Below are 144179 nucleotides of genomic sequence, written 5' to 3'. Positions count from 1 at the left end.
AAATACCCCAAGTTCCCTTTGGAGATCTTCCCTCTTCCCCACATGACCCTTCTCTTGACAGGAACCATGCCTCCCTACAATGTCCATCAAAGCTAACTTGGCCAGTGTCAGCCACAGTTCCCTATAATCTCCCAGGAGGTACAGTGGTGCCAGAAGTGACAGAAGTCTTTATCCACATCTCTGAAATATAAACAATATTCCCGAATAATGACAGGAGCTGCATTAGCAACCAATACCCTTTAACCATTTTGGTCCAGATAACGTTAAGGGAAAAAATGTCTATCATTAATACCTGGCTTGGGGTCTTCAACACATCTTTATCCTTATCTGCTGTAGCAAAGTACCTCAGTGAACAGCAAATTTCAGACTTCTTCTCTTTTTTGTCTTTCACGGAGACAGGAATTTTTTTTTTGCTGTAAGCTTCATGTCTTTACAAAAAGCAAGATCAAACATCCTGCTAGGCTTAGGATGGAAAGTCTGGTGATCAGTTCAAACTGCAAGTAAACAGTGTCAGATTTTCCTAGAAAATGACTATGGCTGCCAAATCACTTTTTAAAAAAAGGAAAGCAAAATGAATTAAATGTCTGCCTTTTAATTTGTTCCTCAATTAATCCATGAAATATATGCACATATTGCAGGATATTAGAATAAATGCTTTTTAGGATTTTGAAGAATAGATGGAAAGTGGTCCACTAGCTTCCTGGAAATTTACTTTGGATGGAAAATAGGTTTCCTAGAAAACATAGAATTGCCATTGGCACTCATTCCTCAGTACATGTCATCAGTTATGATAGACAACCAAATGTTCTGGCATGTGTTGGGAGGAGAGGGGAGTACAGTGTATCATCTATAACTTCCTACTATTGCAAAATATGACTATACTAAAGCACAGTAAATTCCAGGCTATGCCAATAAAATGGTGGATGGATTGATGGATGCATGGATGGGCAGATAGATTTAGGTCTCGATCTAGGCCTAGATCTAGATTGATAAAGATCATTCTATAGCAGGGGAAGGCAATTAATTTTGCCATGGGGCCGCATGAGAAATTGGGATGGTTTTAGAGGGCCAGATTAATATAATTAACTCAGTTCTACCCAATACTACATATTATTGAGTAGAACTGAGTTAATTATATTATAATTATATTATATTATATTATATATTATATTATATTATATTATATTATATTATATTATATTATATTATATTATATTATATTATATTATATTATATTATATTATATTATATTATATTATATTATATTATATTATATTATATTATATTATATTATATTATATTATATTATATTATATTATATTATATTATATTATATTATATTATATTATATTATATTATATTATATTATATTATATTATATTATATTATATTTATTATATTTATTATATTTATTATATATATATATATAATTATATATTATAATTATATTATAATTATAAATTAATTGCCCACCCCTTCCTTCCTTCCTTCCTTCCTTCCTTCCTTCCTTCCTTCCTTCCTTCCTTGTTCCCTCCATTTCTCCTTCCTTCCTTCCTTCCTTCTCCAGATGGAGAGAAGCTTCTGTCTTTCTGATTTTCTCTGCCTTTTATTTCTGCTTTTGGGCAGTTCTTTACTTCTCTTTCAAAATATTCCTTTCAGGTGCCTCTCTTCAACTGACCTACATTGTCATTTTAGAAAACATAGTGGAGGCTTTGCCTGAAAGTAGCTTTGGATTCCTTTACTTCTTCCTCCTCCTCCCCTTTTTCCCCCTGAGAGATGGGGTGGGGGGTTTGCTTTAAATTTCTTGGAAAGGCCAATGAAACCAATGATTAAAAAATGAGCAAAAGGGCATGGTAAGAGAATTTATCCTTCTTTCCTTCCTCCCTCCATTTCTCCTTCCTTTCTTCCTACCTCCGTGGGTCGGTCACAGACAGCAGGCGGGCCGCATCCGCCCCCCCGGGCCGCACTTTGCCCAGATCTGTTCTATAGGCAGGAATGTGGAGTGGAGATGGTATTCCAATGCTCAGACAAAATATATGGACTATATTGTTAAAAACACAGCTTACATGCAGGTATCTAATTAACACACATAACACTTTATCTCACTCTAACACAAAAATGTTTTTCATTCCAGTTCATTAAAAAATGCAAGTCACAATACAAGTTTTCATATCAAATTAGGTTTTTTCAAAGCATTTTCATGTCTTCTAAAAAAGAATTGATTTGATTTCCAGTTCTGAGTCCAAACTTACATTTTCTAGAAAAAGCGAATCATGACTCTGCTTAGCTTCTTGAGATGTAGTTTTCTTTTTGGCAATAGTAACATACTCTTACACCTTATTTTTCTTCTTTGTCATTTTCTCCCACTCATAATCTATGCCAGAAACTTTTTCTAGCATTCGTAATCTGGTAGAAATAAACTAGGGAAACAATAAATTTCAAATCCAATTCAATTTAAGCTAAAATGTAGCAAGAAACAACTATATATGCATCACATTCAATCTCAAAAATTTAAGTCAGATTGATTATGACTCTATTCAATTCAGTTTGCATAGAAAATGTATTGGGACTTTTGAAAGATGTTCAAACAAAGGTTTGGATGACTGGCAAGAGAAAGGGTGTATCATTGTACAGACATGCAACTTAAGGATAGGACATAGATACTGGCAATGAAGCATTCTAGCATAGATTTTGATATCACAGGAGATCAACTGTCCCATGTTTTATATACCTAAAAAGAATATAACCTATTAGCTCCTCTGGTCGCCAGAATTACAGGGATAAGGCAGAAAAGATTTATCTAGTCCTCATTAACATAATGCATATGTGCTGACTTAACTGGCCTTTAAAGAGTATCCATATTGTTTACCCACTGCCTTATTTTATCATCAGGAATGTAAAGCTTTCCAAAAACTTCAGCTATTAACGAGGACTTCAGGAAAATAAAGTAGTTATTTTCCAAAAGCAATATACAGTAGCTTGCATCACTGCTTATTTTGTTGGCTTGCATCATAACTCATATTTTGTCATCAGGGTGTATGTAGCCACTCTGAAGGGTGAATCAGGATGGCCTTGCAACCAAAATCTTTTACTATAAGTATGGATAGCTCTAGATCTAAATAGCAAGTAGCCAAGCAGTAGCAATTTTGTAATTCTCCTAAAAGCACTGTACCTTCCTAGAGCACAGAGTATACTTCTGAAATATATTGCCACTTTTATCAGCCACACTGGTTTGGGAAGATAGGAATCAGAGCTCAATATATTAGGACATAAAATTTGGAAAGATTGTTTTAAAAATAAATACAAGACAATATTCAAGTATGAGAATATAACTTTGACAATTAACTAGATCCTTAGTGTTGGAAATAGTCTTCCTACTTATAGTTTATTAGATTTGTATGCCGCCCCTCTCCGAAGACTCGGGGCAGCTCACAACATAACAGTAATACAATACATTACAAATCCAATAGTAGAGAAATTAAATCAATTTAAAAAACATTAATAACTTAGTAAAATCCCTAACTATACAATCATACACATTCAACCTAATCCATCATACAGTAAGGCTTAATCAGTAATACAGTAATACAGTATAATCATACAGTAATACTTAATCAGAGTTACTGGAAAAATATACAAGTATGCAAAAAGAGTTGCAACTTCCAAACTCTATGTGGAACCATGAGGTTGGAGAAGCAATATCTCGCTTATGCTCTCATATTATAACACTCCTTTGATTTATTTATTTTATGTATTTAAAATATGCATATCGCCCAAATTTGGATCTGCTCTATGGGGAATATTTTATATGTGAAGAGAATCATTCAGCCAGTAAAGCTAGAATACCAAAAAAACAACAACTACTGATCTCCCTTACAAATGAAACAAAAAGGTTTCAGTAGCTTTCATTTGAGTTGGCTATCACAAACCCAACTCCAGTCCCAAAATAAAAATATGGTAATAATAAATCCTGCAGTTTCCCTAGACTCCACTCCAAATGACATGAAATGGAGTCAATCATAATAGAGTATTTATCACAGGCTCACACTTCAGAAGCCTCTGGCACAGCTCGAGATGTTGGAAGCCAGCCAAGGCTCAGCCAAGGATAACAAAACAGCTTTCATTCAAGTATTCCGAGCCAATTAAAAAAGACAAATTAGCAGTGTCCTTATCTCTACCTCCTTCTCCCCTTTCCACTCCAGAGGAGTTCTTGGGAAGGAATGTTGCTCATTCTGAATTGCTGGGCCTCTCTGAACTTCTTCAAGGTCTGTGATGGATAGAAATCTGTTCTTGTGTGCATCAAATGTCAGATGGTTACATCCAGTCAAAATAATGGTAAAGGGGGGACTTGCAAAGAGAAGGCAAAACTGAGATACTATAAGAAGAAGGCACCCCACATATTATATTTCACACCCTTTGACAGAGAGCTGCCAATGAAGCTGTTCTATGAAGCTAATTCATAAAGTTAATTTTAATTAAGGAGGCAAAACCCACCTCTGTCGTCAGGCATGGGGGAATTGAAATTTTCCCCTCCCTCCCAGGCTTATAGAATTTATACATGGTATGCTTGTATGTATGATTGGTTCTTTAAATTGGGATTTTTTAGATCATTTTTAATATTAGGTTTACATTGTCTTTTTTATTGTTGTTAGCCGCCCCGAGTCTTCGGAGAGGGGTGGCATACAAATCAAATCAAATCAAATCAAATCAAATCAAATCAAATCAAATCAAATCAAATCAAATCAAATCAAATCAAATCAAATCAAATCAAATCAAATCAATCAATCAATCAATCAATAAATAAATAAATAAATAAATAAATAAGTAAATAAAATAAATAAAATAAATAAAAAATAAATAAATAAATAAATAAAAAATAAAAAATTAAATAATAAATGAATGAATGAATGAATGAATGAATGAATGAATGAATGAATAAATAAATAAATAAATAAATAAATAAATAAATAAATAAATAAATAAATAAATAAATAAATAAGAAGTCTGCTAGACTAATCCAGAATCCTGGTTTCAAGGATGGGCAACTGATGCCTCTTAGAAAAATGGCTGAAGATGATAACTTCACTTTTATATGTGTTTCTGTTGCTATTCAGTAGCTCATTATACAAACAAAATAGCTTGAGGTCTTCTCCAAATCATTAAAAAAAGCAAAATAATGTATTCTGATTTATGAATAGGAAGACCATATTTGTTTCTTAGTGTGACAATGATAACTAAGCAATCTGGGAATAGTTGATGTATTTACAATCTTTGGTATGCAGTAGTTAATAGGTGGCTTAGAATCACATTCATCTTTGCTAGAAAATGTTGTTTGTAAAATAATTAAATCAGCATCAAAGAATCTCAAAAGGTAGCTGCCTTTGCTTGAAAGAGTCCCAGTGAAGGGCAGCCTATTATCTTTCTACATAATTGGTTTCATCAGTTATCTACAGTAAATAACTGTTGGAAGTTAGAAAAAAGGAGAGAAAAAAAGAGAAATGAGAAAATGATTGAAGCAGAGAATGACAGGAAAGAAAGAGAAAGAGACAGAGAAGTGACTCTTGGTGATGACGTATGACGTCATCGGGTGGGAAAAACCGTGGTATAGCAAAAAAACCGTGGAGTATTTTTTAATTAATATTTTTTGAAAAACCGTGGTATAGCGTTTCACGAAGTTTGAAGCCGCAAAAATCGAGGGATCACTGTAGTCAGATGCAGTATCTCAAGTACCATGTCCAAGAGTGGATATTATGGATTCAGAGAATTTGAAATAGTTTACTCAGACATTTGAAGCTTATAAGACTGAAAGTAGTGATATCTTGTGCAAAGAAAAGGGGAATTTTAAATGCCTGATATGCTCTCGTTAAACACTTTAGAAAATGTCTAGAGATACTTTACTAGAAGAGCCGTCCACTCCTCCACTGACAACAGAATACCCTACGCAACTAGACTTACAGTCCTAGATTTAAAAAGCTTAGAACTACGTTGTCTTAAATATGACCTAAGCATAGCCCATAAAATCATCTGCTACAATGTCCTTCCTGTCAAGGACTACTTCAGCTTCAACCACAACAGCACACAAGCACACAATAGATACAAACTTAAAGTAAACCACTCCAAACTCGACTGCAGGAAATACGACTTTAGTAACCAAGTAGTTAATGCATGGGACTCACTACCTGACTCTGTAGTATCATCACCTAACTCCCAAAACTTTACCCTTAGATTATCCACTGTTGACCTCACCTGATTCCTAAGAGGTCAGTAAGGGGCATGCATAAGTGCACCAGCATGCCTTCCGTCCCCTGTCCTAATGTTTCTCTCTTACTAGTATCATGTATATAAACATTGTTATATCAACCAATATGTATTTGACAAAATAAATAAATAAAATAAATAGACTTCTGACTCTGGGGTTAGTCATTTAGCCCAATCTGTATCACAGAAAGCTGTTCATCAAAACTTTGATTTATTATCTTATATGTGACAAAAAGTTGGACTAAGAATAAGAGATTGAGGTTTATACACCTCCCCTCAGTTTGATGACTTTACTGTGTCTTAATCCAATCAATTTCACAGAATTGTGTATGGGAGAAATGGGGCCTTCTTGGTGTTTTAAGTTCCTGAAGGGAGAACAAGCTGTAATGTTATTGTTTAGCTTAGTAAATAAATAATAATCAAAGGCTTCAATCTAATTCTCTAAAAGGTTAGCTTTTAGTTTTTTTCAGTCCTGGTATAATACTTGAAATAAATGTGTCCCACTAAATAATAATAATAATAATAATACTAGTAGTAGTAGTAGTAGTAGTAATAATAATAATAATAATAATAATAATAATAATAATAATAATTTATTAGATTTGTATGCTGGCCCTCTACGAAGACTCGGGGCGGCTCACAACAACGACAAAAATAATTTTATAATGGCACAAATCTAATATCAAAAAAGCTTGCAGTGCTAATCCTAATATTTTGACCATTTTTTTGTTCCCTGAGGTTTGATGGCTCTGTCACAAGGGATTTCTGCTTGAGGAAACCAGAAGCCCTTCATTTAAACAGCTGGTTGGAAGTTTTATGTTCTTGAAAAACAAAAGACAAGTTAAGACTGAATTCCAGCCCTTGCAAAATCTTTCCCTAAACTGATGAGGTGAAGTGTCCTTGGAGAAGAGTGATCGCTCTGAAATGAGGTGGGTGTAGATCAATGTGGGATCAAAATATTCCTCCTGATAAGCCATTAGTCTCAAGCAAGTGTCAAAAGAGGTTCAATGCTTATTTGGATGGCTGTTATCTTTCTCAAAATGATTCGAAAGTATGAAAGAACTTTCCTATTATTAACTTCTTGCCTGTTCCTTTCAATTAGAATGAAAATCACTGTGCTTCTGGAAAAGTCTCAGCATGGTCACAAATAACTTGTGTATTGTTTTATTGTTTTGTCAAGTACATATTGGTGGCATACAAAGATATAACAATGTTTATATACATGATACTAGTAATTAGGACAGGGAACAGAAGGCATGGTGGTACACTTATGCACGCCCCTTACTGACCTCTAAGAAATCGGGGAGAGGTCAATAGTGGATAGTCTAAGGGTAAAGTTTTGGGATTTTACATGATGATGCTACAGAGTCAGGTAGTGAATTCCATGCATCAACTACTCGGCAATAGTGTATGATTTCTACTTCACCAATTTATCCCTTTCCTTCCCAGGTATTTTTATTCCTAGTAGTGTATCATGACCAGAAGTAAGTTCTCATAAAGATAAAAGTAATTGGAGTGAAGAAATTTGAGGGAGAAATGCTTGAGAAATCCATTACACTGTAGTTTCTTCCCCACCCCTAAAAAAAAACCTTTAACCTTAGACTGTCTACTGTCGACCTCACCCCATTCCTAAAAGGTCTGTAAGGGGTGTACATAAGTGTATGTCTACCATCCCTGTCCTAATGCCCCCATGTTTTCGTAAAATATCATGTACTCATAAACATGCTTGTACACCTTATATATTTACAATGTTTATACTTTGCTTGTGATCATATACACTCTTGACTAAATAAGTAAGTAAGCAAATAAATAAATAAATAAATAAATAATAAAAAATAAAATAAAATAAAATAAAATAAAATAAAATAAAATAAAATAAAATAAAATAAAATAAAATAAAATAAAATAAAATAAAATAAAATAAAATAAAATAAAATAAAATAAAATAAAATAAAATAAAATAAAATAAAATAAAATAAAATAAAATAAAATAAAATAAAATAAAATAAAATAAAATAAAATAAAATAAAATAAAATAAAATAAAATAAAATAAAATAAAATAAAATAAAATAAAATAAAATAAAATAAAATAAAATAAAATAAAATAAAATAAAATAAAATAAAATAAAATAAAATAAAATAAAATAAAATAAAATAAAATAAAATAAAATAAAATAAAATATAAAATAAATAAAGAGTCCACTCCTTCTCCTATTCATTCCCCCTGAGACTTAAGCTTATATTGCCCACACCAGGCATTACAAAAACTTTCCCAACTTGGATTCCTCTGGCTGACCAGTCTAGCTGTGTTTGGTTGATGGAACAGCAGCTTAATCTAATTGGTGAGCATCGAGTTGATGAAAACTGCTTTTTAAGCATTTAACCCAAGTCACCTTATGGGGAAGGAGGAATGATTGGAACTGGCCCCACTTCTCTCCACCCTCTTTTATCCTTTCTAATTATATCTCTCTTATATTGAGCACAACAAATGGGGTGATCTATCCTAAAGGGTTTTGTTTTTTTCCAGCTGAAATATGGTCATTCCTTAGGTCAAACTCTCACATGTCTTGAGATAGCTTTGCAGCTGACTGTCTCAAAAGGAGGATCTGTGTAAGAAAAGCTGGACTTTCGGAGACAAAAACACACACCCAGACAAAGGGAAATGAGAGCAAAAGGAAAAGGGAAATGTCCAATTTGTTAAATGTTGTTTGGCTTTTGTCTCATTGATGGAGGAAGAAGATGAGGATCAGTTGAAGAAGAGGGAGAAACAAGACTCCTTCCTGGTCCAACTCGGAAAGAGCCCAAGAAAGAACAAATAACAATAGAAATGATGACCAAAGACAAAAACAAATCCATCCCATGGACAGACAGAGGATAAATTAATAGCGGGGGAGGGGGAATCATGTAGTTCTATTCTGGAATTCCATTTATTTTGTATATGTGTAGGTTCTTTTCCAAAAACTGCACAGCTCCTTATTTCATCTCCTAAAGGTAAAGTTTATACCTCCCAGATCCCTGTCTTTTTTGCTATGTGACTTGTGGGAATGAATTAAAGTTCTGAAGAAAAGAAGAAATGAAACTCTCAGAAGAAGAGAGGATGAAGTAAAAGCCAAGTTAGGGGTTTAATGCCTGAGCCTCTAGTTGGGCAATGAAGCAAAACAATGTCAGAGCTGATTCATACTTTTGGGCTGGAGACCTGCCCAAAAAAGGGAAGGCAATAGCTAAATATTTTTGTGTTGTAGAGAAAACTGCACCAACATGTAAAAAGTTTGTGTAAAGCTTATATGTTCATATCAAGATTGATTTGAAGGCAAACTTTACCTAATTCCTGCCACCTTCCATTCCTTCATCCAGATATTTTCTTCATGTTCCATTTATTTCACAAAATGCGACTGGAAACTCCAAGTCTGTAACATAACTTGAAGCACAGATAGGTTCCTGAAAGGATGAGATTGCTATTGTTTGACAAGGTGTGTTATGGGGTGCACTCTGTTGTGAGTCTGGAATGAGACACGAAGCAGGAACAGGAATGGCTTCCTAAAACATGATAAACCCTAAACTTTGATTAATATACCAATTGCTATGTTCATATAACCTGGGATGCCTAACGGTATGGTTTAACATATTGTTTTACTTATAGGACAAGTTCCTACCGAATTTCATTTTTCTTACTTGTTTAATAAAGATATTGAAGGGTTGTTTTTTTGTACCTATACTGAAGTTGAAGATATGGCCACCAATCGATGTGTTTCCCTTCTTGATCTAATTTTTGCCTAGTCTTTAAATTTCCTTTTTTATCTAATAAGTTTAAGTTAAGTTTAAGTTTATTGGATTAATATGTCACCCCTCTCTGAGGACTCGGGGCGGTTTACAACATATAAAACAGACAATATATATAGAAATCCAAATAATTAAATTTCAGTCATAACTAATAAAATAAAAAACCAATTAAAATATACACATAACCATTCAATCAACAAACACACTATACATTCATCGGCCAGGGGGGGGGGAATCTAATAACCCCAGGCTTGGCGGCATAGGTGAGTCTTTAGACTCTTATGAAAGGTGAGGAGGGGGGCAGTACAAATCTCCAGGGGGAACTGATTCCAGAGGGCCGGGTCTCCTACCGAGAAGGCTCTTCCCCTAGGTCCTGCCAAACGACATTGTCTAGCTGATGGGACCTGGAGAAGGCAGACTCTGTGGGACCTAATTGGTTGCTGAGATTCATGCGGCAGAAGGCGGTCCTGTAAGTAATCTGGTCCCATGCCATGCCTTATAGGTCATAACCAGGAGTGGGCTACTGCTCGGATGTGGGGGAACACAGTGGGGTAGCGAAAATGGGGCTCCACCCCAGAGCACCCAATTTTCACTAAAAGATATTGAAAGAAAGTACAGGGCATCCTGCATAAACCACACCCACAGTGTGGTATTAAAAATCTTGGTAGCCCTTCACTGATCATAACCAACACTTTGAATTGAGTCCAGAAACCAATTGGCAGCCAGTGCAGACCACAAAGTGTTGGAGAGATGTGGGCATGTCTGGGTAGTCCTGTGACTGCTCGCTTAGCTGCATGCTGCACAATTAGTAGTTTACGAACACTCTTGAAAAGTAACCCCATGTAGACAGCAATAACTCTTCATATGTCCTCACTTTGAATCTTTCTAATATGTTGGGATAAATCATGGCCTCCATTGTAGATAGCCATCGAGATATCTCCAAATAATGTTTAGTTCAAATTTTCCTCCATGTGTGTAGCAGTGTCCTCTTATAGCATGTTTTTGAAAATGTGTGTGTCTGGTGTTCTTCATTTCCCATAAATGGGCATGCCAACCTTCCTGAATGTTATGTCCCTCCAATGTTAATATTCTTTCATTTCTGAGAACTGTCTCTTCTTTTACCCAAAGTAAAATTGTGGGTTGTTAATATATTTCTAAGTCAGGGAGCCCCAAATCCCTTCTAGATCAGTTATCTTGTAATATCTTACCTTTGATTTTTGGTTTTTTCCCAGCACATGAGAATTTAGATATTAATTTATTTATTTCTCTGAAAATTTTCCATCTAATTTTATAGGTGCTGTCTGGGTAGAATATTGGACTTTATAACAGCAATTCTCCAATTAAGCTGCATTCTCCCCCATTTTTCTAGATCATTTTTATGGAACAGCTTAGTATAGTTGTCCTCCTTCAATGAAGAGTGTCTGGCCATGAGCCAGAGTCCTATGTATTTGCGGAGAGGGGCAGCATACAAATATAATAAATAATTTATTATTATTATTATTATTATTATTATTATTAATAATAATAATAGTAATAATAATAATAGTAATAATAATAATAATAATAATAATAATAATAATAATAATAATAATTTGGTCTTTTTAGTTACTGGTAAACCTGTTTTCTCCACTAATTCCCTTATCTGAGTTTGGGTATAGCTTTTTGTTAATATTTTTGTTTTATCTTTATTAATTTTGAGTTTTGCAAGTTTTCCAAATAGTTCTATTTCATATAGTAATCGTGTTGCCAATTCTGTTGGGTCTTCTAAAAAAACCACCAAGTCATCTGTGAATGCTTGGGTTTTGTAGTATTTTGATTGAGACAATAAAGGTGATAGCGGGCAGCTTCGTCTTACCCCTTTCCCGATATTAAATTCTTCTGTCTTGTCCCTATTTATCAATACGCTCGCCTTTTGTTTTATATATATAGTACTGATCATATTTTTGAATTTAGGTCCAAATTCCATAATTTTTATTTGATATTTGAAAAAAATCCCAATTTAAATTATCGAAGGCTTTTTGTGCGTTCAAAAATATTATGGCCATTTGTTTGTCACTGTGGCTCTCATAGTATCCTAATATGTCCAAAACTATCCTGGTATTAAATCTAATTTGTCTTGCTGGCAAAAAGCCATTTTGATATGAATGGATGATTTTATTTAGTATTCTTTTCATTCTCTCTGCTGTTATTGTCATAAGGAAAGTTTCTAATATGAGTTCCAATGCCTGCTTTGTTGAGAAGCTGTCAGGTTTTGATACTTGTTCTCAGATACTGTCCTATACCTTATATTCATAAGAAGAGTTGTGCGTTCTCTGTGAAACTAGGAGCCCTATGCATTTATTGTAATGAATTTGAGTGACATAGCACAACCTGTGAGTAGCAAGGCTCTTTGACACTGGAATCTTGATGTACTGTATGAATAACACAACATCTCACAGCACTAACAAAATGTCCAGATCATTCAATAATATAATAAAGAAGAATATAACAATATTGAAATATAGAATAAATCTAATAACCTCGTAGAAGTGAATCTAGTAAAAGTAAATAGCTCTGGACTGAACTATAAAATTCCTTGTGCTGTCTAACATTGGTAGTTTATTTGCAAATGTTTTATTATTCAAGATGGTAACATCATTAATGCAAATGAGTGGGCAGTTTGTTGCATTTTATTTCCATACTGTTTTGCACTGACGATGTTACCTAGTTGGATAATGAAAGCAAACAATTAAGTTCAGATAAACACCAAAACCTCTATTTAGTATCAATGGGCACAGTAGCCAGAATTTTTGTGTTTGTACTGTGTCTACAGTTACTTAAACAAACTAGACTACACTGGTCTGGTCTGGTCTGGTCTGGTCTGGTCTGGTCTGGTCTGGTCCGGTCTGGGCTGGGCCGGGCTGGGCCGGGCCGGGCTGGGCCGGACCGGACCAGAGAAGATTAGCTACACTGGAAGCTGGGAGCTTGCAAAGCAGAGTACCATCCTCTTCTAATTTTTCAAAATGCCTCTGGACCTAGACAGGCAGATTCAACAGACCGTCGAAGAAAGTTAAAATATGGGTGATGCTTTCTTTGGAAATGTGATCAGAAAAATAGTCAAAATATGCTACTTTGACATGAATTGTTTTTCAACATTTTTAAAATAAGAAACTAAGAGAATAGCTTTGAAATAAATGAATGCCTTCCATCCATCTCTCAGATGGAAACCTGCAAGCTTCCAAAATGACTGTAGTTCTCATAAATCTCCAAAAATTGTATTAATAATTTTAAAGAGGAAAGAATAAGAAAATTACTGAAAAAATATTGTGGTATCTAATCTAAAGTTCATTTAACTTTATTGTGGTATCTAATCTAAAGTTCATTTAACTTTATATGCCAATGAAATGAAACCAAATTTTATTTTTCTCCTCTTTTGGATTTTGTCCTATGACATCATATTAAAAAAGTAATTGTTGCCTTTGTCCAAAAGTTGCATATCCCTGAGATAAATGATGCTTTCAATATATGTTTCAGATACAGGGCTGTTGAAGAAGAAAAACACTTGGATTTCTTACTGGAGTCTGAAGTACAATTATAATAATTATCAGTTCTAGTTTTGGTTTTTCTTCTTTAGGCTTAGATTCAGCCTTAGTCATTAATCAGGTATGACTTCTGACTATAGAGAGGAAAGCCCAGGTCAGATTCTGATATGGAAAGCTGGCAGACTGTCTTGTCTAAGGACAAAAAAATTCTGCTCATCCAGCTGAATTTGGCAGAATGCTACATCATCCAGTGGCCCAATGGACACACAGTCTGGGACTTATTGATCCATAATACTGGTCTGGAAATGTCTTTCAGTTGGGTCTTCTTCCTGTGAATCAATCAGTCAACCAACCAAGCCATCCGTGTCTCCATCTGAAATGTAGCCAGTAGAGGTTCCCTTCCCACACAGGTTTTGACCCTTCCATTGCTTGTTGCTTCTGGAATTCCCTATCACTCAGTGACTCAACTGACAGCAAGAGAGACAATGGTTTTTTACCTCATCCCAGGCTGTCAGGAGCCTCTCTTATCCAGGCAATGTTTTTCTATTAGTCTAACACTCCATTGTGCTTCCCTGTTATCAGCTACAGTGATGATGTAATACTTTGAGCTTGGAAGTAGCTCTTCCACCAGGACAGTTCCATTTTACTTGGGAGGAAAAAGAAGAAGGAGGATTATTTATCACCAGCCTCAATAGTTTGCATCTTTTGGACAACTATTTGCAGCCCTAAGGTCAAAACTGCATTTAAGTTTCTCTTTGAAAGAATCCATGTGCTTGAACTTTATTGATCTTGGGTATTTTTTTAACCCCTCTTTTGGCAAAAAAAATATACTTTCACATAAGTTAATAGACTAAAGATGCAGGGTTTTCTATCAAGGTGTCTTATTCAGTCATAGGCAAAAGAACATTATGAATTCCACATCCAAGCAAAACTCTCTTTTATTCCAGTCTCATGATGAAGCAAAATAAAACTCTGCCACTATTAAAAGAGGAGTATGATTTAAAACCAGAGGGCCTTAACTATTAGGAAAGACTCGTCCCTGCAGATTGTGACCTATAGAAGTGAGGTAAAGGGAGATATTTAAATCTTCTGCTGAGGGGTTCAGGAGGGAAGTGTTTTTAATAGGAAAGTGAACACAAGAACAAGGGGACACAATCTGAAGTTAGTTGGGGGAAAGATCAAAAGCAACATGAGAAAATATTATTTTACTGAACGAGTAGTAGATCCTTGGAACAAACTTCCAGCAGGTGTGGTTGGTAAATCCACAGTAACTGAATTTAAACATGCCTGGGATAAACATAGATCCATCCTAAGATAAAATACAAAAAATAGTATAAGGGCAGACTAGATCGATCATGAGGTCTTTTTCTGCCGTCAATCTTCTATGTTTCTATGTTTCTAGGGGAACCAAGTTACCATGGACTAGTCCTAGGGTTAAAGCTGCATTTTTCAAATCTTGAGTTCAGCAGAGGTTGATGAGAATCTTCTCCAAGGGAAGAAGATTATGAATGAACAACACTTTTCCTTAAAATATAAGAATACACTTGGGACCAGCTATAATCTGTTGCATAAAACTGTTCTAGTTTTATCCTTTTTATGAGGGGTGGGGGGGAGATTTCCATCAGTCAAATGATCACATGGACATTGAATATTTTCAGTTCTCAGCCTGTTTTGGCTCTTTCACTCCTAAATTTTAGAACTTTTTTCATAATCATAATTCTGCAAACCTAGTTCCTATAAACTTACTGTATATCTTATAAGCTTATACATGTGATGTCAAACCTATGGTACCCATGCCACAGGTGGCACATGGAGCCATATCTGAGGGTATGCGAGGGGTTGCCCTAAGTCAGCTCCAGAGTGCATGTGAATGCTGGCCAGCTTATTTTAGGCCTTATCTTCCCTGAGGTCTCCCAAGTACGAAAAACAGCCCAACAGGAAAACTGGAAGTTCAAAAAAATGGACTTCTGGTTTGTCCATTGGGCTGTTTTTTGCACTCCAGCTTCTACTGTCTTTGAGCTCTATTTGGTAAGAGTGAGGGCCGGTGATCTCTGTGACTGTGGCAGAAACCCAGAGAGGACTCCCCAGCATAGTTGGAGGTGTATACTTGATCCCTATGCTAAAGTGTTGGAGCTGACTATGGGAGTCTACTGGGGCCTTGGCAGAATAGTTAGGGTGTAACCAATCTAGGTGGGATCATAGTCAGTGACCCATTAGAAGTTCAGAACGACTTCTACCAGTGGTGGCACTAGGAGTGATATGCTGCACTAATAAAAATTTATCGATTTGGGCCCATGTGTGAAAGGGCTTCTTTTACTGATCTCACCCTTCTCTTCATTTTACCATAAGACTTCCAGGGACTACACTAACTCCAGACTGGAGCTGTGTACATTTAAACATATTTGCACTGGTCTGAGCCTCCATAGCAGCAGCATCTACAAGGAGCTGCTGGTAGGCCTGTGCAAATTCGAGTTTTGCAAAAAAATTAAAAATAAATCTTTGGCCCATAGAGTGCAATAGATGTTGGACCACAGGAACTGGATAGGCACTCTGCTGAAGTGCCTTATTAAGCATGGATTTATAGTCAGTGCAGAAGTGAATTGACCCATCTAGCTTTACAGGGGTCACTATAGGGGTTTCTCAGCATGCATGGTCAATAGGCTCTAGGATCCCTCATCCAATTAGCTTGTCCAATTCCTTATCTATTTTCGGTCAGAGGGCAAGAGGAGGCCTCCAGGGTTTAAGACAAATTGGTGCTACATTTGGGTCCTAATTGGACAAAATTTGCCATTAAAAACATCCTCAAACTCCCTCAGAAGGTATTCTGTGGCACTGTTGGTGATGGTGCTGATTCTGGTCTCCACCATGCCAAGGGCCTCAAACCACTCCAAGCCAAGCAGGCTTGAAAAGGAGCCGCTGATTACTGCCAGCATGACAAGGCCATTGAAATTCTTGAACTGCACCCGCAAGGTGCCGCAGCTGATGACTGGAATCTGGTTGCCTTGGTAGTCAGTCAGCCTCAGCTCTTAGTGCAGCAGTTGTTTCTTCTGGGTTCCCAGGATTGCTTGTTGCAGCGTGGCCTAGGATGCAATGGTGAAAGATAAGAACATAAGAAGAGCCATGCTTCATTTCCCATACCCCAGATTAGGCGGTCAACTAACCTGTCTTCTGGGTGTTTATATTTGCAGTTCATGAGGAGCGTTCTCAGGCGCGTGGTGAATTGGTTTATTGATTTGCCTTCAGCCTGTTTTGAGCACTCAAATTTGTGGCGGTATACTCTCGTAGGTTTGAAGTGGTTTGCCAGCTTTTCGATGATTGTGGTCCATGGGGCCATCCGCACCGGTACTGGATCCGTGAGACTTTTCGTTAGTTCGTCAATGAGTTTGCCACAACGGTTGAGGAAGATTGCTCTCTTGACTTTGTCACTAGCATCTTCGTAGCCAGACGCCTCCAAGAAATTCTCAAATTTCTCCATATAGGTGTCCCAGGATTCTTGCTCTGGATCGAAGAATTCCGGCACTTGAGCTACTAATTTGGGTTCCATGACTTCGTCTTGGGTTCTTTACTTCCTCGTTGCCACTGTTAGGTCATGAGAGAACATGCAGTGGTCTGATTAGATTTGTTTATTAGGAATCCACAGCTTGCAACAAAGAAAGCATTTTATAGCAACATGTAACAACATGCGGTTCGGGTTTCCCTTTTTTAAAAGGGCTCAGGTTTTGGGAGGCGCGGCTTTGGCAGCCGTTTGTACTTTCCCGCTCACTGCTTAACCAATTACTATCTACGAATAGGTAATTTGAATAATGATTGACATCCCCATAACCATGGATACAGAACATGAAGGGTGGTCTTTGAAATTAACCTCCATTGGAGGCTAATGTTCCAAAATCTGCAGATCACTCAGTTGAAAGGCAGCTCATCTATATCGCAGAACTCACAATGGGCAGCAGCCTTGTGCAGCGTGACAACATATTCATTAATGGACTCCCACTCCTCCGGTTCCACAGATTGAAGGTGTGCTGCCATACCTGGAAGTTTTGGGGGCATAATGGGCCTTGAGCATTGTCTATAGGGCAGACCAATGGATTGTCTGGACCGGCATTGGTTCGGTGAGTGCCTGGGCCGTCTCGAACACATCTGTGCTGCAGTAGCTCAGCAAGAGTGCTCGTTTGTGGTTGTATGATAGCCCAAGGAGGTCATTTGCCTCCATGAAGCATTTGAAGCAAGTCACGTAGGTGCCCTAGTGCTCCTGTGCTGGGTTGAAATGACTCAGCAGGGCATGCATCATCGTGTTGGCTGAGTTGGCGCTTTAGAAAGACCGTTTGTCAAAAACCTATCACCCCAGGCTGGATTGTGAGGTTATCAGCTTTTTTCTGGCCTATCTGCCTTCCAATCTCACCTTTGTCACCAGTGTTGAGTAGGGTGAATAAAGAGGCACACAGAAGTTGCTTCGAAACAACAGCTCTTTATTTGGCAACTATTTAAAATCCAGCAAGACTCTGTCTGATAGCCAGCCCTTTTATGGGGAGCTGCCAGACAGTCTAGCCAATCAGCAGTCAGTATTTTCCCTCCAGAATGGAGGACCTGACTGAAGCCTATGCGCTTCAGTCTGAGAATGTAACAAGAATTGTTCATCATTTGCAGCATTACAGCTTTAATGCACATTAACTAGTATGTCCTGAAAGAGTAGTAGATGCTTGGAATAAACTTCCAGCAGACGTGGTTGGTAAATCCACAGTAACTGAATTTAAACATGCCTGGGATAAACATATCTCAAGCTCAACCCGGATAAGACGGAGTGGCTGTGGGTTTTGCCTCCCAAGGACAATCCCATCTGTCCGTCCATTACCCTGGGGGGGGAATCATTGACCCCCTCAGAGAGGGTCCACAACTTGGGCGTCCTCCTCGATCCACAGCTGACATTAGAGAACCACCTTTCGGCTGTGGCGAGGGGGGCGTTTGCCCAGGTTCGCCTGGTGCACCAGTTGCGGCCCTATCTGGACCGGGACTCATTACTCACAGTCACTCATGCCCTCATCACCTCGAGGTTCGACTACTGTAATGCTCTCTACATGGGGCTACCTTTGAAAAGTGTTCGGAAACTTCAGATCGTGCAGAATGCAGCTGCGAGAGCAGTCATGGGCTTACCCAGGTATGCCCATGTTTCACCATCACTCCGCAGTCTGCATTGGCTGCCGATCAGTTTCCGGTCACAATTCAAAGTGTTGGTTATGACCTTTAAAGCCCTTCATGGCACTGGACCAGAATATCTCCGAGACCGCCTTCTGCCGCACGAATCCCAGCGACCGATTCGGTCCCACAGAGTGGGCCTCCTCCGGGTCCCGTCAACTAAACAATGCCGGTTGGCGGGCCCCAGGGGGAGAGCCTTCTCTGTGGCGGCACCGGCCCTCTGGAACCAACTCCCCCCGGAGATCAGAACTGCCCCTACTCTTCCTGCCTTCCGTAAACTCCTCAAAACCCACCTTTGCCGTCAGGCATGGGGAAACTAAATATCTCCCCCTGGGCACGTTGAAGTTATATATGGTATGCTTGTATGTGTGTATGTTAGTATTGGGGATTCTCTTAAACTTGTAATATTTTAATTAATTGGATTGTATTGGATTGTTTTTCACTTGTTGTGAGCCGCCCCGAGTCTTCGGAGAGGGGCGGCATACAAATCCAAATAATAAATAAATAAATAAATAAATATATCCATTGTAAGATAAAATACAGGAAATAATATAAGGGCAGACTAGATGGACCATGAGTCTTTTTCTGCCATCAATCTTCTATGTTTCTATGTCCTTAATGAGAACATTAAATAATAGATATTGGAAGGCTTACATTTCAACAACAATTTCCAGGTGGAGTTAGAGGCCTTTCAGTCATATAATAAAAAGAAGTATTATTGATTAGTGTGTGAAAGAAGTTGCTGAGCAACGGTTCAGAAAACCTGAAGGTTTTATATTAATAGCTACTCCATTGGGAGGCTCTGTTTGTCCTCTTGGCCCAATGCAAGAGGACTTTGGCCTTCCCTTATCACGGAGGGAAAACCAAAAGACCTAGGAATGCAAATGGTCAGGCTCACAGTGCTGTCAATTAATCAAACAGTGCTACCACCCCTTAACCCTTTTGTGGGGCAAGTGAGGTAAACAGGGTTTATTTAGTGTTCACATAGAAAGGTTGCATCTTTGCTGCTGAAACAAAGGAAGCTGTTGTTTTAATTGAGCCAGATCAGGGCTGGATTTCTACTTGCAATGTTGACCAGCAATAGTTTCCAGAAATTCAAACAGACGTTTTCTTAACCAAGCTGGAATTTTCAGGGACTGAATCTAGAAGAAAACTTGCATTGCACAATTGTCAGACAGGTGTTACTCTGATGCCACAGAGCAGAGGTCTCCAACTTTAGCAACTTTAAGACACAGAAAATCTTCAATATTATGGGAATAACTCTCTAAGGATGTGGTATTGGTATTTAAAAGACATATCAGAAGCGTGACTAAAGATAATAGCTTGATTATACTTTAAAAAGATTATATTTTTCTGTGAACACACAAAAAATACAGATCATGCATTCAAAAACAGAAGTCTTTAAAAACTGTATCTGAGGCTTTGCGGAAATTCAAGTAATCATGAACCTCTGATAGCTTAAGAACAATAACAGTATACAAGGGGCATGCTTGAAGGGAGAGTCAAAAAATGAAGGTGATAACTACAACTCCTCAATCAAAGCCCTGCCACTTTTGTCTAAGGGTTGTTTGCATTATGCAAGTGAAAAAGGGGTGAGTCTTCAATCACAAGATTGCAGCCACAGTTTTGAATTTTTTTGACAGATAAATCCAAGCATCACCAAAAATACATTTCATAAATGACTGGTATAGCAGCTTTCAAATGGATTGTATTTTAAAATCATTGACAACTCAAACGTTTGATAAAAAATATTACTATCCTCATGTTTGAATCACCTTAAAGAGAGATATAGAAACAGAAGATTGACAGCAGAAAAAGACTTCATGGTCCACCTAGTCTGCCCTTATACTACTTCGTGTATTTTATCTTAGGATGGATATATGTTTATCCCAGGCATGTTTAAATTCAGTTATTGTGGATTTACCAACCACGTCTGCTGGAAGTTTGCTGGGCACAATTCATGGCTTAAGGTCAGGTTATCTTTGAGACCGCCTTATGCCCAACAACTTCCAGTGACCGGTGAGATCCCACAGAGTTGGTCTCTTCCAGGTCCCATCAGCTAAACAGTGTCAGATGGCAGAACTGTGGAGGAGGGTCTTCTCTGGGGCTGCCCCGGATCTCTGGAACCAGAGGTCAGGACTATACCCACCCTATTGGCCTTCCGAAGATCAGTTAAAACCTGGCTTTTCTAGCAGGCCTGGAACCCTTGATCTCGTGGTTGTAATCAGTGAGATCCAGCCATGGAATGATATGTATCGGTTTTAATTAATTTAATGCTTAAGATGTTTTTAATATTTTATTCTGTTGTTAAACCACTCGGAGTCCTTTGGGAGTTGGGCGACATATAACTTTAATTAATTAAATAAATAATACAACCTTTGCAGGTATTTTGCTTAACTATGATCTTCAGTAGAATCCCGAGGATTCTTTTAGCAGAAGCTATTTATGTATAATTAAATATAATTAATTAAAAATAATAATAATTTATTGGATTTGTATGCCGCCCCTCTCCGTAGACTCGGGGTGGCTAACAACAATGATAAAAACAGCATGTGACAATCCAATAATAAAACAACTAAAAACCCTTATTATAAAACCAAACTTACACACAGACATACCATGCATAACTTGTAATGGCCTAGGGGGAAGGAATATCTCAACTCCCCCATGCCTGGCGGTATAAATGAGTCTTGAGTAGTTTACGAAAGACAGGGAGGGTGGGGGCAATTCTAATCTCCGGGGGGAGTTGGTTCCAGAGGGCCGGGGCCGCCACAGAGAAGGCTCTTCTCCTGGGGCCCGCCAAATGACATTGTTTAGTCGACGGGACCCGGAGAAGGCCAACTCTGTGGGACCTTATCGGTCGCTGGGATCCGTGCGGTAGCAGGCGGTTCTGGAGGTAGTCTGGTCCAAAGCCATGTAGGGCTTTAAAGGTCATGACCAACACTTTGAATTGTGACCGGAAACTGATCGGCAACCAATACTGAGGACATTTCTCACAAAGCAATATATGAGATCAATTAAAGCAAAATAGCATTTGTTTACTTTAAATTGTTTCATTTAGTGGCTTTTCCCCCATACAGTACAGTGATCCCTCGATTAGCACGGTCTCGATTAGCGCGAAACGCTGCAACGCGGTTTTTCAAAAAATATTAATTAAAAAAATAAGTCCGCGCTAGTTCTCTCTCTCTTTCTCTCCCTGTTGCCGGCGTGGTATATGAGAGAGCAAGAGAGGCAGAGGTCGGGCGCATTACCGGGAGGTGGAGGCGGCGTGGGGACGCTGGGTGCCGGGGACACCGAGGAGGGGGTGGACGTGGCCTCTCAGCTGCAGAGCCGAACAAGGGCAGAGGCAACGGCGGAGTCCGGCGCTGGGGCCATGCGGGGCCGCTCATCCAGGGGGGCGTGGACTGGCAAGTCGCCCTCCTTTCTCTTTCTTTCTCTCTCTTATACCACACCGGCAACAGGGAGAGAAAGAGAGAGAGCGGAGGGCACCTTGCCGGTCCACGCCCCCCTAGATGAGCGGCTCCGCATGGCCCCAGCGCTGCCCAGGCAAAGGGGAAACCCCAAGATCGCTTGCCGCTTGCCGTATTGCAGCGAAGGAGGCGAAGCAAGGCTCCAAGCTGCAATACGGCAAGCGGCAAGCGATCTTGGGGTTTCCCCTTTGCCTGGGCGGCGGGAAGACCAAGGGAAGGTTCCTTCAGCTGCCCAACACCTGATCCGCTCCGCAGCGCGGCAGCAGCGAGGAGCCGAAGATGGGGTTTCCCCTTTGCCTTTACCCCATCTTCGGCTCCTCGCTGCTTCCGCGCTGCGGAGCAGATCAGCTGTTGGGCGGCTGAAGGAACCTTCCCTTGGTCTTCCCCGCCGCCCACACGCAAACTCCACCATCTGCGCATGTGCGGCCATGAAAAAAATGGCGCGCATGCGTAGATGGTGTTTTTTACTTCCGCACCACTATAACGTGGAAATCGATTAGCGCGGGAGGTCTTGGAACGTAACCCCCGCGCTAATCGAGAGATCACTGTATAGAGCTAATATACCTTATATGCAGAAATCCAATCAATCACTAGATGGCAATATAGAGCAGGTTGCATTTTGGGCCGACCTCTAGAGCTTCTATAGATATTTGCAGCCCAAATCTAATAATCTAAGAGCCTTAATCTTGTGGAGAAAGATTAACAGCCTCAGCATTTTCAATGGACCATAAATAATAGGTGCCCTGGGTTGAGTTAAAAGCTGGAACTGATTCTTTTTCAGCTGCCTGTTTGGAACAGGCCTCTTGACAGGGCCCCTCCCTAATTTCCTTGTAACATGCGACTAACAAAGGTCAATAGAGCAGAAATCCTTCTAAAGGGCCAATCTGTATTTGAATTATTTAAACAATGTCGAACAAGCAAGTTAAATGGAGCTTATCAAACATCACACCTCTCAAAGCACAATCAGAGATGGCAGGATATTAACGGGCAAACTCTCCAAGACTGCCTGGGATAAGAAAAGCAACTGGCTGGCTTTCCCCCTTCCACCTCCCACTCTTTAAGAAGAGAAAAGAAGGACACACACAACCCCAGGTTCATGGGTGGAAAAACACAGGTGTCTGTGGCTTTGCTGCCAAGAGGCAACGCCTCTGTTGCTAAGGACAAGCCCTGTGGATGGAAGCCATATTGCATCTTTCCCCTCGTTAATCACCATTCTTTGTCAGCATGTTGACAAAGCAGCATTTTGAGGGCTTCAGTGAGGGAGGAGGATTTCTTACCCAAATCTTGAAGTTCCACCCAAATGCAAAGCTGTTCTAATTCTACTCAGGCTTTTCCATCCAGTTCAAGGAGAGAGATACTGAAAAAAGACCTCAAGGATAAAAACAGGCTATTGGAAATTATTTGAATTCTAGTGGGGTTTTTTGGGGTGAAGTGTTCTGGAGAGAGAGTGTTTTCCATGAAAAGGAAAAAAAACTGGGGGGGAAAAGGTGATATTTTCCTCTTCAGCTCAAAACACAGTTCATCTGTTAATCTTAACAATAAAGGGAATAAAGATTACAGAATTTTTTTAAAAACTAAGCCTTTAATCAGGGGATAAAATAATGTGCTGAAGCTGACCAGACTAAGAATGCTGGATGAATATCTGCTAAGGTATATAAGGTGCGTCTAATATTCCAGTGCATCTTATACTCCAAAAAATATGGTAAACCATATGGAAAATACTCAGAAAAATGAGAATGCCAGGATATTTCATTGTCCTAATGAGAAACCTATATACAGGTCAGGGTACCACAGTACTCAGTGTAATAATGTTCAGATAAAATGATCCTGACTATCATAACTCTCATAAAAACAAAAAATGCTTCCTAACATTTTTCTAAGTCAATAATTCTCATGTATCCTTTTCCAGAGGTTTTGATTCTAATTGCTACAATTTATACTATCTGAAGAATATCACTTTGGTGAGAGCTCACCTAATCCAATCTTCCTTTCAAAGGATCTGGAAAATGATACTTACAAATTATCCAATGGCCCAATTTGTCTGTTGTTTGCCATAGACTAATCAATCATATGTCTGGTTTTGTTATATATCATGGGTTGTAATTTGGCAAACCATCTTTTCTGCAAATATTCCAAAAGAAAGTTAAATCTATTTTTAGTCTTTGTTTCTTTAAATCAAACACTTTTGATTTAACAAGTATGTTTGGTAGAAGTGGAAAATCCAGGATAAATATTTACATGAATTTTTTTGAGTACTGACAATTTGCTAGTTTTTAATTGCTGTGACTGGCCTTATTGTTAAACTATACGCTGAGATTTTAAAATTACTTTCCAATTCTTTAGTAGTTAATGCATATTCTTGACTTTTTCCCACAGATTTGGACTATCTTTTATCTTTAAATGTTGATGCTGCACAATCTCTGTGTAAGCAAAGATTATTTGAAAGTACATACAAGTCAAAGATTCCTCTCCTTACCATTACTTTAGCTCAGCACCTACAAACCACTTTATTCTTCAAATGGCACATAAGTATATTTCAAAATCTGATACTTGCCTTCTTCTTTTTTTTGTCCCCCCCTATTATTTAACTCACATAGAAATGCAGCTGATCAAACATGTGGTTATATTTTCCATATAGTATTGTTTCCAAGAACATCACAAGGTAGGAATCAAGTATGGGTTGAAGGAGACTTTATCAATAAATGTAAGATCAAATTTTCAAACTAAAATTGTACAATAATTTTCTGGTTGAAGACTGTGGTAAGCAGCAAATTAGGAAGACTTGAAGCAGTGGATAGAACCAGGGATGCGCTCTGAATCCTTTTGCTGGTTTGCTCAGAGTCTCACTGAGCAATAAAAAAAAAATAGCTTCTGCACATGCGCAGAAGCAAAATCCAAGATGGCAGCATCCACAGAGAAACCAACACAACCAGCTCACAACCAGCTCAGTTCTAAAGAACCGATTAGAACCAGAAGGAACCCACCTCTGATAGAACCGCAAGAAAAAATTGACTAGAGCCAACTCTTAAAAATATTTTACATAAAGTAAATATGTAAAAATGAATCATTTGCAACAATATGAAAACTCATCATGCATTTATCAAGTTTCCTCTTTGGTAATATTACAGAATTCAATTCTGTGGCAACTTTTAAGAGAGACATAGGATACTGAAACCACATTGAATTTGTTTGTTACAAATTACCATATGTTTTACTTAGATCACTTAATTAGAAACATAGAAGACTGATTTTAATGTGGTTTCAGTATCCTATGTCTCTCTTCAAAGTTGCCACAAAATTGAATTCTGTAATTAGGTGACAGAATGACAAAATGCTATTTTTCAAGAAAGATGATTACTTAAATCTATCCACAGTTTTTCCTCTGAAATTGGGGAAAAGTTTTGTCATGATTTTCTTTCAACCTTCATTTGAGGGCTAGACAATTTGTTGTTTGTTTGTTTGTTTTTAAAAAAGGATTTTCTTTAGAAAAAGAATAGTAAAGAAAAAATGAAGCTGAACTTAAATTGCAGAATAATTCTTTTCATGATTTAAAATAATAAAAACAAGTATTTCTCAAAGTATGACCTTAGCACTTAGACTTATATACCACTTCACAGTGCTTTACAGCCTTCTCTAAGTGGTTTACAGAGTCAGCATATCACGCCCAACAGTCTGGGTCCTCATTTTACCCACCTCAAAAGGATGGAAAGCTGAGTCAACCTTGAGCCTAGGGAGATTTGAACTGATTAACTATAGCCAGCAGTCAGCAGAAGCAGCTTGCAGAACTGTACTCTAACCATTGTACTACCAAGGCTGCTGCTGCACGAATCCCAGCGACTGATTAGGTCCCACAGAGTTCGCCTTCTCTGGGTCCCATCGACTAAGCAATGCCATCTGGCAGGACCCAGGGGAAGAGCCTTCTCGGTGGCAGCCCTGGCCCTCTGGAATCAGCTCCCTCCGGAGATCAGGACTGCCCCCACTCTCCTTGCCTTTCATAAGCTCCTGAAAACCCACCTATATCGCCTGGCATGGGAAATTTTATATACCCCTCAGCTATTATTATTTATTAGATTTGTAGGCCGCCCTTCTCCGTAGACTCGAGGTGGAGTTTATGGTTTAAGTATGGTTTGTTTGGGTTGTATGATTGCTTTTTCATTATAAGGGTTTTTTAAAACTGCTTTTTAAACATTGGATTTGTACACTGTATATTGTTTGTTGTGAGCTGCTCCGAGTCTTTGGAGAGGGATGGCATACAAATCTAATATATTATTATTATTATTATTATTATTATTATTATTATTATTATTATTATTATGGCTCTTCATTCCATATCAATATTCCTCCAGTGGCAATTATATATCTGCCATGTTATGTATGTGTGTATGTGTGTATGTATGTATGTAAGTATGTATGTATGTATGTATGTATGTATGTATGTATGTATGTATGTATTTAATTCCCAACTTCATTATTTTTACAAATAAGTCAAGACAGTAAACATATCCAATATTCCTTCCTCTTCCTCCGCGTCCTCGGAGAGAAGTGGCATACAAATATAATAAATTATTATTATTATTATTATAAATTATTATTTTCTGAGAAGGAGAAAGAGAAAGAGAAGGCGTCTACAAAGGTTCCTTGCTGATACTAACATTATTAAAAGTATCTTAGTAACTTTTGAAACGTTAAAAGACACATGCTTTCATGGGGCTGCAGTTCACTTCATCAGATGCATACTGATCTTGCTAATATTAAGTTTTGAAAGACTAAACAGATTGTTTATTATTATTAACATTTATTTATTAAACATGAAATTCAGTCAACTGAACATTTAAAAATGTATCACAATTCACAAATATCATTAACTGGCTCTGATAGTTGATATGAGTTTATATGCTAGATTTTGTATCATAATATGAAAAGTTGAACACTTCCCAAGGGTCTAGGATTGTGTGATATATTTTTGTATGATGCACGCAGTTTCAATTAGGGTGGCCTTTTTCAACTGACAGATCATGATTTTGTCAATGTTTATTGTTTTCAAATGCCGGCTGAGATCTTTTGGCACAGCATCCAGTGTGCCGATTACCACTGGGACCACCTGTATTGGTTTATGCCAGAGTCGTCATAGTTCGATTTTAAAATCCTGCTATCAGCTATGTTTTTCTTGTTGATTTTCATCAATTCGGCTGGTATGGTGACACCAATGATCCACACTTTTTTCTTTTCCACAATCATAAGGTCTGGTGTGTTGTGTTCCAAAACCATGTCAGTTTGAAATTGAAAGTCCCAAAGTGTTGTTGTTGTTGTTGTTTTGTTGTTGTTGATATTGTTATTATTTCTGATTTGAACTGCAGTACTATAGAAGGCCATAGAGATTTTGCAATTTCTGTAGACATGTGGCAGCTCAGATCTTATAATTATACATAATATTGGGCTTATTTTAATCCATAATGTGGCAACCCAGCAATTTGACATATCAAAAGTCAGATTCATATTTTTAGATGCACAGTATTCTTTCTTACATTTTATAGAAGAACTGTGAAAACTGAGTCCATCCATTCACTATTGCTGCTTCCTTGCACTATAAACTAATTGTTCAATCTTCATTAATCAGTTTAATACATCTATTTTGTTTTATTCTCCCCCACCTATTGTTTCTGCTCTGCTTATTCTTTCTGAGCTAATCATCATCTTTGTCAAATAAATCACTTTTAAAAGGTATGTGAATTTCTGTATTTAATAGTAATAATTCTAAAAGTAAAAACGTTTGCAGATATTTTTTAAAATAAATAGGATTTTAAGTGTAAAGAAGCCTATGTAAAACTACTTTTTCCAATGACCTTCAAGCTATTTTCCTCCAGAAAAGCCAGAGGCTTTACCTTGGGCAATTCTATAATTTTTCTTGCTTTTAATCAACTGTTGGAAAACATCCAGTATATCACTTTGAAGGATGATTACTCTCTCTAGCCACCTAGTTTAATGCAGGAAGAAGAAAAACAACTGCTGAAGAGAGAGAGGGGGAAAAAGAACTTTCATAGTCAGGTTTAAATAGATGTTCATATCTCTGATGCTCTATACCAGGGATACTCATGTCATCAGGGCAGTGTCGTGTGAGTTCACTAAACTGGGTGTGGGCATGGCCAATGTGTGACACATCCAGCCCGAAGACTGGGAGTTTGACAGCCTTGCTCTATACGATTTTGTTGCAGCAATAAGAAAAGATTGAAATGTCAGCATTCCAACTAACATCTAATTTTAAATCAGAGTCCAAGGCAAAGACTTCCTCAAAGTTCAAATTTATTCTTAGAGCTATCTTGGCACATCTCTGGGGAAACCTGGATTTGATTTCCTCAGGATTTCTACTTCCAGTTTACAATTCATTCTCCTGTCCCACATCCACAAGTTCATCACATGGACCACAAATCTTCTGCCACTAGGTCCATCTTCTTCCGGCCAGGTACTGACAAAAGATGACCTTGAAACTCTAAAAGGAATTTATTTTGTCTACCTCTAACTCCTCATGCAACTGCCCCTCCCCTCTTCCCACAGCAAGAAATATTCCATAAGAACATAGCATAATGTGACAGGCCAAAACCTCCAAGATTCTGGCTTCAGCCTGACAGGGCAAACCCTATTTAATAGAAATTAGATAAAGGTGTCTCTGCTTTTAAGGCAGTTTTTTACAGCCCAATGCCTCCAAACATGTTGAACTGCTGTCTAGAGATGAAGGAAACCATAGACCAAAACTTTTGCAAGTCAGTTGTTTGAGGAAGATGGAAGACAATGACAAACCAGTTCCATTTTGTTTCCAACAACTTGATACTTATGAGATCAACAGCAATTCAGTTCAGTTCCCCTTTATTTTAGCCCACCGACATCCCATCCATTGTCACTTACTCACAAGGGTGCCCTAATACCACTGGTTTTTCTTTTGTGACAAAACATTGTTGAAAAATTTAACAGAACTATAGCTGAAGCATTTTCTGGCTATATTTTCTGGCTATATTTTTGGATGCTTAAGAATAGAATACTGTATACTGTATAATTTTATCAGAATAGGCTTCATTGAATTAAATGACATTCCCTTCCTGTCCTCCTCCAAAATTCACATAGTCAGATTATTTCATGATTTGTGAAGAAAGCAAAAAAGTGAAGAAAAGCATGGTGTATATCATTGGGAACCAGAATCAATATACAGAATAGATAGGGGGAAGCTGTTCTAGGAAAAACCAGTAAAGAACTGCCATTTAATTCTAAAAAATAAGTGAGATATAAACGTTTTTGTATTTAAAAAAGAAATTTAGGTTAGCACACTTACTGTAGTTATGGTAGTTTTTGGAAAAGTTTTATAAAAGCCTTACTCTGGGTGTTTCATACAGGCAGTTCTTGTCTTAGAAAGCCTAGTCTGCAGACTGGGAGCTTGGAGAAAATCCTACCTATTTGGCTGCACTTATAGAAGCATGACCGATTGAGATTTTTTAAAAAAACAATGGCATTGGAAAATAGCTGATGTGCACTAGAGCAGTGTTTTTCAACCAGTGTGCCGTGGCACACTAGTGTGCCGTTTGGCATGGTCAGGGGTGTGCCGCGAAGCTCAGAGAGAGAAAGAAAGCAAAAGAGAAAGAAAGCAAGAGAGAGAAAGAGCGAGAGAGAGAGAACAAGAGAGAGAGAGAAAGCAAGAGAGAGAGAAAGAGAACAAGAGAAAGAAAGCAAGAGAGAGAGAGAGAAAGAGAGAGAAAGAGAGAGGGAGGGAAGGAGAGAGAGAGAAAGACATAGAGGGAGGGAGGGAGGGAGAGGGAGAGAAAGAGAGCAAAAAAGAGAGGAAGGACGGAAGAGAAAGAGGGATGGAGAGAGAAAGAAGGAAGGGAGAGAAAGAGCAAGGGAGAGAGAGATAGACCGAAAGGGAGGAAGAGAGAGAGAGAATTTTTTTGTCCAAACTTTTTTTAGCCCCCACACTCCCCCCCAATCAATGTGCCCCAGGGTTTCGTAAATATAAAAAATGTGCCGCGGCTCAAAAAAGGTTGAAAATCACTGCACTAGAGAATTTATAATGCCTGATTCTTTGCTGTGATATTGGAGTGTGGGAAGTTTGAGAAATTGAGAGCTTGCAGTCCAAAAGTCACTATTACACATTTATAATTTTAGGGGCAGGGTTTTTCAGTAATTTTGGAATGTTCTCATTTTTTCTTTTTAAAAAATAAGTTGAGTTGAGTTCCAAGTTCTTTCCATAGTTTTGGTTATCTGGAAATGTATCAATGAAATTTCTGGGCTTACTTGAATTGTGTTCATAAAATGTCTCTACAACCCAGAATGAGGAAGAAGGAAGGACCAGCAATGACACTAGATAAATTTATTTATTTATTTTTATTTTCATGTCATTATTTTTATAAATAAGGCAGTGAACATATCCAACATGTCTTCCCCACAACAACAACCATGTGAGGTGGCTTGGATTGAGAGAGAGTGACTGGACCAAGTTTGAAATTACTTTTAAAATGAAGGGATTGAACTATCATTAAAATAAAACATTTGCTACTTCATTATTTAGGTAATGAAAGGTAATTTAATTTCAATCCAGTTATTAATGAAGATCTCAGAACAATTATTTTTCCTGGGGCAATAATATCTAATAATAACCCAATTAAATATCAGGTGGGTTGTAAATTTTAGCCAAGCAAACTCTCCTGTTGTTTTTTTATTTGTTGTTCATTTGCATATCATTGGATAATTTGGAAGACATGGTCGCTCATTTAATGCCTTTCTCTGAGGCATGTTGTTTCACAAAAAGTTTGAAAGTCTCAAATTGTTTTCAAATTTATTGAGAAAATGAGCCAAATGTTCTCTTAAAAAAAATTGGGTAAACTTAGATATCATGCTTAAAATCATAATATGGTTTGTTTGTAGCATGGCGCAATGTAAGAATCGGCCACTAAGTTTTATCAATCATGGTTTTGGTGTAGCACAATGCAAACATTATTTGCATGACCACATTTTACACAATAAGCCATAATTGGCTAGTTTAACAGAACATGTTAGACAAAAACCAAACAAATTACATTATGTGTGAACCCCACCAGCTGCTGTGGATTACACCATACCTTCCTGCCTGTTTTCTGAATTGATTTGTTTTCTTCTGAGCAAGAACTCTGGTAAGAAAGAATGAGGTTGGTCTGTGGGGGTAAAAATGGCAGGATGCAATCCATATTCATCACCAGAAATCCTTGGGAGACTCTTTCACTTACACCTAGCCCAGGTGGGGGCAGGGGAAGGTCATGGATTTTAGGTTCCAGTTGTTGAATACTTTTGTCCAGAGCAAAAGGTCATGAGATAAAAATTGGTCGATTCTTGCTTTTTGTGTTGCTAAGAGATGGCGATATCTGTTCCTTTTGCCCTGTATTTGCTCACCTGCTAAATGCTAGCACTCACCCAAAAATCCTGCAAAATTAACTATTTGTTAACTACCGTCAACTATCCTGTACTCTTCAATATGAAAGTTTATATTATGAATCTTTAGGTTGTAGCTTATTTTCTCATTAACATCATTTAGTATTCAATCTCATAGGATTGGAAGGATTTCTTCCAAAATAGCAACAAGGCTAACAATTCTCTGTCAGTAATACAAGTACTAGTATGGAAAGAATAGTGGATCTGTAAAACATTCAAGGATAGGTAAGTTCAGAGACTACCTCATCATTCCATTAAATGGGGAAAAAGAGAGCACTGATATTATAGTGTTTTTGCTTTTATTCCAGAAGAGGAAAACTAATGATGCTGCACAGAGATTAGTTGCAGAACAATAACAGAATAGAATAGAATTCTTTATTGGCCAAGTGTGATTGGACACACAAGGAATTTGTGCTCTCAGTGTACATAAAAGAAAAAATATGTTTGTCAAGAATCATGTGGTACAACACTTAATTATTGTCATAGGGGTCAAATAAGCAATAATTTGTTCAAAACAAAATAATTGTAACTATTTTGATGGCAAACAATCTTGAACAATTGTTTTATGTATGCAGAATACAGTGTTTCCTCCAAATCCATACAAACCTCATTAATCAATTGTTTTGAATTTATTAGCTGCCCAGTTCCAATGGACTCTTTCATTGGTTGATCTTCAAATAATTAATCATGGAAGTTCATTTGATGACACTGGACCAGTTAGTCTCTCTTGATGCAATGTAAAGATACTGTGGTAGTAGGAAAACAGAAGTTGCAAGTGATATGTATGCTGCCTTCAGTTTTGAACACATGATGGGATATAAATCTAACAAATAAATAAAGATTATATGCTGGAGATAAGGCCTATATGCCAATAAAGTAGACAACAAACCGAAATTCTCCAGTTCAGAGACAATATATTCCTGAATAGCAATTTTAGGGCCAGTAGTCAAAGAGGACTGTTGCTTCACTGTCTTCTAATGTATTTTGGTAGGCTGTTGTTGAGAAGTAAGGTGGATCTGAAGAGTGTCCATCATTGCCCCCTTTTATGTCTCTTGTATAGAAATAAAATTCATATCATTAGAGCTAATCAGGTGCACGTTTCTGCATGTACATACATGTGTTCTGCCGGCGTGTTTCAACCGCCCATAATTACAGGGCAATTAGTCCAGGAAGACACACACCACACGATAAAAGGAAAACTTAAAACAGAAATAGCTCCCTTTTTAAATGTCAAAGGGATTTTCTGGTACACACAAGGCACAGGTTAAATGCAATCCAATTGCTCACCCAATAACTGGGAAATTGAGTCCAATTCTAAAGTCCAGAGAGTCCACACACAATCTTGAACAGCACAAAAACCACGATCTTGACGAAACAATGAATCAGATAAATTGCCATGAGGCTAAAACACCAGGCTGCGCTTTTATCTACAGCACTAATTACAGCAGCCCCACCCAACCACAGGTGGCCTCATTTTCTCTTGTAATAATCCTTCAGTTGTTGTCTCCTATGCATCACTCTACGCATGCGTGGAAGTGTCATTAATTCTTGTTCAGAATCCAGGGATGATACAGATGATTGATCTCCTCCTGGGCTGTCTGCCAAACTCCCCTCCTCCTTGTCACTCACGTTTCCTTGGTCAGAGGAGACTTCATCAACAGATTCCACTGGGAGCAAAACAGGCCTGCGGCATATGGATGTCTCCCCCACATCCACCTTCACATTCCTTGGGGCAGGAGCTGGGCCAGAGCTAGCCACAACATACATGTATACACACATGGATGCACATATTTATTTATTTATGTTTGCCCACCTTAAGAAACCAACACTGAATGGCTCACAAACCAAACTTCATAAAAACAATATATGGGTGTATCTACCTGGCTGCCAATTCTCTCTGTTCGCTATGTTGAGTTACAAGCTGCTCAGAACAGTTTCACATATTTTTAAATACTGCTTTGAGCCGCCCATTCTACAGCTACAACGATTTCCAGATTTATAAAGCACTTTGCAAGGTGGACTTTCTAAATGTACAGGTTCATCTCCCTCTGGGACAACATTAGGAACTCAGAATGTACTCCTGGTCACTGCTGGAATGGAAGTGCCTTTTAATCCTGCTTGTTTCCCTCCTTCAAGCCTAGTCTAAACAGACATCTTAAGAAAGAGACTGCTTAATTGCCAAGACAACTTGTGATAACACTATTCTCCCCCCTCTTCCCAACTTAAACCCCCCAAAATGGTCCCGGGAGGCTGATTCCAGTACTGGAGCAGCCCCTAATGAACACTCAGGGAATTAGAAGTCACTGATAAGGCCCTGCCTTTTATAGTTTTAATTTCATAGCAATAGTCACAGCTTCCTGATAAGGAAAGCATACATTGGATTGCACTGCACTCCCTGTTTCATAGCTTACAGGCCTTAGGTGAGTTGGCATCCATCAAAATGCTTTTTGCAATTTACATGAATACGCTGATGCCTGGTGATAAGGAAAAGTGTAAGTCAACATAGTTGTGGCTGTAATTGGGTGTTACCTGTTTAGATATTCTGGGCTGTTATCTCAGGATCATTTCGCTGGCTCTGTTGAACTTCAGCTTCACCCTTGCTAGGGTTGAAAAGCTTTGCAACCTGTGTACCATTCCAGATCCCTGTAAAGGGCACTTGGCAGTCTTCATACAGCATTCCGTGCCTCAGGCATTTCCTAGAGTTCTCAGAGTGGCATTCCCAGGGGCCAACTGGGGATGGCTCTTATAGATTTATGGAATCCCAAAGTTAAAGGAGGCCTTTTAAGGCCATCCACTTGATTCAGGGTTTCAGTGCAAAAGCGTTTCAGAATTCAAGCCTCACATCGGGAGAAAGCTTATCAACAGCTCTTATTCTCAGGAGATGTATCCTAAAGTTGGATTTCTTGGACCATAAATCTGTTTGATTTAGTCTTGCCCTGTAGGAGAGTACAGAGAGAGAGAAAGAAAAGTTGCCTATTACTTAAGAGCCATTCAGGTACAAGTATTCCTTGACTTATGACCACAATTGAGCCCAAAATTATCTCCGGGACTGCCTTCTGCTGCACAAATCCCAGCGACCAGTTAGGTCCCACAGAGTTGGCCTTCTCCAGGTCCCGTCGACTAAGCAATGTCGTTTGACGGGACCCAGGAGAAGAGCCTTCTCTGTGGTGGCCCCGACCCTCTGGAACCAGCTCCCCCCAGATATCAGAGGCCTGCGGCATATGGATGTCACTCCTTGCCTTTCGCAAGCTCCTTAAAACCCACCTCTGTCGTCAGGCATGGGGGAATTGAAATTTCCCTTCCCCCTAGGCTTATAGAGTGGTTCTTTAAATTGGGGTTTTTTAGATTATTTTTAATATTAGATTTGTTTATATTGTCTTTTTATATTGTTGTTAGCTGCCCCGAGTCTTCAGAGAGGGGCGGCATACAAATCTAATAAATTCAAATACAAATACAAAATTAACAAGACAGTTGTTAAACGAGTTTTGCCCATTTTACACCCTTTGTTACCACTATTGTTAAGTGAATCGTTGCAGTTGTTAAATGCAATCAGGTTCCCCGTTGACTTTGCTTGTCTGAAGTTGGCAAATGCTGATCACATCACCCTGGGGCACTGCAATAGTCATAAATATGAGTCAGTTGTCAAGGGTCTGAATTTTGATTATACCACCATGAGGATGCTCCAATGTGAAAAATGGTCATAAGTCACTTTTTCAGTGGATATTGTAACTTTGAATGGTCACTAAAGAACAGTCATAGTCAAGGATTACCTAAATTTGTTCTTTTTCTTGTTCTGGGTAAGGTATGATGAGTAAGGTATGATTATTATTGATGATTTTTATTCATTTAACATGGAACTCAGTCAACTAAATGTTTTAAAATGTATCACAAGTATTACTGACTGGGGCTAATGGTTAATATGGATTGCTGCCAGCATCCTAGGGGCTGATGGTTAATATGGATCCTCTTAAAATGCATGATGTTCCAAGCAGTGCACTTTTTTGCAGTTCTGCTGGTGTTACTGCAGGAAGCTGCAATTTTTAAATGTATTTTATAAAATTATTGGACATTGAATTACTCCTGAACCCGAACACCAAACCCGAACTTCTGGGTTCAGCGTTCGGGAGGCCGCCGAGAAGCCCCCTGGCTGTTTCAAAAAATGACAGCCGGGCAGCGGGGCTTCCAAGTGGCCTCCCAAATGCCGGACCCGGAAGTTCGGCAAAAGTTCGGGTTCGGGAGGCCGCTAAGAAGCCCCGCCGCCCAGCTGTCACCTTTTGAAACAGCTGGGGGGCTTCCCGGCATCCTCCTGAACTCGAACGCCAAACCCGAACTTCCGGGTTCGGTGTTCGGAAGGCCGCCGAGAAGCCCCGCCGCCCGGCTGTCACCTTTTGAAACAGCCAGGGAGCTTCTCAGCGGTCTCCTGAATGCCGAACCTGGAAGTTCGGGTTTGGCGTTCGGGTTCAGGAGGAGAAATGCCCGGCTGTTTCAACTGAAACAATTCAATTGAAACGGTGGTTTTTTGCGCTTGTTTTTCATTGCACTCATTAATTCATTTTTCATTGTTTCCTATGGGAAACAATGTTTCGCCTTACAAGCTTTTCGCATTACAAACCTCCCCCGGGAAACAATTAGATTCGTAAGATGAGGTATTACTGTACTGTTCAGCCCTTGACAACCATGATATCTGGCATGCTGTGTAACAAATGATAATCTGTCTGTATTCAAAAGTCCCACAAGATCTTCACCATCTGATTTTAAGTCTCTTTTTCCACTTTGTGCTCCCATGATTTATTATTTTATTTTGTTGTATTATTATTATTATTATTATTATTATTATTATTATTGTTGTTGTTTGTTGTTGCTGTTGTTGTTGTTATTATTATTATTAATTATTGAATATACATATCGCAGGATAATGTTGCAGGCTCCAGGCTCGGTCAGTCACTGAGACTAGAGGTTAGGCTGGACTTGTACAGGAGCCCTTCCTCAGGGAACTTCTCTCATGCATTCTGATGGGAGAGAATGACTCCAAAATCTTGGAAAACAATATCTGATTTGGGTGACTGAGCCAGATTGAATTTTGCATTATAATATTTATTTGAATGTATGAGCTGTACAACTCCAATGACTCTGGGTAAGGTATGATGTTTACATCTGGCTCTGTAAATCTATTCCACATTCACAATTTGTCAACAGTTTTACTATTTGTTTCAGCTATAAAAATAATGTCTGAACGCAAAAGATTATGCTAGAGATGACCCCTAGATCAGTGCCTATTGATTTCTAGTTACTTGAATCATAATCAAGAATGGGAGGGAAACACTAGATAGCCTAACCCAGGGGTAGGCAAAGTTGGCTCTTCTATGACATGTGGACTTCAACTCCCAGAATTCCTCAACTAGCATGATTGGTTCAGGAATTCTGGGAGTTGAAGTCCACAAGTCATAGAAGAGCCAACTTTGCCTACCCCTGGCCTAACCCAATGATCTGAATCCTGTATACTAGTAGACTTCAGATTTTGGGATAACTATTCCTTTTCCACAGAGATGTCAAACTCACATTATCACAGTGGTGTCATGTGACCTATCAGGACTTTTTTCACCTTTGCTAAATTGGGCGTGTCCAAAGTATGACACATCCGGCCTGCGGACCCAGAGTGGACAGCCCTACTTTACCACTAAAAAGGTTGCTAAGATTGAAGTGCAAAGCACTTGTAGATATTTATTACCTGCATATTCCATAGTACATTTGTAGTCTTTTTATATAGGTATGTCCTGCCTTTCTTTTTGACAAATAACTCAAGGAAGTGAATGTATCCAACACATCCCATCCTCCTATTTTCCCCACAACAACAATCTTGAGAGGTGACTTGGACTTAGAGAAAGTGATCCATCCAAGGTCACCCAGGTGGCTTTCATAATTAGGGAGGAACTAGAGCTCACAGTCTCCCACTTTCTAGCCTGGTGCCTAAACCACTTGACCAAACTAGCACCTTTATCACCACCAAAAATAGTAATAATACCCTCCATTATTATGTTCAAGTTATGTTGAAATGGCTAAAGAAAGAGGTTTTTTTTAAAAGGGGTGAGTTGGTAACACCTTGGATAAGAGATCTCTGCCCTGCCAAGAGGTAACGTTCTCTGATATTGCCAAGGAACTTTCATATCAAGATTGGCAGGCAGAAAAGGCATAATATGCAGACGCTCGCTTCAATCTAGGCTGGGTGATCTGTTCCTGCAGAGGAGGTGGAATTCTGATTGTCAGGGATAAGATTCTCTCCCCCACTCCATTATGCTCCCAGTCTCTACAAGGGGAAATAGCACTGTGTGAGAGATAGGGCGAAAATGTGTGTGGCTTAACTCACGTAACATTTTTTCCCCACTTCTGTGCCAGTGAAGGATTCTATGAAACCAATTAAAGGGCTACCCATCCCAAATGTTTTCCCATCTGCAGGGTAAATATTGCAGCCATCCTGAGAACTTCATTCAACAAGCTGCATTAAGAGAAGAATACAATTAAGATCAGCGAGATACTAATACTGAAGAGCCGGGGTGGCGCAGCAGGTAGACTTCAGTAGTGCAGGCCATTGAAGCTGACTGTAGATCTGTGGGTCAGTGGTTCAGATCTCATCACCGGCTCAAGGTTGACTCAGCCTTCCATCCTTCCGAGGTGGGTAAAATGAGGACCCGGATTGTGGCTCTGTAAAAAAGTGCTATTGCTAACATGTTGTAAGCCGCCCTGAGTCTAAGGAGAAGAGCGGCATAAAAATCAAATAAATAAATACCACTCTATAAAGTCTTCGCAAGACTACATCTAGAGTACTGCATCCAGTTTTGGTCACCACACTATAAAAAATATGCTGAGACCCACGCGGGTTCCAGTTAGATGGTGCTACCAGTGCGCATCTGAGCATGCACGCACATCTCACTGTGCAATTTCACTTTTGCACATGCTCAGGATGTCATTGCAAGCCGAAACACAGCTGAGGAGCTTCTCAGCTGTGCTTTGGACAAAGAATAAAGGTCGGCATTAACAAGCGGGAGGGCAGGCAGAAGGGGTTTTTTGACGTGGAGAAGCCATCTAAACCTGGAAAAAGTCACCCAAAATTACATCATCACCAGGCTCCTACTGGTGCGCAGCCCTGGACTGTACCGTTAGGAACCCACCATTGGTTGAGACTCTAGAAAAAGTGCAGAGGAGAGCAACCAGGATGATTAGGGGACTCTGTAGAGATTCCTACAGAGACCCCAGGGAGGCTTCTCCCTGCCTTTTCCAGCTCTCTTTCCTCTCAGGAGATTCCTAGAGAGGCCCCACGGAAGCTTCTCCCCACCTGTTCTGGCCCTGTTTCCTCCCAGGAGATTCCTAGAGAGGCCCCATGGAGGCTTCTCCCTGCCTTTTCCAGTTACAGTTTTGGAGGCTCGGATTTGTAAGTGGGAAATCGTTCTTGAGAAGAGGCAAAAAAATCTTGAACACCCGGTTCTTATCTAGAAAAGTTTGTAAATAGTGGCATTCTTAGGTAGAGGTACCACTGTATTTGAGGGGCTGTCCCAGAAAGGAAGGGATCAAGCTATTTTCTAAGGTACCTGAAGGTCAGACAAGGAATAATGGATGGAAACTGACCAAGGAGGGATTCAACTTAGAAATAAGGAGAAATTTTCTGACAGTGGGAATAATAATAATAATAATAATAATAATAATAATAATAATAATAATTTATTAGATTTGTATGCCACCCCTTTCCGAAGACTCGGGGCGGCTCACAACGATGAAAACAACATTATACTGGCACAAATCTAATATTAAAAAAAAAAACCAACCTAAAAACCCTATCATAATTAAAAACCAAACAGCACATACATACCAAACATAAATTATAATAAGCCTGGGGGAAAGGTGTCTCAAATCCCCCATGCCTGGTGGTATAGGTGGGTCTTAAGTAGTTTATGGAACATAAGGAGGGTGGGAGCAGTTCTAATCTCCGGGGGGAGTTGATTCCAGAGGGCCGGGGCCGCCACAGAGAAGGCTCTTCCCCTGGGGCCCGCCAGATGATATTGTTTAGTCGACGGGACCCGGAGAAGGCCAACTCTGTGGGACCTTATCGGCCGCTGGGATTCGTGCGGTAGCAGGCGGTTCCGGAGGTACTCTGGTCCAATGCCATGTAGGGCTTTAAAGGTCATGACCAACACTTTGAATTGTGACCACAAACTGATTGGCAGCCAATGCAGGCCACGGAGTGTTGTAGATATGTGGGTGAATCTGGGAAGCCCCACGATGGCTCTCGCGGGCGCGTTCTGCACGATCTGGAGTTTCCGAACACTTTTCAAAGGTAGCCCCATGTAGAGAGCGTTGCAGTAATCGAACCTCGAGGTGATAAGGGCATGAGTGACTGTGAGCAATGACTCCCTGTCCAAATAGGGCTGCAACTGGTGCATCAGGCGAACCTGGGCAAACGCCCTCCTCGCCACAGCCGAAAGATGATGTTCCAATGTCAGCTGTGGATTGAGGAGGACGCCCAAGTTGCGCACCCTCTCTGAGGGGGTCAATAGTTCCCCCCCCCCCCAGGGTAATGGACGGACAGATGGAATTGTCCTTGGGAGGCAACACCACAGCCACTCCGTCTTGTCTGGGTTGAGTTTCAGTTTGTTGACACCCATCCAGTCCCCAACAGCCTCCAGGCACCGGCACATCACTTCCACTGCTTCGTTGACTGGACATGGAACATAATCAACCAATGGAACAGCTAGCCTTACGAAGTTGTGGGAGCTTCATTACTGAAGGCTTTCATGAACAGACTGGACTGCCACACTGAAATGGTGTAGGGCAGTGGTTCTCAACCTGGGGGTCAGGACCCTTTTGGGGGTCAAACAACCATTTCACAGGGGTCACCTAAGAGAAAAGATAAGTTTCCCATGGTGTTAGGAACTAAAACTTCTATTCTGGCTCCTTAGAACATATTTTTACAATCTAACCAATCGGGCATTCACAGTGGGGTATACCTCTGACCTTCCTCCAATCAGCTTAAAGCTCTGTTGGGAGAATTGGTGCTAGACTTATGGTTGAGGTGGGGCCACCACAACATGAGGTCGTGGCATTAGAAAGGTTGAGAACCACTGGTGTAGGGTCACCTGCTTGGGCAGAGGTTGTACTAGATAACCTACAAGGTCTCTTCCAACTGTGTTAATCTAATCTAAACATTGGAAGATGGGAAAGGATCAAGCTCATGGTATATCTTGTATGAAAAATGGAAAGTATTCTTATGCCAAACCATTCTTAGGACCACAAACACATTTTCTACTTTTATAATGAAACTGTAAACATTTAAATTCAAAAAGATTTAATTCATCCCCTCCGTTGACTGCTGCTGTTGTTTTAATTTCATGTTGTTCCTTTCTTTTGTATATTTATTCTTAAAAGTGCAGGTATAAAGTTCTCTATTAAGTGGTATGTTCTACTATAAACGCAGCCCTTATAATTTTTTTAAAATCACTGTAAGTTTCTTCTCTAGCCTTTCCTATGTTGGACTATATAATCTTTCTACTCTCAAGGAGTTATTGTTTAATTTTACATGAGGAGACTAAAAAAACTTGTTTAAAAAGTTTCCCATCTATAGTCAATTTCGGTTCATTTTATCACCTTAGGACTCCATCCTTTCATTGTGATGCATGCGTTATTTAAGCCAAAAATGCTATGGATGATTAAGGCGTTGGGTTCTAACACAGCTCTTTTTTTGTGGAAGTCATCCAAATATATTATCTCTGCTGAAGAATGCTTGCAGCCCAGACATCATTGCATTTCTTTCTTTCCTAGGGCAAGAGAAGTTAAAAATGAAAATGACCAGACTCTGGTCTATAATTAAACCAAGAGACTCAAACTGATTTGCAAAAAGTCAATTGCATCCTGTCCTCTCTGCAGCATTTTTATTAGAGTCTTATAATTTTTATTTCAGCTCTTATAATCCAGGGTGGCAACAATTTACAGATAAAGAAAATCACATGTCTTGTAAAAATTTACGTGTTCTCTTCCTCTAATATTTGTCTGTATAGAATCAGATCCATGATGGAATGACTGGGTTGCATGCATAAGATGCCTAGGTTTATTTCAGTCACATAAAAACTCAGGCTGGTAGAACTGGAGAAAAGCAAAGAGCAAATATTAAATAATATCAGCACAGAAAGGCAGTGCCACATACTTATTTCAAAATGTAGCTGAAGAGGACACTATTATTGTTGTTGTTTATTTATTTAATTTATTTATTAGATTTGTATGCCGCCCCTCTCCAAAGACTCGGGGCGGCTCACAACAGCAATAAAAAACAATATAACAGTGGAACAAATCTAATATTAAAAACATATAAAATCCTATCATTATTTAAAAACCAAACAGCAACATTCATACCAAACATAAAACAAAGTATTTTTTAAAAAAGCCTGCTTGTTGTTATCTACACCAGGGACATGGGTTTGGGGGGGGGGGGACATTATTATCCAAAGAATAGTGTACTGGGGCCCCATCATCACAAATAGATAGAACCAGGACAAATATATTTTATATTTTAATGTAATAGTTAACAAGCTTACACCAAAAAATAAGTTAATGAATTTAGTTATAATTATTTAATAATACAATTTATTTAATAATTTTACTCAGCGATACATTTAAATAAGCAAATAAACAAATAAAATATTTTCTATGCTTGAAATAATTTCTTTCTCTTTTACATTAAAAATTAGAGTTTGATAGAAAATTTTGGAGAAACTCCAGGGATGCAGCCAACCTTATAATGGCCTCATCATAACCCAATAGACAAAACTATGTTTCTATTCTTCAACAATCTGACAACTCATAGAATTGCCATCCTTCAAATACGTATTGTCTCCGGAGAGGGGCGGCATACAAATCCAATAAATAAATAAATAAATAAATTGTAAGAAAACATTTTGATGAAGTGTTGCCAACTAACCTAGTAACTTATTTCTTTTCAATTCTTCTTCCAAAAAGGACAGTGAAATCATTTGTTCAGTCCAACATTGCATCTTCCCATTCTGTATCAACAGGCCTCTGAAATGAATTTAATTGTTAACAAGCTTTATAAGAAAGATTTATTTATATGTGGATTTCTAAAGACTGTAACATATATGACATTTCATTGAAATAAGATCAATTACTATCTTTGAAAATTATTCAACAAATTGTAGCTGCTAAATATGCTTATTAAAATGAAAAACTTGATATATACCGTATCTACAGTTGGTAATAGAGATTAAGAAAGAGAAATGAGCCATGTTGTAAATTGCAATCCAAACATGAAAGCAGGAGACAAGGAGACAGGTTCCAAATAACCACTGTAGAGAATGATGGGAGTTGAAGTTATGCATACAGATATTAACAGGTCAGGAGAAATTAGTGTAGAAGAATCCTTCTGAGGTATGTATTGAAACTGTATAGTCCACATTGACTGAGTTTTAAGATTGATTGTTTCGATGCATCTGGAAGATAATAGGCTGAGGAAGCCAAGTTCAGGATCAATAGGAGGGAAAGCAGAAGGAAAAGAGGCCAATATATCCTGGGCAGAAGATTGGCACTGGAACAGCACATTATCCTTCCATTCATTACCTCCTGGTAATTCACACAGATCTCATCTAGCTTATTCCAGGAGCTTGCCATGGTTGTTCAGTCATCTTGAAGTTTCTGATAACTCCCTCTGCTACTTTCTTGCTATCTAATCTGTACAACCCTAACAATCAATTAGACAACTCTGGACTTTCTTCTCTTTTTTTGTTCTTAAGCTTCTAGGAGGGCACCAATCACTAACCACCGATAGAGATATCTCTGGATGGCTATTGACTGTGGGTGGGGTTCCTTGTAATCAATTGTTTATCCTTTGTTTGGACTGACTGAACAAGCAAAGGGTTACAGATGGATAGGGTGGGTTCCATCCTCCCCCTGCACTGAGGATTTGCATTTAATTTAAAAATGTTGTAACTCTTGTCACTATAGAATGTGCAAATTGTCCTGTCTAGACAAAGAGACCAGAGGGGGAAACTAATAAGACAAATTTGACTGAAAAGCAGAGCTATTGGACTTGCTCTTTCCAAGGCTGGGCATCTCAAGGACAAATATCAGGGTTGAATAAAGATGAACGAACAAGCAAAAGTGGGCATAGATAAAGAATCTATTCACCTCTAACTAGATCAGCTGTAAGAAGAATCGGTTTGTTTCACAAGACCTACTGGTAGTAGTTTTGCTGCCATGTTTAATTAGAATTTTAAGATTGTTTTTAATGTATTAATTGGATTGTTATTATTGTTTCCTGTTTTTCTGTACATGCTGTGAGCCATCCCGAGTCCTCGGAGAGGGGCGGCATACAAATCCAATTAAATCTAAATCTATAACTACTGCAGGCTATGTCAGAATAGCCAAAATCCATGCCAATTGACTCTTTCTGGCTTCAGAAGGATTGGGTAAAACTATGTCTATCTAAAATGAAAATATAATCATACAAATAACGTACAGTGAAAGCTTCTGAAAGCTTTTTTAACATAAAACCACTATCACATGTGGGGGGGGGGGGTTTACTAGCTAGGTAGAACTGGGAACTAGCATCTAACTTAGCTAGTTACAATCAAATGTCACTAGTTGTTTTCCTTTCAAAGATAGCCAGTAGAATTATAAATCTGAATATGTTTTTATAGGCTAGGTTGCAAAGCATATTTAGGCTATTATAAGCCATGGAAACAAAATTTATGGCCCTTTAAATCTTACTAGGCTACAACTCCCAGCATTCTTCATCACTGATTGGTGTTACTGGGAGATTTAGTTCACCAACAACTAAAATGCCACTGATATCCCACTCCTTGATATATGGTGATTGGGGGGGGATTGCATATTTTGAACTTAAAATAAAATGGAAGACGTTTAAAGTCTACATTTAGGAATCAAGAGTTATTTTTAAAATTCTGATCATAACTAGTACAGTGCTTTGGAAACCAAAAGTATATTTGTGTGTTGGTTTTTGTATTCATTATTTATTAAACAAATTTATATAGCTGCCCGACTCATACAGTATATGGGTGACTCCATGCACCTTATATTACAGATACAGTATGTATATATATATGTATATATATATTGTGTGACAAGAACAGTTTGCATCCTCTTCTAAATCATCCTGCCAATCAGGAACCACCTTGAAGTAAAAATGTTATTTGCAAAAAGAAGCAGACATATTTATCGAATGGTTAGTTTCAGCTGAATTTTCATTTCCCAAATATGGTCTGATGTGGTTCATCCACCTTTAAATCCAACCTAGAAAAAGTGCCTGAGAAACATCCTTGTGCTTGGAAGGAGAAGCAATTCATGAAATATATTTAAACTAGCTTTTGAATAAATCCATTTTCTGAATTTGCACAAGACTTTCTTGCTTTTATTATTACTAGAGTTGAACTTTAAACTAACTAAATGAAGTGACATATGCAGGAAGGCTTTTACCTCCAAAGGTATGATTCAATGATCCTATGAGCTCCCATTGTAGTGGATTGTGATGTGTATTCCAATGTAACACCAGTACCTGTACCAGGTATCTTCAAAGGCAAAGCAATTTGTTCTATAGTGCAGTTCTTGGCTTCTTATCATAAACAGAGCATCTTCCTGGCAAAACATCAGAATTCTAAGATAGCTCATAGACTATTAGTAGGGAAGCCCATAGTGCTGAACAAATATTAATTTATTATTACTTATTAATTTGACTTATATGCCGCCCAGTCCCACACAATTCAGGGTGGCTCATAACAATAGAAGGAACTAAAGAGGTCATCAATTCCAACCCCCTGCATACTGCATGATTCATACCATTCCATACAAATGACTATTCAGAGCCTCTGTTTGAAAAACTCATCAACATTAGATAAATGTAGAGCATGTTAAGCAACCAAGGTTAACACTAACCAAGCTTAATATGTTGTGCAAATGCCTTAGCTGTTCGACTAAGATGATTAAGGGGGTTGTGTGTACAGCACAGGCAAGAAGCCTTCTTTGCAGATGAATTGCAACACAAACCCATTCCCCAGCAGAGCTAATGCAATTCTATGGGGCTCCAATCCAAATACTTCACCTTCCTACCTTCTATTTCATGGCCACACTGCCCTGTGATGGGATTATGCCGCCTGTCTTTCTATAGGCACAAAGGAAGCCTTGCTCAATCCTTGCAAGGCGCCTGGGGTCCCACCCTACACCAGCCCTGAGCCCAAACAAGGATTCCTACAGGCAGCAGCCAGGAACACTACTGGGAATATAAAGACTGTGCAATCTCCATAGTTTCGCATATTCCAAATTCCTGAAAAGCTGAGATCACCGGCAGAAGGTTGGAAAGAAAAGACCCAGGTCACGATGTTTTCTTTACTCTGCATTGTCTTTCCTCGCAGAACCTTTTGTTTGTATTTGGGAAAAGTAAAATAAAGGGGTCTAGATAGGTATGGCCTAATTTGTTCCCGTGCCTACAACTTCCAACAAACTGACTGGGTTCACCCCTGGCCTTGAGAAGCGGTGGTTTTTCCTTTCCCAACCTGACACCTTCAACAGTGTTGGGTATTGGTTCCTGTCTCTTCCAAACATCAAGCAAACCCCTTGTTACTTGGGGATTGCAAAAGAAGGGCAACCGAAGGGCTTGGAAAGGCACCTTGTTTGTTTGTTTGTTTGTTTGTTTGTTTGTTTGTTTAATTTGTCAATCAAATTTACTGTAGGACAGTATACTGCTCAAAAAAATAAAGAGAACACTCAACACATCCTAGATCTGAATGAATGAAATATTCTCATTGAATATTTCATTTGCACAACTATTCCATTTGCAAACAGCATGTGAAATTGACTGTCAATCAGTGTTGCTTCCTAAGTGGACAGTTTGATTTCACAGAAGTTTGATTTACTTGAAGTTTTATTCTGTTTTTAAAGTGTTCCCTTTATCTTTTTGAGCAATATAGCTTATATAAACATAACATAGAAAGTAATGGTTAAAAAAGACAATAGACAGGGACGGTAGGCACAATGGCATGTCCCCTTACAGACCTTTTAGAAAAGGGGAGAGGTCAACAGTAGATAATTTAAGGTTATTATTTATTTATTAACTGGATTTGTATGCCACCCCTCTCTGAGGACTCCGGGCTGCTCACAACATATCAGAACAACATAACAATACATCTAAAAATCCAATTAATATAGCTAAAAAGATTTTGGGGTTTGAAGATTTGGGGAAGAAACAACAAAGTCAGGTAGTGAGTTCCAGGCATTGACCACTCTGTTGCTGAAGTCATATTTTATGCAGTCAAGTTTGGAGATTGTTTGACATTGGTTCCTTGCTCCCCGGAGCAACAGGCAAACCCCTTGTTAGTTGGGGATTGCAAGAGAAGGGCGACCGAAGGTCTTGGAAAAGCACCCTGTTCCGGGATTCATTCTCAACTGACACGTCTCCGACGGGGGTGTCTGTTGGACGGCTCGTGTGCGGATTTCAGGCCCATTTGCTGCCCGTGAAGAAGGACAGCAGATCCGGCCAAGCCGTGCCCGTTTCCTTTCCACGCTCCTTCCTTCCCTCGCTGCTGTAATCTGCAGAGAAACAAGGGCTCGCTCGGAGCGATCGGGGTCCGCCGGGTTCTGCCCTTACCCAGCGCCGAGGAGTCTACGCCCGAGCAGCAGAGACAGGCCGGCGGCGACCCTGCAGAGCTCCCTATCAGCGGACACCTCATTAATATCCCGGGAGGCGCAACGCTCCGGCGCAGCAGAGGAATCGGCGCAAGGCGCCGTTTACACGAGGCGGAAGGACGTTACAACCAGTGACTAGGCGGCGAAAGAGCATCGGGGTCGGGTTCAGTGGGAAAGGGGATCTGGGATCTGTACGACCACTCCGCACCACGGATTGGAAGCAGTTGTCAGTGGAACAGGGAGGTGCGAAGACATTCAATCCACCAAAGCTAAAAAATAAAATAAAAAAATAAAAATGCATAATCATTGAGATTAAAAAATAATAGTAATGCGAAGGGAATCGGTATGTTGTGGGTTGCCAAAAAGCTGTCTGGAGTGCGTGGTATATAAGTGAAATAAATGAATTACAGAAATACAGAACAATGAAAAATAAAGTAACAACCATCCTCTAATAATGTTAATTTGATTTTAAGATTATGGTATTGATAAAAGGTGCGAACACCTTATCAGAGTCCTCATGAATTTTCAATCAATACGGACTAAAAGTGGAACCACTCGTGTTGCTTTTCAGAAAATAACTCAATGCTGAGTTATTGAATGACATGTGAGCAAAACCAAAATAAGACAAAACATGAGTCATTTCCCACCTCCCTTCATCAGAAACCACTTAAGGCAGCAAGCGCCACAAATGTATCTCTGTTATTTTATATCGGTTACACACACAGTGTTGTTTTTTTAATCATAGTTGGGGGAAGAAGGTGAATTACTACAACCAGTCATGATTTTGCATATGTATGCACATATATATAAAAGATGCAAAGGTACGTTTTTCCCACCATGCAAAATAATTCGCTGTGGGCACTAAGTAGGCTAATGAGTTAATCATATTTTATTTTTGCTAATAATACTCTCGACCCAGATTTTCTTTCTCATGCTCATAGCAAGCTTGAAAAGTGATAGTGGTGTGAGTGGTAGAGAATGACAGCTGGCCTATAAGCAAACATTTGAAAACAAAATCAAGGTGCAAGCTTCCCCCCCCCCTTATTTATTTGGCGCTCAATACGTGCATGGCCATTAGCAAACACTGCAGAGAACATAGGATTCTCTGAACCTAAGGAGTCAAAAATAGAAAGCATTAAAAACAACACCCCCACACAACTTCCAACTTGCCTGTAAAACCCCTTCTCCCCACCCCCATTTCTAAATACCTGTCTAGTGCAATGTTTCCCAACCTTGGCAACTTGAAGAGATCTGGACTTCAACTCCCAGAATTTCCCAGCCAGCAAATGCTGGCTGGGGAATTCTGGGGGTTGAAGTCCAGATCTCTTCAAGTTGCCAAGGTTGGGAAACACAGGTCTAGTGCAATGGCCACTTCCTGCTTCCTCCTCAGCCAATGCTCACTTCCTGTTTCTTTCCCTCAGCCTTCTCCAGGAGCAAGGAGAATATAGTAGCGAGAAATGAAACTTTGAATCCCAGCTTCCAAGGGCTACATTTCTACATATGCTAGTTTGTTTGTTTATTCTCTTTATAGGTCTTTCCTTCTTTCTCCCTTTTTTCTTTCTTCCTGATATTTAAACTAATATTTCTTTCCCCTTAATCATTACGTCTTTAATTTTAACTATCTATTTTGAATTTTTCCATTTTTCCATTCAACAGTAAAATCTATTCCAGTATTTATAATAGTCTGAGTCATCTTTATTTTTAAGTTCATATGTTAATTTGAATATTATGAAAAATGTAAACTGACTTGTCACGTAATGTCCACTGTTTTAAAATGCTTTCTGTTTGTTATATGTATTTGTAAATAAAAATTTTGCAAGAAAATAAAACAAAATAAAAACTGTCGCTCTCCCATCTATTTGCAAAGGAAGCCATTGCCTTTGGGAGGCTGTACTCCCACCCCCCATCCCCAATTCCCTTGAAATAAGATAAGTCAAGGTAGAAAAAATTAAGTGGTTATAACAACAGAGCCTGGTATCCAATGTTTACTTTCATCTTCCTTCCCGATTCTTTTTTTCCTTTTTTGCTGTGCCTAAATTATTATGATTCCTTTTTAAAAGATGAGAATTGTCTTCTCCTTCTTGATGAATATGCATGCAGGAATGTAGGAGCCAGGTCACAGGTAAGATCTGAAGTTGAAATTGTTTGCTAGGAAATGCTGCAAGAGCAGAATAAATAATAATCTATTTCAATTATTATTGGAAGCTACCAGCACCCTTAAAAGTGACCTGCCTATGCTCTAGGATCCCCGTTTCTGTATGCAAAATTTGGATGTGGATTTATCTTTGTTTAGAAAATGCCTTACTCAGACTTGCTAGGAAGACCCATTAGCCGCATTAATTGATTGTAGCAAAGCTAGCTGAATCCTATGGGTGTCCTTTTGATCTTCTCTCCAGAAAGATACATTTTTCTTTGGAGAGGGGATTATGTTTTCTGGAGAGGAAAGGATCAAAGGAACACATTTAGAATATAGATGGCTTGAATAGTCCCAGCATTCAAATGCCAAGGCCATGCTAAACTCACTTAAATATTTCTCCACTGAGGTCAGGGGCTCTGTTGGTTGGCCAGAATTAAATATCTGAGTAAAACATGTATCAGATGTTTCGAAGCCTTGAAAGATTAGCACAGCTTTCCAAAAGCTGAAGCCCTCCAGATATGTTCCACTACATTTTCTATAGTCTTTAGAAAGAATGTGCCAGACTAGAGAATCTGGACTAGATATTACAATTAACTCAGATTATATGCAAGGTCATTAATAAACTTTCAAATTTCATACAGTTATTCAAAAAGTCTGGGAATTAGGCGGTCGTTTGCATATATTTTTCTTGATCTAATTGGTCATTTGACCAAGTCTTCTATGGTTGTGAATGAAAGGCAAAGTTCTGTATTCCTACTGTACTCAATGTTGAAGATAAATTTACCTACTGCCCATGCTTGATGTGCTCTTGTAGTATTTTTCTCAAACTTAATAAATGCCTGGAGCGTGGAAAACTTAGCTTAGGTTTACAAACTTCATATTCCACAATGAGGAATAGAAACTTAACAGAGCAACTAGCTCAGAATGAATCAGATAATATTGATTAATTATAATCATACAGTACAGAATCTTATTTTTCCTCCAGAGACTTTGGGGCAAACTGAGATAGCTACTTCCCCGTTTTACAATTTATGATCCAGTAAGGTGAATTTGCATAATCCTTGAAAGTTATTTTCTGTTCACTACATTGAACTGAAAATGTTCTGTGAAAACGCACTGATTTTGCTTCTGTATGTGAAGAAAAAAATAAATATTTTCCTTTAGCTCTTCTGTAATTTAATTTTCACAGTGGGGTAACTGACTTTCTCAAGCGGTGGATCACAAATCTCATCACTCTGGTCAACATGGCTAGAGATGACAAGGTTCATTTTCCAATACATCTGGAGGACATCAAGATTGTTCTGGAGGCTCATCTTCATCCCTTCCGGTCATATTTTAAGCAAGGTCAAAGCCTAGCAGTATCATTTCTGTAATTTCCTCTGCCATAACAGTGGATCCATATGGTCAGGTATGTGAAGCTGGCTGGCTCCATTCTAAGAAATGGTCTAGGCTCCCTGTCATGTGAGAAAAAGTATTTCTCCCCCACACCCATTTGAATTCAGACTCCCAAACGATTCATATCAATTCCTTTTGTTTTTATGGCTAGCCTGGAAATGTTTCTCAGCCTTGAACTAAGAAGTTCTGGCAGTCCTGGAAAGAGCTGGAAGATACAATTCCACACACAGATGTCCTTGAAATGATCTCTCCTGCTCTCAGCAAACGGGAGGGTTAGATTTTTTTTTTCCACAAGAGAAAAGCCAAAGACAGCAGGAGGAGAGGAAGAAAATAGAAGTGGGAGGAAAGATGGAAGAAAAAGCCAGAGAAAGAAAAATAAAAGGTAGGAAATGATCAACAATGTGCGTTGAAAGAGAAGATGTGCGGAATGCGTTTAGGGATATATATTTCCTGTTCTGAGCTCTGGGAGAACAATCAATGAAATGAAGGCACCTATATAACGCCAAAGAAAAAGAAACTAAACAGGATTAGAGTTTTTTTTTTTTAACGATTCTAACTGAACGGTGCAGAAGGAGTTGCGTATGAATCTGGCTTTACTCCATCAATACAGACTCGGATGAAGTTGAATCCCGGGCGACCCCCACAGATATTGGAGGATCTCCTTTTCCAATATATATATAGGGAGAAAAATCCCTCTGTTTTGTACTAAACTAACCAGTTTTTGCATTGCGGCTTCATTGACTCAAACATGATTGTTCTTGAGCAAAAGATGGTTCAAAAGTTGCATTCGTTTGTTCCTGACTGGAGTTTGGGGATGCTTTGGGGATGAACCTGAGCTAGTTTCTCTGGTGAACTTGGCTAATCCAAAACAATGAACAGAAGGATCCGTTTGAGGGGTGGGGTGGTGGCTAAAGATGGCTGTCTGATTAAGTAGATTTTCGCTGCAATCGGCAGACATATTGAAGCCTACGGCATGCTTAGCACAAGTGCATTTGAGCATCTATACTTATATTTTTAGAGGCTTTGAATTTAAACTTTTCATCTTTTGATACTGATTTGCCGCCTCTCCATCATGTCAGGGCAGACTGCAAGTTCAGGTTGCCATCTTATATGCTTTCCTGGGAGCAAGTGTCCCAGTGCTTAGTAGGATTTCCGACTAGTAGCATCCTAAATTGATCCCTTGGGAATATATAGATCTTTCTATTAACCTAAAATGTATTGCACCCACAGCAACCCGTTTACCCTTCAAAACTGCTACCTTCACACTGCTACAGCCAGCTAATTGGGAACTATAATTTACATGAAAATTAATGGGGTGTGCTATTCAGCAAAGCTGTAAACTATTCACTAATATGATGAACAGAGGGTTTTTAGTTTTATTATTGAAATGTTGTCTTTGTAAAGATCTTCTGTTTGGGGGGAAAAGTGTATAAACTCAATGAAGAAATAGAAACTAATAAAAGAAGACCAACAAGGAGAGTAGATTGCAATCTTTACTTGGTCGTTTAGGCTAAGAAAATATTGGCAAACAGTACAGCTTTATCTTCTGTGCCCTAAAATTGGTTAGGCGATGTCTTTAATGGGATTTGTTGTTAGATAACTATGGAGGTGACTGAGCTTTAAGTTTGGTCCTTGTTAACATGAAACCAATGAAGAGAAGATCCAGGGAAGAAAGGCATTCATCCCAACCTCCCCTTTTCTTTATAAGGTGGCTGTCGTTGAAACTCACCAATGGGGGGGGGGGATAGTCAAACATGCAACCATTTCTACAACACCTTTTTAATTTTTATTAATTACAGCTAAAGACAGCAATTGTTTACACCCCATGCTAACTTTTTGATCCTGGAAGGGGACTTTTTCCTCTTGGAAAGATGATTAATAAAAGTAAATCAATGCAGTGGAAGTCAGGGGAGATTGCTGCGGGATCTCGATTGATTCCCTTCTTATAGTCGGACGCAGGGAATTGCGCAAGTGCGCGATGGCTGGAGGCTTGATTGCACCATCTAATGTCAGCGCAATTCAATCCTAAACCTTTTTCCAGATCAGATCCACTTGAGGATTTAGAGGAAAGTGGAGCTTCTGACTTTACCAGTGACTAGTGAAGTCTGCCTTAACTGACTATTAAAGCCTTCGCTTTTTCACCCGTGAGCCCACCTAGCTCAGAGGCCCATCCGTGACCTTTGATGTAGTCTGGGGACCACTAGAAATTCACCACCTAATTCTGACTTGCCGTTAAGTCCCGTGGAGGGCAAGCGGCTTAGCCTCCGATTCCACGGGCAACTTATTCAAAGGAAGCTGGGCGTCTCTGAGTGAAGAGAGGCAGAAACGACGGACCAACTTCCAAGCCCGATCCTATACCTGCTTATTAGGCGACAGCAAGCCTTGAAGCAGGAATATATAGCGCTCAAAAAATAAACGGAACACTCAAATAACACATCCTAGATCTGAACGAATGAAATATTCTCATTGAATACTTGGAGTTGTAGTCTGTTGTTCCCTTTATTTTTTTGAGTAATGTACATACATGCATACACACACACACACACACACACATATATGTGTGTGTGTGTGTGTGTGTGTGTGTGTATGCATGTATGTACATTACTCAAAAAAATAAAGGGAACAACAGACTACAACTCCAAGTATTCAATGAGAATATTTCATTCGTTCAGATCTAGGATGTGTTATTTGAGTGTTCCCTTTATTTTTTGAGCGCTATATATTCCTGTATATATATACATACACACACGTCAGGGAAAGCGGGGAGAAGGAGCAAAGGCGATCTCCAGCTAAGCGAGCCTTGGAAAGGAGTGACGTTTGTTTGTTTGTTTGTTTGTTTGTTTGTTTGTTTTGTTTTATTGGATTTGTATCCCGCCCCTCTCCGAGGACTCGGGGCGGCTTACAACATGTAAAAACAATATACTGTAATTCTAAAATCCAATAATAACTAAAAGAAACCAGTCTAAACCCCCGATTTGATTTAAAAACAGTCATTCCCATCCGCCAACCCACAGTACTGTACTTTCCATTCAACCTACATTCATCCATAGGCAGGGGCTAAAGATTAGTGCCCCCAAGCCTGTCGGCACAAGTGCCTTCAAATTCTTACAGGAGGCGAGGAGGGGCAGTACAAATCTCCGGGGGGGGGACCTGGTTCCAGAGGGCCGGGGGGCCCCCACAGAAAAGGCTCTTCCCCTGAGCCCCGCCAAGCGACATTATCTAGTTGACGGGACCTGGAGAAGGCCGACTCTGTGGGACCTGACTGGTTTGCTGGGGTTTAATATTTCCCTTTATAACTGAGCGGAAAGAAGATCGGGTTTTACTTTGTTTTGGGGACGTTTTTTGAGGGGGGGAGATTTTAATATCACTTGATTGGAAATTTCTCAACTGTCCCTTCCTTCTCCTAGCCCTTCAAACAGGAAATCGGTTTTGCTCAGAAAAGGGTTTTTGATGGACTCTGCTTCTCTTTCTCCTTCTCGAGTCAATAGTTGGTGATTTGCAACCTTTCTTCTACGCCCACTCTCTTGCCCGGTTTCCTCTTGTGCACGGAGTAACATCGATGCCCGCCTTCCGCTTGTTGCCTGTTTCAAGGCAACAAGATTCGTTCAACCATCGTTTATTATCGGTTAAATCGGGTCAACAAGCCGGGAGCGGAGTGAGAATCCGGAGCGGCTGAAGAGACCTAAAGCAAGCCTGGATTTGAATGGCGGGGTCGCCCTGCCTTGTCTTATTTATATGGAATGTACTTTATTATTTATAAAGGGAGAAAAGGGATGAAACGTAGCTTTGGTTGTATATACATTGCATCCTTTTTTCTTTCTAACATAAGTTCCTCCCTACGCCCCCTCCCCCTGTACTAAATCTTCTGCCCGGAGGGAGGGACATAAACTCGCTTTTAAGATTGCGCGCGTCTTCGCTTGGGAAGAAACCGAGTTCCCGCGGTTGTTTCCAGCCGCCCCGGCTTCCCGAAGAAGCCATGCAAGAGGCCTTTCCTGCGCCCTCAACAGCCTCCTCTGTTTCCTTGGAAGGGAGACCCAGAGAATTCTGGTAGATGCCCTCCAAATGAGGAGTTTAGCTTTCTTTCTTTCTTTCTTTCTTTCTTTCTTTCATTCTCTTTCTTTCTTTCTTTCTTTCTTTTTCTTCCTTCCTTTCCTCTCTCTTTCTCTTTCTCTATTTCTCTCTCACTCTCTCTCCCTATCCTCCCCCTCTCCCTCCCTCTTCTCCCTCCTTCCTTCCTTCCTTTTTTCTTTCTTTTCTTCCTTCCTTTTTCTCCTCTCTTTTTCTCTTTCTCCCTCTCCTCCCCCTCTCCCTCTTCCTCCTTCCCTCTCTTCTCCTTCCCTCCCTCCTTCCTTCCTTTTTTCTTTTTTCTTCCTTCCTTCCTTTCTTATTTTTCTCTTTTTCTCTCCCTCTCTCTCTTCCTGCTCTCATCTCTCCCTCTCCCTTCCCCCTCCCTCCTTCCTTTCGTTTAATTCTTTTTTGCCTATCAGAATTTAGAAAACCTTTCGAATGCGGGTGGGGGGGGGAGAGAAACACGCTCCCATATCTTTTTTTCCTAACAGCATGCAAATCGTTCCTTACAAGACCTTTTTAAAACACACAGCCTCCATGAACCAGATGTACAACATTAGTTCTTCCCTGATTCTAAAAATCTTATTATTAAAAAAAGAAGAAAAGATGTGCTAGAAAATATAATTTTTAAAATAGAAATTGTAAAAAGGTTTTGCATTGGGGAAGGAGAAAATGGTTTTGGTTTCTTAATATTATTACACTGAAATATAACACAGAGAATAAATGTTCATAGAAACTGCCAAGTATCTTTTACTTGAATAAAAGGTATATCTGTATGTAAGAACATGCATTATACCAGTATTTCACATGAAACGGCATTTTTTTGTTTTGTTTATCGAGTGACAGCTAATAATTTGTTCCTTATTAGAAAATGTATGTTCTTATAGAAGTAAAACATACATCGTGGTTCCAGGCTCTCAAGGAATGAATCCCATTGAATTCAATGGTTTTACATTTGACATGTATCAGAAATATTTTTTTAAAAACCCACAGGATATATTGCAATGGTTAGGATATATATCTCTATGAGAAAACGGAGCCAAATTAATAACAACATTGTTCAGTGATATGAATTCGGTTGAAACATGAAAGCAATTACTAGGTGGGAAGTGAGTGTTAGTTGTTTAACAACGATAAATTTATTTCTGTAGTGGAAATAGCTTTATTGGCTGCAGTTTCTTCTGCATTTCCAGGGCAAAATCATTTGCTCGGTGGAATTAATTTGCAACTAATGGGTAAATGGGCAAAACGATTTTAAAAAAACCCTCCAACCCCACAATGTATATACTTTTAGAAAGTATTTCATACTTCTACGAACAACCTCGCCGTTTAATTTAAGAAAACCCTGAGAAAAACAATTGTTATTTCTTCACACAGTTTAAGCAAACGTTGCTGAGAAGAAAACCACCCATTGCCCGGGTGTTTGGGGCAATTTTATAACTGAGAGGAAATCCACCCATTTCCCGGGTGTTAGAAGCCCTGCTCAGTTACCTTAATCAATTGCGACGCTGAGATTCCGTCGCGGTTTCGACACTTCGCTCGGCCAAGATCCTCCCGCAAAGAAAAAATATATGCAGAATGTGGAAAGCAGCACGTCGAATAAATCCGAGCTTCTTTCCATTCTTTGCGGCTGCTAACAAAAGTCTGCTTCAGTATCTCAGCCGACTCTCTCTCTCTCCCTCCCTCCCTCTCTCTGCTGTTTATCTCAAAAAGATTGTAACGCGGGTTTTTTTCCCCCTGCACATGTTAACTTCATAAATAGCAGGCACGACCACCCCTATCACCAAGCGCGTATTTCCACCTATTAAAAGCTTTTTAAAAATATTCTGGGTGCCCCGATATTGTTACAGTAAAGGACCGCAGTTCCAAGAAACAACAGAGACGTTAATTCTTCTTTCCAATTGAAATCTCCCCCGGAAAAATTTAGCACCCTATGTTGCCGATAATAAAATTGTATCTATCTATCTATCTATCTATCTATCTATCTATCTATCTATCTATCTATCTATCTATCTATCTATCTACCTACCTACCTACCTACCTACCTACCTACCTACCTACCTATCGAGCCATCGAGAGATCTATCGAGCGATCTATCGATTGATTTATTATTGATTTATTATTTGAATTTTTAGAATTTAAATTCCCAAATGACAGCTGTAAATATAAACACTATTTCCATATGCTCATAATAAACACAGCAGTTGATAATTACTACTACTACTACTAATAATAATAATAATAATAATAATAATAATAATAATAATAATTTATTAGACTTGTATGCCGCCCCTCTCCGAAGACTCAAAAAATGTGTTTTAAAATGTGTTTTTAATGTGTTTTAAAACCAGAAGTACACATTCTTAATTATTTCCATTTTACACGCCAAATTAAAGCTAAGAGTGACTAATCAAACCCTGGATGGTCTCATATTTGAATTCAGATGTGAGACTCTAGTAACTGTATTCACATGATACTTGTCTTTTCCTTTGAATTGTTTAAGGTTTTCACCCACTACAGACAAATATGGGGGGGAGGGTGCGTTCGCACGGGCACGCGCACACACATACACATAAAGATAAACTAGTCTGATTTTGGTAAAATGAATAATATAGAAAAGGAATTTATGGAAAACATATTAGTAAAATAGAAGAAGGAAGGAGTATTAGCTATGCTCACCACCTTGAGTTATTTATAAAAATAAGTTATAAGCCACATAGATCACTTGTGAAATGTTTAAATTACCATTTATGCTTAATTTTAATTTGATGGATTTCTGGGTCCCAGTCCTAAATCTATCTCTTGCAAGTCGAACTTTTCGGGTAGGAAGATAAGGATATACACTGAATAGATTAGTTTTGTCCAAATGCAAATCATGCCAATCAGACTAAGTTATGCACTTTTAAGAACCTTCAACTTCAAAGGAGAATTAAAAGCCATCTAGACCACCTATGTGCTCCCATTTAAATGCATCAAATTACAGTCTTTTACTTGGACTCCTGATTCTGAATTGACCAACTTACAGCATCCATAAATGAATGATACTAACACAGAGAAAGAGAATCCTGCTTAATGTGCAGGTCATGTATTTATTTATTTAGAAGTATGTCTGGGGCTCTGTACCCAGTACAGTGTGCAAAGACACTGCAGACTTAAACTCTGCTCTTAAATACATCTCCATTTAGATAAGAGCCCCTGGCCACATTAAGTAAAGTCCAGATACTATGCTCCTTAGGTAAACATACCTAATAATACTTGGCAGTTCTATCATGTTTTATAAGGGTTTCAAGCACTCATATGCATCAGTTGAGTCATCCTTAGGAGAAGTAATGTTGCAGTGGAAGTGGGGGCTGGGAAACTGGGGGTACTTTGCCCAAGACCACCTCTTTGGTCCACAGCAGAGGCAAATCAGAGAGCATACGTTTCTACAACTTTTCCAGTCTTCTACAACAGCTTGAGAGGAAGTCCCATTAAACTCAAGGGTGGTTTGAAAAAGGTTATCTAGGAACAGCCAAAAAATGCCTTACGACCAAGAGCAACTTAAACAGCTAATCTTTCTGTTTAATTTCACTTTTCATGTAAGTTTTTATTTAAATAAACAGTGCATCAATCATAGGCACTAAGGCAAATATTTTTTTAAAAACACATTATTTTAAGATATAAACCTTTAAACAGACATATTCAAATTTCAGACCAAACAGACAGATGTATGTGGATGGAGGTAATCTGTTAAGAAGAACTTTGTTAATGCAGATAAAAAGAAGTATGTAAAACATCACGATTAAAAAATAATAATAAATGTAAAATATTTTGATTCATGATTTTACATGGCCACAGATCAAGGATTTATTACTGGCAGCAGAATGTTACACTGTGCTGTTAACTACAGTATATCTGATCTCTTTTTCCAAGGTTTTGTGTGAGCTAATATGTCTCTCACCCCCACATTTTAAAAATCTGTACAACAACATTGTGGGATAGGCTAACTTGAGAGATAGCGGCTAAATTTCAACAACATGCTAGATTAAAATAAAATGGATTTGGGTAATTCATTAGAACTGTGTAGTGATTGAGAATCAGAAGCAAAAAAGATGTTTTAGTAGATTGCAAGGAACCACATGGCTTTTGCAATTATTTTTGTTTGTTTCCAAATCAGTGCTTAACCTTGTAGTAGATGAGATTAAATAGATTGTGAAAACCTAATCATTGTCTCAACAGGTCAAGTGAAGCAGGAATCCTAATATGATTATTGGAGTATTCTCTTTCATTTGAATATTAATAGCAGAATGAAGCAATTGTGTTCTAATAATCCAGGTTCAAGATTTTTGTGCTGAATGAACAAAATCTATGATTGGCCCAGAATGATTCTTGATTGGCAGGATACCTTATTTGGGGCCCTCAAAACTTAGCTTTACAAATTGGTGATTGCACATCAAGTTAGAAATTAAATATTTGGGGTTCATTGTTGAACAGGATGGAAAGTGTTCCTGTAACAGTCACTAAAGGCTAAAATGAAGAGATGATTTGAAATTTGTTATACGCGTCCAACTATTATCTTAACATTTTGTATGAATCAGGATATCATGTTATGTCATATTCAGGTTTATTGGTTTATATTAGCAAATATGACACCACAGCAAGTTTTTTTTTGTTAACTGGGATTAGTGCTTAGTGCATTGTGTAGCCTCAGCCTCTGCTTTTGTGCTTTTGTACATGAGTTGTCCCAATATATTTTGTATTACAAAGGCTGAGTTTTGTTTTCATATAGAAACTCAATTCACTTAGGTTGATCTTAAGCATGGGGCTGACCCTGTCTCATTACTTAATTCCATACTAGTGTGTTATGTTTAGTGAAGGCTGCATTAGAGATCAATGAAACATAAAGATGTTTTATTCTCTATGGGTTCATTTTTTTCTTCTTTCCTTGAGATGTACATTTTTGGGGTTTTAAATTAACTTAAATATTAGATTTGTTTACATTGTATTATTATTGCTGTGAGCCGCCCCGAATCTGTGGAGAGGGACGGCATACAAATCTGATTAATAATAATAATAATAATAATAATAATAATAATAATAATAATAATAATTTTATAAAAGTTGTCCTTATCTGGTACCAATATTTGTGGTGTCCATTGATCACTCAGTACAGCAGAGAAGATGTCATTGTCATAAATAGATTATATTCTTCCCACAAAAATCCTTCCCTTTTAATTCCTGCTGCCTTTTATTTCCTTCTCTTTTCTCTGTTGCTTTGGTTTGTCAAATTTTAGATTGTAAGCACTTTGGGTCAGAAAAAATACTGTTCTGGTACTTGTGAACTAGACAGGCCTGTCAGGTTTGTTTCCTTTATTTATTTGTTTGTTTGTTTGTTTGTTTGTTTGTTTGTTTGTTTGTTTGTTTGTTTGTTTGTTTGTTTAGATGGAGGTTCTGCCTTACTCCAAAATGACTTTGAGTAGTTGACAATATCAAAAAAACAAGATTAAAAAATCACAATGCATTATAAATAAACAAGGTAGCTTCCATCCAAACAATACAATCCACATACAAAGACTCATCTAAGAGGATGGGTGGGAATATCTACATTTCTTGACTATACAGTATGTGAACTCTAGCAGTAAATTTTCAGTTGTCCAGCACAGGAATTAATAAACCATTGGCAGTATCTGAATATTAGCAGTGAATCAGGCAGATGTATCCACATTTTTTATCATTTTATTCTGCATAATTCCTTCCACAGATAATAACTTTTTAAGAAAATGAAACAGTGCTTGTAATTGTCTGTCTGTCTATTCATCTGTCTGTCTGTCCATCCATCCATCCATCCATCCATCCATCCAGGGGCAGATTCCTCTTACCTGCTGCTACATGAGGATTCTCATATGCATGTGTGTGCTATGACTGTGTGCATGCATTCCCAGCATGATTTTGCTTCTGCGCATGTGCAGAGAGCAAAATTGTGCTGAAACCATACAAAGGAACATGCATGCAAGAAAAATGTTGGCAACTTTTTATTCCCATGCATGCGTGGAAGCAAAAAAATAACCAAAATTTTATTTATTTATTTATTGGACTTATATGCCGCCCTTCTCTGTGGACTCGTGCACGCATGAATGTCCCCTTGAGAGATTTTGCTTCTGTGCATGAGCAGGAAGCAAAAAAAGATCAAAAGATAATGGCACCCCAAGGACTGGCACTGGTAGCAATCCACCACTCCATCCATCCATCCATCCATCCATCCATCCATCCATCCATCCATCCATCCATCCATCCAAAGATATTCAGCCAGTTCAGACTGGTTTGAGCAAACTGGTAGTAGTGACCTGCAGGTGGGCTTGCCTACCCGCCTACCCGCCCTGGCACCATGCTGCCATATTTAGGCATGCTTTGAATCTGCATGCATGTGTGCAAGCTGAGCATGTGATAAAGCACATGTGTGGAAGGCCACATGCATGCAGGGAAGGCATGTGCATGACCAAAGCGAGCGTGCAATGAGCACGCTCACATTTGTGAGCCGGTAGGGAAAGGAAATGAATACGACCCCTGCATTCATCTATCTATTCACTCCCCCAGCCATCCAACCATGGTAGATCCTGGGCTAAAGATAAAAGGAAATTCGGGACTGTGCAGATTGTTGGTATAGGATTGCCAGAAGATCCACTGGGTGATTTTGGATTAGGCATTGCTGTCTTGAAACAGTTGGGATGCTACTTTTTTCTTCCTAGTAAATTTTAATGCAGGAGTAGGTCATTCAAAGCTCTCATGTGCACCACAGTCCATCCCACTGTGCATCTCTGTCATTAAAATTTTGCTCCTTCCTATTTTGATTAAAGTAGCTGAAACGCCACTTTATCTTACTTTTACATTTGCTCTACAGATTTTAATGTGTTAATCCCAAAGGCTCTTTTTAAACGAACTAATTTATTACAAGAATATGAGCCAACTTCACTATTATTATTTAATAGGGCGAATAAATCTATGGTGTTGAGGCTGTGAGTCTGCACTCTTATTTTCAGCAGGGTATAAAGGTAATAATGAGCTAAAGTAAAATAAATGAAAATTACTATACCCAGTCGATGTTATCAAACCAATTTTTCTAGCTCTCATCACAAATAAACTCTGCATCCTTTTAGAATCTGGGGCAAGAACTTATATTTTTTACATATAAGCAGATGGACTCCTTTCTATTATGGAAAGAAGCTGCCCATTTGAGTGAGGATAGAGTTCTTCAGACTTTTAGCAAAATACTCAGAGAGCATAATGATCATCACTTTTTAAAATTATGTGCAACATTTTCTTAGAAACATAGAAACATAGAAGACTGACGGCAGAAAAAGACCTCATGGTCCATCTAGTCTGCCCTTATACTATTTCCTGTATTTTATCTTACAATGGATATATGTTTATCCCAGGCATGTTTAAATTCAGTTATTGTGGATTTACCGACCACGTCTGCTGGAAGTTTGTTCCAAAGATCTACTACTCTTTCAGTAAAATAATATTTTCTAATGTTGCTTTTGATCTTTCCCCCAACTAACTTCAGATTGTGTCCCCTTGTTCTTGTCTTCACTTTCCTATTAAAAACACTTCCCTCCTGAACCTTATTTAACCCTTTAACATATTTAAATGTTTCAATCATGTCCCCCCTTTTCCTTCTGTCCTCCAGATTATACAGATTGAGTTCATTAAGTCTTTCCTGATACGTTTTATGCTTAAGACCTTCCACCATTCTTGTAGCCCGTCTTTGGACCCGTTCAATTTTGTCAATATCTTTTTGTAGGTGAGGTCTCCAGAACTGAACACAGTACTCCAAATGTGGTCTCACGAGCACTCTATATAGCGGGATCATAATCTCCCTCTTCCTGCTTGTTATACCTCTAGCTATGCAGCCAAGCATCCTACTTGCTTTTCCTACCGCCCGACCACACTGCTCACCCATTTTGAGACTGTCAGAAATCACTACCCCTAAATCCTTCTCTTCTGAAGTTTTTGCTAACACAGAACTGCCAATGCAATACTCAGATTGAGGATTCCTTTTCCCCAAGTGCATTATTTTACATTTGGAAACATTAAACTGCAGTTTCCATTGCTTTGACCATTTATCTAGTAAAGCTAAATCAATAAGCTTCTTCAAGCCGCTATGCTAAATATGACAGTTATTTTTAATGCTGCCTTTTGCACAAAAAATGCTTCCAAGATTCATAGGTGTAATAAGCAAAATGAAAGTTAGAGCCATGGTGGCACAGTAGTTAGAATGCAGTACAGCAGGCTACTTCTGCTGCCTGCCAACTGCCTGCAATTTGGTGGATGAAATCTCATCAGGCTAAAATTGACTCAGCCTTCTATCCTTCCAATGTCAGTAAAATGAGGAGCCAGATTGTTGGGGGCAATATGCTGACTATAAACCACTTAGAGAGGGCTGTAAAAGCCCCATGAAGCAGTATATAAGTCTAAGTGCTAGTGCTATGAAATAGATAAACACATTTCAAGGCGGTAAATAGACAATATTAAGGAGCTGATAAACCACCATCACCACCACCAGAGATTTTTTAAAATGTCCATCATTTTTTTAGGCAAGGAAATGGAAGAGGTCAAGGGAGGGGATTCCAGGATGTGGACAGTGCTGTCTTTTGCATCATAGACCCAATTAATTGGATTTTAGAGAAAGAAAGGGAAAATGGTGAGGCCCTCTGCTAAAGATTTCAATTTTTTTATTTATTTATTTATTTATTTATTTATTTATTTATTTATTTATTTATTTATTTATTTATTTATTTATTTATTTATTTATTTATTTATTTATTCCAATACACAATGAGGGTTTTAGTGGGTATTTATCTATATACACATAGTAAAATACATGATGAAGGTTATAGAGGAGATACTCATAGTAAAATATATCTAAGAAATAATAGAAAAGAAGATAAAGTAATAGAACAGAGATATAGGAAGAAAAGAAGATAAAGTAATAGAATAGAGATATAGGAATAGAAGAAAGGTATAGGACAGGGGTCCCCAACCACCGGGCCGCGGACCAGTACCGGGCCGCGGGGCATGTTGCACCGGTCCATGGAGTCAGCAGCTGCCGGCCCTCATGCCGCCACCCCCTCCCTCCAGCGCTTCGCCTCCCGCCGGGCAAGAGGCCTCGGGAGGCAGGTTCTGCCGGCCACAGGACGATGGATGGGACAGAGGGGCGGGAAGGACCGAGAGGCTCAAGCCTCTTTTGGCTTCTGCCGCGGGGCGCTTTTGCGTTTTTGGCTGGGGGGAGGCAGGAGGGCCAGCCTGACCCCCTCTCTCCAGCGCTTAGCTCCCGCTGGGCAAGAGGGCTTGGGAGGCAGGTTCTGCCGGCCACAGGACGATGGCGGGAAAGAGGGGCGGGGAGGACCAGCACCCCCATGCTTAATCCCGCCCCCAACCACGCCCCTTTCCGCCCCCACTGGGCCATAGAAAAATTGTCTTGCTGAAACTGGTCCCTGGTGGAAAAAACGTTGGGGACCACTGGTATAGGAGATATAGGAAAGCAATAGGACAGGGGACGGAAGGCACTCTAGTGCACTTGATGGTTTATGCCCATGTGAAAGCAGATAGTGTTATAGGATGTTTAATTAAGGTATGTTATTAGCTGTAACTCCATATTTTGAACCTCTCACTCCAAGAGCCGAGGTGGTGCTGTGGGTAGAGTGCAGTACTGCAGGCCACTGAAGCTGACTGTAGATCTTAAAGTCAGCGGTTCAAATCTCAAGGTTCACTCAGCCTTCCATCCTTCCGAGGTTGGTAAAATGAGGACCCAGATTGTGGGGGCAATATGCTAGCTCTGTTAAAAAGTGCTATTGCTAACATGTTGTAAGCTGCCCTGTGTCTAAGGAGAAGGGTGGCATAAAAACCGAGTAAATAAATAAATATACCAGTGGTGGATTGCTACCGGTATGGCCCGGATCTACAAACTAGTGGTGGGGGGAGGCTCCACCCACCTACCCCAGGGGCACATGAACTGGTAGCAACAGGATTTGCAACCCATTATTGCCGCATAAATGTTTTTTTTAAGCAATTTGTGTTCCAGCTGACATTTTATACATCTCTCCTTGATTGTTCCATGGGGATGAATGACCATAGCATTTGGATGTCATGAATTAAAAGCTAAATTGCTCTAAAGTCCTGGCAAAATAAATTGGGAATAAAGAAGGAGCAGGAATTTTGAGGGATGGGGGACAACAAAAATGTGGAACAAAGGCATTCAGCAGCCTAGATATGGTCCTCCTGGGACATTTTTGTTACACCAGTGCTTGGTTCTGATGTATTTTGAGTATTTTGGTTGGAAAGTCTGTTTCTATAAGCTCATCTGCCTCATTCTTTCTGGAAAGAATTCAGTCCTTCTGAATTCTCTCCTGCTTGGAAGACCCAAATTCATTAAATTTTGTGACTAGCATGGTTGGATACTGACTCTGATGTACTTATCGACTAAGCTGGCTTTATGTTTAAACCAATCATCATGGCCAAGGCCAGCCCTAGACCAAATGGCGCCCCAGAACAAAAGGCCTTTGGTAGCCCCCTCTCCATTTGTTCGGTGTTTGTATAACTTGTTTGTTTAATTTCATTTGTCATCCCTTGCACAACTTTGATGTGTGCCTGATTAGTTACATGCACACTTTTGGTGATAGTCCATTGGTTTTCCATGTATTGTGCTTCGAAAAGATAATTTTAAAAAGAAAGAAAAAGAGCAACAATGCCAATCTCAACAACCACAAATAAAAATATGTTGGTATGGGCCACTGAACAAAAAATTGAAAGCAAAAGCTAATCCCTGCTCTCCTAAGCATGATACATTCCATCTAGTAATCCAGAGTTGTTGTTTTTTTACCAAAAACCTTGGCTTTTATATTTATTTATTTATTTATTTATTTATTTGTTTGTTTGTTTGTTTAGATTTATAGCCCCCTCCCTTCGTGGACTTGGAGTGGCTTACAAAACTAAAAAACAAGCTAAACTATGTAAAATAAAATTCAATTAAAACATTAGAAAAAAATAGATAAAACTCACTATAAAAGCAACCTATCACCCCTCATTCATACTAATGGCTGGGCAGACCTATTGCTCATGGTCCCCAAGCCTGGTGACATAAATGTGTTTCAGAAGGCGAGGAGAGTGGGGGTGGTTTGAATCTCTGGGGGAGTTGGTTCCAGAGGACTGGGGCCACAACAGAGAAGGCTCTCCCCCATGGAGCCACCAGTTGGTATTGCTCGGCCAACAGGACCCATAGGGAGCTGAGGTCAACTCTATGCAACCTAACTGGTCACTGGGACATGTGAGGCAGAAGACCTTTACATATGGTCTAATCACAAAACATAATTAATTGCTTGTTTATGTTAAATTGGGAGATAATGTTGCAATGAAGTGTTCCTAAGTTAGGTTTATCAGATCTGGATTGCAAAAATCCAAATGACCTTAAATGGCAGCAAAAATGGCAGCAAAGAGGTCCAAAAAATATCTATACAATCAATTGGCCATTTAGAATTTTGCAGCCCAGTTCTTACCCTCCTAGAAGCCCTACTCAATGAACTATTGACTCACGTCAGATATGTGTGTGTGCTTGGTAGAAATAGGTTTGCTTACCAGGTCTATAGTAAGCAAGTCAGTGGGAAAAAAGTGAAGACTCTTGTTTCTGCTACATGGGTGCATATATATTATTTCAGATATGGATTTGGAGTTCTTTCCAAGCTTTCCTGTCACACAAAATGGCCATTTTGTTTTAATGTATTTATCCATATACTGTATTTGTAGAATGTCCTGATTAGACAGAGACTTTGGGCTGTGTACAACAAAGCAGTAGAAAGCAGAAGAACAAACTAAAGAAAACAAGAGAGAGATATGCATATCTTGATGAAAGACACACAATGGATCAACTAGGGCCAAAGGCACAATAGAAAACAATATGTTAAATACATTGCACAATGTACCTTCAGGCTGGTGGTGGTTGGGCACTTTTAGGAAGGCTGATGCCTGACCCAAATCTGATGTGCTGTGTTTGAAGAGAGGGGGCTTATCGGGCCCTCTCAAGTGTTCAGACTAGATGGCCAGAAACCATTTTGTTTAATTAACTATTACTTGAACCCATGCTGCTCATTGCAAAACTGTTGCCAGTTACTTCCCCTCCTTTGCTAAACCAGGGCCAACGTGAAGAGATGAAGTACAGTTCTATGGGTAATAGGGTCCATATTTAAAGCCCACATCTTAGGGCAAAAGGTTTTCACATTTGGTGGAGTTGTAATTGAGACAGAACAATAAAATGGGAAGACCTGTAAGGAAAGACCTAGAGGAGCTTTAAAAGTCGGAAGATGTGACTATTCCAGAATTCCTCATTCTTGAGGAAATGTTGGTCTACAATTTCCACTTTCTTCAACCAGCATGACCAATAACATCAAAGGCTAGTCCAGTGATGGCTCACCTATGGCATGGGTGCCACAGGTGGCACGCAGAGCCATATCTGTTGGCATGTGAGACGTTGCCTTAGGAAGCCTTTGGAGTCTGGGGAGGGTGAAACACGAGACTTCTGGGCCCACCAGAAGTTCGGAAACAGGCCTCCAGAGGGCTCGGGGAGGGGGGGAATTCAGGAGACACCGTTTTTTGCCCTCCCCAGGCATTGAATTATGGGTGTGGGCACTCGTGCATGCACATGCTCTTTTGGCACCCAAGGGAAAAAAGGTTCGCCATCACTGGGCTAGTCTATTCTAATGATGCACTTTTCCCTAATAAAAACAATGAAATGAAAATATTTAGAAGCACTGAGTGATCTACAGTACACAAAAAGATTATCTTCCATCTTGGATTCCATCATTGATTATCACATCTCCTTAATGTCCTTTCTGACCAGACATATTCCATAACCTAATTTAAAAGAAAAAAAGATCATTGTGTACAACTACCTGCATGAAATGAAGTAATAAAAATTAATCATCATATATGACTTTATTGTTTCCATAGCACAGAAATTGCTTTTTGGAAGCTTGCATCCTCTCGAGTAGAGTATGAAACAAGGCCACAAGTGGCTCCTAATTTGGTTGGGACTCTCAAGGCAACTCCAGAATACAATTAATTAATGTGACAGATATAGAACATTAATTCATGCATATGGAATACTCAACTTAGATGTACAGAGGAAGCACACCTATTTTTAGAATTAAATTTAATTAAATAAATTATACTCAAGTTAGTTTTTCTCCACACCTACTTTTTGGATCAAAATGTTCATGCTGTTCAATTTTCCTGCAATAGAATAGAATAGAATAGAATAGAATTTTATTGGCCAAGTGTGATTGGACACACAAGGAATTTGTCTTGGTGCATATACTCTGTGTACATAAAAGAAAAAGATACATTTGTCAAGAATCATGTGGTACAACACTTAATGATTGTCATAGGGATCAAATAAGCAATGAAGAAACAATCAATATTAAAAAAAAAATCTTAAGAGCAACAAGTTACAGTCATACAGTCCTAAGTGGGAGGAAACGATTATAGGAATGATGAGGAAAAACTAGTAGAAATAGAAGTGCAGATTTAGTAAAAAGTCTGACAGTGTTGAGGGAAATATTTGTTTAGTAGAGTGATGGCATTCGGGAAAAAACCTGTTCTTGTGTCTAGTTGTCTTGATGTGCAGTGATCTGTAGCGACGTTTTGAGCGTAGGAGTTGAAACAGTTTGTGTCCAGGATGCCGAGGGGTCAGAAAATATTTTCCCCATATTGCTAAACAAAGAAATAAGATCCAGTGCCTTCTTTATCTTTCTTCTTTAACGTCATTGGGCTCATATGAACCCTGGAGGCATTCAAAACAATATTAAGTAGATGCCATCCAGTAAGTCAGACAGGAGAGTGTCCAACTATCCAGAGAAAAAAAGAAAAAGGTGATGCCAGAAGGCCAGTTAATGATAAGGGTCTGTTTTGCCTACAAGGATGGGTATCTTTCGCCTGGCGATTTTCAATGTTGTGTCTGCCTGAGAATGTATCTTACCAAATTATTTTGGAGTTGTCTTTGATACAGATATGGGACTTTTGCATCCTTGAAAATGGCTTTCTTGCAGCTGGCACTCCACAGTCAATAGGCATAACTCCTCGTGGCAGCCATTTCTTGAGAAGCCTTTGACAATTCCCCAACATTTTAAAGACATCTTTTGCTTCAGAATAGTCCACCACACAACTCTTCTCTGAATGTCATTTAAATCTCACCTTCTTACCGCCTGGTTTGCGACAGTGAGTTCCAGAAGCTGTTTATAGCTTGGATCCAAATTGTATATAATTCTGTTCTATAAACAGAGCTTGCACAACATGCTTCAGTTGGCTGATTAATTTATTAAATATGTTTTGAGCATTTACACTTTGCAGGACAATCAATGAGGAACCAGGTTATGTTCACAGAACACAGTGTCAAAACAAAAGAAACAAAGACACCAACAGTTCTCATACAGAATACTATGTTTAGTTAGTTTTTTAAAATGGTGTTTACCTAGCATGCAATATATAACATTTATGGTGAGTCAGTACAAGTTAAATTTGATTCACTGCTTGCAGCTTTCTCTTTATAGAAGCAGATATAATTCCTCCTCCATTTATCTTCTAATTAAAATTATATTTATGCTATTGGTATTAATGTGAGGTTCCAATTTGATGTTCATCAGATATTTTGGACTGCAGTATATTTTCCATTATCTTTGATCCTTGGTCATAAAAGATGAGCTGATGGGAATCATAATTAAAAATGGAAGGCAACAGGTTGGAGAAGAATTAGAAGCTCTCTAACCAAGCTGCCCTTCTAGAGATGTCCTCCATTCAGAAGCAAAAATAAACCATACCAACCAGACTTATCTGATTGACTCAAGGAAGAGGGATCTGTTCTTCAAGTGTAGGCAGGGGTGGGCTGCTGCCCAGACAGGGGAAAATGCAGTGGGGTAGCAAAAATGGAGCTCCACCCCAGAGCACCCAATTTGCACTGAAAGATGTTGAAACAAAATGCAGGGCGTCCTGCACAAGCCACGCCCACAGTGTGGTAGTAAAAATATTGGTAGCCCTTCACTTAGGTATCATTGCAGCATAGACAAATTAAATGGAGCTGACTTCTGGAGTTCAGTGTTCAATCTCTCTCAGTCATATTGAATTCTCAGGGTGTAATATCCTGTAAATACAAATTAATCAGACATGTCCATGTACTGCATGCCACATACATACCAGAGTTTACATACTATCTATGTATTTGCAATGAAATTAGCCTAGTTCATTTCTCAGAATGTGCTCATTCCATTTCAGCCCAGCGTGGCAAATTGTATGAATGCTATTATTTATTTTATTTATTTATTAAATGTGTATGCTGCCCCTCTCCATAGACTCAGGGCGGCTCACAGCAATAGTAAAAAACAATGTAAAATACAAATCTAATATTTAAGAAACTAAAAAACCACAATTTAAAAAACATACACACAACAAACATACCATACATAAACTTTATAGGCCTGGGGAAGATATCTCAATTCCCCCATGCCTGATGGCAGAGATGGGTCTTAAGAAGTTTGTGAAAGGCAAGGAGGGTGGGGGCAATCCTAATCTCCAGGGGGGGAGCTGGCTCCAGAGGGTAGGGGCCGCCACAGAGAAGGCTCTTCCCCTGGGTCCTGCCAGACGACATTGATTCGTAGATGGGACCCGGAGAAGGCCAACTCTGTGGGACCTAACTGGTCGCTGGGATTCGTGCGGCAGAAGGTGGTCCTGGAGATATTCTGGTCCGATGCCATGAAGGGCTTTATAGGTCATAACCAACACTTTGAATTGAGACTGGAAACTGCAACCAATGCAGACTGCAGAGTGTTGGTGACACATGGGCATACCTAGGGAAGCCCATGATTGCTCTCGCAGCTGCATTAGTGAGTGAATCCCAGCCGCCATTAGTTTCCTTCCTTCTTAAGTTCACCTTCTCCTTCACAAAGGTGGGGTGAGGGGACTGAATGCTTTTGGGTTTTTTCTGACATAAGGAAAGCAATTCCCAAAGGGGTCTGAGCTACATGAAGCTGAATTCAGAATGTTGGCTGAAGCTGAGAAGCTGCAACTTCAAATTGTCCCATCTATCCTTGAAGCTGGCTAGTTGATTCTCAGCTAAGGTGAGGTAGTCATTTCTAGTGGTAATGAATATGGTTCTGGGGGAAGGTAGGACCTGCATCCACCAAAGCAATACTGAAAACCATATCACACTCTTGGCTGGATCATGATTTTCTCATTTTCCTACAGATTTTTTGGGGAGAGGAGGGGAAAAGGGAATTTTTGTTTTGGTGATTGTGTGAATGCATCAACCCTATTTTACACCATTTACGCTAGGTTTTTTTTTTTTTTAAGTTTCCGGCCTCAGAATAGTGGGAAGCTGGTTTAGGCAGTTGGAGATTGAGGAGGCTGTATCAAAGAAGTCCAGGACCTGGACCCTCATAGGGTTGCAGAAGGAATTAAATGAGAAGAAAGTTGTGGATAAGCTGTCTTCAGAACTTTGAAGGAAAGCCTGAGGCATTTATAGAAGAAAAGTCACTAAATTAAGGGGAGTCCTAAATGTTTGTTATATTGTCCAATCTCACTTCTCTTTTAATGCAGCATTTCCAAATGTTGCTGTCCTACCAATGTGAAAGGGAGCAAGGGAGAATTAACCATTGCCTTGTTAAACTGATTCCATTACGAAACTCCTGTTCTCTTTCACCCCAATTTGCTTTCCTTCCTTCCTTCCTTCCTTCCTCCCTCCCTCCCTCCCTCCCTCCCTCCCTCCCTCCCTCCCTCCCTCCCTCCTTCTGTCCTTCCTTCCTTCTTCCTTCCTCCTTCCTTCCTTCTTTCCTTCCTTCCTCCTTCCTTCCTTCCTCCTTCCTTCCATCCTTCCTTCCTCCTTCCTTCCTTCCTTCCTTAATTACTTATTTACTTACTTACTTTTCCACCGTTCTATATGTCCAAACACACTTGCAAAATGGGATTTCACTCCCATGCACTTCTACCCACTTGATCACTGGATCACATGGGGTGAGTTTCTCCGCAACACTAAATCACCAGACCAAAATCTACATGGTGATTTGAATTGCCCCTAAGTGCAGTCCTGTTTTGTAGAGCCTGCAGCTGTCAGTTTTTTAGTCCTGGAAGTTCCTGCATGGGGTGGAGGGAGGTCCCCCCCTCTCTTTTATCCTACTCCAGTACAATGAATCGAATAGGAAGGGATTCCAGAGGAGAATCTGCATAGCTGCAGAACTCACTGCTAAAGATAGGTAACTGTACCCCCTGACATGGAAGCAATAACAGCTATGCACAGGATAATTAAGGGAAGGACCTCTCTTTCTGTAAGGCATCCCCTCTCTTGACATGGAGCCTACCAGATGGAAACGACAACCTGAGGCCACTGGCTGGGGATAAGGTGGCAGTGATGATGGCAGTGGAGAAACACATCTGGAGGGTACCAAATTGGGAAGGGAGGAGGAGGCAGAAACAGTTAAAGCCCTAGTTATGTTGTCTGGGGACACAAGTTGAAGGTGGGTTTCTCCCACCCTGAAGCTTACAGCTGCAACCAGGGGGCCATGAACTTGCGTACCTATGCCCTCTTGCGCTCCCTCTCTATCTCTCAATCACCCTTCCTTCCTTTTTCTTTCTTTCTTTCTTTCTTTCTCTCTCTTTCCTTTTCTTCTCTCTCTCTTTCTTTTCCCTTTCTCTCTCTCTCTCCTTCTCTCTATCTCTCTCCCTTTCTTTCCCTCTCTCCCCTCTCACTTTCTCTCTCACACTCCCTCCCTCTCTTTCTCTCTCTCTCTTCCTTCCTTCCTCCCTTCCTCTCTTTCTTCTTCTCCCTCCCTCTTTATTTCTTTCTCTTTCTCTCCCTCAACATGCTGCGTCCGTCTATTCGTGCGTGCCGGTATGTACAGTATATGCGTATATGTTGTATATATGTATGTATGTATATATATCTCCCCCCCCCCCCCACAGGAATGAAGCTTGGCGCCGGCTGATGGTGCAACAGATACCCTCGTCCTCCCCCACCCTTCTCCGCCCCCCAGCTCATCCCGTCCCCCGCCACGTGGTGCTGTGGAGAAGCCAGTCACCAGGGTGGAGACAAGTAAGGAAGAGTGCAGGGAAAGAAGGACGAAGGGGGGGGGGGGGAGAGAAAGAGAAAAGCCGGGGAGAGAAAGCAAAGCTTCCCATCCGTGGTTGCCCAGAGTCAGAGCGGCGTCGGCGTCACCGGGAGTGAGGCGGGCCAAGGCAGCGCACCCTCCTTACCGTGCCAGCTCCCCGGCCGTCCAGGCAGGCAGAGCTGCAGAGGGAAAGAGGCAAGGCGGACTGGGGCACCCAGGAGGCCCGGCCTGGGCAAGTGAGGGGAGGAGGAGGAGGAGGAGGCGCTTTCGCTCCCGGCGTCTCCAGTGGCCTAGAGGTGACGGCGGGCGGACGCGCGGGCCACCCAGCCGAGAGGCCAAAGGCGTCCGGGCGATTCTTCCTCGCCACCGTTGCGCCTCTCGCTGCTTTCTGATCAGGCGCCCCTTCCAAGGGTTCGTTCGCGAAGGAGGCGGAGGCGAAGAAGCCAAAGGCGGCTTTCCAAGCAGGTCGGTTTGGCTCCGCGGGGGAAAAAAAAGCTCGAAGTGAGTCCCGGTTCCTTTTTAGTTCCGGAACTCCACAACGCGCCTTTGGCGAGCCCTTTTTGGTCGTTGTAGTCTTTCTTGGCTTTCTCAGGTCCCCGGTGGGTTGGGTTGATCTTTTTTTTGGTCAGAAGTTATTGTCCGAGCGACATTTCCCCGGGTCGCGGGTGGGTTTTCTTGTGCGTTATTTATTCCGGGCGCACCCGTTTGGAGCGAAGGGAGCTCCGGTTTGGAGCAAGCCGCGCAGATGTGCTGGCCCAAAGTTATCCCCCTTCGTCCCCGCCGGCATCGCCCTTTCCTTCATTGCTGGGTACAGTATTTTCTTTCGGATGCAGACTTCTCGAAAACAAACCCTTTCTCTACCAGCGTAAGAAATCATAACGAATGTAGTTTTAGAGAGAGGGGGGGAAAAAAATAAAGATTTGGGCGTACCGTTCAACATCCCTTTATTTATCGAATTTGGGGGGGAAAAAGACTCTAATAATAACGCACAAAATATGACTTTCCCGGTAGTTTTAAGATGGACTGGCGGGAGTCCTATACTATATTCTGGATGTTAGGGGTAAAAATCATTTCGTTTGGTTTTAATTAATGGCGTTGGGGTTTTTTTGACGCAGCGTTCATAAGTCAATCCAAGGGAAAGGGTTTTTAAATTTCACCGATCTTGAATTCGATGTCTATATTTGCGCTGAATTAGTAAACACCGAATTTTCTTTGACTATTATTACTCTTGTTCCTTTACTGACATTGATTACTTCAAGCTTGCAAGATATTTTGGGTTAAAAATGTTTTTATTTCCAATTTATTCCAATTAAAAGGGGATTTATCTACTGAACCTCTCTCCTTTGGGGTTTTTTTCCCTAAAGAGAACGAATGGGGGTTTCCTCAGAGAAAATCTGCAGGCCCCTAGAATATTCTTTGGTTCAAAAACAGTAAAATTCTGGTTTTCAAAAGGAGAAAAATATTAGAAAGATTAAAAAACAGGAGACGAGATTATAAAATATAGGTTTCCAATTGTTTTATATTGTCCCTTTCAGAATGGTTGAACGTACTATGGCCGCATTCTTATTCGTATTATTCTACACATGTCCTTTTTTTATTCTGTTGTGATTATTTTAAAACAGTATAGGCAAGTAATATATTTTAACCTGAGCAGGTAAAAATGGCTAGAGAGAAACATTGGATCGGTTTCGACTATCGGTTATTTCTATTTGCGATAGTTTCAAATATTAACGCAATCTTATTTCTCTTCAAATCTGCTTTGAAAGAACACCATTAAAATGATTGCCCATCTTCGTGTAAATATATCTAGAAAATGATGGGTGGAAATAATGCCTTATGGTGTAATTCTGGAATCTTTATGCTACTTTGCTTTTAATTTAAAAATAATTAATTCTTCTTCTCTATTTACTTATAAGAAAGAGATAATTAAATTGGTGTGAAGGCTTCATATTTTCATTCCTTAGATCTGTATTTTGAATTAATTGAATTCCATTATCTAGTAGAAATCACTTTCAAGTCCATTGATTTTGATGGGAAGATTAATACATATTAAGTAGGTAGTAGGTAAACTGTGTTGGTGAATTATGCCCATATGAGACTATGTTGTAGAAATGTATGAAAGGTGCAAATACTGCCCAAATGCAACTATTTCGTTTTTATAGTTATTATTTTTCATGTTTTCCCAACTTCTCTTGAACAATTATAGGTACCCCCATAGTACTTAAGATTTGCTACTTATTATCATTTCACTGGGATATAACAGTAGACATATTTTCTCAAATGACTCTGAAAAAAATGAAATGATAGTAATATGTTACTAATATGTCAGTAATATCAAAATGATTTTAAGGCAGTTGGATTAGGTTATTTTTATTTGACTGAAAATAAATTGAAAATGTGGGGAAGGGGACCTGAGCTTTTTCTATTTCGTCAGATATTTCTTTCAACAGTTTGTTTCACACATTTTTCGTTAATTTCATTTTTTTGAATTTCCTTCCTTTCCTTCCTTCCTTCCCTCTCTCTCTCTTTCTTTTGTTCTTTCTTTCTTTCATTTACTTTCTTTCTCCCTCCCTCTCTCCCTCCCTGCCTGATGAATATAGCTTTCCCTGAGCCATTGAAGAGTAGGAGGGGGCAGAAAGGGACGGGAGGGGGAAAGGTGGTGGCAACCTGAATTCACACTTTAAAATCCACAGCTGGGATACAGCTCTGTGGACAACTCCAGCCGTCCATGTTTCACTTTTATATAAAAAAGCACCAACATCCTATCCTGGTGCATAGCCAAGAGAAAAAGTGAGAAGTTAATAAACTTGTTCTTCAAAACAACTAGTAAAGTCCCGAAGACTGTGATCTTAGGCCTGCTTTCCAGAGAGCAAGACTCATTAAATACAGCAGAATCACCCTCAAACTAGGCTAGCACAGGATGACTCTATGAACAAAAAACGATTAGAAACATAGACGGCAAAAAAAGACCTCATGGTCCATCTAGTCTGCCCTTATAATATTTCCTGTATTTGATCTTAGGATGGATATATGTTTATCCCAGGCATGTTTCAATTCAATTACTGTGGATTTACCAACCATGTCTGCTGGAAGTTAGTTCCAAGCATCCACTACTCTCTCAGTAAAATATTATTTTCTCACCTTGCTCAATTCTTGGTCAATTATTTGTAGAGCCATGCAATCCTAGGTCTCCTCTGCAATCCTTGATGGAGAGCACCCCTTCCCACTCACAAATGCTTGCAGTGGTCAAAGAGGTTTTCCAGCCTCCCCCTAAATTGAATCTCTGCTCTTCGGTTTACCTTCTAGTCTTGCCAGCCCAGGTTGCTTAAGCTGGGTCTGCTGGGGTCCAGAAGATGTTGGGGAAAGGAAAGATCTGGGGAAAGATGACAATAGGCACCAACCAGTTGAATGCAATGCAATCTGGACTCTCCAGAAGCAGAAGTTTTAGTAGTTAAGCCAGAACGTGCATTGGTGCATGTTGGAGGCTGGTAGATCTGAATCTCACTCACTTTAGCTTCTGGTGTTGGGTGAGTAGGAATTTTGTCCAAACCTACAAGATATGCACAGCTCAATCAGTTTCTTGATCATAGGTCATTTTTCAAAGCCATGAGTTTGTCTTATAAAAAGGAAGTAATGAGCAGAAGAGAAACTTCTGAGACTCTTTCACACAGAATGGACAAAGTCTGTCTTTTCACATTTGATTTATAGGTCGCCAGGTAGACATACTGCTCTAGGTACATTTGAGTTTTTCTCTTGCACTTTCTCTCTCTCTCTGCCCCTCCTTCTCTCTTTCTCTGCCCCTCCTTCTCTCTCTCTCTCCTTCCCCCCATTCTCTCTCCCCCTCCCTCCCCCTCTCTCTCCCTCCCACCCCCCTCTCTAGTTTGATCTCAAAACCTTATTATATGTGGATTCGCCCAAGTCTACACTAAAGCAGGATTAAGCATTTTATGAAGCAGTGTGTTCTCAGAACTCAACTGTTTTTTTAGCATGGTTATATAAAACAGGCAATTACATTATGCAAATATTTGCTTTAGCATAGTATGCATGTGAGCAGATACATTTTGTTTTGTTGACCTGTATATTGTGTGAATGTGGTTCATAGGCTTATTTGCTTTAAATTAGTATTTTATATAAAACAGTCACAAACAAAAGTAATAAGAAAACAGATCACAAATAGACTTTTAGGGCTGAGTAGCCATGATAGATCAGGATTATGAGAATTGCACTTTGATATTTCCAGAGGGCATAAATTTGGGTGTGTGTGTGTAGGATTTAAAGTGGACTTGAGATCTAATAGCTGTGTACTCACACTAAGGTTAGGGACAGATTTTTAATATCCCTATAATGGTAGCTCGGATGGAAGTGAAGGGATACCATTTTTTGTCTTATTTAGAAAATTCCACTTGGTGACGGTGGTATGTTTATGTGTGTGTATATTTATTTATTTATTTATTTATTTATTTATTTATTTATTTATTTATTTATTTATTGGATTTGTATGCCGCCCCTCTCCAGAGACTCGGAGCGGCTAACAGCAACAATAAAACAGTGTACAATAGTAATCTAATATTAAAAATGATTAAAAACCCATTAATATAAAAACCAAACATACATACATACATACCATGCATAGAATTGTAAAGGCCTAGAGGGAAAGAGGATCTCAATTCCCCCATATACACGTGCAATGTGTTTTTACTTGCAGAGTTAACTCATGCTTTTAAACAACAGTCAATTCTTTCTTTCTTTATCATTTACTTAGAGTAGCCAAAGATCATTAAGTGCTACGCAACAGCATAGTCAACTGTCATGGTCATATAGATCAGAGGTCTCCAACCTTGGTAGCTTTAAGACATGTGGAGTTCAATTCCCAGAATTCCTCAGCCAACTTGGCTGAGGAATTCTGGGAGTTGAAGTCCACAAATCTTAAAAGTTGCCAAGGTTGGAGACCCCTGATATAGATGTCAGGAGTATTTTTGCCAAAATACTAAATGCTAAAATTTTGGGGATGTTCAACTAAATATATATTCAGCAAAACACTGTTGTGCTTTGTTAAACTGGGCCAGCCTCAATTTACATTGAGACATAATTTTTTTCAAATAATGTATCAGGACAATTGGAAGGGCAAGTCATGTTCTCATCAGGAAATGAACAAGCTCACTTTGTTCCTGCATCAACAGAAATCAGAACAGCCTTCCCTAAGCGGCTGCTCTCTAGATAGAAATATTATTAACTGAATATTTTTTTTTAATTTGAGTCCAATACATCTAGCTAGTTTCAAATTGGGAAAAGCTGTGTTTGAAAGGCTGCATTTTCTTCATTTTTTTCGTTTCTTCCTATTCTAATATTTTAGCTGTTTATGAATTCATTTGGTGGGAATTTACATTGATATATGTGTGTGTGTGAAAATTAATGGTGCTATGTGTATCTGTTAGCAATAATTAATCCTGTAAATTATTCCTGAATATGGTTTTGCAGGAATCCAGATCACGGTCACAGTCACAATCCACTGGAATTGTGGATTATTATGGTGTAAATTCCTGTACAGTAAAGGTAGTCCTCGACTTGCAGCAGTTCATTTAGTGACTGTTCAGAGTTACAACGGCACTTAAAAAAATGACATAGAGTAGAATAGAATATTATATACTGCTCAAAAAAATAAAGGGAACACTCAAATAACACATCCTAGCTCTGAATGAATGAAATATTCTCATTGAATGCCTTGTTCTGTACAAAGTTGAATGTGCACAACAGCATGTGAAATTGATTGTCAATCAGTGTTGCTTCCTAAGTGGACAGTTTGATTTCGCACAAGATTGATTTACTTGGAGTTATAATGTGTTGTTTTAGTGTTCCCTTTATTTTTTTGAGCAGTGTAGCATAAAATAGGATAGGATAGAATAGAATAGAATTTTATTGGCCAAGTGTGATTGGACACACAAGGAATTCATCTCGGTGCACATGCTCTCAGTGTACATAAAAGAAAAGATAAGTTTGTCAAGAATCATAAGGTACAACACTTAATGATAGTCTGGGTACAAATAAGCAATCAAATCATATTAGGAACCAGTCAATATAAATTTTGTAAGAATACAAGCAACAAAGTTACAGTCATACAGTCATGTGGGAGGAGATGGGTGATAGGAACAATGAGAAGATTAGTAGTAATCGTAATGTAGACAGTGAAAAATTTGACAGTGTTTGGCTGGAAATAAAAAGAAAGCATTATATTAACATTATATTAAAACTCCAAAATGGCTGTCTACAATGGAAGCAATTATATATCCAAATACAATTGATAGAAATAAAATGATAAAATACAAGGATATTTTAGATGAAACTGGAAAACCTAAAAGCGGAGAAGAGTTATGTAAACAAATAATAATAATTGATTGGCTGCCTTATGCACAAATACAATCTCAATATAAGATAGACATGGAAGAAAATGGAGTGACAGGCCCAGAAAACAAAAATATTTCCAAATTGCAATATGAAAGAACTGAAGATGTGGCCAAAGAACCCATGGTTGCATGGGCGCAAAATATAGGACATAATATCCACTTGGCAGATTAGGAACAGGTATGGAATAGAAATCTTAAATTATCCAAATCAATATCATATTAAGAGAATTATAAAATGTGTTGTTGTTATTATTATTATTATTATTATTATTATTAATAATAATAATAATAATAATTATTATTATTATTATTATTATTATTATTTATTTATTAGATTTGTATGCCGCCCCTCTCCGAGGACGAAATGCCATCCTCGAGGACTCGAGAATGGCATTTAGCCTCAATAAGTTTAGCAAAAGTTTACCCAAATTTGAACCCAATTGGTTGGAAATGCAAAAAAACAGGTACTTTCTTTCACATGTGATGGCTGTGTCCTGAAATGAAAAGATTTTGGACTAAACTACACAAATAGATGCAGGAAATAACCAAAATATCAATAGAGTGTACATCAGAGCTCCTCCCCCTGGAAACATTAACAAAAGACTATAATAAAAGTATCAAATATTTAGTATTACATACTACAGCCAGGATAGTATTTGCACAGTTTTGGAAAAATCCAGATATACCTGCAGAAAGGATAATAATTAATAAAATTTACGAATGTGCTGAAATGGACTGATGTACAATAGAATTACGGGGCCAAAAAGATTCAGATATTGTAATACATGGGAACAATGTATCAGTGGATTAAATTTAGAAAAAAAGAAAAGCAATACATAAAAAAAGTCTCATAATATGTAAATACAAATGTGTTTGTAATAATGATAAATGAAATATGATTAAGTGTAATGCGTCAATGTTTAAACAAAAATGAAACTCCGTAACAATGTAGAATTGCTCAAAGAATTATTGTAACAGTTATTTTAAAGAAAAGATTTGAAAACTAATAAAATTTAATTTTAAAAAAAGTGCTCAACAGTGTTAAGGGAATTATTTGTTTAGCAGAGTGATGGCATTCAGAAAAAAACTATTCTTGTATGTAGTTGTTCCGGGTGTGCAGTGTTCTATACCATTGCTTTGAGGGTAGAAGTTGAAGCAGTTTATGTCCAGGATGCAAGGGGTCTGTAAATATTTTCACAGCCCACTTTTTGACTCATGCAGTATACAAGTACAGTACTCAATGGTAGCATTGGTAGCAATTGTTTTTTCTGCAGTTCTAATTATCCTCTGAAAACTGTGTCTATTTTTTTGGATTGCAGGGCAAGGAAGGTTATAAAGTTACTTAACAAATATCTTACTTAACAACACAAAGTTTGGGCGCAATTGTGGTCATAAATTGAGGACTACCTGCATAGTTCCCTCTAAGCTGAGCAGTGAGCAATCACTCACTTAAAAGCCATCATCAACTCAGAATTTTTCAAACCTGCCCAGAAGCCGAGATGGAAAGAGTGAGAGGGAAGGAGAGAGAGAGGAAGAGAGGAAGAGAGAGAAACAAATAGAAAAAAGAGAGGAAGGAAAAGAGAAAGAAAAAGAATGGGAGTAAGGAAGAGAGAAAGAAAATCAAAATCTAGTTTGAAACTAGCTCAACTCTTTAAGTGGCATTTTGATATTGATAGAGTTGCCCTATTATGAGCTCACTATTATAGACACACAGTACAGTATTTTATTTTTAAATTCTCTGAGGCAAAACATGGTGGGTTTTTTATTTGTTTGTTTGTTTGTTTGTTTATTTATTTATTTATTATTTCTGTGCCGCCCAGTCCCAAAGGGACTGCCGCTCAGACACTATACTTTTCCGCCCCCCCCCCCCAAAAAAAAATTAGAGGGAACACTAACTACCTGTATCTATCTCTAACCTATTTCCCAACCTTCCTTAAAATACTTTTAATGGGGAGGCCTTTCTGCTTTCTTTTTCTCTTTTTCGTTCTGTATTCAATCTCATTTTAATGTTGCCTCTGTTGTAGGTGTGAAGATCCCAAGATTCTGCCAGTCCTGATGGCTCAAAGAAGACAGGAAAGATCTAAAGTGGGACCTAGGCAGTTCCGCTAGGGATTTTTTTCTTGGATTGGAAACCATTCTCACTGGATCTGAGTTGGAACTGAATGGTCCATCCTGCCCTTTGTGGAGGAAGGCGCCTTCAAACTTGGCTCTCTGGAGATAATTTGTCCGTGTGGTTGGGTTCCAAATCAAGGGCCAATCTGCACCTTCAAAGATGTACCAGAGTTTAGCAATGGCAGCCAACCATGGCCCACCAGCATATGAAGGGACCAGCAGTTTTATGCACACCACAGCTGCTGCTTCTCCTGTCTACATACCCACCACAAGAGTCACTACCATGATCCCCAGCCTGCCTTACCTCCAAGGGAGTGGTTCATCCCAGCAAGGCAGCCCAGTCTCCAGCCACTCCATCTGGACTCAGCCCGGAGCTGAGAGTGTCGCTTACAACCCTGGATCTTCTCATCCATCAGTATCCCCAAGGTTCTCCTTTGCTACCAGCACCCCCATCCCAGCAACTACTTCCAGGGAAGCACCTGCTTACAGCAGCCCTCTTAGTATCTCGGCCAACAGCAGGGACCAGTATGCTCGGAGTTTCAGTGGCTCCTACTCCAGTCCATATCCAGCAAGTTATATGACACCAGAATTGGGCACCAGCTGGACTTCATCTCCCTTTGATAGCCCCATGCTCCACAACCTTCAGAATCGGAGTACTCCAGGAGTTTCAAGGCACACCAACATAGGTAAGAATGAATCTTCTAAACTTTCTCATGGCAAAAAGGTCATACTATTTTCAATCTGGGATGGATCGCATGACGTTGATTGAATTTTAAAAGATAAGAAATACTAGGCAGCTCATCAGTGAATTTAGCAATTTAGTATACTGGTCCCAATGAAATAAACATTAAATGTGTCTTTTAAAAGGAAGCCAAGATTCAACAATATAGTGATCTCAGGTGCATTTTAAAAAGTGCACCTGAGATTAAAGAGGGAATTTTGGTAACTTCCAATTCCACATAGTTCTTGTTTTTACTCTATTTATAATTTTCTGCATTGGGGAACTGCTTCCTATTAGCTTCATTCCATGAACTGTGATCCCGTCACAATGTATCTGGGCAGAAGTCCTTATGAACACATTGGGAATTGTTTCTGGTTGTGTCTTGTCCTCATGATCTAGCTCTATCCTATAATTCTGGCCTGAAAAAGACCTACTATGTGTTTTAGGTACAAGCAACAAAAGAGTTATGGCTATATTTATTATTTTGTATAATTTGATGCAGAAGGAGGGCATTGGCTAACCTTTGAGGTCTTTGCAACATTAAGCAATTTTTAATTTATTATTAAAAGCACATCGCATAAAAATCTTAACTTTAAAGCTTTGGTTTATATGGGTTAAACAATTAAGGCTCAAAATACTAACCTGTTCAGTATACTTTGTTAGCACTGCAGATGTTGCAGGTTGTTTTGAGAAAGGCAGATTCTTTGGGACAGGGTTTTTCAACCATGGGTAACTTTAAGAGGCGTAGACTTCAAATCCCAGAATTCTCCAGCTAGCCAAGGTTGAGAAACAATGCTTTGGATGATATGCAGATGGGTACTGCCTCTTACAAGCAAAATAAATCCTGGGTGCTCAGCTATAAACAAGTTAAAGTGCTTCATGTATATTTTCCCAGGAATCCTTTAAAAAAATAAATTAGAAATTATTGTACCGATAACATTCAGTGATAAATTGGTAACTTACAGAGTATTGGAAAGACTGCAATTCTAATCTCCCAGTCAGCCAGTTCCTGTGTGTTTCTTTCTTTCTTTCTTTCTTTCTTTCTTTCTTTCTTTCTTTCTTTCTTTCTTTCTTTCTTTCTTTCTTTCTTTTGACCATCTATAACAGTGATAACGAATCTTTTCTGGCTCAGGTGTCAAAAGGGTGTATACGCACGCGATAGAGCGCATGTGTGTGCCCACACCCATAATGCAATGCCCTCACCCCTGCGCATGCACACAGGGCTCACTGAAGCCTCCGGACTTCCAGTAGGCCCACTGTACTGTTTTCACCCTCCCCAGGGTTCAGGAAAGCCTCCTGAAGCCTGGAGATGGCAAAAAAATCCCAGCCCAACCAGAAGTTTGGAAATGAACTTGCAGTTGAGCCATTAGGCCATTTTTTGCCATCCCCAGGCTTCATGAGGCTTTTGTGAAGCTTGGGGAGGGGAGAAAACAGCAAAAAAGAACACCGAAAATCAGCTGTCCAGTGCACACATGCGTGCTGGAGGTGACCTTGCATGCCCTCAGATATGGCTTCATGTGCCACCTGTGGCAAGTGTGCCATAGATTTCCATTACTGAGCTATAATGTTGATACTGAATAGTATGTTTTTCTGCAGAAATCTGTTCTATTGATGTTTAAAAAACTGAATATGATGTGTATAATAAGCTTAGAAGAAGCTGGTTACAGGTATACGTTCCCTGGAAAAAATAAATTTGATAGATGGATGGGTGGGTAGGTAGGTAGGTAGGTAGATAGATAGATAGATAGATAGATAGATAGATAGATAGATAGATAGATAGATAGATAGATAGATAGGACACTGAAATCCTCTTAGACTTTCATTTTATAGACTTACAATTAATTATCACTAAGGACAAAAAATGAATCAATCACTATACCCTTTCATCTCTCTCTCTCTCTCTCTCTCTCTCTCTCTCCCTCCCTCCCCTCCTCTCTTCCAGTTCAAATACTGTACAGTATTTAGTAATGTTTCTGCTCCCATTCATAGGGAAGGAGAAAGGGAAGTGAGGAGAAAGAAAAAGGAAGTTGGGATTTTGACATCATTTTTTTTTATTGGGTTACCACCCTATAAGGTAGTATTTCCCAGCCTCTCAGATGTATTGGACTTTGAGTCCCATAATCCTTTTCTTACCTGAGGGCAACAGAATGGGATAGGCTTCTAGAAATAGTTTCTTGTGATGATGCAGTCAGCTTTCCTACTGGTTTGCTTTTCTTCTGCTTCTCTTTTAAGAAGGTCAGGACAGGAGACAAGATAATTAACTGCCTTTCTGCTTTAAAAAAACCCACATTATTCAATTTATTTATTAGATTTGTGTTATAATAACCCTAAGAGCTTGGTTAGACTGAAACTGAAATGGCTAAGGGTGTTTCAGGATTAACCAAAGTTTTTCGTCAGAAGGTGAAAAGTTAAATCTTAGTTTCCCAAAATTGGCCAGTTATTCTGACCACTAGACCACACTGGAATTTGATGTGAATTCAGTTGAGCCATCCTTTCATTGCTACCTTATGTACATCCAAATCAATTTGGTTGATGGATTTTAAGTTCCATCCATGCATTCCTCTAGAAATGGAACAAAATTAAGACTCTAAAATTGGGGCAAAATGATTATTGATTGAAAGCAATCATTCTAAAGAGGGGAGAGAGTGAAAAATTAAGTTCTCTTTTTCCTTGTGACCCTTTTGATTTTTACATTTCTGATTTTACATGAATAAACCAATTGCACTAAATGTCTGTTACATTTACCTTATTTTTTTAAAAAAGATTTGATTTGTTTAATTAAATGAGTGTTCCTAAATATTTTTATTTTATTTTTCAGCAGGAGCAGGAATTAGAATGGTATACAGAATAGGTCAATATAAAAATCATAATTTTGAAATAAATACAGAAACAACCTGGCAGCTTAGTAAAACTCAGTATAAAGAAGCATACATTGTGAGCAATTAAACCATACTGAAGTTGTTTAAATCTGGCATGCCTACTGGGCCAGGAAAATATAATGTTGATAGGTGCCAAATGGACATCACAGTTGGCCTCTAAGGTGAACCCTTTGAAAGTACACATGTTGTAAACTGGGATGAAGGGTATGTGTGTCTGGGCCAGCTTTTCTTTCAGTCTTCTCTCCCAATTAAATTTTTAGATAGTGGATTGGAGAACTTTACAGTAGTCTGAGTGACTCTAAAGTACAATTTCAGCTTTTAGTCAGGCTGGTGTTATAGGTGGCTGGTCTTTTAGAGATCACAGCAGCACAACACCAGGTAGTTGGGAATATAAACAGGGGGGGGGAGATATATAATTAGTTTCATTTCCTACTTAAGAAACATCTGGTTGGTTATCCCTGGGACAGAATGCTGGTTTAGATAAGCCTTTCATTTGATCTAATATGCTGTTCTTTGTGTTGAGCAATTCTTCCCCAAAATTGCTGATAATGTTGGAGATTTAAATGAATTAAGGGCTCCGTTTAGCACCATGAAATTCAATTCTGATTAAATTTGGGTTCAGAAATCAATCTAGTTTTTCAATGGAAGATTTTCAAGAAATATTACTATTGTAGGCTAAGTTGGAAAGTGAAAAACAAGTCTTTGAAGACAAATCATTTCTATATCGCTACGAAGTAAACTACATAGCTGTGTCCACAAAACTATCAGGAATTGAACTTCATTTGAAGATTATATTCCTTCTCATCTTATTACTGGTGTTCCTTAGTCTGTCTCTAAACAGCAGGCAATGCCTGTGACTTTGTTCTCTGCTTTGTACTCTGCTGTGTGATGTAGTTGGTCAAATTTTCCATTCACAGCCAGCACAGAGACCTGCATTACATCTACACTGGTAAATTGTCTTTTGTTGTGACTAGGGCACTATGTTGGTCTTCAAATGAGGCTGAGCTTTGCGAAACTTACACACCCGTGTTTGCTTTTGCAAGCTGAGAAGAATAGGGAAATTTCTGTGGAAAAGCCCCCCTTTCTTCCTCACTTATACATATTTAAATGAAACACCAGGACCCCCTGGGCAGCCAGCCAGAGGTGTTACTTATAAATAAGAGGATAGGCTTTTCTTTTCTTCAGTAAGGATTTAAGGAGGAGAGAAAAATGATTAGGGGTTTGTTTGATTTGTTTTTTTAAGGGAACATTTAAATGGAATATTGTTTAGATAGGATTGATACTATAGGATTGCAATTTTATGAATTATTTCCATTCTAAGAGATTTATCGATGATAATGAAAATTCCCATTAAATCCAATTGATAACAAACAAACAAACAAACAAACAAACAAATAAATAAATAAATAAAATTTTTCATTCTCTTCCTTGAAGCACTGTTAGGTTAGATTAAATTTGAGATTATCTTCCTCAGATTTTTTAAAATCTGAGGAAGATTTCCTTTCTAAGAGATTTATCGATGATAATGAAAATTGCCATTAAATCCTATTGATAAATAACAAACAAACAAACAAATAAATAAATAATTAATTGTTTTCATTCTGGATAGAATTTGGTCCCTTCCTTGAAGCACTGTTAGGTTAGATTAAATTTGAGATTATCTTCCTCAGATTTTTAAAAAAATATACTGTATACATACATACATACATACGTACGTACATACATACACACATGTATGTATGTATGTATGTATGTATGTATGTATGCATGCATGTACAGAATGAACCAGAATGTTCAGCTTCAGTTGTATTAGCACCACTATCTAAACCAGCATTTTAGGGTCTGCAGGTCATTTCTGCGGCATAACAGCCCTAATTTCTCATGTGATCCTTTGGGAAAATTAATTGCCCACCCTGATTTAAATCCTGCCAAATGACCATGGAGGACTCGGTCCATCTCACATGATCCCTTGATGCTGGAACAATATCTTCATGATCTTGGATATAATTATTCTCAGATATTGCTCACTTTGTACGGCTGCTTCTCTCTGACATCAGACCCTCGTGTACTTTATCAAAAAACAAAGAATATCAAAAAACAAAAAAATGCTTAACATGAAGTATTCAATAAGCCTTTGAATTTGCTTCATAGCGTTATCTTTTTTCTTGGAGATCTACGGTAATTATTAATCCCAGAAAATAAAGGGAACACTCAAATAATACATCCTAGATCTGAATGAATGAAATATTCTCACTGAATACTTTGTTATTTACAAAATTGAATGTGCACAACAGCATGTGAAATTGATTGTCAATCACTGTTGTTTCCTAAGTGGACAGTTTGATTTCACAGAAGTTTGATTTACTTGGAGTTATATTGTGCTGTTTAAGTGTCCCTTTATTTTTTTGAGCAGTATAGTTTTCTGTATTATTTCTGGTTGGAAATTGTTTCTTTTAGGAATGTCCAGCCTTGCAGTTAATGTAAACAAAGCACAACTGCTTTCTGCTGCAAATGTTCCATCCCTGTTTTGCAGTTGTCCAACTTTTTTAAACCTAATATGTGAAAGCAAAACTGCATTAATAGCAAACAATACAAAGTAAATCAAGGAGGATACAAGATATTGTCCAAAGGGTGCTTTTTTAAAAAGGAGGCAACTGGACTTTCTTGTCTTTTTCTTTTGAAGACCTTTCACTTCTCATCCAAGAAGCTTCTTCAGCTCTGACTGGATGGTGTGAAATGGAAGGATTTATATTCCTTGCAGATAGTTGATCATTTGCATCCTTTTAGAGAGTTGTTGAGGCCACTTGGATGTTTATCTGTGTCCTCAGGATCACCTGAGTAGTGCTAATAGTTCCTGTAGTCTGCAATTTTTCTGGAAATAAGCTCATACTAATTTCCCACACCATTTGAGGGGGGTTCATCCCAAATTGCATAGCTAAAAATCTTCAAAGGAAAAAAAAACACAAGAAAGTCTAGTTGCCTCCTGGAAAAAAAAATACCTTTGGGATAACCATGATCTGAATGTCTGAGAATCGCTAGAGATATAAGATGTAAATCCATATATTTAAACAAGGCTGGTCCCATTGGAACATTCTATATAGTCAGAATTCGGCAGTAATTTTTCAAAATCATATACAGTATATGAAGGAAATGATATAATTTAACATTATAATGTGAAGAAAGTGGAAAATATACTTTAGTATTTAACTGTAGTAGCAATGACTGCAGCAGTGAATAAAGAAAAGATTCTTAATGTGAAAATAGTACTAGAGTCAGTGTTCCCTCTAATTTTTTTGGGGGGTGGGAGGAAAAGTATAGTGTCTGAGCGGCAGTCCCTTTGGGACTGGGCGGCACAGAAATAATAAATAAACAAACAAACAAACAAACAAACAAATAATTAAACAAACAAACAAATAAACAAATAAAAAACCCACCCTGTTTTGCCTCAGAGAATTTCAAAATAAAATCCTGTACTGTGTGTTTATAACAGTGAGCTCATAATAGGGCAACTCTATCAATATCAAAATGCCACTTAAATAGTTGAGCTAGTTTCAAACTAGATTTTGATTTTCTTTCTCTCTTCCTTACTCCCATTCTTTTTCTTTCTCTTTTCCTTCCTCTTTTTTTCTATCTGTTTCTCTCTCTTCCTCTCTTCCTCTCTCTCTCCTTCCCTCTCACTCTTTCCCTCTCGGCTTCTGGGCAGGTTTGGAAAACTCTGAGTTGATGATGATTTTTAAGTGAGCGATTGCTCACTGCTCAGCTTACAGGGAACTATGACTAGAGTGTTGGTATTTTAAGTTCATGAAAGGTTTGCACTGTATAATGTGCAAATTGCTACCTGTCCACATATCACTGAAAACTGTGCTCTTTCAAATGTTATGATTTCCAAATTAAGAATTACCGGTAACTTAGAATAGAGTAACTTTTTTTTCCCCTTAGATGAAGGACATGCTTTCCAAAAGGTAACAGCTAGAGTGAAGATAAAATATAGTCATCTGATTTCAAAGATACTTTATTGAACAGTACTTTTTTTTTAAAGACATCTTGGTCAGAATCACAAACATCTAGATCAGAATTACAAAAACAATCTAAGGCCTTCTGCAAGATATTGCATGGAACATGTCAACAGCGATGACAGGAAGAATGAGAGAATGTAGCAGCTATGCTGAATGAAGGATGCAAAGCACTTCTCCTAAGATTTTGGAAAGTCGTGTGCAGGAAATATATGGAGAAAAATGCTTTCATTTAATATGTTGGTTTATTTCCCCCAAAATTGTCTTAAGATATCATGATGAAAATATATATACTGCTCAAAAAAATAAAGGGAACACTTAAACAACACAATATAACTCCAAGTAAATCAAACTTCTGTGAAATCAAACTGTCCATTTAGGAAACAACACTGATTGACAATAAATTCCACATATTGTCAGCACATTCAACGTTGTACAGAACAAACTATTCAATGAGAATATTTCTTTTATTCAGATGTAGGATGTGTTCTTTGAGTGTTCCCTTTATTTTTTGAGCAGTTTATTAGTTTGCCAATTCAACAGATAAATTTTGTAGTTGCATATAAAAAAGGGCATTGAAACCTGATTGCAAATGAATAGAAAGGTTGAAAGAGAACCTCTATGCATGGAAGCACTTTCTATACATATAAGATTAATTATCCCAAAGAAAATTTGCCCCCTCTACCATAAGCACAAATCTTATCTGTAATGTAATGGTGTGATTTGCTTATTCTTTCCTCTCCTTTTTTGCATTTTTCCTTTTACTCAATATGTCGCAGTCTGTTGCTTTTTGGGTGGGTTGGACTATACTCCTATCATCCTCCAACAGCAGTTGTAATCTAACATTTTTTTAAAAAATAATACTGTATATATATATTTTAAAAACCCTTCATATTAGGAGCGTCTATGAAGATTTTCCAGGTCATGATTGTCCTAAAGGTGCTCTTTCAAAGCACAGCTGACACTTTCTTTGAAGACATTTTGCTTATTATCCAAGAGCGTCTTCAGTTCTGAGTGAATTAGAAGGAGGTTTGGAAGATTGGGAGGAGGGAGTTGTTTAGATTAGGGATTTTTTTTCATTATATCAAAAGAGCAACAGTATATAAGGTTGACAAATCTAACTCTAATAACTGGATAACTAATTTATTTACTTCGAGTTTGCTGAATTTATTATATTTCAAAAGATTCAAAAGTTCCTAATTTAAATTTTATAATGTAAATAGCATGTCATATCCCCTGCCTTATTCATCCCTCGCAACATTCCATTAAATAAATTAACCCGACAGCATGCCTAGAATCATTGTATTAGATACCTAGATAATTAAATGCCTAGAATTATTGTAAGATTATATTTAATCAAACATAACCCATTTTAAATGGGTTACATTAATATATGTATATTGTATGGAGACAATTTAAATAACCCAACCTTTGGAAAAATGGCTAAAGTTTGGAAAAAAGTTAGTGGTTTATAGCAATTGACATCAGGAGTCAGGATCCTGAGAACTGTAACTGTAACTTTCAAGGGGGATCATTAATCTGAATCTGTTTGACAAGAGCAGTGTCTCATAAGAAATAAGGAATTGCTGTCTATTTGGTTCTGGCACTCTGGCAGCACCAGCTGAATTTAGTACCATTAGTTTTCTGACCCATCTTCCTTTATAGAATTTCCTTATTCAGTTTTATCCCAGCAATATCAAGTTTTTGAGATTATTTGGTCTGGAAAAAAGTGGACTTGTCTAATAAATTATTATTATTATTATTATTATTATTATTATTATTATTATTAATAATTAAATTTGTATGCCGCCCCTCTCCGCAAACTCGTGGCGGCTCAGAGCAGCAATAGAAAACAATATACAATACAAATCTAATATTACAAAGTTAAAAACCCATAATTTAAAAGAACATGCACACAACATACCATACATAAACTATATAGGCCTGGGGAAGATGTCTCAATTATCCCCTGATAGAGATTATCCAGGGAGAATCTCTAACTCTCCCTATTCCTCTTCTGATACACTCTTAATGCACCAACTGACTTTCAGAAATGTTCAAGAGCTTTTTAGTTATCCTCTTTTCATTCATTCATGCTCTGTTGCTATTCAAGACAAAAATGTACTCTCCAGATTACCAGGCATTTCAAAATCATAGTTTAAAACCATACACAACATAGTCATTCCTAAGCAGTAGCCCTACAGATATAACATTGTCCATATGTTTTTTGCAGGAGTTAATATTACATTAATATTTTACGGAGAAAAATAAATCTCCTTTGAGTTGAGTGGGAGTAATATCAAAGTAGTTTGCCATTGCTTTCTTCCGATGTTGTGCATGTCTTTCTGTGTGTTTTATCCTCTGTTCTCAATCATCACAGATAGCATACTATGGCATACAAAGTTGTCAAATATAGTTTTCATGGTAAGTTCCATGCTACCAAAATAGTTTAAATCGGAGAGATTGGAATGCCTGGCAAGTCTCGGGCTTTATTATTATTATTTAAAATTTTCCTGCTTAAGCAGAGTCTTCCCTTTGCATTTCCAAGCACATTTCTGTTCCTTTTTTTTTTACCCTGTTGGTGAATTCCTACAGTCGTTCTACAAGCAGCAGGGGAGCAGTGGCTCCTGTAGCTTGTATTTCCATGGATTGTGACATTTATATGGTTTCAGCCTTTTGCCATAAACTAGAAGACAATGGGAGGGATTTTGACACTATGCTAATAGCAGGGCTTGATTCCCCCAGTGTTAATGACCAGTTGAACCTTAAGCTTTATGGAACCAAGTGTGGACTTTGAGATCAAGGTGCCAGCCAGATTTAATTCTCGGCTGCCAACTGTTCTGAGTCCTGCTTCATTAGCATCCTTTCACCTAGGAGCCTTAAAAGTAAACTGTTAATGAGTACACAGTATGCCTCCATCTATAAAAGGAGAGGGTGCTGGGACATCTATTCTTCCTTTGGTTTTGTACATTGCTTGTTTTATTTATAGTGACTTTTCAGTTTTAAGAGTTAAACCTTGACATTAAAAGTAGATTTGAGAGTGAATAAATCCTACTGAGCTATAGCTCAAATTAAATGTTGGAAATTGGTAACAGGAAACTAAATCTGGTGGATGGACCCATGATTGAAAATTGGTAACAGAAAACTAAATCTGGTGGATGGACCCATGTTGCGATCCAGTACATTCATCCTTGATAAAAATAAATGGGAGGGGGTCCTTAGGTCAAATGGGAAATGCTCATTGCTGCTTGGGGGCACAAATATATATCTGTCTTAGAATAACAGGGGGGGGAATACTTCACCTACAGTACATTGATATAGAGTTCCTCAATGTAAAAATGGTAACTAGAGAAATCTTGTCACTTCTTGCATGGAGATGAATTAGTTTAGATGTGGATGTGAGCATGCAGTGAATTTCGGTGTCCCAAATAGGCAGAAAGAAATTTGGGCAAGAAATTTGCTGGTTGTGTGACAATGAATGGTAGAAAATAGGAATAATTTATGTTGCTATATTCCCCTGCATTTTTTTTTGTTGGATACATGACAAATGATCATGATGACCATCCTATTTTTAGCCATGATTGCTGAATGTAATGTTCTTGTTCAGGGATAATATGTTTTTGGGTAGGAGAGGCTTGGAACCAACAGGGAGGGGATGGCTTTCTCTTCATGTCTTTTTTGTTGTTGTTGTTGTTGTTGCAATCTTCTTGAAATATTTTGATAGATTCTGTCTAGATCCAGAAGGGCTTTTCCCCTCCTGTTCTTCAAGAAAGCAGACTCTTACTTGCAAATGGAAACTCTTAACCTCAGTAGCTTTAAAGGGAGTTTCAGAATTTACACCTCCCAGCTAAGCTTTTGGTAGTCTTTTCACAGCTTCTTTTAGTTTCTCTAACATCTACTTCCCCACCCTTTATTAAAAGAACTGCCTTTCCCATACTTTCTTTTTTAGAAATTGTCTTTACATGTTTTAAAGCAGCATTCTAGTTTAAGTGGGTGTGGGAGCCTTTGAAATGACCTCAAAGATACATTAAGAGAATGACCCTTTTTAGAGAACATTATCAAAGAATTGAAAGAATATGAAGAATATGAAGGGAGGAGTACATTCGAAGTTCCAGCTCTTAAACTGACTGCTATCAAATATTAGCTGGCCAAGACTTTCTTTATTTGTTTGCATTCCACTGCAAATGAGTTAGGCATGATTAGATTGAGAGCAGTGGCTTTTACCTTTCTTAGTCCATTCTTTCTTCATGTTGCTCTTGTCTCCTATTGGGGTTCTGTGCTTGGCGTACACAGTCTGGGTTGCAAAAATCTGGATAACTACATGATGGTCATGTAGCAAAGAGATGGAGCACCCCAACCCAGTGTTTGTGTGGATTTTCTGCGGGCCAGATAGCTTAGCCCAATGGAGTAACTATCAAACACTTAGAAACCAGAAGCCTTGAGTTTTAGCCGCAGCTTAGACACAAAGCTACCGTACTCAATGACTTTGGACCAGTTAGGCCCAGGAAAGAGGCAATGGCAAATCTCTTCTGAAAAACTCTGCCAGGAAAACTGCAGAAAACTCTCCAGGCAGTTTCTGAGAATCCAGACACAATTAAAGAGGGGTGAGGGAACCTCTAATGCAAAACCTACAGAAACATGTTTATTTTCAAAGCTCGGTGGTAAGGGTGGTCTTACCAGTTCTTGTAGACCCCAAAGTTGTTGTTTCTCTTGCTGTCACTATATTTATTCTGCTGATTTCCATGCAGCACTGCTTTCCTTCCTCCACTCCACCCCAGCTTCTGGAATGGAAGCTATAGGAAAACCTGTCTGGAATATTCCTTGCCTTTGTTAAAGTGGCTTACCGTAGTTCTCAACCTTTCTAATGCCGTGACCCGTTAATACAGTTCCTCATGTTCTGGTGACCCCCAACCATAAGTCTAGCACCAATTCTCTCAACAGAGCTTTAAGCTGATTGGCAGGATGGTCAGAGGGACACCCCCACTGTACTGACCTGATTGGTCGGATTGTAAAAATATGTTCCAAGGTGCCAGAATAGAAGCTTTATTTCCTAACACAGTGGGAAATTTATCTTTTCCCATGGTCTTAGGCAACCCCTGTGAAACAGTTGTCCGACCCCCAAAGGGGTCCAATCCCCTAGGTTGAGAACCACTGGTTTAGACCTTCCTCTTTCAGTAAGCATTTAACTGTGATACTTAATTTTAACATTAATGCTGAAATACTAATGTTAAACTTAATTTATTTATTAATCATTTATTTATTAATCAGATTTGTATGCCGCCCCTCTCCGCAGACTCGGGGCGGCTCACAGCAATCACCATACAATGTAAACAAATCCAATATTTAAATTAATTTTAAAACACCACAAGTTAAAACCAATCATACACACTAGCATACCATACATAAATTTTATAAGCCTAGGGGGAAGGAACATGTCAATTCCCCCATGCCTGATGACAGAGGTGGGTTTTAAGGAGCTTACGAAAGGCTAGGAGGGTGGGGGCAACTCTGATATCTGGGGGGAGTTGATTCCAAAGGGTCGGGGCCGCCACAGAGAAGGCTCTTCCCCTGGGTCCCGCCAAACGACATTGTTTAGTTGACGGGACCCGGAGAAGGCCAACTCTGTGGGACCTAAATATCTACTTAAATATCTGCATTGAATAAAACATGTTCACATTATTGAAGATTGTTATTATTGTTACTGATTATTTCTTAATACTTAGTATTGGGATATCATTAGTATTAGTAACATAGTATTAATACTGTTGTCTACTGGCCTGTAAACTTGTGTATTGGCTGTAATTTGAGATTATTATTATTGGTGCTGCTTATTGCCTAACATTAGTATTAGTGCTGTAGAATTAATATTGCTATCTGCTGACCTGTAAACTTTTATATTGGCTTTATTATTGGTTCTTATAAGTTGTTCTTGGTTTGTAAATTATTTATAAATTACTCTCATTCATCAGTTGAGCTGCAATGTATAAATAACTCTATAAGTAGCAGTAAGATCCCCAAGGATCTGAACTACAATTAGTTCAGTTTAATTGATTACCAATGAGTGAAAAGGAGCAGCAAATCAGAGGTGGGTTCCTCCCGGTTCTGACCAGTTCACCCGAACTGGTAGCAAACCACTCATGATGTCACGATGTTGTCACAGAACCCATTTGCTCAGTACAATTATTTTTTTTAAATTGAAAAAAAATTGAAAAAAAATTGGGGGAATTTTTTCCTGGGGGGGGGGGTTTGGGTGCATGTAGAAGCCAGGTTTTGGGCATTTCCCACGCATCACCATCTTGTTTTTGGCTTTTTTTTGGGGGGGGGGATTTTTAAATATTTTTTTTGACACTGCTCATGTGTGCAAAGGGCACACAAATTGTGCATGCACCCATGAGGCGCATCCATTTGGAGTGGAAGTGAACCAGCAGAGAGGTAAGTTAGAACCCACCCCTGCAGCAAATGATACTACAATTTTTTAATAGCAGCCCTTCAGGACCGAAGAGCTTTCTAGCCAAATGGTCAGTATTCACTATAATTTCAGATATAACTGATATCCTTTGAAATGCATGTTAGAAACTAAGAAAAACACTTGATGAATACAGTGAATAACCACACTAAAATAATGCGGGATATTGGAAACTTGCTTCCAAGTACAGGGTTGAAAACTGGAATATAATGTTGGGATTACTTAGTTTAGTAATAAGAGAAGCTTGAGAAGGAGTATTAGGTATGTTTGCCACCTTGAGTTGTTTATAGAGATAAAAAGTAAAATTGGGAGATGGATGGATGGATGGATGGATGGATGGGCGGGCGGGCGGGCGGGCGGGCGGGCGGGCGGGTGGGCGGACTGCCTGCCTGCCTGCCTGCCTGCTTGGTTGGTAAACATTTTTCTTTGGAACCTTTCAAGGTGATATGAAACAACATAATCAGTACTCTGATTGTATTGTTCTATGCCTGTGAAGTCCTGGATTAGCAAAAATTTAAAAACTCCCACTGTATCTTCAACTATAGTGTGAGTATACCTTTGAATTACAGTGTTGAGGACTAGTTTATTTATTTATTTATTTATTTATTACTTAGATTTGTATGCCGCCCCTCTCCGAGTTGCTTGAAATAGGGTGCTGGATGGCAGGGGCAGGCTCCTCTTACCTTGATACCAGTGCGCTGCCCAGGCATTGCCATGTTTTCCCCATGGTGCGCATTTCCTCTTGCGTGATTTTGCTTCCTGCGCATGCCAAAAATCACCAAAATCTCATGTGCGCAAGTGTCCCATTGTGAGACTTTGCTTCCTACACATGCACAGAAGCAAAAAATTGTGGAAATCTTGCACGTGTGAGTGTCCCTTCATGAGATTTTGCTTCTGCACATGTGCAGGAAGAAAAAAATAGGAAAAAATCATGGAAAAAGATGGTGCGTGCGACGGCCTCGCAAATATGGTACCAGAGCTGTCATGCGCAAATTTTGTCATCCGCTACCAGAGTGGACCATACCCAGGGGTGAGCTAATGCCTGGATGGGAGGAAACACATTGGGGTAGCGAAAATGGAGCTCCACCCCAGAGCACCCAATTTGCACTGAAAGATGTTGAAAGAAAATGCAGGGCGTCCTTCATAAGCCACGCCCACAGTGTGGTAGTAAAAATTTTGGTAGCCCTTCACTGACCATACCAGAAAAAAAACAATACTGTTGGATGGACATTTATCTCCTCTACCCAGGCTTATCTTACATTCGTAGGTTCTGCTTTGCTACAAAGTTTCTGCGTATTGTAATACTTCTTGTACCAAATCAGCATTGCAGAAGATTTAATTACAAATCCCCACCCATCAAATAACCTTTTCTGAGTGACCTTGGGTCTGTCACCATTTATCATCTAAAATTACCTACCAGAGTTGTGAAGATAGATCAGCCCTGAGAAGGACTATGGTGCACCAGTTGCGGCCCTACTTGGACAGGGAGTCATTGCTCACAGTCGCTCATGCCCTCATCACTTAGAGGTTCGATTACTGCAATGCTCTCTACATTGAAGATTGACGGCAGAAAAAGACCTCATGGTCCATCTAGTCTGCCCTTATACTATTTCCTGTGTTTTATCTTAGGATGGATATATGTTTATCCCAGTCATGTTTAAATTCAGTTACTGTGGATTTACCAACCACGTCTGCTGGAAGTTTGTTCCAAGGATCTACTACTCTTTCAGTAAAATAATATTTTCTCACGTGACTTCTAATCTTTCCCCCAACTAACCTCAGATTGTGCCCCCTTATTCTTGTGTTCACTTTCCTATTGAAAACACTTCCCTCCTGAACCTTATTTAACCCTTTAACATATTTAAATGTTTTGATCATGTCCCCCCTTTCCCTTCTGTCCTCCAGACTATACAGATTGAGTTCCCTATGCTTCCACTGAACAAAGTATAGAGGGATCACTTGAGATTCAGGTTTATCTTCTATATGTGTTCATTTATACATCTTTTCCTTTGTATATTTCTCCATCAGTCTTCTGATTGCCATAGCAATGAGCCAGCTATCAATATAGGCCATTTATTACAATGAGATTTGAAGGGATCAGCCCCATGTTTCTTACTCCTTTCCATCATCTGCCCCCTCCTCCACACACACACATGTCAGCTGTTTTTCTTTCCTCTAAAACTATTCAAACTTTGTCACTTCCAATCTGAGCCTTGATCAATAGACACTGGCTTACAAAGTTAATGATAATCACAAAATAAACTCCGAGGTTTCAAAGTTCATCTAACTTCAACCCCCCCCCCTCTGCCCCCCCCAATCCTGGGAACACGTCAGAGGCTTTCATTGATTGTTGTGGAGAGAGAGCAGGAGTTTGAACCTGGCCTCTCTCTCCTCTCACCAATCTGATCTAGATTCAAGACTGCTTCAATTCTCTTCCTTATCTGGATCTTTTTTGCCTATCTTATAATGTCTGTTATTTTAGATAAAAAGCCCAATCAATTGAGTTAGAAACCAGGCAAGTTCTATTCCTGTCTGATAACTTTGCTCCCTGCTATTTTATCAGATAGGTCAGGGTTTTTGTGTGACTCTGCAGAGTTTTGGAAGTGACCTCTGCAGATACTTTATCAATGGCTGTTAAAAAAAATATCTGCTCATGGTAGTGATGGTTGTAGTAATGCTTTCTCCGTGAACTGACTTATGCAATAGTTTCTGTCACATCCAGTTTTAGATTTTCAGCTCCAAATAGGCAGCAGAAATGAGGTTATACTGTGTATATTTGCATGAGCTATTTTGATCTCATGATGTAGCTTTATACAACTGTGTTTTGCTTAGAGATCCTTTATGCAAGTTCAACAAGTGTGTTGTATTATAAATAACTTGGAAAGGACCTTGTAGATCATCTAGTCCACCATACTTAAGCAGGAAACCCTACACCATTTTGGACAAATAGCAGTCCAATCTCCCTTTGAAAGTCTCAAGTGTTGGAGTTCCCACAACCTCCATAGGTAAGCTGTTCTACTAGTTGATTGTTCTCACATCAGAAAGTTTCTCCTTATTTCCAGGTTGAATCTCTCCTTGGTCAGCTTCCATCCATTATTCCTTGATTGGCCTTCTGGTGCTTTGGAAAATAGCCTGACCACCTCCTCTCTGTGCAGCCCCTCAGATAAGACTGACGGCAGAAAAAAACCTCATGGTCCATCTAGTCTGCCCTTATACAATATTTCCTGTGTTTTATCTTAGGATGGATATATGTTTATCCCAGGCATGTTTAAATTCAGTTACTGTGGATTTACCAACCATGTCTGCTGGAAGTTTGTTCCAAGCATCTGCTACTCTTTCAGTGAAATAATATTTCCTCACGTTGCTTTTGATCTTTCCCCCAACTAACTTCAGATTGTGTCCCTTTGTTCTTGTGTTCACTTTCCTATTAAAAACACTTCCCTCCTGAACCTTATTTAACCCTTTAACATATTTAAATGTTTCGATCATGTCCCCCCTTTTCCTTCTGTCCTCCAGACTATACAGATTGAGTTCATTAAGTCTTTCCTGATACGTTTTATGCTTAAGACCTTCCACCATTCTTGTAGCCCATCTTTGGACCCGTTCAATTTTGTCAATATCTTTTTGTAGGTGAGGTCTCCAGAACTGAACACAGTACTCCAAATGTGGTCTCACCAGCGCTCTATATAAGGGGATCACAATCTCCCTCTTCCTGCTTGTTATACCTCTAGCTATGCAGCCAAGCATCCTACTTGCTTTTCCTACTGCCCGACCACACTGCTCACCCATTTTGAGAGTGTCAGAAATCACTACCCCTAAATCCTTCTCTTCTGAAGTTTTTGCTAATACATTAGCAAAAATATTGCTATCATGCCTGCCCTGGTTCTTCTCTTTGCTAGACTGGCCATGCTTAATTCCTGCAACTGCTCTTCATATGTTTTAGTTTCCAGTCCCCTTATCATCCTGGTTGCTGTCTTCTGTACTTTCTCCAGAGTTTCAATGTCTTTTTTGTAATGTAGTGACCAAAACTGGATGCAGTACTCTAGGTGTGGTCTAATTAAGGCTTTATATGTATTGTGACTTATGATATTTGATGCGATTTATGGCACTCCTCATTCATTGCTATTTAAAGGAAGCAAAAAGCACTACGCAAATGGAAAAGACGTAACATCTGCCTTACAGAGAGTAAGAACTTTAGAAAAATGCATGGACTTCAGAGATAGAAAGCATCATCTGTTTAGGAATTTCAAAGTTTTTGTATGGTCCTTGCTCTCAAATAACAGAGTAGTGGTTCCCCTTTCAAACAAGATGAATATAGACTACAAGTAGTCTTTCAAGTATAACCACAACTCTCCAAAATGTCTGTTGCTAAGCAAAACAGTTCAGTACATTCTGTGCCATTTTACCACCTTTCTTGTTGTTAAGTGAACCACTGCAATTGTTAAGTTAGCAACATGGTTGTTAAGTGAATCTGGACTGGAAGGCTGGAAGACACAAAGGATGTCCGTGGGAGAGGGACATGCCATTTTATCTACCTCGAAGAACCTAGATGCAATTGTTTTTCAATCAAGGAAGCAACTATATGAAAATAATAAGAGAGCAATTTAAAATGTTGGGAGTTAGGCAGATTGAATTCCTTTCTAGTATTGTGTTTGTTCTTTTCCTGTAAGCCTTGTCTATGTTCTGAGGTATAAAACGTATTTTAGTATTTATTCCAAATCTTACACAGGAAATGCTCCAGAAGGCTGTCAGAGTTCATGGGCAGGCAAAAGAGGAATTTCCTTAAAAATGTTTTTTCCTCCCTTTACAGGAAGTCAACAGGATATGTGTTTTGCCTTGATCTGTAAGAACTAGTTCTTTGACTGTAACATTATAGCATTCTTTTTTGCATATACAGTATTTGTATTTTGCTGTTGTCCACCATTTTGTAAAAGGTGGAGATTTTTGCAACCATGATGCCATTGAGCTATATTAATGTAGTCAAGACAGCCAGATACTCATTACCTCCAAAAGCGGGACACAGATTTGTTGAAGACTTCAATACACTAATGCATATGCAAGTATTTACATTTTATTGCAATTCAGTACATTGTAGAATAGTATGGGTGAATTGGCTTAATCTTTTGCTATCCTTATTTCTTAACTGTGGGTGGCTCCAAAAATCTCTCCTTTCTCTTATAATTCTTTATCTTTAAACCAGACTTCAGCCAGTCAACTTTTCAAAAGGAGGATTGCTGTCTGAAGCATGAGATACCACAGCTCTATTAATTACACGTCTAAATAAACATTAATTTGCATAAACTGTTCAGCAGCAACCACAGGCAAACTCACTGGGAAGTAAATTCCACTGCTTTTTCCAAGCTATGTTGAATCTCAGATTATTTTAATAAACTCAAAAGTACACACAATTGTTTTAGCTACATATTTTAAAATAATAAATGTAATGCAAATCTAAACATTGCAAATGGCGAATGCTAACCCCACACTCATTTTGCTTTTTATTTTAGATTCTCATTTTAGATATTTCCTTCCTATTACATTGAATTTATTTCATTCACTCTAAGTAAACATCTCTAGTGGCTTTAGCTTCAGAACAACTGCTGTGAACCATGTCCATGAAGATTTTCTAAATTGTTTGACCAATTTAATTATAAATGGAGAAAATTCATAAATAATTCTTAAACCGATTCCATGGCTCTAACTACTGTCATCCATTGAGACCTTTAAATACAGAGAGGAGCAGGGAGGAGAAGATAGGGTATAAAAAGTATAATATGATTGCAAGATATATGCAGAATGCCTCAAGAAAATACAGTACTGGGCTTTTCTTTGCTAGAGATATATTAAAAAGTAGTTAGACAGTCATTTGAAGATTCTTGCCTGGATCAGATGACCTCAAAAAACTTTTCAAGCTGAAATTCTGAGTTTTAATGGATGAGCATCTCATATATCTTTATGAGTTGGCCATGCATACTAGAAGTAAATATGTGAACTATTCCTGATAAGATAGCTGAAGACAGAACCTGCTGAAAATAATTATATTTGCTTTATATCCAAAAGGCTGAAGAGCTTTCCAGAACTGTTGCTATCAAAGAGCTCTCCCATGGAGCCAACTTCTCTCTTATTGGTCCTGAACCAGTGACTTTGATGGGCTTTGGCTTATGGGGGGAATCACATTTGTTGGTCCTAGTTAAATTTCAACTGCTGCAGCCTCCAAACCATAGTCTGAGTTCTCAACCCCTGCTATCCCCTTGGACCCTGCCTGATTGAGTGGTAGGAATCTGGCCAAGGAGCTTTGCATTAGCAGTTGATTTGGATAAAGGGCTCCTCACTTGAAATGCTGTCCTGCAGACTTTTCAGATGCTAGTCTCTTACTCAACCCACCCCCAGCCAAAGTCCCGTGATTACATGATTGCATTGTTGCTTTCATCTATCCTTTCTTTCCACTCCGTGCAGTCGAAGAACAAAGCTTAAAGGATGGCTTAAAACCTATTGACTTAGAAACTTAAAAGCATTCTTTAAATAAATATTTTAAAAACCTGATTTGAAAGCCAGGCTGGAGACTTGTTGAATACCCACCTTGGAAATTAATGAATAATTGGTATGTGCTACTGGTCTCTGTGAGATGAGTTAAATATAGGTGCTCTCAATTAGAGCCAAATCAAATGAAATTCTCAAAATGTTGCAGATGAACCAGGAGTTTTTATTTTTATTTTTTAAAAATATTTTTATTGAATTTTCCTTTAAAAAAATGTAGACAAACAGAAAAAAAACAATACAATATAAAAACAGACTAATTACAATAGAGACACATCATATACAATCAACTACATACATAACGCTGACCAATACATATCTTTACAGTGAAATCATATTTATTTAACTACCTATTAGATATTAGCTATTAGTTTAAACTTTTGTACATTTGGTTGTTTTAAAATTTATCTTCTTATAAACTAAATATGTTAAAGGGTTAAATAAGGTTCAGGAGGGAAGTGTTTTTAATAGGAAAGTGAACACAAGAACAAGGGAGCACAATCTGAGGTTAGTTGGGGGAAAGATCAGAAGCAACGTGAGAGTCCTTGGAGAGGGGTGGCATAGAAATCCAATAAGTAAGTAAGTAAGTAAGTAAGTAAGTAAGTAAGTAAGTAAGTAAGTAAGTAAGTAAGTAAGTAAGTAAATAAATATTATTTTACTGAAAGTAGTAGATGCTTGAAACAAACTTCCAGCAGACGTTGTTAAGCCCACAGTAACTGAATTTAAACATGCCTGGGATAAACATATGTCTATCCTAAGATAAAATACAGGAAATAGTATAAGGGCAGACTAGATAGACATGGGGTCTTTTTCTGCCATCAATCTTCTATGTTGCTATGTTTCTAAATCTATTGGATTATTGATTTTTATTTCAACAGCTATTTTATTCACTTCATATTTACTCCTATTATGTACAGTATATACAGTATGTATGCGTATAAGAATATATGTTTCCTTGTTAGACATGCTATTTACAATCATTACTTTACACAGAAAGTAGAGCAATATAACTTTTGAGATATACAATTACAATACATTATATTATTGCAAAAAGTTATTTTATAATAGATTTCTATATTTTTTCTGTTTTAGTCAATCTATCCCACGTTTTGTAGAAGTCTGTCTCTTTTTTGTCTTGAATTTCCATCGTTAATTTGCACATTTCAGCTACTTTTAAAATCTTAGTAACGACGGTTATCATTGTCAATATTGATTCTGATTTCCAATTTTGGACAGACAATTCTGGGTGCTGTAGTTATATGCCTCAATGGCCTTTGGGGCTACTATAAAACCACTGAATTGCAGAAAAATAATATTCTGCATCTTTTTTCCTGCTTTCTATTAGCTGTCAGACTTCCGATGGATGCCCTAATTCTTCAGTTTCCCATCCTCCCTTGCCTATGGCAACTAGAGAACAGACCAGGGATACATTAGCCTTTCAGGTTTTTGCAGCTCATAGAGAGCTATGATTAAGGCACAAGCTAGAAAGCCAGTAGGCAGCATGTTCTAGTTCTGTCTTAGGCATAAAATCTACTTGGGTGACTTTCGGCCAGTCACTCTCAGTCCAGCTAATCAGACAGTTGTTGTGAGGAGGAGGAAGTTCTGTTGCATATATTCACCGCCTTTAATTATTTGTCCAAATAGTAAAGGTGGGATACAAATAAATAAATAAATAAATCTCAGCAGTACTATTTAATAACAGAGAAATAGTTATTTCCCTCTTGCTTAATGATAAAACTTGGAATTTGTTTTGTTTTCTTTTGTTGCACGATAGAAACCATGAGATTTTATTTTTTTTTCCAATAAAGGGAAAATAAGAAGTAAAAGGAATACAGTCATACCTCGTCTTACGAACCTAATTGGTTCCAGGGGGAGGTTCGTAAGACGAAAGGTTCGTAAGACGAAACATCGTTTCCCATAGGAAACAATGTAAAGTCAATTAATCCGTGCAACCAAAAAAACCCCCGCAAAAAACCCGCTGCCGCCCGGCTGTCACCTTTTAAAACAGCCTGGGGGCTTCTCAGCGACCTCCCGAATGCCGAACACCAAACCCGAACTTCCGGGTTTGGCGTTCGGGAGGCCGCCGAGAAGCCCCCAGGCTGTTTTAAAAGGTGACAACCGGGCGGCGGGGCTTCCCAGCAGCCTCCGAACGCGGAAGTTCGGGTTTGGCGTTCGGCTTCAGGAGGCTGCTGGGAAGCCCCGCCGCCCGGCTGTCACCTTTTAAAACAGCCGCGCGGCTTCCCAGCAGCCTCCGAACGGTTCAGAAAAAATTTGCCTCTTCTTATGAACTTTTTTCGTGTTACGAACGCCAAACCCGAACTTCCGGGTTTGGCGTTCGGAGGCTGCTGGGAAGCCGCGCGGCTGTTTTAAAAGGTGACAGCCGGGCTGGGGGGCTTCCCAGCAGCCTCCTGAAGCCGAACGCCAAACCCGAACTTCCGCGTTCGGAGGCTGCTGGGAAGCCCCCCAGCCTGGCTGTCACCTTTTAAAACAGCCGCGCGGCTTCCCAGCAGCCTCCGAACGCCAAATGCGGAAGTTTGGGTTTGGCATTCGTAACTCGAAAAAAGTTCGTAAGAAGAGGCAATTTTTTTCTGAACCCCAGGTTCGTATCTTGAGTTGTTCGTAAGACGAGGGATTCGTATCTTGAGGTACCATATTAGGCATATTCACCATTTTGAGCTTGCTAGGTAGATAGATAGCTATGTGAGAAACTACAGAACATAGTTTGTTGGCTATGAATAAATTAACTGCCTTGTAATGGTCCTGGGTTGGGCCTAGAGGCAAAAAGGAGCTGTGACATTCCTTCAATATACCAGGATGATCCAACAGAAAGAAGAGAGAGAGAGAGAGAGAAAGAGAGAGAGAGAGAGAGAGAGAGAGAATTATTCATCATTTGTGTTTTGTTGCACAATAGGAACCATGACTCATGAGAGAGAGAGAGAGAGAGAGAGATGGAGAGAGTGAAGGAAAAATAAAAATAAAATAAAGGGAAAATAAGAAAGGAACTTGTAGTAACTTAATGGCTTGGGTCTCTAGAACCTGCAGTGACCCAGGCCTGCCACTCCCCTGAACCAGCTATGTTTTTTGATTCTGTGCAGAAGCTGTATTTTTAGAAGTGCGTATGCGTGAAGGAGCAAACTGGCAGCAAAGAAAAGCAGAACTCACCTATGATTCCTACCCCATTCCAGAGGAAAGATACTGCAAAATCCCAATTCCCTCCCCGTTCCTAGGGTGAAGATATTACAAAATCCCCATTCCCTTCCTATTCCTAGGGCAAAGATATTACAAAATCCCCATTCCCGTCCCACTCTGGGGCCAGTGAGAGGTGGTATTTGCCAGTTCTCCAAACTACTCAAAATTGCCGCTACCGATTCTCCAGAACCTGTCAGAACCTGCTGAATTTCACCACTGCTTCCATTCAATCTAAATATTGATAAGCCTCTCTTCAATGAATTTGTCTTTTAAATTGGTAAATATCACTTAAAACAGCAGCAAATGTTGAAGTTCAATTATATGATGTATTAAAAAGGGGTTATACCTTGCATTTCCATTTAATGAATAGCCTTGAGTTCTAATTTTATTAGCAAAAGGAAGAAACTTCTTTCTATTCAACTTTTCATTGCTTCTAAGCAACCTTCATGTTACTCATAATCTGCTGACATTTTAAGATCAAGACACCCAGAAAGGACATCTGATACATAATTCTGGGGTGGGGAAGGCTATAATAGATAAAGAAGTAGTTAAATTGATGTAAATATATCATAAACAACATTTCACAAACAAATAATACAAAAGTTGACATACTGTTGCTTATGCCAAGGTTGGCATTCAAGGTCTGAGTCACTGCTATTAAAATAATTTAAGATTCTGGTTGCCTTAAATTGTCATTCAGGTTTTTTTTTAATCAGATGCTTTCCAGATGTTTTAGTTTTCAGTTCCCACAATCCTCAGGCAATCCTCAGTACAGGTTGTAGAAGTTCAATACGAATATAATATAGCAGTGCAGCAAAAATCCACTGTTTTGGAGTTTGCAAAAGGCAAGAAAGGTAGGGGCAGTCCTAATCTCCGGGGGGAGTTGATTCCAGAGGGTCGGGGATGCCACAGAGAAGGCTCTTCCCCTGAGTCCCGCCAAACAGCATTGTTTTGTTGACGGGACCCAGAGAAGGCCAACTCTGTGGGACCTAATTGGTTGCTGGGATTCGTGCAGCAGAAGGTGCACGAATTTCCTTCCCTAATCTAGGATTGGGTTCCTACGTAGATGTGGCGGGTAGCAAAAATGGAGCTGGGCATGCAGCTGGCAGGTGTGCATGTGCATGTCGGAGTGAGATTTGGCTTCTGTGCATGTGCAGAAAGCAAAATCTTGCGAGAGGACCATTTCTTGCTTCCACACATGTGCAGAAGCAAAAAAGTCACTGAAATCTTGCGTGCCCGCACGTCGTCTTGTGGGATTTGCTTCCTGCACATGTGCAAAAGGCAAATCTCACTCCAGTCACGTGCACCGCTCCAACACGTGCACCAGTCACCCAGAGCTGCATGTGCATCAGCAGTGGTAGCAGAGGTAAGTTGCAACCCTCACCTGCCCTAGTCATTTAATATGAATGAGCCCCCTGAATTAGCTTTGCTAGAAAACGATAGAGTTCTCCAAGCTTTAAAAAATGGTTATAGCACTTCAGTAAAGCAGCCAGTGTTTTAGGTTTAGGTCAGAGGTGGATTTCAGCAGGTTCTGACCAGTTCTGTTAAATCGGTAGCGGAAATTTTGAGTAGTTCGAAGAACCATAAATAGCACTTTTGACTGGCCTTGCCCTCATCTATTCTTTGCCTCCCGATTCCCAGTTGATCAGGAGGAAATGGAGATGTTGCAGTAACCTTCCCCTGAAGTGGGTTGGGAATGGAGATTTTACAGTATCCTTCCCCTGCGACGTGCACCAAGCCACACTTTGTCCACCAAGCCACACCCACAGAACTGGTAGTAAAAAGAATTGAATCTCATCTCTGGTTTAGGCTCACGTGTGAAAGTTGTGGCTCTTTCTAATGTAATGCTATTTTTATGTTCAGGTGTATTTCCAAGCTCCTTCCCTGCATCATTATTCAAAAAGGCACAATCTTAGAACACAGTGTTTGGTATTTAACCAGAAAAATATAATTAGCAAAGTACACTCCATCAAGCATTTTAGCTGGTTCTGCATTTTGCGGTAGTAGCAGATTCCGACCATTCTTTCTGGGTTAAGGTTAAACAAAAATGAACACATAGAGTACTCTGAATAAGACATTAAAACTGTTACTCCACAAGATAGGATTATGACTAATAGGAGGTTATCAGAAATCTAATTTTGGCCCGCAGAAACATTGTTCAACAAGAAAAGAAACTGATTTGTGTAGAATCGTGTTTGCTGCAATGGCTAGAAAACCTATCTATAGACATATCCTGGCAGTGTAAAAATCACCATGTAACACTGGCTAAAATGCTGAACTGGGATTACAGACATTCAGATTCAAATCACTATTAGACCATGAAGTTCAGGGGATAATTTTGGAGGTAATCTCAGTCCAGTCCAACCATTTTATGGTTGTTTTGTTGTGGGGATAAAAATTATGCATATATACCCCTTTAAGTTTGTTAAAGGAAAAGTGCCACATAAGTGAAAGAAATAAAAATAAATTCTGTGTTTAGCAAGAAAGTTGGATTATATTCAGCTCTATGATTCTATGAAAATAAAAATTCAAAGCAGAAACATAGACAAAATTAAAACATGATAAATAGGAAGAGCTGAAATTTAAATGTCACGATTTTGCCCCAGACTCTATTTCTATTATTATTATTATTATTATTATTATTATTATTATTATTATTATTATTATTATTATTTGCTTTATTATTATTATTATTTTAATATATACTTATATCTATGGAGTTTATACAAGTACCCTGCTCTGTTTTTATCTTCATAACAATGCTGCAAAATATATTTTCTCCAACATTATCCAGCATGTTAAAATTAATTGAGCCAGAGTCCCCCTTTATCCTTGCAGCAAAGTTTTAAGAATCTTTTTTAACACACAGTACAAGTGTTCAATAGCATTAGCCTTTCCTACTTATCTGCAGGAAATAGTACAGTTCATAGATGTAAGATGAGATATGGTTGCTTTCCTTTATGTAATTGTTATTTCATACTTTTGTACAGAAATTAGGATATTTATTATAAATTTATTTTAAGATTAAGAGATTAAGATTGAAATAATTTTCATTGTTTTTACCATGAGCATACTGGCACATATTAAAAATGAAATTCTGTTGTCTGCTGTCAAAAGAAAATAAATAGGCTTTATTAAATAGGTCTTCGGAGAGGGGCGGCATACAAATCCAAATAATAAAAAAAAAAATAAAAAAATTATCCAATCTGATTTTGGATTATAGATTTCCTGTCTGGCCACTCTCAGAGAGGGTCAGATTAGGTAATCATATCTCCTCAGCCCTTATTCTTAACACTGGTACAACACAGGTTGCGTGTTGAGTTCTTTACTCTATTCTCTTTATGTATATGACTGCATTCCCACACATGCCTTGTAATACTATTATTATATTTACAGATGACACAACAGTGGTGGGACTCATCTCACAAGGGGATGAGTCTGCTTCTTGAGATGAGGTGGACTGTTTGTTTTCCCGGGGTGCAGATAGTAATTTGGTTCTTAACACCAAAAAGACCAAGGATCTTATACTGGATTATAGAAGGAATAGATCAGACTTCCAGCCCCTAGTTATCAATGGAGACTAAGTGGGGCAAGTGGCCAGTTTTAAGTTTCTGGGTGTTATCATAAAAGAGAACCTGACTTGAGGCACTCACATTGCAGTACTGGTCAAAAGGGCCCAGCAGAGATTATACTACTTGGGATTTCTCAGGAAACAACAACTGAAGGAAAAACTGCTGGTCACCATCTACCACTGCACCATAGAGAGTATGCACAGAACCGTCGCACGCACACACATGCATGCGTGCGTGCAAATCAGGAGTAAAGGGTTTTTGAACCCACTACTGATATAATGTACACTGAAGATGGCATTTAATTTCATTGTACAAGGTGCAATGACAGTAACTACAACTACGACAACGACAACTACTATTACTATTATATATTTACCCATACACATACATACAACAGATACAAACTTAAAATAAACTGCTCTAAACTAGACTGCATGAAATATGACTGTAGCAATTGAGTAGTTGATGCATGGAACTCACTATCAGACTTTGTAGTATCATTACCTATTTGTGAGCCGCCCCGAGTCTGCGGAGAGGGGCGGCATACAAATCTAAATAATAAATAAATAAATAAATAAATAAATAAATAAATAAATAAATAAATAAATAAATAAATAAATAAATAAATTACCTAACTCCCAAAACTTTACCCTTAGACTATCCACTGTTGACCACTCCCGATTCCTAAGAGGTCAGTAAGGGGCATGCATAAGTTCACCAGAGTGCCTTCCGTCCCCTGTCCTAATGTTTTTCTTTTACTAGCATCATGTGTATAAATATTGTTATATCTTTGCATACCACCAATATTTGACAAAACAAATACAGTATGTATGTATGTATGTATGTATGTATGTATGTATGTATGTATGTATGTATGTATGAATAAATAACCTAACCTAACCTAACCTAACCTTACATAATTTTACACAAGTTATACCCACACACACACTCGAGAGTTCACAAGGTTAATATATAAGATAACCATACTGCTAAAAAATAAATAAAGGGAACACTCAAATAACACATCCTAGATCTGAATGAATGAAATATTCTCATTGAATACTTTGTTCTGTACAAAATTGAATGAGCACAACAGCATGTGAAATTGACTGTCAATCAGTGTTGCTTCCTAAGTGGACAGTTTTATTTCACAGAAATTTAATTTACTTAGAATTAAATTGTGTTGTTCAAGTGTTCCCTTAATTTTTTTGAGCAGTGTATATGGAACAAAGCTATGACTGAATCTAGATGTTCCGCTTCGGGTACCACAAAGCATCCTTGTGAAGGTAATGAGGAAGAGGATGTGTACATGTTAAACTGTAGATGTGTTTACAATTAATAACTGCTATTGTTAAAAGACAGTTAATAATTGCCTTTATGGCTGAAGGAGGAGCAAGAGGGAAATAAACTTTAGGAGTGGCAACATTGAATGACTTAGATGTCCTTCTCGCATTAATAGAGTTTTCCTTTCTTTTCCCATGGAAGATGCTCCTCGTTCATCTTTGTAGAATTTCACATGATCAATTTCAGTGTGGTGCATGGATTTATCAAAGCCGTCTCTTATCATAACAAATTGTTTCAGGAAGTCTCTGCTCAGCAGGTGGAGGGGATGGGGAGGACCGAGGCTTTCTCTTAAGTTTTGTTTAGAGCCTCTAAGTGCCTGCCCAGCACACAGATTTGCTTTTGCGGAGGTGCTTCTGCAATCTGACAAGCTGCTTTGCAAACTCTAGGAATGTTGATATTAAATTTCCCTCCTGCCTGTAAACAGAGCACAAGGACAGGATGACTGAGAACCCATTTCCATCTGGCAAGCTGGAGAATGAAGATGAAAGGAGTTGAGGTGATAAAAGGAAAGCAAGATGGAAAGTTGATGGAACTGGCAGGTTATGCCAAACATGTCTTCACTAGGTAGCAGAGGGCAGCTTCTTATCCTACTTTGGTGGCTGGCCAGTGGAGTTCTATTTACAAATATAATTTGGCTTTACTTCGGACATGAAAAAGGTTCCCCCCACACCCGCTGCTTAGGAAATAATAATCAACAATACCTGGATGTACTAGAAAATGCTATAATAGTATAGTCTGCTCCAGAGGTGGGTTCCTCCCAGTTTGGACCAGTTTGAATAATTGGTAGTAATGTGGCGGCCTGGATCGCTAGAACCCACAGTGACCCAGACCTTCCACACCCCTGAGCTGGTTTTCCTGATGACACTGTAGGTGCTGCCGTCTTATTTTTAGCTTCTGTGCATGCACTAAAGTTTTTTTTAAGTACTGCGCATGGGCGCAGCACACCCCCGACTGAACTGGAAGTGGGAGAAACCAGAACCCACCCCTGGCCTGCTCTTGGTCAGATTTCCAGGCTGGCAAATAATTATGGGGTGGTTTTTTTGCAAGATAAACAGTTGATTCCATCCCACCCTCAAGAGTTCCACTTCCCTGACCATGTATATGTTTGTTGGAATTAAAATAGGGAGAAAAAACATAAGAGGGAAAAAAGACTAAAGATGGATATTAAGAGGAAAAGAAATGTGAGAGATGTATTGAAAATGAAATGATAATGCAGAGGTCTTCAAACTTGGCAAGTTTAAGACTTGTGGACTTCAACTCCCAGAGTTCTCCAGCCAGCTGGATGGAGAATTCTGGGAGTTGAAGTCCACAAGTCTTAAACTTGCCAAGTTTGAAGACCTCTGTGATAATGGATTGCAATTTTGTTAAAAAACAAGAAATGTTGTTAAGAATATTGTATGGATGTATGAAACTCAGAAAGCAAATGACATGAGATGTTGAAAGAACAAAAACAAAATGTATTTTTTTTAAAAAGAGTTCCATTTCCCCATAACAGGGAACCCTCTAATCAGAATCACTATTAATCCTTTAAGCTATCTTAATGAGAATTTGTCACAGCACAGATATTGGGTATGATTTTAATGATTTTGCCATAGTACAACATTGGGTATTATTGTTCTATGCTTAACATGCTTAAGATGTCCAAGCCATGGGCCTTAAGGAATAAGCCTCAATGAATTGATAGAATTGACTTCAAAACACAAAGGAGGCTTCTGATTTAACAATGCAAAGCTAGGCATTTCTATCTGGGGGTAAAGCTGACTTTATCCCTACATAGGTGAGAAGGAGCTGCTGCTTAAAAGACTACCTACAATGTGCTACAATCTGCTACTACAATGATTTATAACTTAATAAATTTTCAAAAAGTGCAGAATTGAACCATCATGAAAACACTTAACAATACACATTAAATCCAATTTCTTACATTTCTCTTTAATCTTTGTTGGTGCTCTGAAGATCCCAATACTTGGAATGACTTCTCATTTTACCAAATAATTCTGAGAGATAGGCTGGATTACAATAATTGGATTATTGTAAGTGAACACAATGTGTTACATTATATTTATAGCCACGGTGATGGGGAAGGGGACCCTATTTTTTTTAAACCCCCCCCCCCCCCCCCCCCGAAATGTATATTTTTGTCTGTGTATTGCTTTCAGCAGTTATGGTAAAATTGCTAGCACATTACAGATTTTGATAAATATAGCTTATTTTGAAAAGCAAATTCTTCTAACCCTTGTAATGGGAATGTCCACCAATATACAAAGCCAGCAATTATACCTAGACATTTTAATTTGTGTCACTCATTCACTCACTCACTCACTCACTTTATAGGGCTGTTCGTTCAGTTAATGATAATTAATTAATTTTGTGGTGCAGGTTATTTATTTTCCTGTTACTTTATGAAATGTTGTGTGTTTTACATTCATTGTCCTCATTCTTTTGGCTTGCAAAACTTATGCTGAGAGTTCAAAGGCATTATACTGTAGAACCAGGGTGTCAAACCCGATTTCATCGAGGGCTGTATCAGGATTGTGTTTGACCTTGGGGGTCTCGGGTGGGCGTAGTCAGGGTGGGTGTGGCCAGCTCAAATCACTCATGTCAGGGCGCCCAGGGCGCCCATGGAGTGCTTTGCCAGTGAAAATGGGTTTCTGAGGTCCATTTTTGGCTGCTACTGCCTCCTGCCATGTACAGCCCTTCCAAGCTCCATTTTTGCTGGCAGAGGAACTATAGGCCGTTCCTTCCCTGTTTTCAGGGCCAGGTCTGACCCCCAGGCCTTGGGTTTGATACCCCTGTTGTAGAAAGAACTTGTTACATTCAGAAGGTTCAGGACTATTTCTATTTATTTATTTTATTTTATTTTTATTAATTTATTAATTTATTTATTTTGTCCAATAGACAATGAGGGTTTTAGTGGGTATATATCTATATACACATAGTAAAATACATGATGAAGATTATAGAGGAGATACTCATAGTAAAATATATCTAAGAAATAATAGAAAAGAAGATATAGTAATAGAACATATCAATGAAAAAATAGAAGAAGAGATATAGGAATAGAAGAAAAGTATAGGAGATATAGGAGAGCAATAGGACAGGGGACGGAAGGCACTCTAGTGCACTTGTACTCGCCCCTTACTGACTTCTTAGGAATCTGGATAGGTCAACCGTAGATAATCTAAGGGTAAATTGTTGGGGGTTTGGGGATGACACTATGGAGTCCGGTAATGAGTTCCACGCTTCGACAACTCGGTTACTGAAGTCATATTTTTTATAGTCAAGTTTGGAGCGGTTATTTAAATGTTTATTAAAATGAAAGCATGCCTGAAGTATTTCTGATAATTTTCGGGCTGTGATTTTCTGGAAGAAACATAACTATGCACGCAGAAGTATTTATTTATTTATTTATTTTATTTTGTAAAGTATGTATTGGTAGTATACATAGATATAATGCAATTTATGTACATGAGATGGATACTAATAAGGGGAAAACATTGGGACAGGGATGGTAGGCACGCTGGTGCACTTATGCACGCCCCTTACTGATCTCTTAGGAATCAGGTGAGGTCAACAGTGGATAATCTAAGGGTAAAATATTCTTGAGTTAAGTCTCTAAGTACTCCAGATAGGACTGGGAAATCCTGAGTAAGAGTGTAATTAGTCCTTTGTCTACTCTATTTAAAATCTAGTCAATGGAAGTTGCACACTCCTACTGTACAACTATGGTCAGTTAGCTCCCAAAGATCCGACTCCAATGTTCTGAGCACCAGATTACATATAAGGCAACATCCTATGTCAAACAAGATTGACAGCCTAAACTACCCTATATGTGTGGAGTGAATATAAATATCCCTTGAAGTGGACAAAAGGGATTTCTCAAAAGCATTATCAGAAATAAATAAATCTTTCCTGAATGGGATGTAGTGGCTTGCTGACCTATTGTTCTGACTCCAGGCAGGAGCCGCTGCCTCAATAACTATTTCCTTTCCAAATTGCTGGGATGCCCACAGGAAAGAATAGGTGTCAAAAGGCCCCATAATGGCAGAATATAGAGCAGCTGTGGCTAGAGGCAGAAAACTGTAAATCAAGATGCTTTGGGCAGTTTTGCTCCACAGTAAGATGGACAATAGCTTAGCAGTTTCTCCCGCCCCGAGTCTACGGAGAGGGGCAGCATACAAATCTAACTAATAATAATAATAATAATAATAATAACAACAACAACAACAACAATAACAATAATGCATTCCTTTAATAGTTTTGTTGTTAATTTATTACATTTGTATTCCATTTATTAAGAGCTCAAAGCAGCATTCACGTAGGTCTTCCTTTATTTTATCCCTTGGTCCCTCCTTTTATGTTCTTGCTTATTCAAAATGAATGTCCTCAATTGCCCCAGCACACTTTATAATCAAATACGCCTTGGATCTTGGGCCAAGTCCGATGTTTTAACCACTGCAGCTGCTGCCTGAATTGAATAATTTGTATTCAGTGTCATATGCTGCAACACTTTACCATCTACAGACTATTCCAAAAGGGAGAAGTGCCAGGCAAAAAAAAAATGTTGGAAATTTTGTTGGGATGAATCTACTTTATGCAAAAGTATCTCATAGCATATGAGCCTGGTAGTATTAGCAGATAATTACTTACTTACTTACTTACTTACTTACTTACTTACTTACTTACTTACTTACTTACTTACTTACTTACTTACTTACTTACTTATTGTATTTGTATGCCACCCAACTCCTGAAAGACTCTGAGTAATATATAGATTAGATTTATTCGATTTGTATGCCGCCCCTTTCCGGAGACTCAGAGTGGCTACCTTAAGGTAATGGGGTCCTGCTCACTAGTGAAATCCAATATAACAAAGAGGTTGGACTGAATGGTCCACCATCTGCCTTAAAAATTCCTGAGATAACTTTGGGCCAGTCTGTCACTTAACTAATGTTACAGACTTATGAGAATAAAAGGGAGGCTCCTATGTAAGCTACCTTGAACATCTAGAGAAAAGTGATTGTGCAAAACTGATACAAAACTAATAGGGTGGGGAGCTCTTGGAATGAAAAATGTTTCTACCTGAGAGGTCTTCAGGTATGTTGCTCAGAATGAGGTAGAACAGAGAAGTCCTCAGTGCAAAATTAGTACTGTTACCTTAAAATGATGGTGGATGAGGAGAAAGAGGGAATACTGTTAAAATGAATTAAATTAATAGTCCATGCAGACCAATCTATTCCAAATGACATTAATAAGGGGTGTCAAAACTCATTTTTATTGAGGACAGCATCAGGGTTGTGTTTGACCTTGGGGGAAGGCATGGCCAACTCAATGTTACTTGTGTCAGGGGCACCTCAGGTAGCTCGAGTGTTCTGCCAGTGAAAACTGGAGCTCTGTTTTTGCTGGCAGAGGCACCACAGGCAGGTCCATCGTTGTTTACAGGACAGCCCCACAGATCAGATTTAAGCATCCGGCAGGACGGATCCGGCCAGAGGGCCTTAAGTTTGACACCCCTGCTCCAGGCAGATGTCTTTCCCAAAGAAAATGTCCAACTTTTTATGGTACAGAAGTTTTACAACCCATTTTCTTCTTACTTTAATCTGGAATTTTATTATATACAGTATTGGTATTTATGTATTAATGTACATGTCAGCTCAAAATGTAGGCCAGATCATGAAGATCACTCCATAGGAAGACTGGAACTATACTTCATTGAGATAGGCTACAGCATGGGTGCTAAAATTGCCATGTCATGTTGTCAAATTTGCAACGTCATGTTGCCATCACATGACTCATCACAATGTTTTCCCCCTTTGTGGAGCTGCGTGTGACACATCAGGCCTACAGGCCACAAGTCTGACAGTAATAGTATCAGTAACTTGCAAGTTCATTTCTGTTTTACCTATCCTTAGTGTGAATCAGAAGGAACTAGTTTGAGCCTTTTCCTAACATCTTCTTTCTGCGGCTTTAAGGAATGCCCTTGTTTCTGTCACTAGCTTCTGAGTATTTCTTCAAAGCCCCATCTCCATGACTGTCTATACATATCCATCTTCTTCCATCTCATTCTCTTGCATTGCAATTCGCTGCTAGGGTTAAAGAGCATCAGGTTGTGAGAGTACAGCCTGATTTTAATGTATTATTCAGGCATGTTTCTACTACTGCTAAATATTATTAAATTGAAAATGTGACTGAAGCTTTACTGATAGCCTTCAGAATGTAAATTTTAACAAGGATCATAACTATGCATGAAGAGGGGTGTCCAAAAGTTTCTAACAATTTCAGGTGGAGTTAGGAAATCTTGTACAGTGGGCATATATAACATATGGCCTGCAAATATCCCTGTTATGGCTCACCTATAGTATCATTTTCTAAAATTGGTGCACAGTCCTATTATAAAACTAATCTCATTTGGACTCAATAAATATTCGATACTATGACAAGACTATAATTTACACTTTTCTTTTCCATGCATACATGTTTATATAACGCTTCGACAAAATGATCTCACATAATTATAGCATCAGTACAATTCTCAGGTATAATAATAATAATAACAGAGTTGGAACAGACCTTGGAGGTCTTCTAGTCCAATCCCCTGCTTAGGCAGAAAACCCTACACTAATTCAGACAGATGGTTATCCAACATCTGCTTAAAAACTTCCAGTGCACTGTTGGGGCACTCACAACTTCTAGAGGCAAACTGTTCCACTGATCAACCGTTCTGACTGTCAGGAAATTTCTCCTTAGTTCTAAATTACTTCTCTCCTTGTATAGTTTCCACCCATTACTTCTTGTTCTACACACAAGTGCTTTGGAGAATAGGTTGACTCCTTCTTCTTTGTGGCAACATACTGGAAGACTGCTATCATGTCTCCCCTGGTCCTTCTTTTCATGCCCAGTTCCTGCAACCGTTCTTCATATGTTTTAGCCTCCAGTCCCCTAATCATCTTTGTTGCTCTTCTCTGCACTCTTTTTAGAGTCTCAATATCCTTTTTGCATTGTGGCAAAAAGTTGAGTTGTAGAAGCTGATAATATTGGATAACTGCTACTGTATCAGTCATAACTGATTCTCCATTTACTATGTTTTACATTTACTATATAGGTGCATTGTCACAGTACTGCCAAAAAGTACAATCTGTCTCCCAGGAAGTGTTGGGAATGGTTCTAAGAACTCTTCCAAAAATTCCCTCTAAATTGCCATTTTTAATGTGAGATATATGGGAAATGGTTAGAATTTTGTGAAATGACCGCATGAAATGTGTTGAAACTAATTTTAATTAAATGTAAATTAAATCATATTTAATCTCATTTTTCTTGGTTGAGATAATTGTTTGGGATGTACAGCCTCCAACACCTTCAAATACAGGTTTGCATTAAGTCTGAAAATGCTTGCACACTCAAAGTAAAACTGCTAAAAACCTTCAGTATATAAAACCAATAGAAAATCAACAATTATAATAAAATATATGTCCAACACAGCTGTGCATGTTTTCAGTATGCTTTAGAAACACTTAAACATTATGTAAACAAAACACCATCCTACTATTGATTATAACTGATTAAGCTGAAAAAAAGGACAAAGCTATGAGTTATTTTAATAAGTTTACATTTTTAAAGCAGCTGCATTTTTAACCAGATGCATGCCAAAAACAATGTGATTGTTTAGCAAATATTAAAGAGATGAGGTACCCTTTCAAGAGCCAAAGACATTCTTCAAAATCATTATGAAAGTGTGCAAAGTTAGCTTATTCCAGCACATTCAAAGGGTAAAAAGTAATAATTTATTAGAGACTCTCCAAAACCAAATGATGTTTTTTCAAAAAGCTTGCAGGCAGTTTTTCAAAGCTTTCCAGCTTCTGTCTGGCACAGTCAAGGCTGAACGTCTATCAAAAAAATACATTGCTTATCTACCCAGGCCTGAACGTTATGTATATTCTGTCTCAATATTCCAACATTCGGCACAAACAGCCCTCTGTTCCTACATGATAAATCCCAGGCAGCCCCAGTGTGTACCACATATAAATTTAGGGCAGTGCAAACTGCAAGGACGCCTCTCCTCTTGCTCTTGTGAGAGAGGGAGGGAGGGAGGGAGGGAGAGAGACGGGGAGAGAGAATCTGAACCAATTTCAGTCGGTATTATTTAAAGTGCAGTTATTCTGTTTGCTTGTTATATTTTGTCCTTCTTAGCAGCGAGACATTCCACATTTCCAAGTTTCATTGGGAGGAGGATTACAGCACCTTCACAGAATTTGCTTTGTTTACAATTATGCAAGCTATATTTGGAGGTAAAGAGCTACTGTAGGACTCCTATGGTTCTCCCTCCTTTGGAACAAACCCCACAACTATAACAGATGGTACTCTGAATTATTTTCCCAACATTGTTCTTAACTTAGAAACAGCTGTTTGGGAGATATCAGACTGGCACTCTACTTTGATCAGTGCAACGGTGCCCTGGGGGATGTATGCATATGTGCGAGTATTTCTGAAATCCTCCTCCAAACTTCTCTTAGACCTTCTGAGTCTATAAACTCACATGTTTATATTGTGTCTCTTTTCCTTTCTGCAAGGTTAATAGCTTTGTCCAAGGAGCATCACTCTGACATCTGTGGAAGATTAATTTTCCTCAGTATACAAATTTTTGCTTCTAAACATAATTAGTGCAGATGCTACAAAATGATATTATTTTTAAAGGGAGTTGTTTCATAATATCAGCTAATGCCAAATGCAAAGTATCTTCTTCCCTTAGCAACATGTCTTTATAATGTCATTCACCCAGGACAGTACTGACTCCCCTTCCCCTCAAACACACAGTAAATGCTATTGGTGAGTGAGATGGGACATTTACAAGTGCTGACTTGGTGTACAACAATCTAAATTCAGTCACTGTGGTTAATTCAATAAATCACGAGCAACCATCATACTCTAACTGAATCAAGTTTCTCAGACAATTTTCTGATGGTATCCTTTTTAGATAAAGTTGTTAACAAAATACAGACAGATTTTTACATCGGCACTGAAATAGTTATGCTGGGGAAAATGAGCAGGGTTGATTCTCAGGATTTGCGAGGAATAATGTGCATAGACAGACATAAATGAAATGAGAAGGAACACTGAAGTCAAATGTGCATTCAGCCACAAGTATTGCACCAAATGGAATTGTGATATGCATAAATTTGTGTGTGTGTGCGTGTGTGTATAATGTGTGTGTGTGTGTGTGTGTGTGTGCTAGCTCACAGCATTATATATATAATGCTGTGAGCTAGCAATGCTGACAATGCTGACGCCTAAAACACGATTTAAGTATTGCCCACAAGATCATATGCTGCAATGTCCTACCAGTCAATGACTACTTCAGCTTCAACCGCAACAACACAAGAGCAAGCAACAGATTCAAACTTGACTGTAAAAAAATATGACTTTAACAATCGAGTTGTCGAAGCGTGGAACTCATTACCAGACTCAATAGTGTCAACCCCTAACCCCCAACATTTCTCCCTTAGACTATCCACGATTGACCTCTCCAGGTTCCTAAGAGGTCAGTAAGGGGCATACATAAGTCCCCTGCCCAATTGTCTTTCCTTTATCTCATATATCATATATATTTTCTTCCTTTCATATATCTTCTCCTCTATTTTTACATATTATCTTTATATATATTACTTCATGTCTATTCTCTTCCATATGTATTGTGTATTGGACAAATGAATAAATAAAATAAATAAAATTCTTTTAAAGCAGATTTAATGTATTGTGTCACGTGTCCCTTAATCCCTTGACCAACTTTCAGACTTGAATAAGGAGACAGAAGTAGAGCAGTCTATCTGCTACACATTTTAAGTAAAGCGGGCCTTTAAATATTTGATAAATTCATCCAACACCTTTGTAGAAGTTAATAATACAGGTCTGCCATTTGTTCTGGTATAGATTGAAAGAAGATCTCCCTCTACTGTTCAGTTTTAGAAACTACAATAATAGGCAGCCCTTACCTTTTGTATCTTCCCCAACCTTACGGTTTCTGTTATGTGCTGGATTTAAACACTCTTAATGTCATTAGAACAGAACAGAACAAAACAGAATATAATTCTTTATTGGCCAAGTGTGATTGGACACACAAGGAATTTGTCTTGGTGCATATGCTCTCAGTGTACATAAAAGAAAAAGATACATTTGTCAAAAATCATGTGGCACAACACTTAATGATTGTCATAAAGGGTCAAATAAGCAATGAAGAAACAATCAATATTAATAAAAAATTAGTCAGTATGGCCACTGCTTTGACTAGCTGGAAATGATAGTTGTTATCCAGCATGTATTTTTATAATAAGGGTTTTTTAGTTGTTTTTATTAATTGGATTGTTCATGTTGTTTTACCACTGTTGTTAGCCGCCCCGAGTCTGCGGAGAGGGGCGGCATACAAATCCAATAAATAATAATAATAATAACAATAATAATAATAATAATAATAATAATAATAATGTATGGAATATACAAAACTGTGCAAACTATTCTCTGTGTAGATTCCTAATAGAAATAATAATAATGTATGGAATATACAAAACTGTGCAAACTATTCTCTGTGTAGATTCCTAATAGAAATAATTCCTGAAATTGACATGCATTGTCTTTTTATGTGAAATGTGGTAGAAAGGCTTTATCCTTTGAAAGCAAACTAAAAACACTTGAAATAAAAAAAGTGGAGATAACAACCTTCACCCTGGGTAGACTAAGGAAGGACATTCAAGCTGCTCAAGAGTTAAGACTAAAGACTTGTGAAATGGCTACATGAAAAAATCCTTTGATGACTTACTTTATTTTTGCCGTCTTGTGCCTATAGAGTTTTTCGATGATTACTCCGAAGGTCGGGAATGTGTCAACTGTGGTGCTATGTCCACCCCACTGTGGCGAAGAGATGGCACTGGCCACTATCTTTGTAATGCATGTGGACTCTACCACAAGATGAATGGCATTAACCGGCCACTGATCAAGCCCCAGAGGAGGCTGGTAAGGAATGTGATGCAAACCCTCACAGTCTGTGAAAAATCTCCTTTGTGATTCAATTCCAGCTGTCCGATATTAATCTTGACCTGTAAAAAGCAAATTAGATTTACACCATTTTATAAGGTTTCGATATGGCTCTGAAGCTTATTTCTCCTGCTGCGTCACACAAGGAATTTGCCTCAGGTGCATAAGCTCTCAGTGTAAATACAAACAATAAAATGATAAACTTATAAATCCATAATGTACCATAGGAGAAGGTAATAGGAAAGATGAAAAGGATAATAGCAATACAGCTGTCCTACATGGGTAAATATCCTTAGATATAAGACAGTGATGTGGGAATTAGGTGTTTAGCAAAGTGATGGCATAGAAACATAGAAGATTGACGGCAGAAAAAGACCTCATGGTCCATCTAGTCTGCCCTTATACAATTCCTGCATTTTATCTTAGGATGGATATATGTTTATCCCAGGCATATTTAAAATCAGTTACTGTGGATTTACCAACCACGTCTGCTGGAAGTTTGTTCCAATCATCTAATACTCTTTTAGTAAAGTAATATTTTCTCACGTTGCTTCTGATCTTTCCCCCAACTAACCTCAGATTGTGCTCCCTTGTTCTTGTGTTCACTTTCCTATTAAAAATACTTCTGTGCTGAACCTTATTTAACCCATTGACATATTTAAATATTTCGATCATGTCCCCCCTCTCCCTTCTGTCCTCCAGATTATACAGATAGGGGGGGGGGGCTGTTTTTGTGTCTAGTAATTTTGGCATATTTTAGAGCAAGTTATGATAATTAGTAAAAAAAAGATTGATAAGATAATATCAGTCTTAGTCAATTAATCAAGTATTCTTGCTTTGAATTCTTGCCCTCACAGTCAGCCTCCCGTCGGATTGGATTATCATGTGCAAACTGCCATACATCTACAACCACACTGTGGCGCCGGAACGCTGAAGGAGAGCCAGTCTGCAATGCTTGTGGTTTATACATGAAGCTCCATGGGGTGAGAGGAGAAAATAAAGCATTACCTATCTATGGCACTTCCCCCCAGTTTGAAAGTCATGCTGGATGGGAATTCTGAGAATGCAATATAATATTATAATAATAATAATAATAATAATAATAATAATAATAATAATAACAACAACAACAACAACAATAACAACAACAACAACAACAACAATAATAATTTATTAGTGGGAGAAATGGTTCAGATGGCTATCCAACTTTAAGGACAATAAAACAAAAACCAATTAAAATCTCTTAATACAAATCAAAATAAAGATATACACAATAAAAATTCGGATCAAAATCAATGCAACCCCTCTCTGGGTTCAATCCATTTGATAATTATCAGAAATTTACTAATATCGCAACCTACAATTACTTCTCACTAACAAAAATAATAAATATAATCAAACTAAGTCGTCACAATCCAAATGCCTGCTAGTTTGCAGGTACCACCCCTCCCCTTTTTCTTCTTTCTCCTCTCTATCTTCATCTTTTCTTTCCATTCTCTTTCCTTTTCTATCCCACCTCCAACCACCTCTTCTTTCTACGCTATTCTTGATTAAATACTACAGCCATAAGATTATCCAAATAAGAATATTGAATACAAAATACCTACATATAGAAAAATATTTGGAATGTATATACAATAATATATATAAGTCGCTGTATAAAAATACTGTTTACCCCAACCCCCTCCCACTTCTCTTTTTTGTATTCCCATCCCCCTTTTCCCTGTTTTCTTTTTTTTATAATCTAGTAAAGTATATTTAAATAATAATAATTATTAGCTTTGTATGCCGCCCCTCTCCGCAGACTCGGACTTCCAGACATCTGGAAGTCACCAGTTTTGTAAGAAGGTGGCAATCAGGACATTTCTCCCTGTGTATGGCTTCTTATTAATAAAGAGTGCAGAGAAACTGCCCTTTCTGGGCATTACTTTGAAGCCAAAGATGGGAGAGAGGAGGAAAACCTCCGGTATTCTTTATTGTCCGTTGCTTTTTCATTAAATCGTTAGTTTCATCGGATATTTTTGACTGCACCAAGTGTTTTCCCAGCAGTGCTATAGATGTAGGAGATTCTAGAATGTTTTTAACTATTTGTCCATTTTTGTCTGTAATGTTCATCTCTTCCAAATCTTCCAATAGAGCAAAGCAATTTGACAGATTAATCTCAAAATTGCTATTCTCTTCTAACAGCTAATCACTCTTTTTGTTTTTAGGAATATCATTATCATTTTTATATGCCTTTTTTAACAGTATCTTCACTTTTGCTCATATCATTCTATGATCACTTCCAACATTAAAACAATTGATGACAATACAATTGCAGAATATGATTTTATCGCTTGACATGATGTAGTCTATTTCACTTGTGTAGCCAGATGGATTCTTTCTGCTTACTATATGGATAGCTGCCCTAGAGGCTCTGGGGTACGAGGGCCATTTTATTGTATTGGCATGTGGAAGGAATAGAACATGATCTGCCATGCTGCTCCAATGTGGGTTGGCAGATGTGAAAATTTGCCTTATTACTACAAAAATAGGTGAAGAGATAGAATATGCTAAGTACTATATTTGCCAACCTGCATAACAATTTCCAAAAGAAATAATTCTTTAAAAATGTTTTAAATTTGTATTTGAAGCTGTAAAGAGGGATTATAAGCTTTGGGGAGCACAATGGCCTTAGATAGCCCATTAAGAATCAAAAGCTATAATAGCCCGTGAGCAACAATAACCAAAACTATACTTCTTTCTATTTATAGCCTGAAAGAGGCTTCTTCCTAATACACAAGTATATTTCACACCACACATTATGAATCTGACTTGCCTGTCAAAAGGGTAATAAAAATACAGTTTGCCAATTTCTTGTCTTTTTGTAAACTGCCTCCAAGAAAATCTCTTGGGCAACACACAACCTTTTTACATTTGTTGTGTCAACATGTGGAAGCACAGTACAAATCAGTTAAGAAAACAATGGGTTACTCACACGATTTTGGAAAAACTGCAAAGTTTTCTAGGGGATTAATGTTGATCTCTAATGTATCTTCATAGGTTCCAAGACCTTTAGCTATGAGAAAAGAAGGGATCCAAACCAGGAAGCGTAAGCCAAAGAACTTGAGCAAATCCAAGACATCAACAGGTGAGTACAGTTAGAAAAAAAATCTTATCTAATATGACTCAGTGGTAATTACAATTTAAGCTTAACATTCATTCATTCATTCATTCATTCATTTATTTAATTTGTCAAACAAGTATAGGATAGAAGTATATAGAAACATAACGATAGAAGAAGACAATAGGACAGTAGGATAGGGACGGTAGGCACAATGGTGCGCTTATGCACACCCCTTACAGACCTCTTAGAAAAGGGGAGAGGTCAATTGTAGATAATGTAAGGTTGAAGATTTTGGGGTTTGGGGAAGAAACAACAGAGTCAGGTAGTGAACATCTGCCAAAGCTGGAAAATGTACACCAAAATCAAACAAGGACATTTTATAGTCTTTCAAATAAAACACTTCATTCACCCACCCACCCATCCATCCACCCATCCATCCATTCATTTCCCTTGGATACCATCAATTCCTAATAGACTTTGTGACAGTTTACAAAACACTCAACAAAAACTTCTACGTATAAAAAATACAGATAAGTAATCCAAAGTGAAATAAATTTGGTAAGAACCAAGTATTTCATCCAGTGTTCTTTGGAATAATTCCATCTTCTAAGGCCCTTAGAAAGAACCTAGTCTGCATTCTAAGGTGAAGGTATTCCCCAAGACTGAGCAAGACAGTACCTCCTTTCTCTCCGTTTCATTGATGGAGTTTGACCAAAGCTGCTGCTATTAAGATGGGCATGTTGGATGGGTCAATTCAGATAGGATCCTGCAGATATTTGGATATCAACTCTTGTAATTACCTAGGAGCTGAATGTCAATACATTCTGGCATGCTATAGCAAGGTTATTGTGTTTCTCTCTGAAAGCCTTTCTGATGGAAGATCCATTTGGCCTTTTTCTTATTTAACATTCATTCTTATTACAGCAGCAACAGTAGCCAATACTTTAATGTTTGGCTAAAATCTCAGAAACAATGTGAGAAAATATTATTTTACTGAAAGAGGAGTAGATGCTTGGAACAAACTTCCAGCAGACGTGGTTGGTAAATCCACGTTAACTGAATGGGATAAACATATATCCATCCTAAGATAAAATACAGGAAACAGTATAAGGGCAGATTAGATAGACTATGAGGTCTTTTTCTGCTGTCAATCTTCTATGTGTCTATGTTTTTATGTCTTAGGGCAGATCTGGTTTAACAGTTTATCTCTCCTTTTCCCACCTCCCACCCTAGGATCAAGCACCAATGAAAGCCTCTCCACTGCCATTAGCTCACCCCCCTGCACCAGCACAACCAACACTACTACTGCTGAAGAAATGCGCCCTATCAAGACCGAACCAGGGATCTCATCTCATTATGGACACCAGAGCCCTATTCCTCAGGTGAAGCTCTTTATCATGCGAAATAATAGTCATGCCTTCTCATTGCTTATTGACTCTGCATCTGTATTCTGCCTTTTGGTCAAGCAGTTCAAACTCAGACACACATGGCTTTCTATGTACAGTGGTACCTCTGCTTAAGAACGCCTCTACTTAAAGAACTTTTCTAGATAAGAACCAGGTGTTCAATTTTTTTTTCCTTTTTCTTAAGAAACATTTTCTACTTAAGAACCTGAGCCTGGAAAAATTTCCCAGGAAATTTGAGAGTGGCATGAAGGCCTGACCAGTTTCCTGCCATTCCCCCTTTAATCCCGGCCACCTCAGGCTTTTCTGGGCTACCAGAGGAGCCTTTTGGTGGTGTTTAAGGAGGCTTTGGCAGTCCAGAACGAACAAAGCATTTTCCTTTCCCTGGGCGCTTGGAGAGGGAATAAACCTCTGCCAGTGCCCAGAGAAAAGAAATGTTCTTTGCTCTGGGCAGCGACTGTCCTCCTCCTCTTCTTCCTCCTCCTCCTCCAACCCAAATTCTGAGCTTTTCTTTCTTTCTGCATTTCTTTTTTTCACGCATTATTTGCTTTTACATTGATTCCTATGGGAAAAATTGCTTCTACTTACAAACTTTTCTGCTTAAGAACCTGGTCACAGAATGAATTAAGTTCTTAAGTAGAGGTACCACTGTATTTTAATTTGTCAACAATCCTGTACTGAATTTAACAGAACAGAGTTGAGTTAAGGCTTCAGCGTTCCACAGCAAGCTTGTAAATAAAAATTCCTGTACCCAGGTTGCATAATCAGAATCCTGCATTTTTGGCTTCCAGAGAGCCTCCAGGGGGGGGTGCGGGGTGGCATTTTTACCCTCCCCCAGCTCTAGGGAAGTCTTTGGAGCCTGGGGAGGGTGAAACACAAGCCTGCTAGGCCCATCAGAAGTTGGGAAACAAGACTCTTCCGGCTTCCAGAGGATCTCCGGGAGGATGGGGGAAGCAGTTTTTGCCCTCCTCAGGCATTAAATTATAGTCACGCTTTTGAATGATTTGTCCCACGTCCCACCCACTTTCTAAAATGTCCCGATTTTTGAATGGAAGTGCGGGACGGCCAGCGGTGGGGGGAGAGCAGGAGGAATTCATGTCCCTGGAAGATAGGGTTTGGGGGGGCGGGCCTCTGCGCCCCTTCTTGGACTGGCCTCGTTCTTCCTCCCCTCCAGCCCTGTTATGAGGAGAAAGCCAGAGCCGCCCGCCCTCTCAAAGCTCGGCGCAAAAAGCCTCGGTGGGCCTCGAGTTCTTTTCCTCCTGCTAGCTCCCAGTCTGGGCTTCTAAGGGAAGAGGTAGGGAAGGAAAAGCTAGAAGCCAGTGATCTAAGCCGTCTTAGGCCCCTGCCGTAGTCCGGCAGCCGCATCGAGGCTCTTCCTTTTTGCTCCCCCCACCACCCGTTCACTTTCTTTGGCGTCGCCTTCAGTTCTCGTCGCCTCTTGGCTTCCCCCGTCTTTAAACACGCTGAGGCTTTTTTGCCTGGGAGGTCTCCGCTTAGACTGCAGCCTCCTGCCAGTTTGGATCCGGCTTCGGCTTGACGAAATTGTTGGGTCCAACTTGATTTCTGCTCACAGTGGTGCAGCCTCCGAGGTGGACTCTGCACTCTCCCATGATTGCTTTACTTGTAAAATCCACAATGGTATCTTGAAGGAGAATTTGTGATGCCTAAACCTTTAGTCCATTTCCGCCTGTGTATCTTTTAATGCATCTGGGTTATTTTCTTTCTTTCTTTCTTTCTTTCTTTCTTTCTTTCTTTCTTTCTTTCTTTTTTCTTTCTTTCCTTTCTCTTTCTTTGTTTCCTTTCTTTTTCTTCCTCCTTCCTTCTTTTGTCTCTCTTTCCTTCCTTCCTTCCTTTTCTCTCTTTCCTTCCTTCCTTCCTTCCTCTTTCTTTCTTTCTCTTTCTTTCTTTCTTTCATAGCAATAGCATTTAGATTTATATGCTACTTCATATAAAAAAGAGAGGAAAGAAAAGAGAGAAAGAGGGATGGAGAGAAAGAGAAAGAGGGAGAAATAGAACGAAATGGAAGAAGGAAGAGAGATAGAGAGAAAAAGAGATTTTTTTTTGCTCCATATAAACCAAATTTGTAATCCCCCCCCCCCCCCGGTCAATGGTGTCCCTCTATACAATGTAAAAATCTGGTCACATACCACAGTGAAATATCACCCAGGATTGCTAAACCTGACAGTTTATTTGTTTGTTTGTTTAATGTATTTGCCACCCATCTCATGGTTCAGTTTTATCTCATGGTTCAGTTTTTAAGAGACTGCTGCAGGTAAAAGATGAAATAGCATTATTTTCTCTTTTCCTCACCATTATTTACATTCTCTTTCCTTTTTTCCCCCTCTCCCCACTAGGCTTTCTCTGTTGCGGCAATGTCTGGGCATGGACCTGCTCTTCACTCCACCGTGTCTACTCTCAAACTTTCCCCACAGGGTTACCAAGCAGCTATCAACCAATCGCCCCAGCCTAGCGTCAAGCAAGATTCTTGGAACAGCCTAGTCTTAGGGGAAACACATGGAGACATCATCACAGCTTAAAAATCTTCTGCCTCCTCACCGCCTTCTAAGGGAGTTACCAAGCTTGAGACTCAAAGGCGATGGGCAATTGTCAAGAAATACTATTTTTTTCTTGTTTCTCCCTCCCATCTTTTTTTTGTTTTTTGTCTAGTTCTGGTCTTAGAAGAACCATTCCAAATGACTTTGATCTGTTCAATCAAAACTGCCAAGTTCTATTTTTTAAGAAATCCTCCAGATAACTTGGACACCAATATTATATGTTTATATAGAATTGATATACATAAATGTAATATCAAGTGGTATGTTTGTATATGTGTGTGTACATGTGAAAGGTATGTATGAATTAGAACGGAAATTTTTAACTGCAGCTTTCCACATGCTCAGTCTTCAGTCATCTTTTGAAAAACGAAGGAATGTATAAGCCAGCCCATAAAAATAGAATGGAGGTTAAGGAAAGATAAAAAAATAAAACAAAAAACAGTATATAAGCCAGCAATATACCTAAACCAGTGATGGCGAACCTATGGCACGCGTGCCACTGGTGGCATGCGGAGCCATATCGGAGGGCACGTGAGGCTTTGACCTATGTCATATGTGCGGTGGCCATCTGATTTTCAGCCTTGGGGAAGGCTGCTTCACCCTTTGGAGGCTTCAGGAAAGCCCCAGAGGGCGAGAAATGGCCTAATGGGCAAACCGGAAGTTTGGAAAAACAGACTTCTGGTTTGCCCGTTGTGCTGTTTTTCACACTCCAGAGCTTCAGGAAGCTTCTGTTTTTTCACCATACCAGGCTGTGCTCATGGGTGGGGCGGGGTGGGGTTATACACATGTGCATGGGGGGAGCTTGGGGGTAACTCATGCTTGGGGGGAGGGAATGGGTGTGGGCATATGCACACACATTAGCATGCACACACATTGCCTTTTGGCACACAAACCAAAAAAGGTTTGCCATCACTGACCTAAAGGTGTTATTATGGGGATCAGTGGCCAGTGGCCTTTATGAAAGATCTGCTTTCCTGATTTGGGACATGAGAGCTCTCCATCCCATTGCTAATTCAAAGCCTAAAGAAGCAGCAGCATATGCAGAGAAGGCTAGTTGTTGGCATAGGCTTGGGTTTTGGTTCTCTATCTCCCATTTTGATTTATAAAAAATATTCTTCCTTAAAGAGACTGCAGACCAAAATGTATTATCTTTGATAGTATGAAACTCAAATGAATGTTCAAGGACGGTGGCCCACAAGAATCCAGAAGAAAATGGTGGTGCTGTGGTTGGCAAATTCTGCAATCAATGGTGAACTGAAGACTCCGGAGTTGTTGTTTTTTAAGTGTGCAAGCAACAGTTTTGTCTTCAAACATAGCTGCAATCCACTATGACTGTGAATTCTAGCAGAAATTTTGTGGATCCAGAAATGTTATGACTGCCAGCAGCACACTGGTGTTAATTTAATTGCTATTCTGTCAACTTGATTAACTTCTATTCCTTTGCTATTAATAAATCTATTTTTCCTTTCAAAACAACCAATTCATAGTGTTTTACCTATGTGTTTTCCAGTTGAAAGGAGGATTCCCTTACATAAAATCTTACAGATAAAGGTCAGGGACAGCTGGAAAGGGTGGCTCTAGATTAACAAGCACCCCTTTCAGAATATGGCAGGGATAGTGGATAAGGAAATAATTTGAATTGAAGGTCTGCTTTGAAGGACTAATAGTAAGCATGGTGCCAGTACTAAATAAAACTTAAAAGGCTTTATACATATGATCAAGGTGAACATGACCCAATTGCAGGATTGACACTTGTTTTCACTCAGTCTCATTATCTTCTGCTATAAAATAATCAAACCACTTCAAAATGCAGAATTCTGAAGCTTCTATTCTGGTTTAACAGAAACAAAGCTTTGTGTGTAATTGTGTAAAATTGTAATATTCAACCTCGGTATTTTTGTGATAGTTTCAAAGTTTAAAACAAAAAGCAATCAATGGATTTGAATAAATTATGACTCTTAGATTATAAATTACATGTATTTCAAGTTTAGAAGTGAAAGGAATGAGGGAAAAATTATGGAAAGGGGATTTGCTATTAATGGGGTGTCAAACTCAGGTTATCACAGTGGAGTCATGTGACATATCGGGACTTCCCCCCCCCCCCTTTGCTAAACCGGGCATAGGCGTGGCCAGCATGTGACATATCTGACCTGCGAGCCAGGAATTTGACAACCTGCTGTTCTTGAATCTCTATGGAAATTCTCAATCATCCAGGTCATAGTTGTCCCAAAGGTGCTTTTTCAAAAGGCAACTGGACTTCATTTTTCAATGAACATGTTTAACTTCTCTTCCAAGAAGCTTGGATGAGATTCTTAAAAATCTCTTTGCTACTATCTGGTGGATGTTTAGATCTTTAAACTTAGATATTGTAGCCCTGACTTGATTCAGATTTTAGGTATTCATTTTGATTTTGTTAAAATTACATTGTTTGTATACCAAAACCTGTCTAGAATATCATACATACTTCTTATAAATCTAAGCGTGAACCAATATAGAATCCTAGTTCATTGAGGGACTGGTCTAAAGAGATAATCCGATATGCAGGAAATGCATACACTTCACTCATATTAATCCCATTTGAAATAGTAGTTTCTTGATTCAGACAGATATCTCTGAAAATTAGAATCAGCTTAACATATCTATCCCTTGATTCTTATTTAGTGTAAGAAGTTACCAGTGTAGGGCATTTGCTAAATCCCTATTCTTGCTAAGATGTAGCATGTCTTTGGATCAGTGCAATCTCAGACATTTAAACTTTTTTATTTTAAACTATCAATGTAGCTTTACTGTGAAACGTTCATGTAAAAGTATGCACACATATTCTATTTTTAATTATCCTAGTTGTTTAAAACAATTAGCCTCTTTTAATAATTTAAACAATACCGCCCAAAGATGAACAGAGGTAGATGTTAGCATTTTGTATTGATTCATCAGTTCCTACATTACAATAACACAGTTAAAATCAGCTTCAAATATAAGTTCTTGGCAAGAGCATTAATTAAGCCTATAACATACGCGGGAAAGCAATCAATGGCAAGCTTTATGGGAGGCATAGATTAACATAAAGCCGTTTCTGCATGTACATGGGGAGCTTCAAATGGTTAATGGCAACAATCTCAGCAAAACACAGAAAACAAGTTCCTGTGGCACAGTAGAACTTTAAACGCAGTTTTGATCCATCCGGAGACCCATAGATCATAAGTATCTTGCAATGGCCGAAGGAGGCATTTTATGGCCATGATTTACTATTGCTGTTGGATTACTCAAGGCTGTTTGGATCCATTTCAAAAGATGCTCCTTTATCAATTCTGCTGATGTAATTGTCTCTGCAATACGAGTTTTGATGCGGTAGCCTCTGAGTTTGATGTAATATGTGAAACTCAGCCGTAATGAATGTTGTTTCAATTAAGGTGTTTAAAAGTCGAGTTGTAGTTACAAGGCCCCAGCAGCAGGAAGATTATAGCGACATTAGTATTAGCGGTTTCACCTCTGAGCAATGTTTTCAGGATTGAATATTACATTGATATCTAATAAACAAATGTAATTAAAACATACAGCTCAGGAATCCCTTCCAAACAGGACTGCCCAATATGCATAGGAAATACACCTACATAAATTATCTTATTTTGTGCTGGCTTGTACACACTACTGATTTGGGAAAGGAAGGAATTGAGACACCTCAGTTGTAATTTTGTTTTCACCTTAAACCCAGAAAACATTGCAAGTTTCAGTAAACATTTCCCAATGCTTGCCATGCCAGAAAGAGTAGGTGAGATTGATAATCAGCACCTGTTTTCAAGTTCCAGCTGACAATAGTAACAATAAAGTTAATTACACACACCTGATATATGTTTACTTCTGAGTCATCTGATATCTCTGATTTGTTCACAAAGCACCAATCAACTCCTACTGGGTTATCTCAAGATGATTCATTAGGGAGTAAGGCCTACTGAGCAGAAAGCAACTGTAGGATGTTGGTATTGGAGGTGAAACCTGTAGTTTGCTCAGGGGTGGGTTCCTCCCGGTTTGGATTGGTTCACATGAACCGGTAGCGACTCGCTGGTGATGTCACAATGATGTCAACGAACCAGATTGGTTGGTGCCAATCTATGAAAACTGGCATCTTTTTTTAAAAAATATTTTCGGCACTGCACATACAGTCACCATCTTGTTTTTGGCTTTCTTTCTTTTAACTTTTAATTTTTTAATTTAACTTTAAACCTTTTTAAATTTAATTTTAAATTAAATTTTTCTTTTGAACATGTGCAGAACTGAGTTTCCGGTACTGTGCATGTGGTCACCATCTTGCTTTCAGTTTTCTTTTTTTTAAAATTTGTTTAAAAAAAATATTTTATCTTTCTTCTGAGCATGTGCAGAAGCCGAGTTTGCACTGTGCATGCGGTTGCCATCTTGAGGAAGCAAATTGGCAGTGAGGTAAGTTAGAACCCACCCCTGCTTGGGTGTCCTCAACTTTTCAGTCCCAGAAATAGTGCCTGGCTGCAAAATATTTTTTACTCAACCCATGACATTTCCTAGCTCTAACAGTAATGTGCAAGCTAGAAAGAACATCTGAAGGCATGTGTAATGTTCTAATGTACAGAGGTTATGGTTATGTATGGCAAAAAGTGGACCTAGGGTGTGTTTTTCCAAATGCAGTAAGATTAAATGTTTAGTTTAGAAGAGCTGTGTGTGCGTGTGTGTGTGTACACATACACATATAGTATATATAGTATGTATCCTTTGGTGTGCTGTGTGTAATATGTATGTACACATATGGCATACAGTGGTCCCTTGACTTTCGCAGGGAATACTTTCCAAGACCGCCCGCGAAAGTCAAATTTCCACAAAGTAGAGATGCTCCCTCCCTTCCTCCTCCCTCCTCCATTCCTGGTTTTGCTTACCCCCAGAACCCACGGGGCAACGGGGTGGCAAGCTAGGGGCTTTGCTGCGCTTGCTGCCGGCGTCTCCCATGGCGACAGCGGCAGCACTGGTGCTCAGGGTCAGGGCAGGGGAAGGGGAAGCTCAAGGCAAGAGGGATCCAGGCCAGGTCAGCTGGGAGGTCAGACGCTACCACTAAGGGAGACGGCTTAGGTGGGTGGGGGGAGAAGAGGCGGCGGCGGTGGGTGGCAGTAAGGCTCGGCTTCAAGTGGAGCTTACCAACATTCCGAGAATTAAAGGGGAGGGATCGGGAGGCTGGGGCAGAAGCAGACTTTTTATTTAAAGAAGCAGGATGGCTGGGGTGGTGGGGAGGAGGAGAGTTAAAACACACAGTATTATACATCGGCCGGTTGAAGGAAAACCCATGGTGCTCAAAAAAACCAGGGAGTATTTTTTAATTAATATTTTTTGAAAACCCGTGGTATAGCCCTTCTGCAAAAGTTGGACCCGCAAAAGTCAAGGGACCACTGTATATTCATAAAATTAAATAGTATATTTTGGATGTTCGGTAGCAGTAAGTAAACAGGGAAATTGTATCTCATTGAGGCCTTTGAGGCGAAGAGAGACCAGGCACCCTAACTCTAACCTTTGATGTGAGTGACGTCAAGTTGGCCATGCCTACCCAGTCACATGACCACCCAACAACCACTAACCAGTCACATGACTATGAAACCATGCCCATCACATGACCGTCAAGCCATGCCACAATCACAGAGTGGCAGTAAAAACATTTGGAACCCACCCCTATCACTAAGTGCACCATTGGAAGATCACTGAATACTGCATTCAGTTTGGGTCGCCATGATGCAAAAAGGATATTGAGATTCTAGAAAAAGTGCAGAGAAGAGAAACAAAGATGATTAGGGGACTGGAGGCTAAAACATATGAAGAACGATTACAGGAACTGGGTATGTCTACTTTAATGAAAAGAAGTACCAGAGGAGACATGATAGCAGTACTGTATTCCAATATCTCAGGGATTGCCACAAAGAAGGAGTCAACCTATTCTCCAAAGCACTTGAGAGTAGAACAAGAAGCAATGGGTGAAAACTAAACAAGGAGAGAAGTAACTTCGAACTTAGGAGAAATTTCCTGACAGTTAGAATAATTAATCAGTGGAACAGCTTGCCCCCAAAAGTTGTGAATGCTCTAACATTGGAAGTTTTTAAGATGTTGGACAACCATTGTGAGCCACCCCGAGTCTATGGAGAGGGGCGGCATACAAATCTAATAAATAAATAAATAAATTTTCCAGAAGTAGTGTAGGCTTTCCTGCCTAAGCAGGGGGTTGGACTAGAAGACCTCCAAGGCCCCTTCCAACTCTGTTGTTGTTTTAACTCGAGTCCATCCCTCTTGCTGCTGGCTGTCCTTTTCCATCTTTCTAAGCATTAAAGCCTTTATGATAATATGTACAAAGTAGGATAATTTGAGCTTAGTAATTTATGACTCTAGATAAGAACTATGTAAATTTCTTTGATGAATCTATTTTGTTGGCTGTCCCGGTTGTCTTAGGAGCCTTCTCCAGCTTTCAAAACTTGTGTTATTTTTTACGGCACTTTAGCATGGGAACATTGTACACATCCTGAAAACTTTTTTTTTTAAAAAACCCACACTTTCTGTAAGAAAAGAAAATCTATACAAGCTCATAAATAAGTATTTTAAAAAAGTTTTGTCCTTTTTGTGGAGAAAATAGATTGCAAATCAGAAATTTTACCAGAGTTGCCATTTATTTTTGAAAATACAGGTTATCAACCAAGGGAAAAGGATACAAGAGATCCTTGGTGCTCTCTCTCTGAGACTGGTAATAATAATAATAATTTATAATTTATTAGATTTGTATGCCGCCCCTCTCCGAAGACTAGGAGTGGCTCACAACAAGATAAACGGTGTACAAATCCAATTTTTAAAAATACAATTTAAAACCCTTATAATAAAATAATCACACAACCCAATCAAACCAAACCATACACCAACGTTGACAACTGGGGTGTTAATTTCCCCATGCCTTGCTGCAAAGATGAGTTTTTAATAATTTACAAAAGGCAAGGAGGGTGGGGGCAGTCCTAATCTCTGGGGGAGGGGGATTTGATTCCAGAGGGCCGGGGTCGACACAGAGAAGGCTCTTCCCTTGGGTCCTGCCAGACGACATTGTTTAGTCGATGGGACCGGAGAAGGCCAACTCTGTGGGACCTAATAGTTCCCTTGCAGACGTTTCATTGCCCAAACTAGATTTTTTTCCCGTTAGAAGCACAATTAAAATAAGGTATACTATATGACATAAATTTTAAAATATAAAATACAAGATTAAGATGTGTCCAAATTAAACAGATCTTGTTCAGAAACGGATAGTTGCCTGAGCAATGAAACGTCTGCAAGAAAACAACTAAGCTCAGAGAGCACCGAGGACCTTTTCACTTCAACCCTGAGCTACAAATATTCGCCTTTATTTAAAAAAGGGACATTTTATTCTCTCACTGTGGCTACATTCACACAAACTGCAAAACTATCCCAAGTGAATGCTAGGCAAATTTTGCTTTTTGTGCAAATACTTTTGCACTTAGCCTCTTTTAACGAGTTTGAGGAACACAACAGTGCACGATTAGACTGATTACACTTTTTACCTCATAGTTCAAACAGCGAACGGCAGAACTAGAACGTGTAAGTCAGTGATTTTCAACCTTTTTTGAGCCGCGGCACATTTTTCACATTTACGAAACCTTGGGGCACATTGAGGGGGGGCGCTAAAAAAAGTTTGGACAAAAAAAATCCTCTCTCTCCCTCCCTTTCACTCTATTTCTTTCGCCCTCCCTCTTTCTCTCACTTCCTTCCTTTCTTTCTCTCTCCATCCCCCTTTCTTTCTCTTCCTTCCTTCCTCTTTTTTGCTCTTTCTCTCTCTCCCTCCCTGCCTCCTTCTTTCTCCTTCCCTCCCTCTCTTTCTCTCTCTCTCTTTCTCTCTCTCTCTCTTTCTTTCTGAGCTTCGCGGCACACCTGACCATGTCTCGCGGCACACTAGTGTGCCACGGCACACTGGTTGAAAAACACTGGTGTAAGTGACTTTCCAAGGCTCTCCCCCAGCCCCAATTAGTTCACTCATCGCAGGATAGGATGGACGGAGCAGAGATCGATGGAGAGGAGCCGTTCGGTTCTCGATTGAAAAGGTCTGCCGAGGCAAAGGGGGGAACCGGGAATAAGAATCTCCCGCTTAGAAATGAAAGAAGGCAGGAAGCGATCTGAAAGCATTGGTGGCTTCGAGTCCCACTCCTTAAATTTCACAGAGGAAAATAACTTCAATTTTTTTAAAAAAGTCATTGATCGTACCATCTGCATTTTATTTTTTTCCGACTAGATGTGAACGCGCGTATATACGTCTTCGTTCTTTACTACTACAACTTTCAAGAGCCTCCAGTGTAAGATGTATGTATTTGGGTTTGTTTTGCAGATACACGTCGTTCCCTAAAATGCTCCAAACGTCTATTGTAAATAGACTATATATCCCGTATTTTCAAACTGCTATTGGTTGATAAATAAATTAAAAAATCTATGATATCAAAAGCATGCAAATACTTAGAAATAACTGGAGACAAGGATGGTCTGCATTAGGGGCTGGGACAAATTTATTTTAAAAATGGTAAGAGCAACATCAAAACCAGACGTTTGACGTGTTGAGTGAGACATTAAGTGAGTTTTGCCTCATTTTATTATCTTCCTTGTCACAATTTAAGTTGATAAATTAGTAACTGGTTGTTAAGTGAATCTGGCTTCTCCACTGATCTTGCTAGTCCCTGGGACACTGCAGTGTTCAGAAATATGAACTGGTTGCCAAGTATCTGAATTTTGACCACATGAGCAAGGGGATACTGCAAATGTTGTATCTCTGGAATTTTCATTTTTATCCTCGTAACAATCTTTCCTGGCTGAGTGTACTTTACTAAATGTTAGAAAACAGAGAATAAGTGAGATAGTGCCAGAAAAAGTGACATTTCTGCCTCTCCAGGGGTCTCACTAAAGTGTCTGAAAGAGTTAACAATGTGGCTTCCCCTCTCGAAAAGTGCTTGTCCGAAACTGGGGGGAAAATCAGGCAATTGTGCAAGTTAGTTACAGTCTTAATCATACTTAAAAGTTGAACAGTACAAATTCATAGGACTTACTGAAAGGAAATCCAGCTGATTATAATATGCTTTTGAAAAAGGTTAATGCTGTTATGTTAGGGGCTGCCACTGCCACTCTACTACAAGTCTTAGTGTATAGTCTTTGGAGAAGGGCGGCATACAAATAATAATAATAATAGTAGTAGTAGTAGTAGTAGTAGTAGTAGTAGTAGTAGATGTTGTCTAGGCTTGGAGGCCATCCTTGTTGCATAGAATAGCATTTTTAACCATTTTCCTCAATATTCTTTCAGCCTTGAACTTGATTGTCTGGAGTCTCAGTAATTCAGCGGTGATCCCCAGTTTTTGTGCTCTTGCAGCAATGCCAGAAGGCCCCTCTGTAAAGAAGTTCCAGCTTCTGTGTTCTCCCTGTGTAGGGAAGATGGTATCCAAGGTGGGAGGAAACACTAGACAGATCAATCCAGATGATTTGAAAACACTGACACTGGGGGATATCCAAGTGAGTTTTGCTGGGTAATAAACATTTAACTCTTTTTTAAAATAGCTACTTCACCTTATTTTGTACTAATGCTGTTTTTCCAATATTATAATAGTTAAAAATTTATATAGCCTATGACATCATTAGTAGTAGCAATCAGTAGAAAATACTACAGTTCAAGAAAGATACAGAAGACAGCATTTTGCTCAAGGCAAATTAGAGACTTGATTATTACCCTTGCATTTCATGTATGGTTTTTGGCAATGTAACAATTGGCCACTTTCTGGAGACTGCATCTCCCAATTTTTTAAAAAAAATTGACTTAAGTCTTGACAACATTTCACATGATGTTCAAGATTACATGTTAGAATATGTAAATGCCAACAGATTTGGTACTTTGATGCCAGATATTTCTGAAATGTAGTTTTAAAAATAACTTTGTCCAAGATTGCCATGTAGGATAGCTACATACATTCTGCTGCTTTTGGTTACCATATTGCTGGCTTTAGGTTTAAGAAATCTGAATAAGAATTCCATTCTGGGGCCTGTTTTATGGGAACTCTAATAGGTAACTTTCCCAGTCTGAATTCCTGCTTCATAGCTAAAGACTTGCTCAGATATTTTTGTTAGTTAACAGGCTCATCTGTTTCTCTCTCACCCGGCTACACTTTTATTAAACATTAGAGAAGTTATATAAACAAAGAAGGCAAAGAGGAATAAAAAGAAGGAACACTTCTAGGGTTACTAAAATGGAGAATATAGAATAGAATGTGAGATTTTTTTAAATGATTTTTTTTCCAGGTCCATGGGAAGAACTTGTTTTTGGCTTTTGGCACCAAAGAGAAAGTAAAGCCCAGCCATGACAGCAAATCCTTGGATTTGCCTGAACACAGATCGGAAATGTCTGGAAGCAGTTCCTTTCTTCAGAGCCAGAAAGAAAATGAAGTTGAAATATGTAATCCTGAATGTTATCAGCAAGAAGAGTCAGCAAGCTGGTTGGCATCTGATATGGATAATAATAATGGGCAGAGTTGGAAATGGCTCCGCTTCCACTTTGGTCTGTATGGAAGCATGCGAGCCAATGAGTTTGCAAGGGCAAATAAAGCAAACAAAAGAGGCGACTGGAAAGATCCAATTCCCAGGTTAGGCTTTGAGGTTTACAAAGGGAGTTTTACCCTACTGCTACATAGGAATTCCTTGAATTACAACAGTAATTGAACCTTGTAATTATGGTCATAAGTCATAACTGTCATAAAGTGGCTTACTTCATGATTGGACCTGATTTTGCAACTCTTTTTGTAATTTGCAATGGGGTGGATTTTTTGTTTTTGCCAGAAATCAGAAGTAAACTCCAGTTTCTAGAAGAACCATAATAACCACGTGATTAAGGGATGCAGTAAACAGCTGTAAAAGTGGGCTGATTGCATCCTAATGTGGTCAGATGGCCACCAGGTGGGGCTGATGTTATAATTTTAAAATCAGGTCTACTCTAAACAACCTTTGGGGAGGGGGGTGCCTGTCATAATATCAGACAGCCATTAAATGACCAGTTGTAAATTGAGGACTACTCGTAACTGGACTAGTTCTGGAAAAAGCACAACAGGGCTTCTCCCCCCCCCCTTTTTTTTAAATAAAGCAAAAACATGTAACATTTAATTAATTATATTTTAAGTTATTAAGAAATTAAGATTATCCATCATACATTTACCATTTTTCCTGTTTAGTCACATTAAAACTTAGAATTTAAAAAATGGAGATAATCTCTCATGTTTTTCAGGGTCACATGCAGCCCATGAAATTTGGGCTCAGTTCATCTGCTCTAAATTAATAGGTGTTTGTTTTTATTTTGGATATTTAGGCTGGTTCTCCATTTTGATGCTGCGAGCTTTCTGGTATTTTATAACTGCCGCATTCAGCAATGCTCTTCTCCTAACACTGATCCAGCAACTGATATCCTGAGCCTGGAGTTTGACCGGGAGCGGGCTCTGGAGATCCTTGCTCGAGATATTCCTGTGTGCTACATGCTCCTGAACCAAAGTTATTTCTCAGGAATAGGTAGGTTTAAAATTAATATCAAGATAAAAAAATATACATGCATGCTTAATTTTGGGATTTATAATGGGAGTTGTTGCAAAATGTGCAGGGGTTGTAGTAATCTGCTAGGGCAGCAATTCTACTGAAGATTGGATTTTGCAAATGAATTGACTTAAAAAGGAATCTGTGACATCTATTTAAACATAAAATTGAGGGCCAATAATGGAACAGGGTCCAGAGCACCCATATCTCTACCATTTAAAAAAACATGACAATTACATGTTTACATCCTGAATAATAGCAATAGCAATAGACTTACTGGTATATACCCCTTCACTGTGCATATTGCCCCCAACAATCTGGGTCCTCACTTTACCGAACTTGGGAGGATGGAAGGCTGAGTCAACCTTGAGCCTGGTGAGATTAGAATTGCCAAATTGCAGTTGCAATTGCATCTAACCATTCCGCCACTGCAGCTCTAATGAATGACAGTGATAGAGATGCAGATGACAGACTCAATAATTCCTCTGTAGAACGGTGTCAGCAGCTCCTTGGGCAGTTTGTGCTTCCTGAGTTGGCGCAGAAATAACATTCTTTGTTGTGCTTTTTTGATGACATTTTTTATGTTAGGTGACCATTTTAGGTCTTGAGATATGATAGAACCTAGAAATTTGAAGGTCTCTATTGTTGATACTGTGTTTTCTAGTATTGTAAGAGGTGGTAGAATGGGAGTGTTTCTCCTAAAGCCTACCACCATTTCTACACTTTTGAGTGTGTTCAGTTCCAGATTGTTCTGGTTATACCACGAAGCTAGTTGTTCAACCTCGAATCTGTATGCGGTTTCATCATTGTCTTGAATGAGACCAATCATTGTATCAACTGCAAACTTCAGTAGTTTAACAGATGGATCGTTTGAGATACATTCATTGGTATAGAGAGAGAAGTGGTGGGAGTACACAACCTTGCGGGGTGGGGACTGTGCTAATTGTATGCCGCCCCGAGTTTGCGGAGAGGGGCGGCATACAAATCCAATAAATAAATAAATAAATAAATAAAATGTACAGGTATCTGATGTGATTTTGCCTAGCTTCACTTGCTGTTTCCTGTCTGTTAGGAAGCTTGTGATCCACTTAAAAATTTTAAGTTTTCACCCTGCCTTACAGCAGCCTTAATATTTATAGTTCTTGTGTTTCCCTGATAATTAGTTAGGAACTAGGGGGATTATTTCCCAAGGCTCCTTTGAGGACTCCAATTTGGAAAGGCTAATCCTTAGCATAAGTAACGCTTTTTTCCACTTCACTTTCTTTATAGGATCCTCACTTTCTCCTGAACTCTTCTCTCTTCCAGGAAATATCATTAAAAATGAGGCGCTGTATTTAGCAAGGATCCATCCAATGTCCCTTGGCTCCTCGTTGAAATCCACAGATCTCAAATCTTTGCTTGATCATGTTGTCCAGTTCAGCTTGGCGTGGCTCCATAACAAGGTGGGAAGACAAAGATTGCAGCTACAGATTTACATGAAGGATAAGTGTCCCAAAGGGCATGAGGTAAAGAAGGAAACATTTGGACCACCAGATGGGTTGAAAAGACTCACATGGTGGTGTCCACAATGCCAGCCTCAAGTGCCACTTGAAGAGATGGATATGCCCCTTGTACAAGGTACCTGATTTTTACAATCTCTTTGGTTGTATGATTTCAAGAGATAATGTGGAAATCAGGCAACAAGTTTATTATTCCATAGAGAATGTGCAAACTCAAGTGTCCCTTAAAGGGATTTAAAATTTACAATTACATACTATGTGGATTGAGCCATCTCTTTCCACAGTTCAAGTAGCCGCTTATTTAGTACCTGAAGATTTGCGGTTAATGAAAATGATTCAACATATGCAAATGCAGCATGCAAGATAAAGCTTTCTATCAATGATGAAGCTATTTGGAGGGTGGGGAATGGTTCACTTTCATCTATGTCAGGAATGCTCTCTATGCTTGGACCATAGTTATCCTGGAGTTACACAAAGTCAAACTTTTTTTTCAGATTCTCATTCCAATATTCTTTTATTATAGGAATGACTTATTTAAAAGTAATTCTTTATAACCACCATTTGTAATTAGGTAAGACTTTGTGTCCTATTTAATTTTCTGAGGTAGTGTTAAGGATCAAAATTTTGCAACTAAGTTTTGATTTGTAAATGAGGAATCCATTTATAGTTGACCTGAAATATTGGTAAGCTATTAAAACAAAGGCATGGCATTTGGCTGGGAGGAATAAGAAGGTGCAACTCTGTTCTAGAATTTGAATATGTTTAATGTTAAGAAATTACTATTTTATTTTTTAAAATTTATTTAACACTAATAACACAGATGGTATTTTGAAAGTTCCACTTTCTCAGTTACTCAATTTATATCTTGATATACTAGGCAGAAGAGGCTTAGAATCTTGTTTATTTAAAAGTTGAAAGCTCTCCTGTACATTGAAGCTCCTGAATGTCATTAAAATATGACTTGTTGGTTTGAATGAAACATTTCTTGTGCTGATTTTTACGTGATTGGAGTAGAACTTAGAATAACCTTTTTGTCACTTTGAATGTACATTAATTGGCATACATTAAAATGAAATTTTGTTACAGACAGTTCTAAAACGGTTGTGTCAGGCCGAAGCCATCGTTTGAGTTAGAGACTTTGGCCTGCCACAATTAGAGTAGTACCATGGGAATACGGAGGGATGGTTGCATGAAGGGGAAAGATACCAGCCACAACAAATTCCTTTCTTGAAAAGTCAGTGTCATCTTTTGTTCTGCACTAGCAGAAATACGGAGGAGATTTCTGGACGTGCAGATGCTGGACTGGTTCACGTGATGAACTTGTGGGTGTCGAGATGATGGGTAAAACTTACCCTGGGTGGGGAACTGTAGCATAGTTAGTTTGACGACAGTGTGTGCCAGCATGGCTCTGTTAATAAATTGGAACTTGGAAGAACGCCAGGTTCGTCCATCAAGACTGATTTATTTCTCAGATGTTATTTGGAACCTTGACAGGTCACCACCTTCAATACGCACTATATAAAATGACAAAATAAATGCATACAAAATTATGTATATACCCACATATATATTAAATTATAGAGAAATCGCAGTCTAGTCCAGATGTTTTATAATACAGTGCAATACTGTACTGTACTAATACTAATACTAATACTATACTATACTATACTATACTATACTATACTATACTATACTATATACCATACCCAGGGCCGCCAATAGACGGGTACTACTGGGAGTGGTGTAACGGGCCCGGCCAAATTGACAAATAGGGGGGGCCCGGATGGTTTTGCCGGCCCCCTGGCACCCCCAGTAATTTGTGCCCAGTGAGCAGCGCCGACACCGAGCTCCAGCTCCTCGCTCGCACAGGCGCAGTACCGGCCCTCTCTTGAAGCGCGCGGCGAAGGTAGGAGCCCCTTGGGGTGGCGGCATTGGGGAACGAGGCTTGGGCGGCTGGGGCGTTCCCTGTAGCTGTAGTCGCATCCCCGCTAAACGCGCACACACACCACACACACTCAGGCGCGCGGTGGCTCCTGCTGCTGCTGCTGCTCGGGGTTGCAAAGTGTGACGCACGCCGCGGAGCCGAGGCATGGCTTTCACTTTACTTAGGGGAATACCCCTTCTCGCGGCCAAAAATAGGACCACCTCTTGCTTGGCTGGTGGCGGCGGTTGCGTGGGCGGGCGGTGCGGGGGCTCCATGGGAGGAGGAGGAGGAGAAGGAGGCAAGCAAGCAGGCGAGGAGGAGGAGGAGGATCTCTCTCTCCACCCGCGCCAATGTTCTCTTGAGGGGAAGGAATCGGGCTTTGCATCTGCCAGGCGACAACCGAAGAAAGCCGGCTTGGCGTGGAGGAAAGAAAGCGGGGGAAAACATCCAAAAGGGCGGCGTGGAAGCACGCACCTTTGTGTGGGGGGGTATATTTCAATAAAAATACACAGTTGGCGTAGGTGTGCGTGTATGGTCTGTGATTTCATTGCACACACTGGCGGGGAGCAAGCTGCAAAAACAAACGGACGCCGCGGATACAAACGCGCAGCTTCTTATTTTATTAATCAACCGAGCGTTATCTGCAAGCGGCCACGTTCAAACAAACCCCAACCCGGCGAAATGCAAACGTTTCTCGTCTTCTTTCCCGTCCTTAGCGCACCCCAAAATGCCCCCCCCGGCCCCACACACCCTTTTCGCCAG

At 39.0% G+C, this 144179-nt stretch overlaps 2 protein-coding genes across 4 annotated transcripts; both read left to right on the top strand.

Annotated features, from left to right (window-relative positions):
• Positions 1 to 73028: 73028 nt before the first annotated feature.
• GATA4 (GATA binding protein 4) lies at positions 73029 to 129876 on the top strand. 2 transcript variants are annotated; one of them, XM_070741748.1, is made up of 7 exons: positions 73029 to 73060; positions 81502 to 82275; positions 121145 to 121311; positions 122190 to 122315; positions 124375 to 124462; positions 125672 to 125820; positions 128196 to 129876. In XM_070741748.1, exons 2-7 carry the CDS (start codon positions 81750 to 81752, stop codon positions 128376 to 128378), a joined length of 1239 nt encoding a protein of 412 aa, XP_070597849.1. In that variant the 5' UTR covers positions 73029 to 73060; positions 81502 to 81749; the 3' UTR covers positions 128379 to 129876. The 2 variants fall into 2 exon arrangements, with proteins under 2 accessions (XP_070597849.1, XP_070597840.1); XM_070741739.1 differs by having other exon boundaries at positions 73041 to 73541.
• Positions 129877 to 132783: 2907 nt separating this feature from the next.
• Positions 132784 to 142472, top strand: NEIL2 (nei like DNA glycosylase 2). 2 transcript variants are annotated; one of them, XM_070734837.1, is made up of 5 exons: positions 132784 to 132830; positions 137734 to 137939; positions 138720 to 139060; positions 139777 to 139973; positions 141300 to 142472. In XM_070734837.1, exons 2-5 carry the CDS (start codon positions 137802 to 137804, stop codon positions 141617 to 141619), a joined length of 996 nt encoding a protein of 331 aa, XP_070590938.1. In that variant the 5' UTR covers positions 132784 to 132830; positions 137734 to 137801; the 3' UTR covers positions 141620 to 142472. The 2 variants fall into 2 exon arrangements, with proteins under 2 accessions (XP_070590938.1, XP_070590937.1); XM_070734836.1 differs by lacking the exon at positions 132784 to 132830 and adding an exon at positions 136511 to 136748.
• The last annotated feature ends 1707 nt before the right edge of the window (positions 142473 to 144179 follow it).

The sequence above is a fragment of the Erythrolamprus reginae genome, chromosome 1 (assembly GCF_031021105.1).
Source record: "Erythrolamprus reginae isolate rEryReg1 chromosome 1, rEryReg1.hap1, whole genome shotgun sequence".
Classification (NCBI taxonomy): Eukaryota; Metazoa; Chordata; class Lepidosauria; order Squamata; family Dipsadidae; genus Erythrolamprus; species Erythrolamprus reginae.
Note: the sequence above shows the minus strand (reverse complement) of the source record. Positions and strands in the feature narration are given on the sequence as shown.

Coding starts and splice junctions, on each gene's coding strand:
- GATA4 (XM_070741748.1), top strand. CDS start 81,750: ATGTACCAGAGTTTAGCAATGGCAGCCAACCATGGCCCACCAGCATAT. Junction 82,276..121,144: donor TTCAAGGCACACCAACATAG/GTAAGAATGAAT, acceptor TTGTGCCTATAG/AGTTTTTCGATGATTACTCC. Junction 124,463..125,671: donor CAAATCCAAGACATCAACAG/GTGAGTACAGTT, acceptor CTCCCACCCTAG/GATCAAGCACCAATGAAAGC.
- NEIL2 (XM_070734837.1), top strand. CDS start 137,802: ATGCCAGAAGGCCCCTCTGTAAAGAAGTTCCAGCTTCTGTGTTCTCCC. Junction 137,940..138,719: donor TGACACTGGGGGATATCCAA/GTGAGTTTTGCT, acceptor TTTTTTTTCCAG/GTCCATGGGAAGAACTTGTT. Junction 139,061..139,776: donor TGGAAAGATCCAATTCCCAG/GTTAGGCTTTGA, acceptor TTGGATATTTAG/GCTGGTTCTCCATTTTGATG.